The 138,425-nt window shown below is 52.7% G+C and overlaps 5 protein-coding genes across 14 annotated transcripts in view; all 5 read right to left on the bottom strand.

Moving 5' to 3' along the window:
* Positions 1-12,436: 12,436 nt before the first annotated feature.
* MYBL2 (MYB proto-oncogene like 2) lies at positions 12,437-33,725 on the bottom strand. Of its 3 annotated transcripts, none has more exons than XM_068150112.1 (15): positions 33,590-33,725; positions 31,207-31,278; positions 28,903-28,996; positions 27,209-27,280; positions 26,779-26,871; positions 24,161-24,381; positions 23,503-23,653; positions 22,755-23,012; positions 21,038-21,424; positions 19,327-19,466; positions 17,851-17,950; positions 17,186-17,299; positions 14,908-15,024; positions 14,545-14,691; positions 12,437-13,178 (listed from the first exon to the last, which is right to left on the bottom strand). In XM_068150112.1, exons 4-15 carry the CDS (start codon positions 27,263-27,265, stop codon positions 13,050-13,052), a joined length of 1,914 nt encoding a protein of 637 aa, XP_068006213.1. In that variant the 5' UTR covers positions 27,266-27,280; positions 28,903-28,996; positions 31,207-31,278; positions 33,590-33,725; the 3' UTR covers positions 12,437-13,049. The 3 variants fall into 3 exon arrangements, with proteins under 3 accessions (XP_068006213.1, XP_068006214.1, XP_068006212.1); XM_068150113.1 differs by lacking the exon at positions 33,590-33,725 and adding an exon at positions 32,651-32,703; XM_068150111.1 differs by lacking the exons at positions 31,207-31,278; positions 33,590-33,725 and adding an exon at positions 29,673-29,721.
* Positions 33,726-35,630: 1,905 nt separating this feature from the next.
* On the bottom strand, positions 35,631-48,624 carry IFT52 (intraflagellar transport 52). The gene is made up of 13 exons (XM_068150115.1): positions 48,415-48,624; positions 46,562-46,649; positions 45,550-45,679; positions 43,996-44,071; positions 43,836-43,907; positions 42,878-43,004; positions 41,748-41,834; positions 41,126-41,194; positions 40,009-40,163; positions 39,171-39,258; positions 38,043-38,151; positions 37,389-37,534; positions 35,631-35,949 (listed from the first exon to the last, which is right to left on the bottom strand). The coding sequence occupies exons 1-13, from the start codon at positions 48,531-48,533 to the stop codon at positions 35,896-35,898; spliced, it is 1,320 nt and encodes a 439-aa protein (XP_068006216.1). The 5' UTR covers positions 48,534-48,624; the 3' UTR covers positions 35,631-35,895.
* Positions 48,625-49,804: 1,180 nt separating this feature from the next.
* Positions 49,805-69,245, bottom strand: SGK2 (serum/glucocorticoid regulated kinase 2). 3 transcript variants are annotated; one of them, XM_068150118.1, is made up of 15 exons: positions 69,130-69,245; positions 66,099-66,239; positions 60,461-60,530; positions 59,039-59,096; positions 58,103-58,152; positions 57,474-57,531; positions 56,825-56,908; positions 56,381-56,512; positions 55,133-55,245; positions 54,424-54,460; positions 53,686-53,772; positions 52,265-52,360; positions 51,838-51,993; positions 51,341-51,430; positions 49,805-51,134 (listed from the first exon to the last, which is right to left on the bottom strand). In XM_068150118.1, the coding sequence occupies exons 2-15, from the start codon at positions 66,148-66,150 to the stop codon at positions 50,979-50,981; spliced, it is 1,239 nt and encodes a 412-aa protein (XP_068006219.1). In that variant the 5' UTR covers positions 66,151-66,239; positions 69,130-69,245; the 3' UTR covers positions 49,805-50,978. The 3 variants fall into 3 exon arrangements, with proteins under 3 accessions (XP_068006219.1, XP_068006217.1, XP_068006218.1); XM_068150116.1 differs by having other exon boundaries at positions 51,341-51,601; XM_068150117.1 differs by lacking the exons at positions 66,099-66,239; positions 69,130-69,245 and adding an exon at positions 64,159-64,381.
* Positions 69,246-73,842: 4,597 nt separating this feature from the next.
* Positions 73,843-81,529, bottom strand: SLC32A1 (solute carrier family 32 member 1). 4 transcript variants are annotated; one of them, XM_068150122.1, is made up of 4 exons: positions 81,326-81,529; positions 80,110-80,230; positions 77,066-77,869; positions 73,843-76,116 (listed from the first exon to the last, which is right to left on the bottom strand). In XM_068150122.1, the coding sequence occupies exons 3-4, from the start codon at positions 77,441-77,443 to the stop codon at positions 74,929-74,931; spliced, it is 1,566 nt and encodes a 521-aa protein (XP_068006223.1). In that variant the 5' UTR covers positions 77,444-77,869; positions 80,110-80,230; positions 81,326-81,529; the 3' UTR covers positions 73,843-74,928. The 4 variants fall into 4 exon arrangements, with proteins under 4 accessions (XP_068006223.1, XP_068006221.1, XP_068006220.1 ...); XM_068150120.1 differs by having other exon boundaries at positions 80,110-80,263; positions 81,145-81,529; XM_068150119.1 differs by lacking the exon at positions 81,326-81,529 and adding an exon at positions 81,145-81,178 and having other exon boundaries at positions 80,110-80,699.
* Positions 81,530-120,521: 38,992 nt separating this feature from the next.
* Positions 120,522-138,425, bottom strand: part of ARHGAP40 (Rho GTPase activating protein 40) — a 28,388-nt gene continuing 10,484 nt past the window's right edge. For all 3 annotated transcript variants that reach the window (XM_068150124.1, XM_068150126.1, XM_068150125.1), the window contains exons 3-15: positions 134,127-134,347; positions 131,927-132,002; positions 131,194-131,345; positions 130,018-130,183; positions 129,566-129,657; positions 129,371-129,448; positions 128,963-129,122; positions 128,137-128,219; positions 127,626-127,832; positions 127,229-127,369; positions 125,279-125,439; positions 124,233-124,288; positions 120,522-122,765 (exon numbers count right to left, since the gene is read on the bottom strand). In XM_068150124.1, the coding sequence (XP_068006225.1) occupies positions 122,659-122,765; positions 124,233-124,288; positions 125,279-125,439; positions 127,229-127,369; positions 127,626-127,832; positions 128,137-128,219; positions 128,963-129,122; positions 129,371-129,448; positions 129,566-129,657; positions 130,018-130,183; positions 131,194-131,345; positions 131,927-132,002; positions 134,127-134,347 (1,700 nt within the window). In that variant the 3' untranslated portion in view covers positions 120,522-122,658. The remainder of the gene's footprint in view (positions 122,766-124,232; positions 124,289-125,278; positions 125,440-127,228; positions 127,370-127,625; positions 127,833-128,136; positions 128,220-128,962; positions 129,123-129,370; positions 129,449-129,565; positions 129,658-130,017; positions 130,184-131,193; positions 131,346-131,926; positions 132,003-134,126; positions 134,348-138,425) is intronic.

Raw genomic sequence — 138,425 nt, forward strand, 5'->3', positions numbered from 1 at the left:
ATGGCAGCAAGCACCCCATCCAGTCTCTTCCTAAACACCTCCAGGGATGGTGACTCCACCACCTCCCTGGGCAGCACATTCCAATGGCCAATCTCTCTTGCTGGAAAGAACTTCTTCCTCATCTCTAGCCTAAACCTCCCCTGGTGCAGCTTGAGACTGTGTCCTCTTGTTCTGGTGCTGCTTGCCTGGGAGAAGAGACCAACCCCCACCTGGCTACAACCTCCCTTCAGGGAGTTGTAGAGAGCAATAAGGTCTCCCCTGAGCCTCCTCTTCTCCAGGCTAAGCAACCCCAGCTCCCTCAGCCTCTCCTCCCAGGGCTCCAGACCCCTCCCCAGCTTTGTTGCCCTTCTCTGGACACGTTCAAAGAAGGCTATGGCAGCCAAAAGGCTGCAGCAACAATGCCTTTTGCCTCTTCATTTGTCAGATGGGGAAAGGTTCTATTCATTTTTGGTAGATGAACCCTACTTCACAAAATTCAGGCTTGAGGAAGCAGCATCTCTGCCAAGCAGTGGAGCCACAGTGTCTGTGGGAGCTCTGAATAACTCCCCAATGCCTGCCCACAGTGGGGTCTTAGATGTGCCCACCTGCAGGTACAGGGGAGCCCCTCAGCCCACACTGCCAGGAGCATGGTGGCTCCAAGGGACCATCACCCCACACCCATCCATCTACTTTCTGTCCTGCACAAAGCTTTCAAGAGCTGTTATTTTTCTGTTCTAAATGCTTAGATTCCAAGCCCACAAAAGGACACAAACCATGGGGCCCCACTGTGCTTTCTTCACACTGGCAGATGCTCTTGGAAGGGTTACAGGCACTGTGCCAGCAGCTGCTGTGCCCTAGCCTCACATCACCCTTCTGCAGCTGGCATCCACTTCCAAAACACCTCTGAGGTTACAGACTCCTCAGTAGTCAATTTTTACACCTGTGCTGACAGTGCTGTAAAACTGTCCTGCCCACAGGTCAAGTAGGTTTTTAGCACATCTCACATCCAAGGAAGGATATTTGCCACCCAGCCATAAAGTTTACTGTCCCCAGAGCTGGGGATGACAGAGCTCAAGCAGCAAAAGCCTGATTGGTTTTGTTCCTTGCTCAGCCTGGTCCCTGCCACCATCACAACCACTCTCCATAAAGGCTTCCTGAAATGCTGCTCCAGAGTGCAGCAGAGACAGAATCCCCAAGGTTAGAAGAGACCTCAAAGATCAAGTCCAACACAGGGCAACTCTCCTTCAGTGCCTGCATAGTCTGAGCATGAGGACATCTTCACCTCTCCAGCTCTTGGATGATCAATGAAAAGAAAACCCACCACAGAAATGGGGAGATTCAGCTTGGATGTTAGGAAGTTCTTCCCCAGGAGGGTGGTGAGAGCCTGGCACAGGTTGCCCAAGGAGGTGGTGGAAGCCTCATGCCTGGAGGTGTTTGCAGCCAGGCTGGATGTGGCTGTGAGCAGCCTGCTGTGGTGTGAGGTGTCCCTGCCCATGGCAGGGGGGTTGGAACTGGCTAAGCCTTGAGGTCCCTTCCAACCCTGACAGTCCTATGGTTCTACAACCCTTCCCTACAGACACCCATCCCTCCCACCTCCTGGTGCCCGTGCCAGCACCTCCTTAATTCTGGAATCACAGAATCACCAAGGTTGGAAAAGATCTCAAAGATCATCAAGTCCAAACTGTCACCCAACACCTCCTGACTGCTAAACCATGGCACCAAGTGCCACATCCAATCCCCTCTTGAACACCTCCAGGGATGGGGACTCCACCACCTCCCCGGGCAGCACATTCCAAGGGCTAACAACTCTCTCTGGGAAGAACTTTCTCCTCACCTCCAGCCTAAACTTCCTTTGGTGCAGCTTGAGACTGTGTCCTCTTGTTCTGGTGCTGGTTGCCTGGAAGGAGAGACCAACCCCCTTCTGGCTACAACCTCCCTTCAGCCATGCCATTGGGTTAGGCACCGTGCCTGCCCCCTGCTCACATCTCCCCCATCAGCCACACCCCCTGGGCCCTCCTGCAGAACTGATTCACCACATTTGATTCACAGCCGAGTGGAGCTCTGCCTCTGCCCTGAGATTTCTGCTCCACACAAGCCTTATTGACAGCCAGCAGGGTTGGGAGGTTAGAGAAGCAATATCCCCAGGATTTGCATAAAAGAAGGACGTTTCCTAACTCAGCTGCTGCAGATGGGGAGAAGATGAAACTGTTGGCTAGTTTATAATTAGATGGCTAATCAGAAAATAACCTTTGCCAGTCATCAAGAGCCATTATTAGACAAATGAATTCCTGCTCCACACCAAACTTCCTTCACCCTCTCCACCCTTGAGGAGCAGAGATAGCAAAGAAAAGGGGGAGGGGGGTGGGGAAAGACCTTGTTGTGGTGGAATTCAGCCTGCAGCCAGCCCCACAGCATGGATCAGAAATGCTTGATCAATAAGGCAGCACTTGCAGGGAGGATGTTCTTTCAGTATTCAGTATCACCAAGGTTGGAAGAGACCTCAAAGATCATCGAGTCCAACCTGTCACCACAGACCTCATGACTAGAGTGGGGAGGACACTACTGCCCACTGCAGGCTCTTCCTCCCGTCTGCCTGGGGCTGGAATTGTGTGGCTGGCTGCTCACAAATCTTCCTGTGTGGATTCACTGGCTTGGAGATCCCCTCCCCTGTATCTCAGGGCTGAGTCATCAGCTGGGCCAGAAGGAGAGGGGAAAGTGCATTGGGGTAGAAGGAGACGTCGTGGCAAGCAGATAGAATCACTGCTCTGGGCTTGCTGCTTGACTTGCCAGGGCAATGAATGGTCCTGGAAGCCATTAAGCAAGCAGTGGCTGGAAGCAAGGTCCCTCCTTCAGCACATCAAAAGGTAGAGTCTCTCTTCCCTCTCAGCCTGGACCCCTGTGCATCCCTCACTCCCTGCCCAGCCTCCCAGCGGTGGCATTGCCCCCTCACATCAGACATCCCTGCCCAGCCCAGGAGGGACTCCTTGTCAGTGCCTGGATGTGGAGATGATGTTCTCCAGCAATCCAAGTTTGCCTCCTCGAGGTTTTTCCTACCTTCTTTTTTTCTCTCCCATTACAGAGGGGCAGCTCTGTGTGGCTCCCTGGTCAGAGCTCCCCTCACGCCCTAGTGTTTCTCTGCCTTGCAGGGTTGTGGTGAGAACAACTCCAGGAAGTGGCTCACACAAAAATAGAGCAAACAGAAACCCCAACCCTGCACCAGCAGGAGCTCAGCTCAGCTCCAGGCCAGCCCTGACCCACAATTCACACTGAACTTCAGCAGCACCTCGGGGCTCCTGTGGCCACGCTTATCCTTGCACCAACATCTTCCCTCACTCAGACTTTTCTGCAGGAGCAAATCTTGGTGGAAGAAGGCACCTGGAACAGGCACAGATGCTTGGAGGAGGGGGGAAAAATATCAGTAGAAGGTGCTTGGACATTTACACATCTGGAGGCAAAGCAAGAGCTGTGGTCTGCAGAGCAGCTCCTGCCCAACAAGGGCGATCAGAGACAGTGTCAAAGAGAGAGCCACCTAATTCCTGTCCTCTCTGATTTGCCATGCTCATTGCAAGAGGAATTATCTGCTGTGGCTCACCCCTAATTTGTGTGCCAGTCTGCTTAAGAGGTGCACTGATCATGTTTGACTTTGCCACCTGAGTAAATGCTGCCTCTGCTCAGCCCCCATGGACAGGGAGTAACGAGAGAGGAGCCTGTTGGGGTCTGGCTCATTAAACAAACCATCAAAGGCCAGGGTTATCCTTCAGTGATCTCAAAGCACTTTGGCAAACAGGGATTAAACTGAAGCTCCCCACACTTCCCACATGGAGCTGGGGCTAAGCAAATAGCCAGCTCTCAGTGGGTGCTGCAGGAGAGGAGTCACTGAGAGGCTCCTCCTTGCCACCACTACTCACACCGCAGCCACTGCTTCCCCAGGCAGCTGGGTCATCCCACCCCTCCCTCACTAAACATCACAGCCAGCACCTTTAGGCATAATTTCAGTGCAAACTGTACCAAGAGCCTACCCTGAGCTCTGCTGCAAAGGCTGCAGGTGCTGGGATGAACAAGGATGGGAGCAGGACTTCCTGCGTGGCTGCACAGGGACCACAGGGTTGGAGAGGCAGTGGCAGTGGGGCAGACCCACAGTTTCCATACATGCAGCACTGACTTCCCTGTGGAGCATGAACTGCCTCATCAGCTACACAAACAGCATTTCAGGGGCCATTGCACAAGCAGCTTCTCACTGCAGCTCTATTTGAATTAGCAGCTCCTGCTCTGATCACCTTCTTGGTGCCCAGCACACGGTGCCATGGGGCTGGCTCACTCCCAGCAAGCAGCCTGCCTGCAGTTCACTGCCTGGCAGTCAGTACAGGCTGCTGCTGCACCCCTCACAGTTCTGGGGGATTTCCTCCTTGAGGGTCTCCTTCCTGTGAGACAGGCAGATTGTCCCTGCTAGGGATGAAGGAGGCTCTGAGGGGCTGAGCTGGGCGAGCTCCTGTCTGAAGGGTTTTCCTTATGCTGCTGAGGTTAATGGGATTCAGAGAAAGACAGAAGCAGCTGGAAAAGATAAGGGAGATGAAGAGCTGATGGTGATGACCCAGAGATGGGTGTAGTCACCAGGCAAAGGTTTCATGGTGCAGCTATGCAGAGGGAGGCAGGGCCTCACCATCTCTCTGTTATGCCAAGGGCAGCAACATGAGGGGACTCCTTGACCTCCTCCCACAGCACACCAAGGCAGCAGTGGCTTGCATTAGCTGTGCCAGCCTGGGCAGCAGGATGAGAGCACTTAGCTGTGCCCAGCATGGGCTGGTAAAACTTTGCACTGCTGGGAAATGATCAGATAAGTCAGGCTGGAGCTGCCTCATCCAACCTCCTGCTCCACACAGCATCAGCACCAGGCCAGGTTGGTGTAAGCACCAAACGTGTCAGGAAGGTGCTGTGCTGGTCACAAGGTGCTCTGCCCTTACACAAACACCATCTGCAGAGCCCAGCACCCACCACAAACACCTTGCTGTGTGCTACAAGACAGATGGAAGATGCACAGCCTGGTTCAGCAGCTAGATGCAGAGCCTTAGCCAGCTCATGCAGATGATTTGTCTCCACATCAAACCACTCCAGAAAGGACAACACATTTAAAGCCAAGCCTGCTCTGTCACTTCCCTGCAAGGAGGCCTCTGTGCAGACAGAGCTGCCTCTTCTCTCAGCCTTTGACACAGCAGATATTTCACTCACCTCTTCTGTGCTTGCTACAGGGCTGAGACCTCAGGCTGCCAAGCAAAGTGAGGGGGTGCCACCATTATTTGGAGCTGTATGGCCTTACTCTAAGTTCACAGGAAAAGGAAGACTTTGAGGAGCTTTCCTTCCCTCAACTCCCAGGTGAGGTGACTGCAAAACAGCCTTTAGGTACAACCACGACAGCAGCCAGAGCAGAGAAGAGCAGAGCAGAGAAGAGCAGAGCAGAGAAGAGCAGAGCAGAGAAGAGCAGAGCAGAGCAGAGCAGAGAAGAGCAGAGCAGAGAAGAGCAGAGAAGAGCAGAGCAGAGAAGAGCAGAGCAGAGCAGAGAAGAGCAGAGCAGAGACGAGCAGAGCAGAGACTGGAAGAGACTGGAAGAGACCTTCAAGATCATCATGTCCAACCATCAACCAATCCAACCCACCTAAACAACTAACCCATGGCTCCAAGCACCCCATCAAGTCTCCTCCTGAAACGGGCCAGTACCCACAAGAGCATCACAGCTGCCCTGGCAAACCAGGACACGATGGGGCTCCTGAACTGCAGCTCACACATGGAGTTCCACTGACCTCCAGGTCTCAGCAACCCCTCACTGATCTGTTGGAACAGGAGACGTCACCAGCACCTCAGTGGCCAGCAGCTCACCCCTGCAGCACAGCAGGGAGGAGATCCATAAAATAATGTGAAGTTTAGGGGGGCTGGGCCACCTCTACAGAGACACAGTGGGTTGGAAGGGACCTGTGGGGATCACCTAGTCCAACCCCCCTGCTAAAGCAGGGTCACCACGATCAGGCTGCCCAGGATCACAACATCTCCTGAAAGCCTCCGGAGAAGGAGACGCCATAACCTCGCTGGGCAGCCTGCTATCATCTACCTGATAAGGCAAAGAGTCTTTGTTGGATCCTGAATAAGAGGGATTGGATAAATTGGGACAGGTGGAGGAAGAAGAGGATTAAGTCTGTAACCTTTTTTTTAAGCACACACCAATGAGAACAATAATACAACCACTCCAAAATGTGGGTCAGGGCTGCTTCCCTGCAACCTAGCTGCCTGCCACATCTGCACACCACGGCTCAGACACGCACATGATCCTCCTCTTAAACCTGCAGCTAATCCTGAGAGCCTAAAAAAACTGCTGACCCCTCATTATTGATTAGCTGCCTGCTACCAAGCCACACCAGAAAGATGATGATGATCTGAATTTCTGGGCAACCTGCTCAACGCTGACTTAGGTGGGGGGAGCCTGACTGAAAGGCTGCCCAAAGATTCCTCTCCCATGCCCCTCCAGTGTCAGGGCAATCAGTTGCTCACCTGGAACAGCATCCCAGCCTGGCTGCAGTCTGCAGGGCTGTGTCACCACTGTGAGAGGGGCACATGCATCACTCTAGCAGACACCTAGGATTTATTCAGAAGCACTCAGTGATGTCAGAGCACCTTGGCAGAGTTGCCCAGCTCCATATTTTAGCAGAAAAGCATGAAGAGAGCTCAGAGGAGGATTGAACAGACCTTCCTCTAACCTTGATATTGCCACCAAAAGCCCAGGCTAAGCAGGCTTTACTCTCACCTCCTGCTGCAGACACAAAGGTGATGGCATTTAGCTGCTTACTCCAGGTCTGCTTCCAGGATCCGTCTTACTTCTCCCTGAGAAAAAGAGGCACTTGACCTCTTTCCACTTGGCTCGGTGCTGAAAGTGTGTCCAGAGAAGGGCAATGAAGCTGGTGAAGGGTCTGGAGGACAGGTCTAGGAAGGAGCTGCTGAGGGAACTGAGGTTGTTCAGCCTGGAGAAAAGGCAGCTGAGGGCAGACCTCACTCTCTGCAGCTCCCAAAATGACATCAGAACCAGGTGGAGGTTGGTCTGTTCTCCCAAGTAGCAAATGACAAGATGAGAGGGAACAGCTTGAAGCTGCACCAGGAGGTTTAGGCTGAACATGAGGAACAATTTCTGACCCCAAAGAGTCGTCAAGCCCCGGCAGAGGCTGCGCAGGGGCAGCGCTGGGGTCCCCATCACTGGAAGGGCTTCAAGGCCGTGTAGATGTGCTGCTGAGGGACATGGTTTAGTGGTGACCTGGCAGTGCTCGTATGGCCGCGGTGATGTGAAAGCGCTTTTCCCTCCCGGGCGATTCTGATCCTCTGCCCTCCTGCCTTTCCCAGCGCTCCCGGAGAGCGGAGCCCGGCCGGCGGCTGGGAGCCGGCTCTGCAGCGTGGCAACACCGCCGCCTCGTGGCCGGAGCGGGGAACAACCCGCGGAGCAGAAATGACTCCCAGTTGAGGGACAAAAGCGACCCCCTGGCTCCGCACGGGTCCGGTGTGCAACCCTGGCTCCGCCCGGCGGCATTCCCAGGGCACGCTGCCCACCTCTCCTTCGGGAAAGGGATCCTGGCACCCAGAGAGGGGGGGAAAGCTTCCCCCTTGCAAGGGGAAGGTGCTGTGGCTGCTCTGGTCCAGTCCTTGGGGCAGGGCGGCTTCTCGCACTCTCCTTTGGACGCAGCAGTCCTGGAGCACCAAGGGATGGAGCTGCGGGGCAGGAGCCGGCTCCCACGCAGGGAGGGCTCCGAGGAGCTGCGACCAGAGGGATTATTAGGCAGAAATTAATCTGTAAAGGAAACTTCCCCAGAGGCAGAGCAAATATCGATTTTGTGTTTGTCTGCCTCTGCAGGGCCTGAGAAACAGCAGGTTCAGACATGAACTGGGGCTGCTCTGGCTTAATTCAGCCCTGAGTTTACACAAACCCTGGCAACAGGCAAACACATCAGCAGAGCTGCAGCTGAAAGCATTTGTTTCCTTTCCCTCCCCTAAATTTAGCCCTTTTGGGCAGACCTGGCAGCAATTTTGGCACACATTACCTGCTGCACAATTACAGATAACAGGCTGTGTTGTGACTGGGCTGCAGATTCTGATTTGATAGTGGAGGTTTCTAAGCCCAGCAGCATCCCCACGTGGCAGCATGGTCCTGGTCACTCCAGCAGCACCACTGCTGGGGCAGCTGTGCAAGCACAGGGCAGTAAAAACAGGTTTCACAGAGTCACAGAATGGTTTGGAAAGGACCTTAAAGGTCATCTAGTTCCAACCTCCCTGCCAAGGACAGAGACACCTTCCACTAGACCAGGTTGCTTCTCTACCTGACTTTGCACTCGAGCTCCAGCAGCTGCAGTGAGGAGTGGAGGAAGCTGGCTTTAGATGAGACATCAGGAAGAAACTCTCCCACCATGAGGGTGGTGAGCCACTGGAACAGGTTTTCCAGAGGTGGTGTGGGGGCTCCAGCCCTGGAACCATTCACAGCCAGGCTGGATGGAGCATTGAGCAGCCTGGCTTAGTAGGAGGCAGCCCTGGCAGGGCACTTTGAACGAGATGATCTTTAAGGCCCCTTCCCACCCAAAGCAGTCTATGATTTCCTCACTCCCAACCCTTTGGTTTCCACAGCAAAAGCTTTTCCCTGACCTACTACCATGTTTTAAATCTTTTACTGCTCTGTACTGGCAGAGATGAAGAATTGCAGCCTCTTCCTCCTCTTCACTCCAGAAACACAGGGGGAGGATTCTAAGTTTCCAGAGCAGTTAGTCTTCCTTGTCCAGCTGCACCCAGCTCCTCACACAAGTTCATAGTCTCATAGTATCAGTCAGGGTTGGAAGGGACCACAAGGATCATCCAGTTCCAACCCCCCTGCCATGGGCAGGGACACCCCACACTAGATCAGGCTGCCCAGAGCCTCAGCCAGCCTGGGCTTAAACTCCTCCAGGGATGGGGCCCCAACCACCTCCCTGGACAACCCATTCCAGGGCTTCACCACTCTCATGGGGAAGAACTTCCTCCCCACCTCCAGCTTCATTGCATTCCCCCTAGTCCTATCACTCCCTGAGATCCTGAGCAGTCCCTCCCCAGCTTTCCTGTAGGCCCCCTTCAGATGTTGGAAGGTCACAATTAGGTCACCTTGGAGCCTTCTCCAAGTTGCCTCCATCTCTTGCAAAACCCAGGAGCTGCTCAGCTAATCCTCAGCACGTATCTACCAGGCTAAAAGTGTCCTTTCAGTTTCCTAAACCTTTCAACTCCCAGGTCAGAGTGCCTAAGTAACTAACTAAAGCACGTGGAAAGCTTCACAAGGTTATTGCTTAGCAACTGTTCAATGAATGCCAGAAGCAAAGGCAGCAGAAGTGGCATTTGGCTGCTCTGAGTCATGGCCCAAGCAAGTCTGGGGGCAAAAAAAGGAGCCCCAGATGCCTACCCTGAGCTCAGCATCCCCTTGCACCCATCACAGGGCCTAGCCTGAGGCAGCCTCCCTCCCTGCAGTGAGTTGTGATAAAGCTCAGGAAACACCACAGAGGTGCAACCAGCTCAGATTTAGTCACCAAGAGGAAATTCAGCCCTCTTTTTGTAGAACACCCACAGCCTGGAGAAACCTCTCTGCCCTGTGTGGGAAGGCAGGAGGAGAACAGAATCACCAAGGTTGGAAGAGACCTCCAAGATCATCAAGTCCAAGCTGTCACCACAGACCCCATGACTAGACCATGGCACCAAGTGCCACATCCAGTCCCCTCTTGAACACCTCCAGGGATGGGGACTCCACCACCTCCCTGGGCAGCACATCCCAATGGCTAACAACTCTCTCTGGGAAGAACTTCCTCCTCACCTCCAGCCTAAACTTCCCCTGGCACAGCTTGAGACTGTGTCCTCTTGTTCTGGCGCTGGGTGCAGGATGGAGCAGCAGATCTGCACCCTGGGGAGCAGGCTGGGATCCTGAAGGGAGCTCCTTGTGCAGCCACCAGCCCTGGTGTACTGTGTGACCACACAGCTGCTCCAGGAGGACAAAGCCCCAGGACACTGTGCAGCCTCACTTGGCCTTCCTGGAAGCATCAGGCAGCGCCAGGTTGTGCTCAGACTCCAACCTCCACAGCACCACCGAGCAATTAGTCATCATTTCGTGCTCTGCAATTTACTTTGCTCTGTGCCATCCCATTAGTTGCTAAATGCTGTGTTTTGGGGAGGTCAGCAGGGCAAGCTGGGGCTGCACCAGTGATTGCTGCAGGTCAGCAGCTGAGAGGAGGCTGTGCCACCCCTCCAGGGCAGCTGTGCCGGAGGAAATCCTTGGCATGGGAGCAGGCAAAGCATTTGCTCTGCCAGCAATGGGTTTGAAAGCAAGCAGGGAACGGGATGCATCCCTTCAGCCACATTTGATTCCCTTCAGCCCCAGGAAACACCCAAAGCAGGGCAGAACCCTTCACTTGCAGTGTGCAGCCCTTGGCAGCTGCCTGCAGGGATGGCTCTCCCCACGGCTGCTGTGCCCAGAAGCCCCCCGCGGGCAGCCTGCTGATTGTGCAGGGCTTCAGCAGCAGCAGCTGTGGGAACAAGATGAAAAGGCTGTGAAATCCTTCCTGAGCAGCAGGAAGAAGCCCAGCAGCCCAGAGCCCTTTGAGGGACACAGCAGCTCCCACCCTGCTGGGCTTGGAGCTGTGCAATCTCAGCACCACCCTGCTGGCAAGAGAGAACCCAGGCTGTCCTCTCTTTGTCTCCTTACTCCACTGGTTTTGATTCCTCAGGGCTTCTCCCAGCTGAAGTGACATCCCACTTGCTGTCAAGGCATGGCCAGCACCCAGCAGCTCCAGCTCTGCTCTTCCCCTGATGAAAATCAGTGCTTTATCCATGTCTGGGTCCAAGCAGGAGGTCATCTGCTCTGCTGGGGAATGTGGAATGCCAAAAGCAATTGAAGAGTTGAAACTAAAGCAGCAGCTCAGGGTTTCTGCAGCCTCCCAAGCAAGCTGAGCCATGGGTGATTCAGAGGCTCCTGGGACCCTTTCCTCCTCCTCTTTGCTTAAAGCTGAATTAAATGTCTGAGTTGCTCTCTGTGGATGAGGGCTGCACACCCCCAGAGCTGCTGCTGCTGCAGAGGGCCAACAGCCTGAGCACAGCCAAGGGACAGAGGGAGGAACTGCCCAGCAAAACTCCCTCCTGGGGTCTCCAGCTCTAGTCCAGGCACTCCAAAGCCAGTGTGAAGTTCAATCTGGATGAGAGCTTTACTGGAAACAAGGCAGAGCCCCCAGATCCACAGCAAAACAAAGTGGGGGCCTCGTGTCCCCCTTTGCAGAGCAGTGCCTACCCCTGAGCCCTGGGAGAGCTGAGCTGGGCTGCTTAGAGCTACACCAGAGGAGCTTCAATTCCCAATCAAAAGCTAATTGCATTTTTGCTCATTACCTGTGCTAGGCCTTGCTTACTTCCCCTGGTAATTTTCTGCCCCTCAATCTTCCTTAGTAAGCACTCCACAAGGCAGGGCAGCCTGGCTCTCTGGATTTACAGCAGCAGAGCAGCAGTTAATGCTCCTCAGCCTAATAATCCTTTCCTTTAGGGGCAGCTCCCAAGCACATGGGCCAGGCTCACACCCCCATTGATCCTCCTGCCTGCTCAGGACTCAGACTGGGTCTTAGGAAGAAGTTCTTCCCCAGGAGGGTGGTGAGAGCCTGGCACAGGCTGCCCAGGGAGGTGGTGGAAGCCTCATCCCTGGAGGTGTTTTGCAGCCAGGCTGGAGGTGGCTGTGAGCAACCTGCTGCAGTGTGAGGTGTCCCTGCCCATGGCAGGGGGTTGGGACTGGCTGAGCCTTGAGGTCCCTTCCAACCCTGACAGCTCTGTGATTCTGTGGCTCCCTGTTGCTGGTGGCTCCAGGAAGCAAAGCCAGCCCTGGGCTTGCTTTTGTCAACCTACCCAGGGCAGGAACAGCCCAGGCCAGCAGAGCCTGAGCAGAGAGCTGCTCCTCCATCTTTCCAGCATGTCCCCAATTGCAGAGCTAGCCCTGCTGCAGCAGCCACATTTCATCCTTGGCTATGTCAGAGCAGGAGACTATTCTACTGCTCCCACACTGGAACAGCTGCATGGATGCAGCTTTGGCCTCCACAGGAAGGAAGGAAGGACAGAAAAGGCTCTGCTGTATCACACACTCTTGGTGCTCTCCTCCAGCCCACAGCCCTCTGCAGAGACCCCAGCCATGCCAAGGCAAACATCCTGAGGCACCTTCCCATGAAGCAGCCACACCTCTGAAGAGGGTGGGGGGGAACCATCCCTCCCCCTCCATGCTGAGAAGCCAACAGGATCCTGAAGGTCTCTTCCAACCTGGTCTGTTCTATTCTGTTCTATTCCAGGAACTTTGCTTGCAAGGAAAGCCAAGATCCCACCTGGAACCCAGTGCTTTGCTGCATCAGGCCACCCCAGCACAGCACTGCCTCCCCCCAGGCCCTGGGCAGAGTCAGAGTCCAGGTGAGAGGGTGATGTTAGCACCATAGTTTATTTAGGGGGGTGGGGGAGAGGCACAGCCCTGAGGAGAGACACCTGCTGCACAGCCCAGCCCACAGGGAGCCAGGGGCCAGCTTCAAACGGGGGTCAGCCCAAAGCACATCCCCTGCCCTCCCCCTGGAGGAGCAGGGAGCCACTCCATCCACAAGCCATGCAGGAACCCTCACAAAAGCCATTCCTGAGGTACCAGAGCGTCCAGCAGGACAGGCAGGCAGGCTGGGAGGGGCACAGGCTGCTCCAGGCTGCTGAGTGCTTCTGCTGTACCCCAGCCAGGTCTTGCTGCTGGCTCCCCAGCCCTCCCTTGGCTGCCTGGCCATCAGGAGCCCCAGCCCTGCATTCCACACACTAGCCAGCACTTAGCCCCAGCTATCACAATGAAACCCATCTCCCCTGGGAGCAGAAGGGAAAACTCCACCTCACAGCCCCACAGCCTGGCAGAGGTTATTGCTTCTGTGGTTCCCCCTTTCCCTCCTGACAAAACAGGAACCAAAAGCCCACCTTTAAAGCAATAAAATAAAATTAAGGCAAAAGCAAACCAAAAGGGGGAACAAACAAAAGGGCAGAGCAATCCTTCATGACAAGATCAAGGTCCTTGATGTGTGACTCTGTTTCAGCATGCCCAGAAACTGTCGAGCTTTCTCCTGCATGAAGAGTTGGTCTTGGGTTCCACCACAGGCTACTGCTTTCCAAGCCCTGGTCATCTGGAGAGGGGAGAGAAAGCCAAGGTGGGTAAGGCAGAGGATGAACACAACATCCATCTCCTGTTGTTCAAAGGCAGCATAAATAAGTCCCAGAACCCCAGCAGAGTGAGGGCTGGAAGGGACCTCTGGAGATCACCTAGGTCAGCCTCCCCACCCTGTGCTAAAGCAGGGTGACCCACGGCTGGGTGCCCAGGATGGCAGTGTCCAGGCAGGCTTGGGATGTCTCCAGAGGAGGAGAAATGGAAGTGCTGAAGCAGGTTTTATACTAAGAAGGGGCAGGGACTCTGTGGCTGAGCAGCATGTGTTTGTCAGGAGGAAGAGCTTTCACAGGACAGCTCTAATGCAGGGAGAGATGCAACCTGCAGTCCTGAAGACTGAACCAAGGCTGCTCAGCCAGGCACCACTCACCTGGGATGGGAGGGCACCCCCACACCTGCAGAGAGCCCCCCAGCCCCCAGCTGCAGCTTCCCCCCTCCCCAGGGAGCTCACTAACTCCATCCCCACTCAAGCTACCAGAGAGCTCCCATGGCTTGGCCCAAGGCAGCACCTGCAGACTGGTCCCAGTCTCCTTCTCCAAGCCCTGCTAACAAGGCAAGGAGCTCTCTGCCTGCACACACAGGGAGTGGGGAAGATTTGAGAGCACAAGGAAGTGTTTGTGTCCCACAGGGCATCTGCAGCTGCTGTGACTCCAGCACAACCCAGACACAACTGTGTGGAGCTGAGGAACAGAGCAGCTGCAAGAGCTCCATCCTCAGCACAAGGCCCAGGGGGGCACATGTCAGCTGAGCTCTGCACTGCCAGGGGCTCAGGTATGCTGCAGGGCAAAGCCAGCCTGTGCTGCCCACAGCCTTCACCACCACCACCCAGAGGCACCCTAAAAATCACAGGGGGGGAAAACACCTTTGGGGTCAGCATTGGCACAGCACTTGGCAGACTTTGGGGTCAGCATTGACACAGCACTTGGCAGACTTGCCATGCCCAGAGAAACAAGACAGAAGAACCTGCTGCTGTCTGCCCAAGGAGAGCTCACTGGAAACAGGGAGGTTGACTTCACTGCTGGATCAATCATCCCACTTCCTTGATGGAGTGGGAGAAGCAGCAGCCTCCCATGGGGAAATCCAGGGCCAAACACACTAAGCAGGCCACAGGTGAGATCTGCCACAGGGCTCTGAGCCCCTGCAGAAAGGCAGGAGTGCAAAGAGGCAGGAGGAAGCTGCAGCTCAGCAGCATCTCCAAACCTTGGTGCTAAGACAGCCCTGATGCCTCCACAGGAGAGCACAGTGCCTCCTCTCCTCACTCCTGCTGCTGAGGAGGGGCAAGGGCAGCACTACCAGCTGACCTCCTGCCTGGGAACTGAAGGGCTTACTGGTGCTGGTGGTCTGAAGTGGCTTGGCATTTTCCTGTAGGACATCTTCTCTGGCTGCACTTGCACAAAGGCCCTGTTGAGCAAGCCACTGTCATTCTTCCTGCTGGAGGAGGAGAGGCTCAGGGACCTGGACAGGAAATTCACAGGCTGCAAAGAAGGAGGAAAAAAATAATGTAAGCAGCAAGTTAATGTGCCCCCAAATAAATCCCTGGCCTGGCCAAAAGGCCAGCTAACAAGCTCAGCCCTTCACCCACACCCACATGTGTGCTCAGAGGCAGCTGCAGGCGGCAAAACTCCCACCATGGCTCTGTGCTGACTCCCTCTGGAGCAGGAGCTGCTTCCACCTGTGCTGGGAGCCCTCACCTGGGTTCTTTTGAAGCAGACAGTCTTGGGCAGGGCAGGCACATTCTGTGTCATGTCTTCATCCACAATGTCCAGGGCCAGAGACTTCCTGACCTTCTTGATGGGACTCCTGCGCAGCTGTGGGGACAGGGTTCAAACAGGGGTCACCAAAAAGCACCCAGAGACCTCCCAGCCCAAGGGCCCAGATTCAAACAGGGGTCACCAAAAAGCACCCAGAGACCTCCCACCCTCAGAGCCCAGATTCAAACAGGGGTCAGCAGCAAGCACCCAGAGACCTCCCAGCCCAAGGGCCCAGATTCAAACAGGGCTCACCAAAAAGCACTCAGAGACCTCCCACCCCAAGGGCCCAGATTCAAACAGGGGTCACCAAAAAGCACTCAGAGACCTCCCACCCCAAGGGCCCAGATTCAAACAGGGGTCACCAAAAAGCACTCAGAGACCTCCCAGCCCAAGAGCCCAGATTCAAACAGGGGTCACCAAAAAGCACCCAGAGACCTCCCAGCCCAAGGGCCCAGATTCAAACAGGGGTCAGCAGCAAGCACCCAGAGACCTCCCAGCCCAAGGGCCCAGATTCAAACAGGGGTCAGCAGCAAGCACCCAGAGACCTCCCAGCCCAAGGGCCCAGATTCAAACAGGGGTCAGCAGCAAGAACCCAGAGACCTCCCAGCCCAAGGGCCCAGATTCAAACAGGGGTCAGCAGCAAGCACCCAGAGACCTCCCAGCCCAAGGGCCCAGATTCAAACAGGGGTCAGCAGCAAGCACCCAGAGACCTCCCAGCCCAAGGGCCCAGATTCAAACAGGGGTCAGCAGCAAGCACCCAGAGACCTCCCAGCCCAAGGGCCCAGATTCAAACAGGGGTCAGCAGCAAGCACCCAGAGCCCTCCCAGCCCAAGGGCCCAGATTCAAACAGGGGTCAGCAGCAAGCACCCAGAGACCTCCCAGCCCAAGGGCCCAGATTCAAACAGGGGTCACCAAAAAGCACTCAGAGACCTCCCAGCCCAAGGGCCCAGATTCAAACAGGGGTCACCAAAAAGCACTCAGAGACCTCCCAGCCCAAGAGCCCAGATTCAAACAGGGGTCACCAGCAAGCACCCAGAGACCTCCCAGCCCAAGGGCCCAGATTCAAACAAGGGTCAGCAGCAAGCACCCAGAGACCTCCCAGCCCAAGGGCCCAGATTCAAACAGGGGTCACGAAAAAGCACCCAGAGACCTCCCACCCTCAGAGCCCAGGGTGCACAGCCAGCACACATCACCCCAGGGCTGCACTGCCCCCATGGGAAGGCCACAAGCTGCAGCCTTTCCCACCCCAGGGCAGTGCAGCTTCCAGGGCTCTCCTCCTGCCACCCAGAGCCACTGATTTCACAGAAGCCCAGAAGGGTTTCAGTTGGAAAAGCCTTTAAAGATCATCCAGCCCAACCCTCTTCTATCTGTGCCAAGGCTGGTGCTAAGCCATGTCCCTCAGCACATCTCTGCCTTCCAGCCCCTCCCTGGGCAGCCTGTGTTTGAGAACCCTTTCATGGGATTGTCTTCCAATACCCAACCTAAACCTCCCCTGGTGCAACTTGAGGCCATTTCCCCTTGTCCTACCACTTGCTACCTGAGGGAACACCACAGCCCTTGCTCCAGTCTCCTTTCAGGAAGTTGTAGAGAGGCAGGCTCTCCCCTCAGCCTCCTTTACTCCAGGCTAAACAATCCCAGGTCCCTCAGTTGCTCCTCCCTAGCCCTGCTCTCCAGACCCTTCACCAGCTTTGCTGCCCCTTCTCTGGGCCTTGGGTCACTGATCCAGCCTGTCCAGGTCCCTCTGCAGAGCCTGCCCATCCTGAGGAAGATCAACACTCCCTCCCACCTTGGTGCCATCTGCAAACTCTCTGAGGGTGCCCTCAGTCCCCTCAGCCTGGTCACTGATAAAGAGGCTCACAAACAGCTCCCAGTGCTGAGCACTGTGGAACATGACTTGTTACTGGCCAGCAGCTCAAAGCCAAAGCTCCTTTCAGCAGGAGAGGGAAGCCACCAAAGCTTTCCCACAGCATTCTGGGTGCCCAGCTTGCCACAGATGCTCCACACTGCCATGGCTCTAGTTCTGGACACGGCATCTCCTGCCCTGCTCCCAGTTCATCCCAGCCAGGGCACAGCTGGACACGCTCCCAGCAGGCCTTAGCCTCAGGCACCCCTCAAGCAGCAGCCACAGGCCACAGACTTTCTGGTATCCACATCAGGGTGAACAAAGCTGGGCAGAACACCCCTCAGGCAGCAGGCTCTAGGTGTAAAATCATCTCACCCCTTGTTTCCTCTTCTGTTTCTCAGGCTTGACATCGTCCTCTATGATAAGCTCGATGCCAGCTTCGCTCCGCAGCACCTCTGTCAGGTCTTCCTCCAGGTGAGGAGTCTGGGGCTGGAGTCAAAAGGAGCAGCACCAGACAGTCACCACTGCCATGCTGCCCAGACTCACCAGGGCTCCTCTGGAGGGGTGAGGGGAGCCCAAGCACAAAGCCAACCTCTTCACTTCCCCCCTGGGAACGAGAGCTCTGTTGGCCTGACCGAGGCACAGGATCCCCAGAGGCACAGCCTCCTCAGCTGAGCAACCAAGGGAGCAGGGGGCCTGGGGTGCTGGCAACTGCCATCCCCACAACACTCACCCTGAGAGGCCCAGTGCCTCAGGGGTGCCAGCTCCTTGGTTTCCCTCAAGGCCAGCAGCAGCCAAACACTGCCCCTGCCTGAAGGGCAAGGTCTGGGCCTTCTGAGCTGGTTGAGAGAGGAGCTGAAGGCCTTGTGGCTACTGAGATGTTCACCATGGCAAGGGCCCCTCCAACCCTCCCAGCTCAGCCTGCCACTACAAAGCAGTGTTTTGTCACAGCACAGGTAACAGCTGGCTCACAGCCCTGCTGCCACCTCCCCCATCTCCCCTTGCTTCCCCCCCCAGTCCCAGACCTGCCCAGCACTCACCAGAGGCTTGATGGGGCCATATTTCTCCAGGGCATTTTTGAAAGGTGTGGGGGTGTGAGGGGTGTTGTCCACCACATACTTCTGATCTGGTGTGACAAACCTGGCAGCAGAGAGGGACAGATGAGGGATCAGACATGCTGTCACCCACACAAACCACCCCCCAGCCTCCTAAACCCTCTCATTACATGAGCCACTGCACAGAGAGGGGGCAGCAGCAGAAGCTTCCTTCTTGGCTGGATTATTCCTGGGGCTGAAGCAGGGCAAACAGGCAGGGAGGAGCCCTGAGCAGGGAAAAAGCTTTAGATGGGCCAGCTGCCAAGCACCCCTGCACAGCACCAGCCTGGCACAGGCAGCATGCAGCAAGCCTGCTCTGCAGTGCTGCTGCTGGTGGATCTGCTCAGGCCCAGCACAGGCTTGGGACAGTCACAGCTAGACCAGCAGAAGCCCTGGGTGCAGATGCACTTAGAGCAGGCCAAAGCAGCTCAAAGTGCCTTGACAGGAGAGCTGCTGTGGACCATGCTAACAGCAGAGTGGTTTTGCTAGCACAGCCAGCACCCCCAGACACTGCACTGCTGCAGCCTTCCAGTATTTGAAGGGAGCTGCTGAAGAGGGACTTTTCACTAAGGCATGGAGTGACAGGAGGAGGAATGGAAGCCTCAAGCTGGAAGAGGCTGCATTTAAATTAGATAGTAGGAAGGAATTCTTCACCTCAAAGGTGGTGAGACACTGCAACAGACTGCCCAGAGAAGCTGGGGAGGCTCCAAGCCTGGAAGTGCTCAAAGCCAGGCTGGATGGGAACCTGAGCAACCTGGTCTAGCAGGAGGTGTCCCTGACCAGGGCAAGGGGGTTGGAACTGGATGATCTTTAAGGCCCTTTCCAACCTGAGCATGCTCTGTGGTTCAGTCTGCCAGCAGAACACTGCCTGTGCAGATCAGCCCTGCCCACCTGCCTGCTAGGGCCTTGGACTGCCTCTCAGGTCAGGCAAAGCAGAGGGGGCAGAGCCACAGGGATGGATCTCTGGAATGGGTTGCCCAGGGAGGTGGTTGGGGTGGTTGTCCCTGGAGGTGTTTAAGCCCAGGCTGGATGAGGCTCTGGCCAGCCTGATCTAGTGTGGGGTGTCCCTGCCCATGGCAGGGGGGTTGGAACTGGCTGAGCATTGTGGTCCCTTCCAACCCTGACTGATACTGTGATACTATGATCTGAGGACATCAAATCCCTGCTGGCACAGGGCTCACCCCAACGTTTCCCAGCCACAGGAGGCAGGAGTGCCCCCAGCAGCTGAGCACAGCACTGCTCACTTGGCTGCACCCCAGGCAGATGGCACAGCTGCTCCCTGCAGCTCACAGGAGCTGTCTCTGGTGGCTGACAACACAGCTTGAAGGACATGCCCCAGCCTGCCCTGCCCCTCTCAGAAGGCTCAGGAGCAGGAGCAGAGCTGCTGCCCAGGGGAGGGAGCAAGAGGAGGAAAGGACTCACGCTGAGTTCTTCTGGAGCAGAGGGGTCTTGTCCCTGTGCAGAGGGGTGGTGACAATCACCTTCTGGCTGCACACAGGTGTGGAGGTCAGAGATGGGTTCTCCAGTTCCAGTGTATCCTGCTTGGTCCAAAAGTTTAAGAACTGCACAGCACAGGAAAGAAAGAGAGGAGGCTCAGTCTCAGCACCAAGTCATGGCTTGCTCCTACACAGCAGGGAAACTCTGAAGCAGGGACAATCCTCCCATAGCAAGTGGCACAAGAGGGATCTGTCCCAGTACAAAGCAGGGCTACCCTCATGGACTCAGACACTCCTGTACATGGAGAGACACATGGAAGCTTGCTGGGAGTTGCCTCATCCCCACAAGGATTATTCAGCTCCCACAAGGGAGGAGCTGATATGACAACAAGCAGCTACAGGGTGGGAAAGAAGTCTCTCCTTGCACTGGTCCAGATAAGATCAAGCAAATGGTGAAAGAGATAAAGCCAGCCTCCCAAAAGGCTTTGCCCACCTCAGGCTGCCCAGTGTGAGGGATGCCCACACGACACAACAGTCTGCAAGGCAACAGGTTTTGCCCTGAGCTACCTTCACAGCATAAACTGTGAGGAGACAGCCAACTGCCTCAGCTCTGCCAGGATTTTACTGCAGGCCAACTTCACTGCCAGATGGAACAAAGCTTGTACCCAAGAACCAACTGGAAGAGAGAAGTTCTGTGTGGAACAGCCAGTGATGGCTGAAGCTCAGACTGAGAGGCAAGACATGCTGTTGGCTTTCCCAGCCTCACTCCAGGCCTTCCAGCATCTTGCACTCTGCAGAGCTACTCACTCCAGGTCCCACTCAGATTTCCCAGGGCTGTTTTGACCTTGCATTTGAGGTCCACCTGAAAATGGCTGTCACTGTCCTGTGGTGCTCTCCCCTGTGCCACCCAGGGCTGCAGAAACAGGGGAGAGAAAGGCCTGGAAGGCACAAGGTAGTCGTGGTCTGACCAACAGCAGCTGTGGGAGCTGTGCTGGGGAAAGCAGCACACACTGCACAAGACACTAGTGGGAGTGAACAGCAGAGTGCTCCAAGACACAGAGCTCCACAGGTGTGTGCTCACAGGAGGGTGGCATGGGCTGAAAGACTCTCAGTTCCTTTTGCAACAAAGGCAAAGCCAGGAACACTTTCCTAAGCACAGCAGCTCAGGGCTCTGCACCAGGTGTGTGCTGCTGACCCTGTCTGCATGGCCTCACTGGAAACAAACAGGGGAAGCCACTTGTTGGCACTCTGCTACCCAGAGCTGGGGCAGCAATGCCCTGGGGACAGAAGGACCATGCCCTGGGACAGAAGGACCATGCCCTGGGACAGAAGGACCATGCCCTGCAGCAACCCTGCAGCAGGCAGGCACACAGTGCTGCTACTTCCTCGCAGAGGGCACACACCCTGCCCATCACCCAGGACAACTGGGCTTCCCTGGCACTGCAAGTGCTCCCAGAGGAGCTCCCAGAGACAGAAGAGCAGCACTGGAGGCTGTCAGAACCCCGCTCTGCCCCTTGCTTTAGCACAGACACACCCTGTGCACTGGCACTGCCTCAGCCAAGGGAGGAGAAACACAAAGCTGGCAGAGCTGATGGGAAACCCTGGCATGAAAGCAACTAGATAGAGCACTAAGAGGGTTACCAGCTCAGAGGTGAGCCCCAGCAGAGCACAGCCTGGGCTCTGGCCTTGCCCTGTACCTGAGATGGAGAGAAAGGCAGTGTCTTGACGGGGGTGCTCTTGGGCGTCATGCTGTTGCAGGAGTCGAGGAAGGAGAGGCTGGTGCTGGTGGCACTCTCTGTGACAGGGGAAAGGGAGATCTTCCTCTTCTTCTGCCTCTTCAGCACGGAGGGGGGCGTGCCAAAGCTGCCCTCGGCGTGGGGAGAGATGGGGATGAGCTCCCCCTTGCTGCTCTTGCTCAGGTCGGAGATGGTGTGGCCGTCCAGGCGGTACTCGGTGACGTTGGGCAGGGCCGGCGCTGGCTTGCTGGGGCTCTGCCTCACCGGGCTGCTGCTGCTGCTGCTGCTGCCAGCAGAGGGTTCCTCAGGCAGGTCAAACTGGGTCAGGTCACACCACCCATCCGGGTCCTGCACACAAGGGCAACCATCACAGAACCCTTTGGGTTGGAAGAGCCCTCTGAGATCACCCAGCAGGCCGAGCAGCACCGCCAGCTCACCGCTAACCCATGGCCCTCCGCATCACATCCACACAGCCCTGGAAGCCCTCCAGGGATGGCAACTCCAGCACTGCCCTGGGCAGCCTGGGCCAGGGCCTGACAGCCCTTTGGGGGAAGAAGTTGTTCCTCATCTCCAACCTAAACCTCCCTGGGTGCAGCCTGAGGCCAGCAGCCCCGGAAGGAAAACTAAGCAGCCAGCTGGTGAACTACAGGGAATGTGTGAGACTGGCCCAGCTTCTGCAAGGAGCCCTGCTCCCCTCTGCTGCCAGCACAGCTGAGAACCAGGCTGGGGAAGAGACCCAGCTGAAAGCTGCTGCTTGTGCACAGGGCACACTTCCCTCTTTCTGTAAAGCTGGTTTCCCAGCTCAGTTCACAGCACAGCTGCACAAACAGCTGCACCCCCGCACAGAAGGGGCAAAGCAAAGCAGCTGGGGATAGGGCTGGCCAGAGGGTTGAATGAAGGGACTGTCACCAAACACACCACCCAGCCACATCACTGCAGCTGGGCACACAGCTCTGCTGTGGCCACATCGTTGAGAGCAGATTAAAAACAACTTAGACCGGTTCAGAGGTCAGCTGCTTCACAGCTCAGCCCCACCAGCACCCAAGGCACCTCACAAGCAGCCCCTAAGGACCCACCGATGGGCCATTAAGCCTTGGGCACAGGCTCTCTGCCCTCCCATACACATGCAAGGAGGATCCTTCACAGCTGATCAGACCATCAGCTCCTCAGGCAGGGTGGTGCCTGCAGTGACATCTCCCTGCAGGGCAGCAGAGCGCTGTGGTGATTCCAGCCAGCCTCCCTCGCTGCTTGGCTGGCCCCAACACACCACTACCTCCACGGGAAGCAAAGGGTGCTAGCACTCCAGCACGAGGGGTCTGGCCCTGTTCCCAGTCACTCCTGTCCTATCCCAACCCATAACAGGAGGGAAAGGAAAGCCAGTGAGCATGAGCCTGAACTGTTGTGAGACTGAGAGCTGAGAACACTGACTGATAAAGGCCTTGAGATTAGATTTGCCAGCACCTCCAGTCTCTACCATACCACTCATGCCCAAGGACATCCAGCTAGGGGAATTTCCAAGCCCAGAGCTGGAAAGGCCTAATCCAGCCCTGGAGCAGAGAGGGTGGGAAGCCACAAGCCAATGACAGAGCCAGCTCTCCTCAGGTTGCCCACACTAAATGCACTCAGGGGCAAAAGGTGGGGATCAGCCTCCCTGGAAGAGCAAAGGGTTGTTACTTACAGACTCAATCATGTCCAGAGCTTCAGTGAAGGCTGGCACAGATGATGGGTACAAATAGCTGGCAGCTTCAACCACCCACTTGTAGGGTGAGGTGACAGAGGAAGAGGCATCCTCAGGCACTGCATCCTCAGGGCTGGTCTCTGCCAGTTCAGCAGCTGGCAGCTCGGCAGGTAGCTCCTGAACGCCTGTCACTTCCTCATCACTGCCACACTCTTCCTTCATTTCAGAGGCACTGACTGGCCAGCTGGGCAGCACTCTCTGCACACACAACAGAGAAAATCCAGCCATTAGTAGAAACCAAGGGAAGGGCCAAGCCTGGTGACAAGGAGCAGGAGTCCCCAGGCACGCTCAGCTCCCCCTGCTCTCTCATTCAGCTTGCTTCACATCCCCATTCCCCCTCCATCCCACAGAACATCTGAGCAAGAGTCTGTGCACCACAAGCAGCACAGGACTGGGCTGAGCAGGGAGCACTGATCCTGCACTTCCTGCTGTCCAAGGGCCTGCCTTGGCAAACCACACACTGTCTGCAAGAACAAACCCAACTGTGCACTTCCCCTACTGCTGTATATCCAGCAACAAGGAACACATCATCTCTTCACCATGCCCCCCACACTGTCTGAAGCAGCCTCCCTCTCCCACCAGCAACAGCACAACAGAGCCAAAAGCCATTGTGGGTCTCCAAGACAAGCCTGTTAGCAGAGCAGGGCAGCTGGCACAGCTGCCTGCTGTAAAAGTGCTGGTGCAGTACCTGGCTGCCTGGTTGACTTTGGCTCTCTTTGTCATCCACCTCCACCAGCAAGTACAGTGCCTTGGACTCTTTAGTTTCACTGAGGAAACCTCCTGTGTCCACCTTCCTCTTGATGGTGGAGTTCCAGTGATTCTTCACAGCATTGTCAGTCCTGCAGGAGAGAGAAAACAGGGGTCAGGGGTGACCTTATTGCTCTCTACAACTACCTGAAGGGAGGTTGTAGACAGGCAGAGGTTGGTCTCCTCTCCCAGGCAAACAGCACCAGAACAAGAGGACACAGTCTCAGGCTGTGCCAGGGGAGGTTTAGGCTGGAGGTTAGGAGGAAGTTTTACACAGAGAGTGATTGCCCATTGGAATGAGCTGCCTGGGGAGGTGGTGGAGTCACCATCCCTGGAGGTGCTCAGGAGGAGACTTGACAGGGTGCTTGGTAGCATGGTTTAGTTGATTAGGTGGTGTTGGATGGTAGGTTGGACAGGATGATCTTAAAGGTCTCTTCCAACCTGCTCTATTCTATTCTATCCTAAGCCAGCATTGGCAGCAGGCTGGAAGCAGAGCCCACAGCTCCTGCAGGCCCTCAGCCCCACCCCGCACATGAGCCCCACACCTGCGCCCCCCCGGCTCCCCCATCTGGGAAGGCAGCAGCGAGCAGAGGCCCTACCTGCCAGGCAGCAGCTTGGCAATCTCTGCCCAGCGATTGCCCAGCACCTTGTGGGCCTCGAAAATGATGCGGTCCTCCTCCTCCGTCCAGGAGGACTTCTTGACCTCGGGGTTGAGGTGGTTGTGCCAGCGCTCGCGGCACTGCTTCCCCAGCCGCCCCTTCAGGTGCTTGGCGATCAGCGTCCACTGCTTGGTGCCGTACTTCTTCACCAGCTCGATGACCTGGGGGAGGGAAACGAGGACATGGAAGCAGGGAGGGGAAGGTCAGTAACAGTCATGCAGTGCTACAGGCTGGGGACAGAGTGGCTGGAGAGCGGCCTGGAAGAGAGGGACCTGGGGGTACTGGTCTGAACATGAGCCAGCAGTGTGCCCAGGTGGCCAAGAAGGCCAACGGCATCCTGGCCTGCATCAGGAGCAGTGTGGCCAGCAGGAGCAGGGAGGTCATTCTGCCCCTGGACTCAGCACTGGTTAGGCCACACCTCGAGTCCTGTGTCCAGTTCTCCTCAGTTTAGGAAAGATGTTGAGCTGCTGGAAGGTGTCCAGAGAAGGGCAACAAATTTGGTGAGGGGTCTGGAGCACAGCCCTGTGAGGAGAGGCTGAGGGAGCTGGGGTTGCTTAGCCTGGAGAAGAGGAGGCTCAGGGGAGACCTTATTGCTCTCTGCAACTCCCTGAAGGGAGGTTGTAGCCAGGTGGGAGTTGGTCTCTTCTCCCAGGCACCCAGCACCAGAACAAGAGGACACAGTCTCGAGCTGTGCCAGGGGAGGTTTAGGCTGAATGCTAGGAAGAAGTTCTTCCCAGCAAGAGAGATTGGCCATTGGGATGTCTGCCCAGGGAGGTGGTGGAGTCACCATCACTGGAGGTGTTTAGGAAGAGACTGAATAAGGCACTTGGTGCCATGGCTTAGTTGATTAGATGGTGTTGGATGATAGGTTGGACTCAATTACCTCAAAGGTCTTTTCCAACCTGGTTAATTCTATTCTATTCTACCTCAAGGCTTTGCTCTTCACCTCTCCTGCAACCAGGTTAAAGCAGACACAGAAAGTTGATCCTTAGGAGGGATCCAGCACTGCCAATGAGGTGACCCAGAGCCTGGGAGCAATGATTCAGCCACGTGTCTGAAGGAGGCTGTTCCCAAGCAGACTTTGTGCCACATGGCAGCTACGAAAGCAGAAGATGAGGTGGAGACTGGCAGGTGGACCAGGGGCAGAGAGGCCCAGATTTAGGCACACATGCCCATTTCTCAGCAAGGGCCAAGTCTGACATGCCCCAGTGCTCCTCTGCCCTCCCTATTCAGAGCCTGGCTGCATGATAACATTCCCTATCAGCCCTGCACTGATCTGCACACTGGGCACAGCCTCCTTTTAAGTGTGCCACACCAAGGAGAGGGCAAAGCTGCAGCTCCATGTCCTGCTAGCACCAGGATGCACATCATGATCTCCAAAGCATAAAACCAAAAATAGCCACTTAAGAGCCACCCACTTTGTCATTTCCTCTTCACCCAGGGCTTGGTCATGCCTGCCTGAGGCTCAATGCAAATGCTTCTGGGCACAGAATCTGTTCTGAGCCCCTGTGGCATGCCCATGGCAAGATGAAACAGTCAGGATGAAACAGTCCACTGCCTGCAACATTCAGCCCACCAAAACCTTAACAGAGGAGGCTGAAGGCTTCTCCAAGAGCATTTCCACCCTGGCCAGCTGCACTCAGCTGAATGTTGTGGGTAGGCAGGTGATGTTCACAATGCTCTTGGCTCATAACACATCCCTGCTGCAGACTCTTGACCAGCAAGCAGAGACAAACAGACCAAAGACTCCAATCTGAGGCACAGGTTAAGATGCTGAAGTGTCTGCAGGGCAAAGCAATGTGCAGTGTTAGGAGGGGAAAGCTGGAGCCCAGCCTGGCAGAGTCAGGACATGCAAAGGGAAAGCAGGCAGCAACTACTCTGCTGTAGGAAGGTGGAAGGACACCATGAGAAGCTTCCTGAGAACATGCTTGACAGAACACCAAGATAGGAAGCAAAAGGCTCTGTTACAGCCTGTAATGGGACCAAAATGGAAAGAAATGGGGCAGCAGAAGTGTTACAAAGACAAAGGAGAACATTTTGCAGCCAAAAAAGCTTGGTACAAGTTGGACTTCACTCCAGCTTCTCAGAAGCACATCAGCATGGTGAGGCTGAGCTGGCCTCTCTCAGCTCACACTAGAATCAGCAGAGAAAGAGGCTCATAAAAGTCACAGTCACCCAGACATCACACACCCACTGCAGCCTGTCTACTGTGGCACAGGAAATGCCAGCTCTCTTTTCCCTTCAGTCCAACATGGCAGGTCAGGTGGAGGTCTGCCAGCAGGCAGATGAATTGATTCCCTTCTCTGCTCTCTCCCTTGGCAGCCTACTGCAGCAGCACTGTGTGAAAAGGAGAAGGTGTTTAGCTGAAGAGGCATGGAGCTGCTCCAGCACATCATGACCAGAGCTACGTTAGGCTGCTTGGAACAGGTCAGAGTTGCTCTCAGGGTTATCCACCACTTGAAAGAATTACCCACAGCTTAGAAAGAGACACAAGGGTCTGACACCTCCAGAGAGCCACAGTCCAGCACTCAGATCCTCTCCTTTCAGCTCTGACTTACCTTTTGGTCCTCCTCTTTGGTCCATGGGCCCTTAACCAAGTCTGGATTCAGCACCCTGAGCCACCGGTACTGACACTGCTGATCGCTGCGGTTCTAGGAGGCATGAGAAGAACCACACCTTAGAGTGGAGGCCCCAAAGGCAGTCCCACACACACAAGCTGCCCCCCAAGAACATGCAGAAGCACATGGAGAATACATGCTATGATTAGCAGAGCCTCAGGGACCTCAATTTCCCACCCCAGCTCCAACACTTGCCCTTGAGGGTGCCTGTGCAGGAAGGCCTCCCTGCCCTGAAGGAGCAGATGGAGGTGCAGCCACAGAACAGCCTCCCACTGTGCAGGGTGCTGCACAGACACAGACCACCAGGGCAAGGAGCACAAGGAGCAACATGCAAACCCTGCCATCCCCAGCTGGGCAAGGAGGCACTTACAGGAAAGTGACTGGCCAGGAACTTCCAGTCATTCTGCCCATAATGTCTGACTAACATCTTCAGCTGCTCGTCCTGCAAAGAACAGAGACATTCACTTCCACACCCACTGAGCACCCCTGGACTGAGAGCATCAGGGGAACAAGCTGGGTATCGTGTCAAGGAGAGGGGGTTTGCATTCTGTGTTCAGGGGAAGAAGGGAGCTCACACCATCCTTTAGCAGTGCTGCAGTACATGGAGCCCAATTACAGCCACAGAACTGTTTAGGTTGGAAAAGGTCATTTAGGTCATCAAGTCTAACCATCAACCCAGCACAGCCAGGCCACACTAAACCACGTCCCTTAGCACCACATCTGCACAGCTCTTCAATCCCTCCAGGAATGGGGACTCCACCACTGCCACAGGCAGCCTGTTCCAGGCCTTGACAAGCCTCTCAGGGAATACATTGTTCCTCATGTTCAACTTGAACCTCCCCTGGGGCAACCTGAAGCCATTTTCTCCCACCCTGATACTTGGGAGAAAAGACCAACAGCTACCTGGTTCCAACCTCTTGTCAGGAAGTTACAGAGTGAGGTCTCCCTTCAACTTCCTTCTCTCCCAGCTAAACAACTCCAGTTCCCTCAGCCCATGTTCACAGAGCTTGTTCCCCAGAGCCTTCACCAGCTTTGCTGCCCTTCTGTGGACCTGGCTCCAGCACCTTAATGTCCTTCTGGCAGTGAGGAGCCCAAACCAGAACACAGCAATTGGAACAGCTTGGTTCTGGGCTCTGCACTAGGGCAAGCTCATACAGCAAATACAAAACAAGAGCTCAGCTCTGTTCCAGTCCAGTCTGGTTCAAACCTTCTGGCCAAGGCTACCTGTTTGTAGAGCCCACTACACCCCTGACCAGACAGTCCATCTCCCAGCTCAGCCACTGCTTTTGTCTGCCCAAGAAAGCTGACTGGTTTCTTTTGTCTGCCCAAGAAAGCTGACTGGTTTAGGTGTATCAGCAGCAGCTCAGTGGTCTACTGCCTTTCACTGCTCCAGGACTCCATAGCACTTCTCTCCTGAAGCCTGCCCTAGCTAAGCTGTGCCCACACTTAGAGCTCACAGAAAGCCCACTACAGGTGTCTCATGCCTGTGTGCTGTGGCTGGGAAAACTAAGGCATGAAATCATTACCTGCTCTGATCCCTGCACAAAGACCTCCTCACTTGGTGTTCTGACCCCAGGGCAGACAGGACATCTTGTAGTCCTCACACAGAACAAAAATGATGGAGGGACTGGCAGGAGGGAAGAGAATATCCCAACTAGTTTCAGGCTCTCAGCCAAGATGACTAAGCCATCTCAATGCTCCCTGCTTTTGCTAGAGAAAAGGGAGGGCATTTCCAGGGTGCAATTTAGCTTCCTGGAGGCCTCAGCCATCCCTTGGAACTCCTCTTTGCTCACAAGAGCTCTGCAGACAGCAGATGCCTCACTCAGGGCAAGATGGTTGGAGTTCTTGCTCACCAGACTACACTTCCAGCTCCCACGTATCTCCCAGCCTCACAAAGACCTTATCTGACACCAGGAAAACAGACATATGGCCTCCCCCAGGAGCAAGGCAGCAGGAGGTGGTGCTGTGACCAGGAGGTAAGAACTGGGGTGGAAGCACCGAGCCCTGGGTGCCATGCCATGTCAGAGGCATCTGCTCTCACCCAAGTGCCAGGCTCCTACTCACCTCTTCTTGTGTCCACTTGACTTTGCACCTGCCGTCCCGCTGCTCCGGCACATCCGAGTCAGTGTCCTGGCAGTGCAGCTCATCCTGCTCCTCACTGGAGAGCAGCAAGTACAGATTAAAATGCAGCAGAGGGAACAACCTCCACCATGCAGAGCTGAGCTCCAGATCTACTCCCTTCCAGCACTGAGACTGAATACTTCACAGACATTTGCCCAGACCCCCCCAGGTTTCAAGGAGTCCCTCAGCTTTTAGCTCCTGGTGCATCCTGGCAGGTTTTATGCTGTCGAGAGCAGGGAAAGGAGAGTTTCTCCTGCTTTCTGCCCCCTCCTGTCCTCTGGGAGGACACTGCCTCCATTTCCCCTCCTCACAGCTCGGCAGGCCCTCAGACAGCTGTATTAAGAACAGAGGGACGTAAGGAGCAGCCAGTGCTGGGAGAGCAGCTCCCTGCACACCGACCCCCACTCCGCCCTGTCACCCCCTGCTCCCAGGCAGAGACAGCCAGGCCCTGGCCCAGCTCCCGGCTAGAGCCAAGATGCTGCTTTGGAGCGGGCCTCGGCCCGGGAAGGGTGCTGCCGGGGCTGCGGGAGCGCGGCCCTGCCCGCAGCGCTGCCTGCAGCCCTCAGCGCTGCCTGCAGCCCGCCAACTCGCCTGCCCGGCTGGAGAGCGGGAACGGGCTGAGCCCGCGCAGCGGGGAGGGAGATCCCCGCCGCTGCCGCGCTGCGGCGGGAAGGCGCGGAGCCGCCGCACGGCTCCTCAGGGTCTGCACTCACCCGCGGCTGCGGCGCGCCATGGCGGGGCCGGGGCCGGGGCCGGGCCCAGCACCGGGAGCGGGAGGCGGCAGGGCCGGGAGGCGGCGGCGGCGGCGCCACTTTTCCTATCTCGCGCCAACAGCGCCCCCCCTGCGCGGGGCCGGGCCGCGCATGCGCGGGGCCGCCGCCCGCACAAAGAGGCGCGCGCGGGAGGGCGCCCGCTCGCACCGCCCCTAGGCGGCCACCCGCCACCGAGCCCCGCTAGAGACCGGGGGGCGACACCATCCCCATCCCCACCTCCCCGGGTTACCTCTGCGGCACCCAGAAAGGTGGCTTCGGGGTGCCCCGAGCAGCCCCTCAGAGCACGGCTGTGCTCAGCCATGGGCAGCGAGCTCCTGTAGCCACAGCCCTGCCCTGCGCCCCGTCAAGAGGGGCCAAAAAAAACCCATTAAAAGTAACAAACCACCTTCCCCACGGGGCTTCTGCAGCCCCGGGGGTGCACTATAGAGTCCCTCAAGAGAGGGTGAGGCCGATCCGTGCTAGAGGAGCGGAGCTGGCCAGGCAGCGGCACTGTGACACCACACCAGTGACAGCTACTGACACGCCGGCACCTGGTGCTCTGCGCCTCGGGCTCCTGCCGGCTTCACGCTGCCCCTCCCTACTCTCTGTGCAGATGGAACTTCCTGGGCTGCAGTGTGTGTCTGCTGCCCCTTGTCCTGTCACCAGGCACCACTGAAAAGAGTCTGGCCTCATCCTCTTGCCTGCCCATCTTTAGCTCTCGCTGCACATTGATCAGATCCCCTCTCAGGCTGCTCTTCTCCAGGCTAAACAATCCCAGGGCTCTCAGCCTTTCCTCATCAGAGATGCTCCAGTCCCCTCAGCATCCTTGTAGCCTTTACTGGACTCTCCCAGTAGTTTCCTGTCTCTCTTGACCTGGGAAGCCCAGAACTGGATGCAGTACTCCAGGTGTAGCTTCACTAAGGCAGAGTAGAGCAGGAGGAGAACCTCCCTTGCTGGTCACACTCTTCTTAATGTATCCCAGAAGACTGCTTGCCTTGGCCATGGGGACACATTGCTGGCTCAAAGTAGGAGCTGAAAAGGCCTTGGTTCTGTGTAAGTCCTGCTCAGCAATAGCTAAAACATCCCTGTGTCATCAACACTGTTGGCAGCACAAATCCTCTCTTGGACAACCCAGAACTGAACACAGTATTACAAACGTGGTCTCACTAGGACTGAGCAGAGGCAGCACCATCTATACTGTCCACATTAAACCTGTGCTTGTAGATGTTCCAGGCCAGCATTTCAGAGCAAATATTACAAAATCATCTTGTTGAGGACCCTGCTAGAGTGTTGTGTCCAGGCAGAAAGGCTCTACGTATCCTCCTGCCACAGAGGACCACAACTCCTGCAGACACCCCCAGGGCTGCCCACTTACAGGCTACAAACTCCACCAAGCCCTCGAAGGACTTCAGCAGGGAGCTCCAAATGAGCAAACAATCCCCACCTCCCTCTCCCAAACTAGCTTAATTAGGAAATTAACTCATTAACGACTTACCAGAAGTATAAAACCGCTAGAAGCGACACTGGCAAGAAAGGATCAGGCTCTCAAAGGAGGTTTCTGTGGAAGCTGAAGGTAAGTTATACACTTTAGTCTGTTCTCTTAGCATGCTTTTTTTTTCTCCACATACCAATTTACTTATCTTTAAGGAAAGAGTACTTTAGTCCCATAAAGACTTTCCTTCTACAGTGACCACTCAGCTCCTCTTGGCAGCAAATTCAGGAGGTTGGTTGGGGTTTTTTTTAATCTGTTTTTAAAGTGTTCAGTATAAAAATGGCTTCAGCCTAGGGTAGCTGCTTCCTCTGACCTGCCTGGTTTCCTCTGAGGCTGGCTGGAGGCTACTGGTGGTGAGAACTTCCTTCCCAGCATAAAGGAGACTTCTAGTCATGAATCAGAAGACAGGGATGTATGGCATGAGACCTACCAAAAAGACCTGTCCCTCAGGGCCATCATGGGGAACCTATGTGAGCTATGGGAAAGGCCTACAGGTGAGGGTTGCCATGTAAAAGAAGAGCTTCTCTTCACCTTCTCCCATCCTAACCAGAGCCTGGTTTCAGTGCTTCCCTCTCCAAGAGACTCTAAGTGGGGCTAACGATCCTCTGACTTGAGGAACAAGGGGAAAAGCAGTTCCACCATAGTACCAGTAACAGATGGAAAGGTTTGCTAAGGCTCTCTACACCACGTACAAAGCTGTAAGTAGTGGTACCTGGGCTGAGGCTGAATAAATACAACTCTAGGGAGGTTCCACAATGATCTTTAAGCAACAAGTAGGCCATGGTGCTTTTGTATTGCTCTAAAAGCCGATGGCAGGCTGGGTGGCCACCTACCTGTCCTGGGTCCTACTCAGCTGCTCACTCCCCCAAGCACAGCCAAAACAGGATTGTGCAGAGAGCAGTGCTGCTACTCCAAGTTTGCAACTCCTCAACAAACACTAATGAACAAATAACATGCTTGCTCTAACAGGAACATCCTCAATAAGCCTGAGAGCAGTGGGACTCTGCACTATGCTGTCCACCAGGAGACATGGTACCAGCATCCTGACCGTAAAAGAAGCCCTGGAAAACGGGTTTGTGGCTGTGTCCTCCAGCCATAGCCATCCCTCTCCTGTCCGAAGTTATTACATGGATTTTAGCAGTGCTTCCAAACCAGACGCCTGGGAGGTTCTCATGGACTTGGACAGTGCAACAAAAGGCAGTTCCCTGTGCATTGTCCAGCAGCCAGAGTCTCTGAGCAGCTGTGTGAAGACTGACCTGCACAGCCTCACCCAGGGCATCTCTGACCTCAGCCAGGCCACCTTTAACCTCTCTAGTTGGCCTTGTGAGCACTCCAGCAGAGCTGGCTCCCTGATGGATATCGCCTTGCAGAACACCTCAACGCCGTGCAGGAAAGAAAAGCAGCCCAAACCGCAGGACAGCCTGCTCGCCAAGAGCACTGAGCTCACCTGTGACTTCTCAGCCCTGGGGAAGACACCAGCGCCCAGATGGGAGATCTCGGCAATAAAAGATCCCCTGGATACCAGCCTGTCTCTTGATGTGAGCACCGAGGAGATGAAGCTACTGGGATGCTCCAAACTGGACCCATCGCCCCTGGAGACATCTGTGGTAATTCCTTTGGCTTGGCCTGGAGCTTTCAAAAAGCATCCTATGCTGCTCCACAGGTCTGCCACCCTCGGGACCCAGCTTGAGTGATCCTGACCCCATCCCTGTTTCTGCATCAGGCTCTGTGATGCTGCTGCTGCTGCCCTGGGGCACGGGGAGGCTGCGAGGTGCCATCCTGGGGACCTTCTGTGCCACAGAGGAGCTGCCACCCATCCACGCTGCGGCACAGAAGGTGAAGCCCTCCTGCCCTGCCCTGCCCTGAGCCAGTGGCCGCTCACACGGGGTGACAGGTTCAGCGTCTCCCCCCGGGGTGCCAGACACGGCCAGCTGCAGGATGCAGGAGGCTGTTGATGGCAGCCCCCAAAAGCCGGCCGCGGCTCAGCTGCAGCTCTGCTGCCACCCGCCCCTTCGCACCTCCCCCCTCGCTGTCTGGTGTATTGATGCAATAAAGGTTTGGATTTCACTCTCTGCCTGCTCTCTGCTTGCCGGCCCGGCCCGCGGCTCCGGCCGGGACCCCGAACGGGCCCAGCCGCCGGTTGCGGCCCCACGCCGCCCCACGGCCTCTCCGGGGCCGCCCCGTAGCTCCGCGGCCCGGCCGCCTCCACCCACCCGGCCGCCGCCGCAAGATGGCCTGGCCGGGCCGGGCCGGGCGCCGCCGGTCCCTGCGCGAGGAGCACCGAGCACGGCGGCAGGCACCGGCCCCGCCGCTGCCGCTGCCTCCGCTGCCGGCCAGCCCCGCTCCCAGCTGCGCGGCCCGCGGCCGCCCCGCCCGCCCCCGTTACCTGGCAGAGGCGCCCGCGGCGGTCTCGGTGACGATGGGGTGCCGCAGCGCCGCCCCGGCTCCCGCAGCCCGGCCATGGCGGCGGAGCTGGCCGGGCTGCCGGGGCCGGCCGGCTGCTGCGGCCCGCCGCTGCCCACGGGGAGCGCGGGCAGGGAGGCGGCGGCGGCGGCCGGGGCTGGGGATCCCTCTTCTGGCACACTGGGAGAAAAACAGCCCGAGAGCGGCGGGGCCGGCGCGGGCGGCGGCAGCGCTGGGGAAAGCGGCTCCAGGGCCCTCCGCGCTGCCCCGCCGCCGGCAGCTGGGTCCAGGACTTCTCTGCTCGTCCCAACGGCAGGAATTCACCACCGCGAGTGTCAGCCGACCCTGCAGCTCCAGGCCGAGGGAGAGAACCGAGCCCACCCCGAAGCCTCCACCCTGCTGCAGATGGCTCTGCTCTCCTCTCAGGGCTTCCCACCTTCACACACCTGCTCCCTCTCATTTTTTTTTCCTATCGGTGCATACAGGGGACACAAAAGACCCGGAAATTTACTTGTTTAAACCGTTTCCCAGGCCACTTAGAGCTTGCTGGAGAACCTTTCTACTCTTCCACCTCTTCTTGCAGGGATAGATGAAAGAAATCCCATTCCATGAGAGGACAGGGACAATGAAGGGCAAGCATCAAGAGCTGATTGGAACCAACTTCTGTGAACTACAACGATTTAATTACTATACAAACCCCCTGGCTGAGCAGTGTGCCTAACCTCCCAGTGGCCTAGCCTCACTTCTTGAGAGCCTTTCACCTCTTTGTACTCCTCCAAAATTCTGTCACCAGCCACCAACCCCACGTGCATCACATTCACATGACCAAAGCAAGCACTTCTGTTTGCAAAACAATAGTTACAGTCCTTCCAGAGGGCCACAGGGACAGCTTGGAAAGGCAGAGGCAAGCTAGTGCCTCCACATGTATGTCACACTGCAGACCAGCCAGCCAGGGCAAAAATCTCTTCCTTCAGAGAGGCACAGCAGGCAAAGAGTAAACAGGGAGCTGCTTGCATTCCCTGCCTGCTCAGGTGATGTGTTTCTAATTCATGTTGCAACATCAGGAACAGGTGACAGAAAAATGGCCCAGAAAGGGCGTACAGTTTGAAGTATAAACACCAGAGAAGAGCACAAACCAAATCTGTAACTGGGGAGAGGGTGACACAGTTGTTTGGTTCGGCTGCAGCCTGTGCTGGCTGACTGGCACTGATAAAGCTGAGGACAGATTAGGCTTATTGTGTAAATCTGTAGCTGGAATGTGCAAAGTACTCTGTGTGACAAACAGAAACTGTGTCCTTAAACTGAAATCAACCAAAGATTAAGAAGTGAAGCATTTCAAACACGCTGCTGCAAAGCAGACAGGGCTGCAGAAGCAGCAGAAACACAAACACTGCTGCTGATACTCTGTTGGCACACCTGAGCCCATGAGCAACTTTGCAGGTGCTCTGGGGGCACCTCCTTAGGAAAACCTCTGCCAAGCTGGTGTGAGAAGCATGAAGAGCAGATCTTTAGTGGGATAAAGATCTTTTGCAAAATGCAGCTTTGGTGTCAAAAATGTAGCAGAGCAAGAGATGGGAGACTCCTCTGGGCAGCCTGCTCCAGGCCTCCAGCACCCTCACAGCAAGTAAATTTCTCCTCCTGTTCAGAGGGAACCTCCTGGGTTCCAGTTTGTGCCTGCTGCCACTTGTCCTGTCACTGGACACCACTGAAAAGAGTCTGGCCCCATCCTCTTGTCCTATTGCTTGTTCCTTGGGAGAAGAGACCAACCCTGACCTGGCTCCAGCCTCCTTTCAGGGAGCTGTGAGCAAGAAAGTCTCCCCTCAGCCTCTTTTTCTCCCTTAGCTGCTCCTCCCCAGCCCTGTTCTCCAGACCCTTCCCCAGCTTTATTGCCCTTCTCTGGACCTGCTCCAGCACCTCAATATCCTTCTTGCAGTGAGAGGCCCCAGGCTGAACCCAGTATTCAAGATCCACCCTCACCAGTGCTGAGTACCAGGGGAAAGAAGGCCCCAAACCACATTCTTTGTATAAGGTTCTTGTTTATTCATATATTACAAAATTACAGTTTCACTACAGAAATAGAAAAATAGGAAATTCTTTGGAAAAATGCTTGTGACAGGCCAACACTTCCTCAAAAGGCATTAATCACCCAAATTACTGCACAGAAACGACCCAAACATTCAAGTGAACTACTGAGGTGGTCCCAAATAATATAGTGAAGGCAGAGGTCTGAAAAATAAAATAGGAGAAGTCTTGGTTTTACCCAAAAGGTTTGTCTCAGAGCAGGGAAGGTCAGGACTCAGTTACATTCTGGAATCCAGCTTCACTCGTGTCAGTGTCATGTTCCTTAGGCAAAGGAAGAGGAGACAAAAAAAGGGAGATAAAACAATTAACAACTGGGCAGAAAGGTCAGATTTTTGTTTCAACTTGACTCTCTGGGGAACACTTGTTAGCAGCAAGAGCTGACTTTACTAAGATGCTCCAAAGAATAGAATGGAATGGAATGGAATGGAATGGAATGGAATGGAATAAGAATAGAATAAGAATAGGAATATAAATAGAATAGGAATATAAATAGAATAGGAATATAAATAGAATAGAATAGAACAGAACAGAACAGAACAGAATAGAATAGAATAGAACAGAATAGAATAGAAATAGAATAGGATAGGATAGCAATAGGAATAGAATAGGAATAGAATAGACCAGACCAGACCAGGTTGGAAGAGACCTTCAAGATCATCACGTTCAACCTATCATCCAACACCCCCTAATCAACTAACCCATGGCACCAAGCACCCTATCAAGTCTCCTCCTAAACACCTCCAGTGATGGTGACTCCACCACCTCCCCAGGCAACCCATTCCAATGGGCAATCACACTCTCTGTGTAGAATTTCCTCCTAACATCCAGTCTGAACCTCCCCTGGTGCAGCCTGAGACTGTGTCCTCTTGTTCTAGTGCTGGTTGCCTGGGAGGAGAGACCAGCCCCAGCCTGTCTACAACCTCCCTTCAGGGGAGAGATTTTGAAGCTTCAAATCTGCTATGAAGAATCATTTCAACACAGTGCCTCTTGTGAGCGAGAATGCTGGTTTCAGAGAATCCCAGAATGCCAGCATGCTGGGGTGTGAAAGGGACCTCTGGAAATCACCTAGTCCAACCCCCCTGCTAAAGCAGGGGCACCTGCAGCAACTTGCCCAGGATCACAATGTCCAGGCAGGTCTGGAAATCTCTCCAGAGGAGGTGACTCCACAACCCCTCTGGGCAGCCTGCTCCAGGGCTCTGGCACCCTCCCAGCAAAAATGATTCTCCTATTTAAATGGAACCTCCTGGGTTCCAGTTTCTGCCTGGTGTCCCTTGTCCTGTCACTGGGCACCACTGAAAAGAATCTGGCCCCATCCTCTTTCCCCCCTACCCCTCAGATATCTCACATCTCTCTTGCAGCACTAGCAAGCTGTGGTGGTTGCTGAGGGCACACTGCTGTTACACAACACACCAGGAAATGAGCTGGACTTAGCTGCAATTACCAAAACTACACTTGCAGGTATTAATCCCCCAATTAAAACAAGGGAAGGACTTACTAACTTGAGCACTGCATTCTCTGCAGATCAACAGGCAGAAGTATTATTTTGGATCACACTCCACTGGGTCTGATCTCTTACATAACAAATGTCTGAACACATCACTGTGCCTCTTGCCTGGGACTAATGTAGCTGCCACAAAGACCGATCAGCCTCCATCCCACTACTACCAACCAGCCACTTGTGACTCTGTTCCTAAAAATACCTGGTTCAGTTTCTTAAACTCAACCACTTGGAAGAAGATGTGCTCCAGGATATGTTTGGCATCTTGCTTCTCCTTTGGGAGTTTGCTTGTTATTCCCAGGATATCGCCACACTTCCGCACGTAGAACTCCAGGTCATCATCAGTACCTAAAGGAACAGCCCCAGGGCAGAAGGCAGGGTAAGAGCACACACATCTGCAGCAGCTGGGCAAAAATGGCCTACAAACCTCCACTGGTTGCTGGCATTCTAAGGGGTTAAGCCCTATAACTAAATTCAGTGCACTAGCTGTGATGTACTCCTGCAGCTACTGCTTTCTCATCCACTTTAGGCTTCAGGTGTGTTCAAAATCATCGCAAGGTTTTTAGCTTCAAAGCATAAAGAGATGTGGAATACATCAGCAAGAGCATGCAACACACATCATGCATGAGAGAGGAAAGAGGAGGCAGGAGAGTCAGGAAATGTCATGACACACAAACAGTGTCATGGCACATCAAGTCATGGCCTCAGCTCCCAAGGCCTTCCAGCTTCCTGAGCTGAGAGCAGTGGATTGTCATGAAGGAGGCCCAGGGTTTCACATCAGATCTAACAACCATTGTCCTCCAAACACTTGGGACTTTGTACATAAATGTGTAAAGAATCAGCATGCTCTGCTCACACTTGTTTGTGATCTCTGCAAGACGAGCTTTCTCAGAGGAAAAAGTTTCATCCAAGTCAAAGAGCTCCAGAGGAGGAGGAGGCAAATCCTTGAAAGCAGGTGGGAAAACCTTGAAGAGAACAATCAGCACAGTTCAGCAACAGATACTTGTCTTATGCTTTACATATCTCTCTCAACAGTTTTGGACTGAGGCTGGACTTGGAAGGAATGTTTTATCAAGTCCAAAGCAGCTCCCAAGGACACAACACACCTTTATTTTTCCAACTCCACTTATAGTTTGTAAAAATCACTGCATATTCCAGAAGGGTTTAGCCATGAGTGTGCTCAAGTCATGACTTAGCATCACAATTAGAAGCACTGCACTTGCAGCTTGGTTTTGGCTTTGTTCCATGAGGGAGCCCAGAACTGGACCCTGTGCTCCAGATGTGGCTTCACTAGGGCAGAGTAGAGTGGGGGAAGAACCTCCTTTGACCTGCTGGTCACACTCTTCTTAATGCTCCCCAGGAGATCATTTGTCTCCTTGGTCAAATCTGCCTTTTGAAATCAATTTGACACATGGGCTGCCCAGGGAGGTGGTGGAGTCACCATCCCTGGAGGTGTTCAAGAGGGGATTGGATGTGGCACTTGGTGCCATGGTCTAGTCGTGAGGTCTGTGGTGACAGGTTGGACTCGAGGATCCTCAAGGTCTCTTCCAACCTCAGTGATACTGTGATACATCCCCCCCCATAGCTCATGTTGCTGTCAGCTCACAGCTCTGCTGGCACAAACCTGGCTAGCCTTTGCTGTGCAAGACAAATGCTCCACTTTCTACTTTCCCAGAGGACACAGGAGATGGAAGAACAGTGAGACAGACTTGCTCCTCCCCAGCAGCAGTCAGTATATTGCACCACCACAGCTCTCTGAAACACCACATTCTGTTTTCACAGCAAAGGCTGAACCAGCACAGGACTGGCAGCAGCTACTGGGCTGAAGGGTTTTATACCCAAGGCACTCCACTGCCACATAATTCACTGTTACAAGAACATTTCTCACTTATTTTTGTTCACTCAAAACAACTATGGAGATGCCACACATGTTCTCACGAAAAAGGATTCTCCATGTGCTCTCTTTAGCAAGAGGATGACTCACAGCTGGCTGGAGGACAGGTAGTGGAGTCTCAAACTGTGGCTGAATGAGTTGGAGGGGTTCATGCTTCACATTCAGCTGTTCATAAGCTCTGCAGCACAGAAAAAGATGAAATATGAGATGAGAAATGACCCATAACCCATTTCCAGTTGCTGGCTGTAGGGATGGCTTTGCATGAAGCCACATTATGCACAGTCACAGCATAAACCAAAATGGTACATGAGGAAAATGAGATCCAGTTCACAAAAAGCAGACTTGGGATTTCAAAAGGGTTTTTCAGGAAGCTATTTCACTGAATTACTTGTGATGGGATGAGGGAAATACAGGAAAGAGAGAGTCAGAAGAAAGAGTATCCAGAGCAGAGTGGAGTTTTGTGTCAGTGTGTCCATCCATGGCATGGTAACAGATGATTTGCATGGGACAAAGCTGCCAGTGATGGCAAACTGGGGACACTGAGCTGCAGATAAATCTTTCAACACAACTACTGGGAAATGCAAAGATGACTTCAGTAAATGCCAAGCAATCCAGCAGTGGAAAAAAACACCCCAGTTAGCACTCCAGGAACTACCCAACATTGCTGCAGGTAGTTTTACTAGAAGTATCACTTCACTGCATCAGTAGTAGTGAGAAAAAAGGAGAAAACAATGTCAGAAACTACAGCTAAGAGAAGAAGGGAGAGGAAACATCACTGTCATGCTGTACAAATCGACCTCCTGGCACATCTGTGCTCGGGATGCTGCCTACAGCTCAGTCCCCGCTGCTCTCACACAGATACAGTTAGGCACAAACAGCAAATGCAGACTAGAGAATGGAGTAAATAAATCAAATCACAGCTGCTGACTTGATAACTGAAGGGAGGGCAGTTGTATCCAGCTGATAAAGGGACGTGTCAAACAGCTTTGTGAAGTCTCTTGGGATCTCATCTCCTTCCTGCAGGCAGACCCGCAGCTGCTCCGAGAGCGCAGCGGTATCTGGGGGCATGGTGTAGTCTGAAATCTGAACACACAGACACACACTTAGGGGGCTGAAAAGACAACCCATTTCCATAGCCTCTGTCTAATTTGTATCTCACCCAAAATCTTATCTACAAAGAATTCTTTCATTCTTTACCCTTTGCAGTGCAGCTGACTAGGTGAGTGCAAACTCTCCTCTTCAGCTCTCTAGTCAGCTGTGCATGACTGCTGCTCTTTTTCTGCACACAGGACAGAGTCTCCTCCAAGCTGAAGAGTCCCAGCTCCCTCAGCTTTTCCTCATAAAGGAGAGGTCCCACTCCCTTCATCTTTGAAGCTCTGTGATGGGCTGTTTTGAAGCAGTTCCCTGAGGTTCTTCTTGAGCTGAGGGGCCCAGAACTAGACACAATATTCCAGATGTGGCCTCACTAGCACAGAGTAGATGTGGAGATCCTCTCTCAACCTTCTAATCCACCCCAGGATGCCACTGGCCTTGGCCACAAGGGCACACTGCTGGCTCATGAGCATCCTGTTGTCTACCAGGACTCCCAGGTCCTTTTCCCCAGAGCTGCTCTCCAACAGACCAGCCCCCAAACTACTGGTCCATGAGGTTGTCCTTACACAGATGCAAGACTCTGCACTTATCCTTGCTGGATTTCATTCAGTTTCTCCCTGCCCAGCTCTCCAGCCTGTCCAGGTTCCACTAAACAGCAGCACAGCCCTCAGATGTGTCAGCCACTCCTCCCAGTTTTGTGTCATCAGAAAACTTGCTGACAGTGAACTCCATTCCCTCAGCCAGGTCCTTGATGAATACACTGAGTAATACTGGTCCCAGTACCAACCCCTGGGGGACTCCACTCATGCCCAATTCGTCTGTCTACCCAGGGACAGATCCTGAATAAAGGCTCAACAACAACAGCAGCCATCCTGCTGCCAACCAGTTTGAGCTAAATACTGGGGCTGCTGGATCACATTGTTATTTACCAACTTGCAGTGGATTTTTCTTACCTCAGGGTCCTCTATATCCATCTGGTTCAAATGGATATCTGATGTTGTGAGCCACTGGAAAAGCACATCCTGGAGGAGGGGCAAAAGTGAAGAGTTAATTTCTGGAGGGTCCCAATAATCACAAATTAAAACACTCATGGAAAAGATGGGTAATAAAGCAAAGAATATCTAGGGAGAGGGTAAAAACTGTATCTGTCTTTACCTCTGGGAGCACTGAGTCATGGAAAGTGCATGACAGTCTCCAGCTATCAGGAGCTATACATGCAAAGGTTTGTAGTAACCAGTAGCCATAATCAAGCTCTAAAGAAGCTGAGAAAAAGTAGTAGCCAAAATAACAGCCTACTTGATGTTCAAATCTTAATACTAAAGTGGTGAAAGGAAGCAGGGAAAGCTTTTCAGAGTCCTACAAGACACATCATAAACTCTTGTCTTTAAAAACTCCTTCCTGTTAGCTGTGCTTTAACCAATTCCTCAAGGCTTTGGTGTTGGGTTAGAATCTCCACATGGAATCCATTTCATAGCTGCCCTGTTCTAAGGTGAAGCCTCTGGATGGCTTTGTAAGTGCTGTGAAAATCCACTATGGTGTTTTCAACAACAACTCAAACCCACCCCCCAAACTTACCATGATCTTACTATTTTCTTCTTTATCTAAATACTGATCACTGAACATGTGGGAGGATCCCAGTGCTGCCATCTTTCCACCTTGACTCTGTCAACAAAGAATGCAAGGTAGTTGATCCTAGGGTTCTGGAGGCCTGAAGCAGTCTGCCCAGAGAGGCTGCAGAGTATCCCTTTCTGGAAAAAATTCCAAACCCATCTGGACATTGCAATCCTGGGCAACCTGCTGTGAGTGACCCTGCTTTAGCACGGGGGTCAGACTGGATGATCTCCAGCAGGTCAAGGGAGGTGATTCTCCCCCTCTGCTCAGCTCTGGGGAGACCCCACCTGGAGTCCTGCCTCCAGTCCTGGAGCCCCTGTTACAAGAGGGATAGGGAAGTGCTGGAAGGTGTCCAGAGAAGGGCCATGAGGATGAGCAGAGGGCTGGAGCTGCTCTGCTGTGAGGACAGACTGAAAGAGTTGGGGCTGTTCAGTCTGGAGAAGAGAAGGCTGCAAGGTGACCTCATTGTGGCCTTCCAGTATCTGAAGGGGGCTACAAGAAGGCTGGGGAGGGACTGCTCAGGCTCTCAGGTAGTGATAGGACTAGGGGGAATGGAATGAAGCTGGAGGTGGGGAGATTCAGGCTGGAGGTGGGGAGGAAGTTCTTCCCCATGAGAGTGGTGAAGCCCTGGAATGGGTTGTCCAGGGAGGTGGTTGGGGCCCTGTCCCTGGAGGTGTTTAAGCCCAGGCTGGATGAGGCTCTGGCCAGCCTGATCTAGTGTGAGGTGTCCCTGCCCCTGGCAGGGGGGTTGGAACTAGCTGATCCTTGTGGTCCCTTCCAACCCTGACTGATACTATGAGACTATGAACCTCCACCATGCAATGATAATCTTACTAAAATACCACTAGAACAGTGGGGAAAACTCCCCAAACTTTGAGGAACTAAAACCATCCATCTGACAACTCAACAAATGTGCAATCTTTGCTGTCAATCAAATGAATTCTCTGCTGAACACCCCTCCCTCCCCAAAAGTTTTCCATTCAAGAAGGCAGGAGTCACTGGGCTCATCTGGAGTTTGCAGATGCAGAAAATGCACTCTCAACTTCTGTGGGGGGGCAGGAGGAGAAGGCAGGGTGACAGACAGAGAGTCATACCTCGTGCTGATAGAAAGCTAGAACAGGCCTGTTGAGCGGGAAGCAGACAGATCCTGTTGACAGAACAGCCACTGCTGGCTTCATCACATTCAGTGTAGCACCAAATGGGTACAGGAAAGTGAGAGCTCTGCAGGGAACACAGGAGCTCCATCAGTACCTGTGTGTGTCAGGGAGGCTGGACACACCTACAGAACTCATGCTCTCTGCCTGATCTGCAAACTCTTTAACTCTGCACTACTGCTTTTGAAACTTAACCCTTAACAACATTTCAGTCTCTTTCTACACAGTTTTCCAGGCTGATGATTTGTCTTAAATAAGGTGCAAAGCACACAGACCCAGCTGTGTCCTGGGTTGATCCCCAGCAGCATGGGCAGCAGGTAGAGGGAGGGCATTCTGCCCCTCTGCTCCGCTCTGCTGAAAGCCCACCTGCAGTGCTGGCTCCAGCTCTGGAGTCCCCAGCACAAGAAGGCCATGGACCTGTTGCAAGGAAGAATTCAAATAATTATAGCTATTTGCAGAAAAACTGTGTTCTTCTCAATGCTTCTCACTCTTCTGCAGCACAGAGGGATGGAAAGCTAAAACCTGCAGTGGCCACCTTGCCCTGGATAAAGACTCTTTACAATGTAGGGTGGCTCATGCCTGCAGCCAGACTCCTCAGTACCCAGAGGTTATTCATAGGTACCTTGTTTAATCAAATTAAAATCCATAGACTAGGGGCAAAAAAAAGCTTTGGCCAGGAGGATGATAATTCCCTGCAAGCCTACCACTTCTGCTCCCTCATTGGTTATCAAACACTGCTAAACTGATTCTCCTTTCCAGATATAACCAGAGGAGTAAGAAGCTGGCCACAAGACAGACATTAGAAAATCTCAAGACAAGCACAGTACACTCCTGGTAGTTACAAACCTGCCAATTCTGAGCCATTCTGAACTCTTTTTCCCATCAGTCAAACACTTACTGGGAGTCATGCCCGCTTCCATCTTCATCCGTTGTCTCAAGCACCGTTCTTCTTGCAGCTACACTGATTCCCCTACAAGATGTTGAGAAGCAAAACTCAGCTGAGACCAGCAGGAATCAGAAGAGTTTGCTGGGAGGATTTATATACCCCAAACACTTACCTATTCAGAACTCCATCAGAGATCAGTGCTTCTTTTGGGTGGTGGTACTTGTAGTATACATTTCGTACTACAGCATCTTGAAGAAAGGGGGGAGGGGGGGGAAAACAAATAGGTATTTACATCTTAGCTGCTTGGTGTGCCAGAGGCAGCAAGGAAGAAATGATTTAGCTGCTGGATTCCCTGCCTGTTTGCTTCTCAGGCCACAAAGCTGGCATGTGGCACCCAAAAGAACTCAAATCAACCTTCTGGACACACAGATTTACAACAGGGATATACTTGCATGTTCAAAGAAAAACTACACGAAACAAGCACACCTCCAGGCCTTCTGCCAAGCAGGAGAGGCAAAAGGATGATCCAGTTAAGAGGATATGTATCAAGTTTGATGAGGTCAAATTTGCTTTAGCTGTCTACCTACTAAAAGCTTCAGGGATTGAAACCAGTTGGGGGCAGAAAAAAACCTAAGGCAGGGTCTAGAACTGCCACCAAAGACCCCACAACTATTTTATGCACACTGAGACAAAGTTGTTTTGTTGGTTGGTTGGTATTTCCCCCTCCCCCCCACCCCCCCAAAAGTGAATGGCATTTTCTGGGCCTGCTGAAAAAAAGTGCCACTGTTTATTCAGAGTGTGGATGAAGTGATTCAGTCCACTAAAATGTTCTCAACAGAAGGCTTTTTAACCCTGAAATGTCACTAGAATTAATTGTTGGGCATAAATACCTCTAAACCTGACAACCAAAGCAAAGGAATGGAGATAAATAGTGTGGCCAGCAGGAGCAGGGAGGTCATTCTGCCCCTGGACTCAGTGCTGGTTAGGCCACACCTTGAGTCCTGTGTCCAGTTCTGAGCTCCTCAGTTTAAGCAGGACATTGAGACACTTGAACATGTCCAGAGAAGGAAAACGAGGCTGGGGAGAGGTCTGGAGCACAGCCCTGTGAGGAGAGGCTGAGGGAGCTGGGGTTGCTTAGCCTGGAGAAGAGGAGGCTCAGGGGAGACCTTCTTGCTCTCTACAACTACCTGAAATGAGGTTGTAGTCAGGTGGAGGTTGGTCTCTTCTCCCAGCCACCCACCAACAGAACAAGAGGACACAGTCTCAAGCTGCACCAGGGGAGGTTTAGGCTGGAGGTGAGGAGAAAGTTCTTCACATAAAGAGTAATTGGCCATTGGGATGTGCTGCCCAGGGAGGTGGGTGAGTCACTGTGCCTGGAGGTGTTCAACAAAGGATTGGATGTGGCATTTGGAGCCATGGTTTAGTTAGTCATGAGGTGTTAGGTGATAGGTTGGACTTGATAATCTCCGAGATCTTTTCCAACCTGGTTGATTCTGTGATTCTATGAGATGGTGAAGCTGCTACCAGGGTACTCTGCTCATGGAAAGCCCTTGGTGTGTCCAGTATTACACTGCCACATCCATGCAGACTGCAAGCAAACCCATCTCACAGAGCAACAGGTACTCTGTGAAAAGGATCTGCGTGGGTTTTAGCTACACAAGCTGAACCTGCTGCTTTGGTTTCGCTCCAAACAGACAAACAAAAGGTATCACTGAAGCCCCATTACCATTATTGAAAATGATGCCATATTCTTCCAACAGGAAGTTGATATTTGTGCCACATCTGGACTCTCCACCTTCTCTCAGCATCACCAAGATGGCTCCACCATCCTCCAGGAATTTCTTCAGAACAGAAAACTAGAAAACAATAAATATCCAGACAAAATATATGTGAAAGAAGCTGCAGACAGGACTGCAGGGAGTAAGGTAGCATTTCCCACTGTTTAGTCTGCTAACAGAAATGAACTGCTTAGCCAGGAATGCTGATGAGGGTGCCCAAGCTCTCCAGAGTTAAAAGCCTGAAGCCTCAGTCTGAAATACCATCACCAGTTCTTTCTGTGTGGTGAGCTGTACCAAGCCAATCCATTCAGTCACCGTGGGCAGCTTCTTCAGCCTTTTGACTGCAGAGGTCTGCCCTGGTTGTCCAAATGGCAAAAGTGGAGCCTCAACATGCTTGGAGTAGTCTCTTTTCTAATTGTTGAGGAGTGCTTTGCAAAGCTGCATGCAGCTGCAGCAGCACAGAGATCACAATAAACTACAAAATGCCACTCCTGGAGCTCCTTATCCACGTCAGTCATTAGTGACTTTGTGTGAGCTCCATGTAGCTTGTGTGCTGATGTTGAACTTAGCACCAGCCACATACATTTGGGTCAACTTCTGTTTTGATGTGATGCAGATGTGATTGCAGTAAAAGCAATGGCATGAATTCTCCAAATTGCAATGGACAGCAGTGAGTGAGGATAATGTTTCAGTGTCTCTAAGTAAAGTTTCTGCTATGCCTTCTGGACAAAGTTGTGCTCTGTGGTGACAGGTTGGACTCGATGATCTTTGAGGTCTCTTCCAACTTTGGTGATACCATGATACTGTAAAAAGGTAAATGATTCTGCCTACTTGCAATCAACCTGATCCTATGAGAACAGGGTAAACTCATATAAGGCAGCACAAGTGCAAGGCCTTCTGTGTTCACATCAAGCAAATCTCAAACCATAACTGATTTGCAAACAATTCTTGACCTCTTACCTCAGCAGCACTGAACTTTTCTCTTGGCCCTGCTGTAATCCACAATTTTACCCCAAAGAGCTTCTCAGATGTGATCTCATCTTTTAGGCTAGGAATAGATTAATGAAGATGTGTTATTGTTGGATACAGTCCTGACTGAACACTTCTTTGGTCTGGTTTGGCAAACCAAACCAAAGGGCTGGCAAATAAGCAGAAAGCAAATCACCTCAGTCACTTCACATCCTTTTACCTGGGTTTAAAGTGAACAACTAAAGCAAAAATAATCCTTACAGATTCCTAATAGTAAAGTCTCTGGAACGTGGTACTGTGGCAGATTCAGAACTGGTATAAGATGTCACAGCTACTATTAAACCTTGTGCCTCATCAGCTTCCTCTCTGCTTCTTTTTGCTCTGGGAACATTTTGCAGTGGATTCACAACATCAGATGCACAATGGCTGTTTTTCTTTTAATCCCAAACTCTAAAGCATGATAGACTCAAACACCTGCAGCAGGAGTTTTCATCCTTATAACTTACACAACTTAACTTACTGTGAAGGTGGTGAGACACTGGAATAGGTTGTGGATGCCTCCCTCCCTATCTAATCAACTAAACCATGATCCTCGAGGTCCTTTCCAACCTAAGTTATACTGTGATACTGTGATACCAAGCACCCCATCCAGTCTCTTCCTAAACACCTCCAGGGATGGGGACTCCACCACCTCCCTGGGCAGCACATTCCAAGGGCCAATCTCTCTTTCTGGGAAGAACTGCTTCCTAACATCCAGCCTAAACCTCCCCTGGCACAGCTTGAGACTGTGTCCTCTTGTTCTGGTGCTGCTTGCCTGGGAGAAGAGACCAACCCCCACCTGGCTACAGGCTCCCTTCAGCTAGTTGTAGAGAGCAATGAGGTGAGGGAGAATAGGTTTAGACTGGGTCTTAGGAAGAAGCACTTTAGTGTGAGGGTGGTGGGACTCTGGAACAGGCTGCCCAAGGAGGTTGTGGATGCCTCCTCCCTGGGGGGTGTGAAGGCCAGGTTGCATGAGGCTGTGAGCAGCTGAGTCTAGTTGAAAGGTGTCCCTGCCCATGGTGGAGAGATTGGAGCAGATGATCTCTAAGGTTCTTTCCAACATAACCTGTTCTGCAGTAAGACAGCTGTAAGTTCCAAAGGCAAACTACAGCTAATGGCAGAGCGCAATCGATGCAAACCGAGAGCTCTTGCCTTATGACACACATCCCCAGCGACTACTCGGGGATCCAGGGCAGACCTCCCAGGATCTCTCTGGGCCTGCAGGAGCCCAGCCCCTACCCGCGGGGCTGCACAGCGCTGAGGTGAGGCCACCCCCGGGAGATGCAGAGGCCACCCCCGGGAGATGCAGAGGCCACCCCCGGGAGATGCAGAGGCCACCCCCGGGAGATGCAGAGGCCACCCCCGGGAGATGCAGAGGCCACCCCCGGGAGATGCAGAGGCCACCCCCGGGAGATGCAGAGGCCACCCCCGGGAGATGCAGAGGCCACCCCCGGGAGATGCAGAGGCCACCCCCGGGAGATGCAGAGGCCACCCCCGGGAGATGCAGAGGCCACCCCCGGGAGATGCAGAGGCCACCCCCGGGAGATGCAGAGGCCACCCCCGGAAGATGCAGAGGCCACCCCCGGGAGATGCAGAGGCCACCCCCGGGAGATGCAGAGGCCACCCCCGGGAGATGCAGAGGCCACCCCCGGGAGATGCAGAGGCCACCCCCGGGAGATGCAGAGGCCTGGGAAGGCTGCTGGAACCCTCCGGGGACCCCAGGCCAGCCTTCGTCCCTGCCTGTAAAGGCCCCACGGCGCCTCCTAGAAAACAACAAAGGCAGCTGCCCCGAGGCTGCCTCTTACCTCTGGATCTTCCAGTTACCGCGAAGCCTCTTCCGCAGGGATTTGTAGCTGCTGGCGAGGCTGAACGCCTCTCCTTTGGACGCGTTGAAGACTATGGTGTTCCGCGGGCCCTTCTCCATAGGGCTACCCGGGGCTGTCACCGCCGCCGCCGCCACGGCCGCCGGAGAACGCCAGCTCTCGGGATCCGACCCTACGGCAGGGCCGAGGACGGCGGCGTAGCAACCGGCCCGGCGCGGGGCGCATGCGCGGGGCGGCCGCGGCGGGGGAGGGAGGGGAGGGAGGGGAGGGAGGGGAGGGAGAGCCGGGCGGTAGCCCTGTGCCGGGGCACGGCGGGAGAGGTAGGGAGGACAGGGCGGCAGCGCTGTGCCGGGGCACGGCGGGAGAGGTAGGGAGGACAGGGCGGCAGCGCTGTGCCGGGCTGCCGGGGGAGGTAGGGAGGACAGGGCGGCAGCGCTGTGCCGGGCTGCCGGGAGAGGTAGGGAGGACAGGGCGGCAGCGCTGTGCCGGGGCACGGCGGGAGAGGTAGGGGGGACAGGGCGGCAGCGCTGTGCCGGGCTGCCGGGGGAGGTAGGGAGGACAGGGCGGCAGCGCTGTGCCGGGCTGCCGGGAGAGGTAGGGAGGACAGGGCGGCAGCGCTGTGCCGGGCTGCCGGGAGAGGTAGGGAGGACAGGGCGGCAGCGCTGTGCCGGGCTGCCGGGAGAGGTAGGGAGGACAGGGCGGCAGCGCTGTGCCGGGCTGCCGGGGCACGGCGGGAGAGGTAGGGAGGACAGGGCGGCAGCGCTGTGCCGGGCTGCCGGGAGAGGTAGGGAGGACAGGGCGGCAGCGCTCTGCCGGGCTGCCGGGGGAGGTAGGGAGGACAGGGCGGCAGCGCTCTGCCGGGCTGCTGGGAGAGGTAGAGAGGACAGGGCGGCAGCGCTCTGCCGGGGCACGGCGCTCAGCGCACCGCGCTGCGGGCTCGGGCTGCACCCTGCCAGGACTCACCCTGCCGGGACACCACGGCCGCAGCCACGGCTGCCTGGACCTCCAGTTGCGGGCACCGTGGGCCTGGCTCCGGGCAGTGAGCGCTGAGCCTACTCCGGGCAAGCCCTCAGCTGTCGTCCCTCAGGCAGCAGCCCCAACCCAGGAAGGAGTTTCCGGGCTTTAAGGCCAGGGAAAAAGCAAAAACATTCATGCGTTCTATTTGCCTAACGTCAGGACTTTTGCAGCAGAAGCTCGCTGAAGCACAGCCCAGTGTTGGAATATTGCCACCCTCCAGCACATCATGACATATCTTGGGTGTCAGGTTGGACTTGATGATCCTTGAGGTCTTTTCCAACCTTATTGATTGTATGACACCAACACCCACCTCCCCCTGCCCCGCCTGTACACACAGGACAGAGATGGAAGCACATCAGTCTGTGCACTTTATTATAAACCATGTCATGTCTCTCTTGACTTCAGTATAAGAAAAAACACCAAATATAAAGTTCCAGTACAGGATGAGCATCACACTCCTGGCAGTTAATCCCCCTTTTGCCCCCAACCTCGCTCCCTAGCACAGCAACAGAACAAAACAACTTAAAAAAAACACCCTAGGAAGCAACATTCCGTGAGGACACCAGCTTTTAAATTAAGGCAGAATAAATAACTGTTTACATGGGTGACAGGTGCTTGCAGAAGGGTGCTGGAGCCTGGGGTGCTGCTCCTGCTCTGCTGGTCCCTGTGCCAGGGCTCAGTGCTGCAGTGGAGTGGGCTCAGCCACCCTTGCTTGGTGGTTCCCTGTGCTCAGAGGTGCTCCAGGTCATGCTCCTTGCAGCAGTGTTGGTGTGACTTAAGCACATGCTGTGAAAGGATCTCCCACCCCCAGCAGGGTTTGGCCATAAAGTTATCTTTATTGTTTCTGAGCAACTCAGCCTCTTCCCCCCCTATTTCATCTGAGATTTCCCCCCCTCCAACATAACAGCCTCCCTCTTGCTTCAGCAGCATCCTAGTCATTGGCTAAAGAGAGGGACTGGCTGGCATGAAAATCCAAAGGGCAGGGTCAGGATTTACAGGTGTACAGCAGCCTTTGGAGCAAGAACTGAGTAGTTTTACAGTCTAGCTCAGTCCAGAATAAATGGCTCTTTAGGTAGACCTTAAGGAAGCTAAGCATGAAGAGTTTCTTTTGCTGGGAAGCAAAAGAGTAGATGGCACTGGGCAGAGTTAGCTCCACAAAGGAATAGCCAGTGAGGGGGGTGTGGGTGTGGATGTGAGGGATGGTACATACCTCAATCATAAATACAACCACAGAGTGAATGCAATTCTGCCAAGCCACACAAGAGGGGAAAAAAGTAAAATAAATAAAATCATAATCTGTGTCCCACCTTCCCTGCCAGAGGAACAGTCATTTAGAGGGAAATCCAAACAGTGGAAGGTAAGAGCTCTGTTCCATCCAAGGCAGTTAGTGTATTAGTCCCAATCTCCTTCAACCATGGGCAAAAGCACAGTACCAATCCTTTCAAAAAGGAAAATGAAGGCAAAAAAAACCCCCAACCAACATAAAACCTATTCAGTTAAAAATTGGCTTCTCAAAGCCTTTGTAAAACCTAGATGTCTTCTTCAGCTGGTGCATAAGAAAAGCCTAAAAATGCATCTGAGGCACTGGAGCTGCTGGCTGCTAGGTCAGGTGTGTGAGTGATGGAGGCAGAGATTGCTTCTTGGGTGAACTCTGGGTCAAAGTGTCGCAGATCAGCTGGACCAGCCTAAGCCAAGAAGCAGAGAGACAGTCATTGTGAGGGACCAGAGCCCAACCAACCCCTTAGGCTCAAGAAGAGACCTGCTCTTCCAACAGCATCATTCTTACTGCATTTGCAGTTCCTAACCCAGAGTTCAGCACCCCTCAGTGCTTAAGACAGCTGGAGAGGATTCCTTTTGCACCACTAAACAACGAGGACAGACACCCACTTACCACATTGGGGTTGAATGGAGGAGTAATCCTCTTGTGGTACAAGTCATCCCAGTTTATTGGGCTGAAGAACACATGATTCTTTATCTCAAGCTGCATAGAAAGCAGGGAGGAAATTAGTCTTCTGCCAGCCCTCCTTTGCCAGCACCTGCCAGCAGGTTTCATAGCATTGAAGTAGTTAAAGCAAGAGTTTGAGCTACCACTTATCCATGTAGGGGCCATGTAGCAAATCCTCACTACAGGAGGGTCATGGTCCAGTAATCCCTTGAAGGGAGATAACACCATCACATGTTAGTGTCCTAGCTTGTCATCACATCTCGAGTCATAGTATTTTCCCCTTTGGACATTCAGTTCAGTGCCATATGCCCCTTTTAGGGAGCTGAAGGGACATCAGCATGCATGGAAAGCTTTTTCCAAGGCAGTGCTGTTAGGAAAGAAAGGCTCAGAACAGAAAGGTTTCCTATTAGTCCTCCCTCCTGATCTGAACAGAAGCAACCTACAAAGTCTGTCTTGGCACCCAGCCTCCTCTTCTGGTCCTTGTGGAGAAGTCCTTGGAGGATGTCACAAGCTGCCACAGTCTTGCACCCTTGGATCTGGAGTTGCTTGTGCAGAATGTTGTCATACATCTGAGAGACATCCCGGCTGTAAAAAGGAGGCTAATTTGAAAGAAAGGAGAAGCAGCCAGGTAAAGCATGAGCTACCATAAGGAGCCACACATCACAGGTCAAATTGGATCCTGCAGTGAGAAGGTGAAGGAAACCTGCCATATCTCAGCTATCAAACAGATGTGAATAGAGATTCAGAGGGCAAGAGGTCATTCTCATTCAGGATTCCACTGTCTGTGTCAGGTGCCACGCAAACATCAAACCAACCTGAATGTCAACAACAGTCTCCCATCATGTGGCATAATGCAGCTTCCAAACTTACCAGGCCAAACAGCATCTCATAGAGGACAGCTCCTAGGCACCACCAGTCTACTGTCCTGTCATAGGGCTGCTTCTTTAGCACCTCAGGAGCCAAGTACTGGGAAAAGTCAGGAGTAAATATTTGAGTCAAAAAGCTTTGTCCTCACAAGAACACAAACCTGGCTGCAGCTCATGCATTAGGAAGCACACAGATGCAGTTCCTACTATGCCTTGGCAGACTCTCCACTTCCTTCAGAGCAATAGGCTTGAAAGATACCTACTAATACTCTCAAAGTGGTCTGGGTTGTTTGGTTTGGTTTTTGGGGGGTGGGGGTGTCTATAGAAAGTTCTCCCCCTATAGAGGGTTTGTACAAGGATTTGTCACCCACTGCAACTCAGCTTGCAAAGCTGTCCTGCACTAACACATTACACCTCTAAGAGGCTCCTTTGGCTTTGAGAAGGCTTCACTTTTCAGTCCCACTAAGTCTGTCCAAAGCAGGAGAACTACCAATAATCACCACCAAGGAGCAGAGAATTCAACTGGCCTGCAGAGCAAGCAGCACATCAAGTCTGGTCTGGGCAGGGGAAGAAAAACCACACCAAAAAAAAGCCCCACAAGCCAAAGCTGGAACATTCCTGCTTGGTTCATGCTGTACTATTGCATAAGTGTGTCCCCACTGACAGCCAGAGGCTACCACCAGGAAGTTGCTGCCCACTTCTGAGCTTGAAATACTGAAAGGTATCTTGTTTGATGACTCTTCTTCAAGCTACCTGAGGAAGGACTGTAGGATAGGTGTATTACCTAGGCCAAAGTGTTAAAGACCCCAGGTCAGCAAGAAGCAGGAATAAAGCCTCTGAGAAGCCAAACTGGGGATCAGTTTTAGCACAACTCAGTCAAGGTGCATAAGAGAAAAGATGTTTCCTCCCCTAGGAGCAGAGTTCTCATTCCAGGAGAGCCTGGTCCTCTCCTCTGCACAAGGTGTCTTGCAGCACCTGCTTTAGGACATGCAGGAGAGCACAGCAAGCTCCTGTATGTCAGGACATACAGCAGGCTCCCTGTTCTGTAGCTCCATGGGATCAGAACAGGTCAACAGCCTCCTCACAGGTTTGCTTGTGGGTTCCCAGGTTCAAGGTTATGTCCACAGCTACCTGGAGCAGCCCTAGTTTCACAGGGGTGGCCATTGTCAAGTGCAGGTGTCCCTGCCTCTGAAAGCACAGCAAAATTAGAGTACAGCTGCTACAGGCAAAACTCTGCACTGCTGAGTAGGGAAAGCCTTATCTGAACTGCCAGCTTCAGGCTGACAGCCTCAAAGAGACCAAGATGCTCTTACTCAGAGCCCCTATTTTGAGCACCCCCACAAATCTGAGACCCAGAGCAACAAGTCTCTGAAGGCATTCAGCCTGTGCCCGGGGGTCACAGCAAAACCCCAGCACATGCAGTACCTCAGGAGTGCCACAAAAGGTAGTTGTCGTCTCCTCTTGCTCCATTCCTTCTTTGCAGAGTCCAAAGTCTGTCAGTACTATGTGTCCCTAAAGAAAGGAGGGAAATGTCAGCTTGGCCCAGTCTTTCTAGAAAGCAGGCAGGATTTCCAAGCACTGAACTTCACACTGCATCTCCTGTATGCTTTAGAATAGAATTACCCAGGTTGGAAAAGACCTCTGAGATCATTGAGTCCAACCTATCATCCAACACCATCTAATCAACTAAACCATGGCACCAAGTGCCTCACCCAGTCACTTCCTAAACACCTCCAGGGATGGTGACTCCACCACCTCCCTGGGCAGCACATTCCAATGGCCAATCTCTCTTTCTAGGAAGAACTTCTTCCTAACATCCACCCTAAACCTCCCCTGGTGCAGCTTGAGACTGTGTCCTCTTGTTCTGGTGCTGGTTGCCTGGGAGAAGAGACCAACCCCCCTCCTGGCTACAACCTCCCTTCAGGTAGTTGTAGACAGCAAGAAAGTCTCCCCTGAGCCTCCTCTTCTCCAGGCTAAGCAACCCCAGCTCCCTCAGCCTCTCCTCACAGGGCTGTGTGCTCTAAACCCCTCCCCAGCTTTGTTGCCCTTCTCTGGACAAGATCCATGCAGTGAGGTACAGCTATAGCCCAGCCTGCAGAACCACAGCCCTCCCTTTCTGGTCCTGATGTTTTCAAAGCCAGACAACATGAGCTGGGCATATACCTGGCAGTCCAGGAGAATGTTCTCAGGTTTTAAGTCCCTGCAAGACAAAAAAGGGCTGTTTGAGGAGATTTGGCCAGAATATTTAGAAGAGCTGGATCTGAAACAGTGTCAGCTGACAACAGGAGCCAACAAAATTTCCCCATCTACTTCACCCAGACCTTCCCAGTGTGCAGGTTGCCATCAGTGTTGGTTATGAGCATACACACATGCAAACACAAAGGCTGCTGTCACAGGTCAGCTGCATGTCTCTCAGGAACAATTTCTGCAGAGAGAACTTCTTACTTCCTGAGCCAGATTTCTTTTAGATCTTTACACCTAACCCTTCTCTCTTAGAATCAATAAGGTTGGAAAAGACCTCAAAGATCATCAAGCCCAACCTGTCACCACAGACCTCATGACTACTAAACCATGGCACCAAGTGCCACATCCAACCCCTTTTTGAACACCTCCAGGGATGATGACTTCACCACCTCCCTGGGCAGCCTTCCCACTCTCAGGCTGGGAGATTTAGTGCCCATTAGGTCCTGTGCTGACAGCCCCCCTCTTGCAGGGCAGAGTGCCAGCAGCATGTTGCCTTGTCTGGGGTAGGGGATTCTTCTGCTACTCCAGTCCCACGCTCTGCAGGGAGCCAGTGAAGCCCATCTCCTCCCCAGCACCACACACAACCTGGCTGGGCAGACTTGGTGGCCCTGCTGCCCTCATGCCTCACCTGTAAATGATGTTTAGGGAATGCAGGTACCCAATGGCACTGGCGACTTCTGCAGCATAGAAGCGGGCGCGGGGCTCACGGAAACAGCGCTCCCTTTGCAAGTGGAAGAAGAGCTGCAGGCAGATGAGAGGCTTGGTCATTTCTCCTCCCAGCAAAGCAAATGAAGTATGGCCAGGGCAAGCCTGAAAGGCAGCTGCTCAAGTGAAAACTGATTTGCAGCAAGCACCTAAAGGAGTGCAACAAGTGACTCCAAGAAATCTGAACCCCTTTCCAAGCTTCTACAGAACAGAGAAGGAAATCTGGCAAACAACAAAAGGCATCACCCAAGCACTAGACCAGGATCCAGGGCTGTCCCATCAGTGGATTTGGCTTAAAGCTCACCATCAGTGTTTCACATTCTCCACAGAGAACAGTCCTAACATGCTTTTCTGAGTCCTCACTTTGGGGATCATCTGGCTCAAAGTCATAGTCAGCAAGCTCTTCACTCAATTTAGAGGTAAGGTACTAACATGCCAGCTGCTCCTGGTTGGTCCTTGGCAGCAGTCAAAGCAATATTATAGAACCATAGAATCAGCCAGGTTGGAAGAGACCTCCAACATCATCCAATCCAACCTATCACCCAGCCCTAGCCAATCAACTAGACCATAGCACTAAGTGCCTCATCCAGTCTTCTCTTGAAGATCTCCAGGGACAGTGACTCCACCACCTCCCTGGGCAGCCCATTCCAATGGGCAATCACTCCCTCTGTGAAGAACTTCTTCCTAATATCCAGCCTGAACCTCCCCTGGCACAGCTTGAGACTGTGTCCCCTCATTCTGGTGCTGGTTGCCTGGGAGAAGAGACCAACCCCCACCTGGTTACAACCTCCCTTCAGGTAGTTGTAGCCAGCAATCAGGTCTCCTCTGTGCCTCCTCTTCTCCAGGCTAAGCAACCCCAGCTCCCTCAGCCTCTCCTCACAGGACTTGTGCTCCAAACCCCTCACCAGTTTCATCGCCCTTCTCTGGACACATTCCAGTACCCCAACATCTCTCTTGAATTAAAGAGCCCAGAACTGGACACAGTACTCAAGGTGTGGCCTGAGCAGTGCTGAGTACAGGGGAAGAATAACCTCCCTTGTCCTGCTGGCCACACTGTTCCTGATACACTTTAGCATCACTGCCTTCTGACAGGAAGCAGTTTAAGGCAGTAAAGCAGAACGTTTGGGAAGGACCAGACCAAGGATTAAAATAAAGCCCATGAGGCACTCACCTCTCCACCATTCACATAGTCAAGCACAAAGTAAAGCTTCTCTGAGGTCTGGAAGGAGTAATGGAGCCCCACTAGGAAGGGGTGCTTGACATTTTTCAGCAGCACATTGCGCTCTGCCATGATGTGGTTTTGCTGTCAAAAGGCAGGGAAGGTGTTACGAGTTTCAGGCAAAGGTTCAGGCCAGTCTGCTGTAGGGGCTCAGTGCTGTTTTCAGGGCAGCTGGGAACCCAAGAAGGGCATCTCCAGCCTGAGGAATGGCACTATTCCCTCCTATCTGACCAACTCATCTCAGTTCTTCCTCCCATTCCCATGGCACAGAGAAATCCACATCCAGCATTAAAGAGCTCTACATGAGGGCCAGCTGCCAGATACCTCACTGGCACTGCCAGGGTGGCTGACACACTGGTCACTGCTTGCAGGAGTATCCAGGGAGAGCAGACCTACCTCCTTTTTCTTTAGGATGGTTTTCTTGTGCAGGACTTTGACTGCATAGAAAGTCCCATCGCACTTGCGCTTGGCCAGGAGGACCTGCAACAGAAGGTCCTGGTCACAGCTTCCCGTCACACCTTCTGCCACCACTGTGCTTAGGGCTTCCTCAGGAGCTCACTGGAGTGAATACACCAAGTATAGCTTCAAAAGGGCCACTACTAAGTACTTGGTCTTTGAAGCTGGGAAATCAGAGGGCTGGAGCTTTCTCATTGCCAGGGGAAAAATAATGCACCTCCACAGACCTTTCTTATGCAGAAGAGAGAGGAGTTTGGGAGCTTTTGGGGACAGATCCCTCTGAAGTGGATCCTTTCTATATCATGAGGTACAGATTTATCTGGAGATCTTTTGCTAGCCTGAAGCTTATTTGGAAACAAATACTGCTCCTCACCATCACCACCTTGAGCATAAATCACCTCACACATCTGTCCCTGGAGGCTGCAGGCCAGCTTAGAGTAAGAATGGGCTATAAAACCCCTGAGGTCTCAGTGCCTCTACTAAGGTAGAGGTGCAAGCAAAGGGCACAGGCAGAAACTCCTTCAGCAAGAAAGTCTCTTTCCAAGCTGCCCCTCAAGAGCTAGAGACCCCACCCGTACAGCCCACCTACCTTTCCAAAGCTTCCTTTGCCAATAACCTTCAGAAAGTCAAAGTCTGTTGGCTTGGCACTGTTGGGCAAGAATGAAACAAGTTAATGTTTCTGGGAGAGAAGCACACAACAGCAACAGTGCCAAAGCAGAAAGGAAAGGCCAGTGGTTGTGAAAGGGATTAAAGGGCACGGGGTGGGTGACCCTCCCTCCCAGCACGCAGAGGCTTCACACTGTGTGTGTTGGTGCAGACAGGAGAGGATGAGCAATGCCTCAGCAACCCACCTGCTGAACACAGCACCAGGGGGTGGCATCTTTACAGGGAACACACTACAGCCACTCCTCTACAGAAGGCTAGTCAGAGCCAGCAAAACTGGGAAAGATCTTCCCTTACTACCTCTCAGGAGAGATGAGATGAGGATCCACAGACACAGACAGGAGAGCATGATTGTGGTAACAGAGCCCAGCTATAGCTGAGTGTCTTGAAGTCTGGTGCCCCAATGATACACAAGGCATTAAAGCCAAGCAATGTAATGCTCAGGACTTCTGCAGACACCACTCATGTGAGACGTGGACCAGCTGCACCGTCCCCCTGCCAGAGCCCCTCACTGCACACACACCACACCCCACCTGACTTCTGCAGGGAGCTTACTTTGGGTTTGCAGAAGGTCCAAGGTTGATGTTGTCAGTTGGTGTTGGAGGCTAGAGAGGATAACAATTAACAGGAGTCACAAGGAGCACAGGGCAGGGTGTGCTTGCCTTTTCTCCATGCAGCATCACTGGTACAGGGCCATTGATAAACACCCAGTGAGGCACAGGGGATGCCTTGCAAACTCTTGGGGAAAGGGAGAGCTGAGCCATGCACTGCAGCAATGTCATCCTCAAGCTGGGGGCTGTATTGAAACAGAGCCTGTGCTGAAGTCCTCATCCCATACTTGCACAAAGTGCTAAGTGGATGCTTGGCTCCCAGTTGGAGGCTTTCAGAAGCTGCTGTGCTGCCACAGAAGAAAGGTTCAGTTCTCACTGCAGCACCGAGGCATCAGAGCACTGCCCACTACCAGAGCAAGGCAAGAAGCCCTGTGCCCAGCTCTGAGACAGGAGCATTCCTGCAGCAGGACACAACATCACCCTAAACCCTGCAGCCCTCTGCCCACTCCTCTTAAGCCCCAAAACAGGCAAGTTTGGAGCCATGGAAGTTCCCTCATGCAGGCCCAGCACCTGAGCGTTGCAGCTTCCCTCCTCCCAGTGACAAGTCACTACAAACACACAGAATCATGGAATGGTTTGGCTTGGAAGGGACCTTGAAGATCATTTACTTCCATCCCCCCTGCCATGGGCAGGGGCACCTTCCACTAGACCAGGTTGCTCAAGGCTCCTGTTCATGCTCCCCAGACTCTGGCAGCATTATGTCTTATCCAAAAGGCTATACAGAGCCTCTCTGCTCTCCTTTTTCTCCACCCAGCAGCCCCCACAGGGACAAGGCAGCAGAAAGACTCCAGGCAGGCTAATGCAGGCTCTCCTCCTTGCTTTTCCCCTACAGGCACCAACCTAGAAGTGAGGACTTGCTGGCTCAGAGCTCTGATCTCACCTGGGTGTTTTTATCTGGGCTCCGGGAGCGATCCATTAAAAAAGCAACTCGTTCAGCACTTGGGAGAGAGCAAAATGCAAGAGAGAAACAGCTTCACACCATCAACTTGCCAGGGACCACCACAGACCCCAGTGTATGCTCCCCTGCATCACAGGGTACCTCAGATGAGCTCCCCAGCTTCCCAGCTACCCCCTTGGCTGCTCCCAAAAGGCTGTGGGGAAACTGTTCTGGGGGATGCAGGGGACAGTGGGTGCATGCAGACGGGGGGGGGGGGGGGGGGGGGGGGGGGGGGGGGGGAAGGAAATGGTGCCTGAGTGCACAAGTGACTTAAGCACAGGAATATTGGTGCCACTGTCAGGCCTTGATTGCAACAGCAGAAAGCAGGCAGGGCAGCACCATGTGAAGATCAGCACAGCCCCAGCAGCAACACAGCTTCAGGGCCAGACAAGGCTGCAACCCTCCTGGCCATGGCCAGACCCTTCTTGGGGCAGATGGAGCTCCCATCGCACTGCCCAGGGATGCTGCAGCACCTGTACCTGCAGCCCAGGCAGTGTCCCCACAAAGCAGCCAGGAGAGTCCAGCTGGGTCCCACTGCCTCATGGCATCTGGGCTGGCAGCAGCTAGAGAGCATTATACCAGGGCAGGGCAGTTTGGGGCTGGTGGCATTGCAGAGGGGAGGGGTGGCCATGGCAGCCAGGACAAGCTCAGGGAGCAGCAGCAAAGCACAGGGCTCTCTTCTACCCAACACAGCTGCTGCTAGGGCTGGAGAAGTTGGATTTGAACTCCACTCTTGTTGGTTCACACCCACCCTATTTGAGTGTCACTGGGGGAGGATGGGTCCTGCTACCCTAGAGATAACTCCCTCTGGGTTTCAAGGGTTCCCCAACTCTCCTTATGAAGCCAGGATTAAAGAAATGACAGAAGAAAACAAAACCACAAGAAAACAAACCCAACAAAACCCCAGCAAGGCAAAGCCCACACAAAGAGACCCCAGCATACAGAGCTCTCTTCCACTCTCCCCTGCCCCACAAAATTTTGACCATCCCCCTCAGCTCCACCAAGCCTCACACATGGTGAGGAGGCTCTGAAGGCTCTCATCCCCCAGCCCCCTCCAGAAAGAGAGCTCAAAGACACACCCCCACCCCCCAGCCTCCCCCACCTCTCACCTGAGGATGCTCCCCCTCGCCACCCCCCACACACCACCAGGCACCGACCCCAGGCCACCCCAGAGCCCCCCTCCTCCACAGCCAGGCTGACCATGGCAGGGGATGCCAGGCAGCAGTGGGTGCTGGAGGCTGTCCCTGGGCACTGCCCACATCTGGCCGGTGCCAGCCAGCTCCATTCACCGCCGAGCCAGAGCCAGGGTCACGGGGCTGAGCTTTTAAAGGGCTCTCATCCCAGTGGGAGGCTTTTGGTACTCACTATGAGCAGATCCTGGAGCCGGAGGCCTTGATGGTTTGTCCTATCCTCTCCCGGCCGTGCCTGATGAGTTCTGTGAGCAAAGTCGGAGCAGCGGAGCCGATCAGCTGGCAGCAGGATCACAAGTGCACAGAGGCACGTCTGTTCCTCACTGACCTTGCTCTCCTCTCCACAACCACCCTCCTCCCTCTTCCACCCACATACCAAAATAACCAGGAAATTATAGGAACCAGGACAGCTCCCCTCCCAGCCCCACCAGGAGCACTCAGGAGCTCAGAGGATGGGCACAAGTGCCACAGAACAGACACTCTTTCCCCTGGCAGAGAGCACCTGGGCTGAAGCACCACCACCAAGCTTCCCTGAGCTACCCTCGGGTCCCCAGAAGGGACAAGGGGAATGCTCACAAGGGCAATGTTGTACTGGGATAGGTCAGGCACTTGGCACAGCCACTGCCCCTTCCGTTCAGGACTCAGAGTAATTAGGGACATGAATGAAAGCTTTCAGGGCTCTGCAGGAGGTGTGCCAGCACACACATGTCACAGAATAAGTGACTTGCCCAAAGATACACAGCCAGTGCCAGAAGCTGGGACTCCCACCATGCAGCATCCCAGCTGCTCAGCCATGCAAGGCAGTTGCCACCACCCATCATCATCATCACTATCACCTCCTCTGCTTTCAGAGAAAGTCCTGAGCCTGCTCCTTGCTGCACAGGCTGGACAGGAGAAAAGCCCGAGAAGTGGAACCTGCACAGAGGAATTGTTTTGCTTAGGAGCAGACAATAAAACTATTTCAAGATTCAGTTTTGCCCTCTGGCTCTGCTGTGGCTTTGCTATCAGAGGGAAAGAAAGAGCCAAAAACATTCACAGAAGCAGTCACAGGAATATGCACTTCCCTCCCCCACCCAAAAAAAAACCCTCAAACACAAAAGAGAGAGAGCCTCTGCAGGCACGAGCAAGTAGCCATCCTGCAATCTTCTACAGACCAAGGAGCTGGCAGCATCAACTGCCAAAGCCATCTCCCCGGGCAAGGAGCTTGCAGGACAAGTTCTGAGGCAGACACAAGTCCCTGTACAGAACCCTTCCTACATGGGTCTCAGGGTCTGTGTGCTCCAAAGGGTCACTGAGCTTGGCACCCCCAGCAGGTCTGAGATCTAGGGGCAGATCTGAGGAGGAGCCAAAAAGAAGAGAAGCTGTGGGGTTAGAGTTTCTGAATGGATAACAAAAAGGGAAAGCAGGAAGCTAAAGGAATAAACCACAAACCACTCAGTGAGAGAGCTGATCAGGTCTGGTCTGAGACCCTGACCTTGTCCCATACTTTGCCCCTGCAGCAGGTACAAGAACTTGTCCCAGCACCCAGACAATTCAGTCCCCATCTCATCCCACTGGGCATAGTCCTCCTTCCCCTGACAGTCTGGCTCAGTCTGGCTCTCCCTGGTTCACCAGGTTCTCCTGAAGGTCATCCAATGCCTGCCTTGGGGCTGTATCTGTCCCACAGACTGCTAGATGGACTGGCCAGATGTTATGGTCACAGCAGAGGGATGTCAGTCCTGCTGTCTGAGAGCAGGCAATGCTTACTCAGGGCTCAGAGCCAGGGAAGAGGCTGGCACAAGGGGTGGCTGGGAGCACACAGGTGCATACAGAACCAGCCATGGCAAATGGCAGCAGTAGATAGAGTGAAGTCTCCTACACCTTGCTCAGGGGCCTCTCACTAGAGCAACCCAACCCAGCTCAGTTTAACACCTCACTCCCAATCCATAGATGCATCAGGTGATACATCCTGTTCCCTCCAATGTGAGCCCCCACAACCTCAGGCTTGGCCCCAGGGTCAGCTTGCAGCCACTGCTCTGCTCCTAGACTCTGGAAAAATAACAAGCAAGACACAGGTGGACAGGGCAGAGCATCTTGGGGAGCATATACACAAGCTACAGAAACTCATCCACCTGCCTCAGAGGTATTTGCTGGCAGCACAGGGTGCAGGACAAGTTCCTGACTTGCTCCAAGGAGCTTGGACAAGGCTACTTTCGGAGGTCTCCACAAGCTGCGGCCAGGCGAGAGCGCTGCTGCTGGGCAAAGGCAGCGCAGCTCTTACAGGGCCACCTTCACACAGCCCATTCATGCCTTCCCTCACCAGCCCCATTCTGCTCCACTGCCTCTTTGCTGGAAGTGAAGCTACTCAACAAGTCCCTGCTGACCCAGGGCAGCATTTTGCAGCAGCACTGTTTCATTAACCGTGCTGGCTCCGAGGCAGGAGCCTCTCTCCCCGCACTGGAGTACCACAGGCACATTTAGGATGTCTATATCCCCGTCCCACGCTCTGCTCAGGCTCAGAGCCACCTTCCCCAGCCTGTGTCCACCTTCCAAGCCAAGGGCAGCTCCTGGTTGGCATCTGCTGAGCAGTCACACAGGCTCTTCCTCACCAGGAGCAAAGCTGCTCCCCCGAAGCACGGATGCGAGCGCACGCCGAGCAACGGAGCCAGAAATAGGTCACGAAAATCCGCTGGCATCCCGGGCCAGCCGTGCCCAGCTGCCTCCCCACTCCTGCCTGCTGGGGCAGCAGGGATGCTCCAGGCACAGCCAGGGTCAGACAGAGCATCAGCAAGCAAGTCGAACAGTTTCCTGACAGGGCAGGGCTACTACCCCTGCAGGAACACAAACCCCTGCACCCCACGCCCTCTCCCCAAAGAGCATTTCACCCCAACAGCCGGGCCAGGGGCACCCCGCAGGCAGGAGGCACCCGCTCCCACCACATAAAGCTGCTGCTGCCGAGTTGGAGCAGTTACTGCAGCTAAACCTCCCCCCACCACGCATCCCCCAGGCACATACGTTTCCTTCCCAGCACGGCAGAAGCAGCTCCCTCTTCCTTCGCCAGTCCTGCCGGCAGTGACCCACATTCCCATGCTAGCCCAGCGTTATTTGCTACAAACACATTACTAATGCAAGGCGTACCTTGCACGGAGAGGCAACCTCACAGCCTCGTCATCTGCAAAGCTGCCTCCCCCCCTCCTCCCTCGTGTCGCTGCTCTCGGCATCCTCTCCTACCTAACCTACATTGCAAACCCCTCCGAGCGAGGGCTTCGTCCTCTGCTGCTCTGGGAAGGGTTGGTTGCCAGCACGGAGAGGCGAGGAAGCCTCTGGGACTCCAGGCAATGCTTTAGGGGAAGCTCAGGGTTGCAAGAGGGGCACCCAAGTGTTCACCCAGCACAAGGGGGATGCTCTGGTTTCATCTGGGGAGGTAGGCAGGAGGACACCCTGCAAGCACAGGCTTTTACTGGCAAGAGGAAAAAGAAATCCTCTGCCTTTCTTCTGCTGAGAGATAGCTCCAGGCCAGCACTGAGCTCCACTTTTGTTCCCATTGAGGCACAACAGCACACAGCAAGCTCAGGAAAATGTTAGAGAAGGCTTTAAAGGACTTCTTCACCTGGGGAGGCTTTCTTAGCTGCCCTCTGCAGAGCTCCTGGCTCACAGAGTTTTCTCTTGTGGACCCTTTCCCTGACACACCAGGAACACCACAGCTCAGAGCAAGAAGCCCAGCCAAAGAGTTCTGGCTCTGAGCAAACTGCAGCCCACAGACAAACAACTCCAGATTTGAGAGGAAAAACTCCATGCAGAGCTGGAAGGCAACAGCAGGTGGCTGAAGCTTTGCAGCACTTTGCAAGAGAAAAATGAATCCCATGAAAATAAAGAACAAAACATCCAACCCACCTGGGAGCACATTTGCCAGCAGAGGCTGTGTCTGCAAGCAGGGGAAGCAGTCCACAACTGGCAAGCACAGAGACCCCAGACTTCCCATCCTCATGCCAGCCCACCCTGCCTCTGACTGCCCTGGCAGACCAGAAGCCTGAGGCTCTTTCCTAAAGCTCAGCTGGAAATAGCTGTGCTTCCTGCAGCAGTTCATTGAGCCCCTGAACACAACCACCTTCCCACGGCGACCATACCACTGCCTCTGCCTCGCTGCAGCTCTTTAAAGAGAGCAGAGGCTGCTCAGCTGCAAACAGTTAAGAGATATCTGCTAGATCTACCCAAGGAGGGAGAATTTAGGTGGGGATGCAGGTGGTGGGTAGAAGCAAATTCCATCTGGGCAGGCTTCTCAGGTGCTCACAACAATTCTTGACACATTAGTAAGCTGGCAGTTTGTCCACTGCCCTGTGGATTTGGAGGAAGGTCAAAACTGTCGTTTGGTTCAGGTCCAACCCAGAAGGAGCTGCTCCTTCCCATGTCCTCCACCAACCCAGGGCAGCCAGACTGGCACCCTGCAGCAGTGTTATATACAAACATCAATACATGTGAAGGAGGAAACCTGGTGTGGGAGGGTGATCTGAGAACAGAGCCTGGGCTCTGAGCAAAAGGAGGCACTGGAGGAGGAGGAGGGGTGGATATTTTCTTCCTCTGTTCACCAGAACAGGAGGATACAGTCTCAAGCTGCGCCAGGGGAAGTTTAGGCTGGAGGTGAGGAGAAAGCTCTTCACTGAGAGAGTTGTTAGCCATTGGAATGTGCTGCCCAGGGAGGTGGTGGAGTCCTCATCCCTAGAGGTGTTCAAGAGGGGATTGGACGTGGCACTTGGTGCCATGGTCTAGTCATGGGGTCTGTGGTGACAGGTTGGACTTGATGATCTTTGAGGTCTCTTCCAACCTTGGTGGTTCTGTGATTACAAATAAACCAGGAGACAAGCCAACTCAGACAGCTTGTTGAGTGGTAGTTGCAAGGCAGAGGGTTGGGCAACCTTCTCGGGGGGGAGCAGAGGAGCTGCTCACCCTGGGACAGGTCCCTCACTCCAGATTACAGCCAACATGTAGACATCTGAATCATCTGATGTGCCCACTGCCATGTGTAAGGAGAGAGGGGCAGCAGCATGTGGTCTGAAACAGATTCAACCCTGATTATTTTTGCCCAGCCAACGTCCTCAAGCTCTGAGCATTGCCAGCTCCTAAAAGCCTCTTCTATTCTGTTCTTATTTCCTCCTTGCACTGAAATGGTCAAGTTGCAGAACACTTCCAGCAGCTGACTAACATATTCCAAGCAGAATCTCCTGGCTTTGTTTCCTTGCATAAAAACCTTGCTATTAGTGACCAAGTCTGCTTGATTTGATGATTTTTTTTTCTCCATACAAAAGCATCTTTAATTGAAAACAAAACAAACCCCAAACCTTTTCCTCTCCAAACCAAAGAAAGCAGAAGGATCCTGAAGGAAAAGATTTGAGCAGCTAGAATGCAGAAGATAGCCAACCAGGAGTGTGGCCAGTGATGCTGATAGATACTGATGGACAAGGCAGTGGCTGGCTTGGCTTTGCCCACCCCACCCCCCCTGCTGGGAGGGCTTGCTGACACACACGGGCTGTGCACGCACTGGCTGTCACTCAGGGCCATGCTTGTGATGTGAAGCTGCCACCCCCTGTGCACACAGCTCCCCCCTGGCCTCCCAGGTCCCATGGGAGCTGGACTCCATGCAGCCCTCTCTGGGAAGGGTGAGTCCCTGTCCGTGCCTGCCAGGCTAGGCTGTGGCACCAGCCAGATGTGCAGTGGGGTTCTGTCCTCTGCCAGCTGCTCCACAACCCAATGCTGGTGGGAGACCGCTGTGGGGAAGCCTCTTCCATGCCCTCACCACCCCCAGGGATTAGTGCCACCCTACCAGGCGGGAGCATTACCCTTTGTCTTCCCCAGGGCAGTGGAGGAGGGCTCCATCCAAGCCACGATCATAAAGCCAGCCACAAGAGTGCCTTCTCCTCACAGCTGGGCAACCAGCACGGGGCCTCCTCGGGCAGCAGCTCACACAGATGTTTCTCCAGCTGCAGAGGTGAAAGGCACAGGAGTAAGAGCAGAAACAATCCCTCGGGTGGAGCTCTGGCTGCCTGCCAGCCGGCACAGCTCTGGGACATGGGGCCAGCTCCTGCCAGCTGGTACAGCTCTGGGACAAGGGGGGCCTGCTCCCTGACCCTTGTCTGGCCAGCACCCACCCAGCACTTGGTCTGGTGGAGATCACTGGGGTGCTCTGCCACTGCTCCAGTGTTCAGCAATAGCCTGCAGCAGCTCTTGCCCCTTGCCCAGGGCAGGACGAGTTAGTGCCCCCTGAAGAGGCTGCTGGAGGTGGGAGCTCTTCCAGGGCACATGCACTGTACAGGCATGGAGGCACACAGCGATGGAGGTGCTCCAGGCATGGCCACACACCCCCTACAGCAGGACTGGCCTTGCCCTGTTCCCCAGCCCAGCACCCACAAGCTCCTCCATTAACCCACTCTAGAGTGAAAGCAGAGAGCTGCTGGGGTCAATGTGGGGTTGGCCAGTGCTGCTGATCTGATCTGATCTGCTCTGCAGGGGCAGCTTCCCTGCCCTCCAGAGAGCACATCTGTGCCAGGAAAACCTCTTGGCTGGACCTGGGTCCAGAGGTGATGAGCAGCTCTTGGGTAACTTAACCCCTTTCATGCATGGCTCCTGCCTGGGCTGGACTCGGTCAGAGCACGGTGAGGGCAAGGCCCTGGCCACAGAGTGGTGGAGTTCAGAGCTGCACTGGCAACATTTTCCTTTCCCCCATGAGGAAGGGAAGCTGCTTTCACTTCCACTAGCCCTACATGGGGCCAAGGGCTGCATGGGTCTCCTTGGGTGAGCCTGATCCCTCCTGGTGGGGCAAACCTTGGCTGGTGCAACTTCTCCTGGGCAGGACAAGTCCTGTTTGACAAGGAGGTCCAGCCCATTGTCTTTACACACAGAGCAGCTCCCCCTTCTCTCTGTATTAGAATATTTTATGTGCTGTTTCACAGGGAAAGGTGTCCTGTCTAAACCTCCCTATCTAGCAAGATCCACAATCAAACCATAAAAGGCTTCCTGAAGTGAAACCTCAGCAATCAGAGTTGCAGGGAAAGGTGCAGATAAGATTAAAACAAACTGTTCTCCAGAGAGCACAAAGCCATTGACCTGCAGTGAAAGGTGACCTGAGGTCTGGCTACTCAGCTGTCTCTGCTGGAGGAGGAACAGGATAGGGGTAGGATAGGGTTATCAGAGCCTATTTATTCATCTTAAGAGGATTCAGGAAAGACTAAATAGACTGTTGGTGACCACTGGAGTTCTTTAAAATGTAATTATTCCCCCCCTATATTTTTCTTTGAATCCTCTCCTCTCCCTCCCCTCTCCTCTCCTCTTCCCTCCCCTCTCCTCCCCTCCTCTCTCCCCCTCTCCTCCCCTCTTCCCTCCCCTCTCCTCCCCTCTTCCCTCCCCTCTCCTCCCCTCCTCACTCCCCTCTCTTCCCCTCCTCTCTCCCTCCCCTCCCCTCCCCTCCTCTCTCCCCTCCCCTCCCCTTCCCTTCTCCTCTCCTCTCTTCCCTCCCTCTCCTCTCCCCAGCAGGACCTCAGGGCAGTTATAGGCTGTGTTTCAGAGCCTTTCTTAAAACCAAAACCAAACCCACTTCTTTTGGTTTTTTTTTTGGGGGGGGGGGGAGGGGGTTGGGGGGCGCTGAGCCTCTCTTTCCTTCTGCAGCAGTCAGTCTGATGCAGGGTGCACAGTCAGGCTCACCAGCCACAGCTCAAGCCCTAAGTGGCACCAGGCTGGTGGGAACAAGGGCAGAAGGGCAGATTCCCAGCTGGATCGAGCAGGGTTTAGCAGCTCAGGGACAGCTCAGAGAGTCCAAACCCAGGCCCCTCTCTGCTGGCACGGTGCTGGCTTCATTCGGAATGCTTGTGAGTGAAGCATCCCTGGGAATGCTCCTCCGCTCTAGCCCCACCCCTATCCCTGAGAGCTGCAGCTCCAGCTCCACTGCATGGCATGTGAATTTTCGCCCTTTTAATCCACGTGCCAGAGCTGGGGAGCAGCTGGTGCTGGCACAGGCAGAGATTGGCTCCAGCAGAGCTATATATGTACCCTGGAGCCAGCGGGCAGCCCGGTCCAAACTGGGCCAAGCGCCGCTCACGGCATTGTCAGGACCTGTGAGCCCCTGAGCAAAGAGCAGCAGGTCTGCTCTGAAATCTGTTGAGCTCATCTCTGGTCCCCTGCTGGCTGGGGCTGAGCAGGAACAGCCCTTGGGCTGCTGACCCCCTGCCAGTAAGTATGTCAAGGGTGCTCCATTAGAGGGGTGCTGGACGCCGAGATCAGCCCAAGAGACCACAGCCAAAATGCCCTCAAATTCCTGGTGCAAACTTCACCCTTCTGGGGCTCGCTCCCAAAGCCCCCTGCAGCCCAAGCCTCCTTTCCCTGTGCAGGTGGCTCAAGGACACAGAGGGACACACAGCTGGTCACGAGCTGGATCTGCTGATCTGCCAGCTCCTGAAACCAACCAGGGTCAGGGGCACCTGTAGCTGCTCCCCCCCCGGGAGCTCACCCAGACAGGTGAGCTGATGTGGGGTTGCAGACACAAACAGGGTGGTGGAAGCTCCTTCTGATGGAAATTTCCTGGGGGAGGAAGAGTTAATGCAGGAAACCTTTCCACTTAGTACAGTATTTCCAGAGGGAGTAAGGACTCTGCTCATCTCCTCTCTTGAAACCTCCACAGCTGGGAAACAAACCTCCTCTTCCAGCTGCTGACCCTGAGCCAGACCTCCCCCAGAAAGCAGCTGTCCCATGGGCCAGGCAGGTCCTTGCCATCAAGGGACAAACCCTTCACAAAACTCTCTACCTCCCCCTTTGGGGTTTAAGTCCTCATGCAGAGAAGGGAAAGTCAGGATCATCCCAGAGAGAGCCAGTGGTCATTACCTGCAGAGCGAGGCATGGGAGCTGGGATCCTGGGCTCTGGCAGCGGGGCCAGCAGGCAGTGCCACGCTCGGCAGCGGGACGCAGCAGGTACCTCTCTCCCTCCCCTCGTTCGCGTTTTGGCGATTCGGTCTGAAGGTCGAAGGAAAAGTCCGAAGGAGTGGCTTGTGGCAGGAAGTAAATGATTACCCTGCCACCGGGACCCAGGCACCCGGGAGCTGGGGTGGGAGAAGAAAATCCTTCCTTGGGGGGGATTAGAGGGCTGCTGGCTGGCAGGGAAGTGCAAAGGGTCAGAACAAAGTGCTCTGTTCCCCGGAGGCTGTGCCAGGTCACATGCCAAGTCCTAGCAGAGGTAATGAGACATGGGTCACCTCCCAAACACCAGCAAGACCGCCTGGGTGTGGACAGGACTCATTGCTAACCCACCAGCAAGCCACAGAACTTGTCAGCAAGGGATGGGCTGGACGAGGTGGAGCCTCATCCCCTGGTAGCACTGCATCCAGGGTGGGAGATGCAGGGGACCTTGGACCTTGCAGGTGTGACAGTCCTACCACTCCACTTCTGCCTCCTGTGTGACCCTCCTGTGGCTCCATGTACCCCATCCTGGACCACACACACACAGGAAGAAGCATTTGAGCAGCTAATGAGGGCCAAGCCCCACAGGCACAGAAGAACCCTCTTGAAGTCAAACCCTACTGCCCTCCATTCATGCCTTCCACCTTCCCTGTTCCTCTCCCTTCCCCTCTGCAGATGGCCAGCACTGTTGATCACCACATTCCTGCACGGGTGGGTGCTGGTTGAACATGTTGTTTGAGCCACACACTGTTGGTCACTGCTGGACTGCCCAGCTCCTCAGCAAAAAAACACCTTTGTATGAAGGTGACATTTTCTTTTTGCCCAGGGAGGTTTTTCAGCCTCAGAAGCCCTTTTGCACCTGCCCATCTCGTGGGAGTGGACCAAGATGGGTGACAAGTCCCCCAGCCTTGGGAAAACATGAAGGGCCACACAATTCCTCAGGCATTGCCGGGCTCCTGGCATTGTCAGCACGTGGCCATCCCAACATGTGGCCTGGAGATCCCAAAGCAGAGAGGAGAAAGAGGAATGGCCACTGGATGGGGGGGCCATTACAAAAGCAAAAGGCTCAGCTGAGGTGGGATCTGCACACACAGATGGGCACAACCATGTGAAAATCAGATGATGGAGGTTATCTGAGGCATTATCTGAAGCAGTCTGTAAGACATGATTTGGAGCCACCAAAGTTCACAAGGCTAAGACAGCTGACTGCCAGCACAGCCAAGGTCTGCAGCTCCATGTGCATGGGGAGAAGGCAGAGGCCATACCTGCTCCTCTGTGAGCTGCAGCACCAGTGGCAGCATGTGGAGAGAAGCAGTCTCAGAGGTGGCACAGCCATGTGGGAGCGTGAGGATAGCAGAGGTCGGATATAACCCTCATGTCTCGGGGAACAAACCCAAAGAGAGGTCCCTACTGTGCTTGAAGAACCATAAAGTCACACAGAGAGAAGTAAATCCATCCCTGCTAGAGCAGAGAGGGCCTTTGTTTGTCTGGTTTGCAGAATGAGAAGGTTTAGAGGATTGCTGCAGCACATGACCAGAAGCTACGAAGCTGCAGACAAAAGCCATTTGGAGCAGAGATCAGAACTCCCTGCCGTGCTGGCTTTTCAGCAGATTGCTGCTTTGTCCACGTCAAACCTGCTGCTATTTGGGGGGGTTATTTGTTTTGCTCACCCTGCTGCATCCCCTGCTTTAAGGGCTGCACATCTCCCCCAAACCTAGGTTCACACAGGCTGTCCCCAGCAGCGGCACAGCATCAAGATGTCCGCGTCACAAGGGCTGCAGCAACAGCCGCCCTCGTTCCAGCCACGGACAAGTTTAGAGGACAAAGCCTGAGCTTATCGCCGGGCTCGCCGCCCTCGCAAGCTCGGCGCACGTCAGCCGCGGGTGCGCGGCCGCAGCCGGCAGAGACACGCAGCAGGCAGAGACACGCAGCAGAGCTGACAGCGACACAAACCCGCTGGGGCTCTCGGGACAATCGCTGCCTTCGCCACAGCTGAGAGCTGCAGCCAGCCCCCGAGATGTCCTGTCATCCCTAAAACTCATTCCCGGCACCCAGGCAGCCTGCTGCCGAGCGGCCGGGAGGCTGCCAGAGACGCTTTGCAGAGTCCCTCCAGCCCGGTGACCGCTGATGCTCCCTGGGAAGGAGGGGTTTGGGGTGGGTCAAGGATTTGAGGTGTCCTTGCAGAGGCTGAGGGCATCCTTTGCTTTTGTGCTGCTGCTTTGCACCACGAATCATGAGAATAAGAAGCCCTCAGCTGCCCTGACTTTCCCCCCGTGGTCACAAAAAGGCACAAATCATCCTACGGCCCCAAATGCACTCAAAGCTGGAGACGTTTCTCTTCACAAGGTGGGGGGGGAGGGGGAAGCTGAATTAGGTTTAAATCCTCTGCAAAGTTAAATCTTCATAAAACCGTTTCCATCATCGTGTGCCCTGCTGAGAGAAACTTTGCCCCCTGAAAAACACAAAGAGACAGGACAGGTGAGTCTGTGAGCATCCAAACCAACGGCCAGCAGCTGTCTGCTAGGCGAGGGGAGCAAGCTGCTCTGCAGCATGGCAGCCAGCCTGGGCCTGGCTGCGTCCCTGGGCCTGGCTGCATCCCTCTGCTTCCCGCAGCCCCAGAGAGAAACGCAAGGAGAGAAGGACCCTAGAACCACCGCGGGCACAGCAGATGCAAACCGCAGATGGGCAGAGAAGGAAGTTAACCTGCCAGGGCTCCTCAGCTCTCTGCTTACTAGCAGGATGCGAGGGGTTATCTCAGTCCTGCCCGCGGCAGGGACAGGATGGGCTGGATCTCTTCCCGTCCTAGTCCCTGCTCAGCCCCCTAGGGAGGGAATAGAGCTGGACAAGAGAGCTCAGGGCAGGAGAAAAAGCATCAGGCACACATTAAGAAGGAGCTCCTTGCCTATCTCCACAGGGTGGGCTGTCTGGCGGGGGGGGGGGGGGGGAAGGCATCATTGGGCTGACGAAGCCCCGGGCTGCCAGAAGGCGAGGACCGCCGGGGGACTGGGGTAGGGGGGGGTTGGTGTGGGTATCGCGGGCTGCGGTGCCTGCCGGTGCCGCTAATCACCCCTGATTGCCTGCACCGGGCGGGGATGGGGGTGAGAGTGAGCATGGGGATAGGGATGAGGGTGGGAAGAATGTAGGGAATGGGTATGGGAGTAAGGATGAGGGTGAAGATGGTGAGAATGGCTCTGAGGTTGAGAAATAACTGAACACCCTCAGAAAATGAGAGAAACGTGGCTACTGTGGGGGCAGCCACCTCATCATAATGCCCCCCACACCATCCACAGCACCACACATCCCTGTCCCCCCACAGAATAAACCCCACAACTCCACTGTGTTCTCCTTTTAGAGGCTGCCTGGGAAAACACCCAAAATCTTGTTTTCTCCAGCAAAGGACATCAGCCCCCTTCCCCCCCCCCCCCCCCCCCCCCCCCCCCCCACTGCCTGCAACCCCCTCCCTGGTACCGCATTGCGGAGCTGCCCATTGCCTTCAGGAGAAGTTTCTCCAGCCCTGGCCGGGCAGAGGAAGGGGATTCCCAAGTCTTACCAGGGTCTGACATGATTTGAGGACAATATGAGGAGGTCCATGGGAATATCTGCTATGTCTGGCCTCCAGGAGTGCTACCAGGGGTCCCCCCCTCCATCTTCATCCTCGCCGTGCAGTGGCAGTGAGTGGACAGCAAGTTACTCGTTGTGGCTTTTAAATGGGTGGAATTCGAGGTGATTTTGATCCTGGGTGTGGAGCATGGGGCTGCTCCCTGCTGAGAATCCAAACTGCCCCTTTGGCAGGGATCAGCCCCACAATCCACACCTGTGGACAGGGTGGAGAGGGTCTGGTTCAAATCAAGGAATTCCCCCACCTTCTGATTTCATTGATTCCCCACACTAAGGATTATTTTCCCCTCCCTCACAAACCCAAAAACCTTGGGGTACAAACTCCACCTACCCTTGGAGTCTGAGAACTATGGGGTAAAGCTAGATTGGGAGAGAGGGGTGGAAAATACCCTATCCACCCCCACGGGACGACCTCTTCCCAAAATACACACGTTCTACCTCTGACAAACAGCTCCATCTACCATTGGTGACAACCCAGAGCTGCCCCTCCATCACTACCACTGCTATCCCCTCGAAGCATACAACCCCAGAGCTGCCCCTCCATCACCACCACCCCTACCCCCTCGATGAATACAACCCAGAGCTGCCCCTCCATCACCACCACCCCTACCCCCTCGATGAATACAACCCAGAGCTGCCCCTCCATCACCACCACCCCTACCCCCTCGATGAATACAACCCAGAGCTGCCCCTCCATCACCACCACCCCTACCCCCTCGATGAATACAACCCCAGAGCTGCCCCTCCATCACCACCACCCCTACCCCTTGGAAGCATACAACCCCAGAGCTGCCCCTCCATCACCATTACTGCTACCCCCTCGATGAATACAACCCCGAGGTGCTCTTCCATCACCACCACCGCTACCCCCTCGATGCAAGCGAGCATGGGGAGGATGCACCTCCCTCTGCCCCCGAGGAAGATGAACCTCCCTCTGCCCCCGGCGAGGGCGAACCTCCCTCTGCCCCTGCCCATCTCCTCCGAGCCCCGCCCCCACGAACCAAACCAGCCTCACTCGTCGACTATGTTGTCTTTTATTGTTCGATATATTTATGTACCACATTATATGTTAAAGGTAGAGGGTTGGTTGTTCGTTTCTCTGGGTTTTGTGTTTTTTTTTACTTTTTCAGATATACATTATCTTTGCGTTTTGTTTTTGTGTTTGTTTTTCATCTTATTTACCACAAGGACACCACACGCACATCGGAAACAGCTCCACGGATCTGGTAAAGATTGCACAGAATGAGTTGCGTCGGAGTTTCGTTCCTGTATCCTGAACGACGTCAAATCCAACAAATATAATATTTAGTTGCTTTTGTTTGTTTGTTTGTTTGTTTCATTCGTTTGACTTTTCGTCATGTAGAAAGGACGACAACGATGAAAGTCACCGAGAAGCGGGGCTCCGGCTCTGTGATTTCAAAGCTCGTCGGTGGGAAGTCGCCCGTCCCTCGGTGTGGCTTGGGGCGGAAGAATGAAGCAGTCCTGACATGGACGTGACTGAGATGTAAACATTGCAGCTGACCGGCATCGCTGCTCAGCAAGCCGCTGGTTCGGACTCGTTGGGGCTGGTCATACAATCTGGGTCTCACCTCCATCCGTCTCACAGTGGGTAAAAAACGAAGGTCCCTGCTCCCAGCGCCCAGGGCTGGGTGTGCTCCCGTCGGTGAGCCCAATCCCATCGGATCGGCAGCTGTGTTTCAGCTCCTGAAACACTGATTTGCATATCTGTGAGGAGTAGTGAAAGCTGCGACTGCTTCCCAACGGGGCCGTTCGCGGCGGGGGTTGGGAGGGGGGGGGGGGGGGGGGGGAGGGAAAGGGGCAAGCTTCAGGCAACGAGTGAGGAGATAGGGGCAGGGCACCTCATCATTTCCTTCCAAAAAAATCTCTGAATAACACAAAAATAGATTTAAATCTTTGCTCGGTTAAAATGACAGCAGGACCAACCTGCCTGCCTCTTCTCTTTTCCTTTAACTGGCAGCTTCTATGAGATAGAATTTGTTGGATGCATGTAACGAAAATAATGACTCTTTCCATCAAAGGGATGCAGAATTATTTGGCTATGCAGATGTTCGATGCAATTCTCTCCCTGCAGCCACCTCTGGCCCCTCCTTAATCTTCAGCGTTGGTTCTGAAGGCCTCTATGAGGCCTTCTAAAGAGTGGATGAACCCAGAGACACTGCAGATGCCACCTATGACAAAAATAGCCACATCAAAGAAGACATGGTGCCACAGGAGCTTCCTCCACAAGAGTTTGAGGTGGAAAAGACTGGGGAGCAGGAAGCAGAGCCCTGCGCCTGTGAGGCTCCCGGTAAGACCCATCAAGAGGGCGAAATGTGGGACGTAGATAGCCATGAGCAGGGTGAAAACTACCAGGGCACATCTGAGGGTGAGCCCCCAGGATTTGAGCCTCCCATCCCCCCCATAGCAGTTGGGGAAGAAGGCCCTGTTTCCATCTTGGAAAAGGGACCTCTCCAGGACTTCCACAGCTGCAAAGAACGGCAAGGGGTACGAGAGCAAGGCTTTGGCCACCAAGAAAATGTTGACTACTGCCCTAATGGTGGATGGCAAGTTGTCTGTAATGACCTCCTTGGTCTCATCAGCCCAGGTCAGATAGGCAACCAAGGCAAAGAGTCCCTTAAGGATGCAAGCCGCAATGTGAGTCCAGTTCATCATGCAATGAAACTCCTTGGGATTCTGCATGTTCCCCTCCAAGGAAGGCAGAAAGATCTGGGAGGTGTAGCTGAAGACGATGATGCCAATGGAGATGGGAAACTTCTTCACATCGATGTAAAACTTGACTTTGTCCCAGGCCCAGTCGCGTGCCCTGGAGAGGCAGTAGGCGATCACCAAGATGTTGATGACAAAGTGAGCTAAGGTGCAGAGCAAGCTGAACTTGGAGACCGCCTTCAGGTTCTTCAAGAACGCGCAAGGCAGCAGCACTGCCGTGGCAATGATGGACCACGACTTCTGCGAGACGGGCAGGTTGGGGAAGCTGTTGTACATCAGGTTCCCGCTCACCACCACGTAGAGGATGCAGGTCATGACCAGTTCAATGATCTGAGCCACGTTTACGACCCTGCCCCCGAGGGTGGGGAAGCGAGGTGCGCAGCACGCGTTCGCGATGTCCACGTAGGAGTCTCTCACCCTGACTATCTCCCCGTCCTCGTTCTCTTCGTAAAGACAGGCAATGAGGATTTTCCCAGTGTAGCAGCAAACCACCGCGGCAAAAATGATTAAAAAGAGTCCTAGGTATCCACCGTGGAGGATGGCATAGGGCAGGCCCAGCACAAACATCCCCTGGAAGAAACAAAATGGAAACCGCGTTGCTGGGCTGACGGAGGCGCCCCGGGCGGGCGCCTGGGCGCACGCAGCCGCAGTCGGTCACGTCGCGCTGGCTGCCTCGCTCGTGGCTCCATCACACCCACGCAGCCGGGCACACAGTCACGCCACGCGATCGCAGCCACACGCCATGTCACCCCCCACCAGCCCCCCCCCCTTCTCTCTGACGTGCCACCCCCGCAGCCATCGCACCCGTGCCGTCGCACCCGCAGAATCTCACCCCCGAGCGCTCAGAACAAGCTACCGCGGGTTTGGCACCCAAGCTTCACCCCAAGATCTACCCTCTCCATCCCCAGCCAGACCCCCAGAGACAGGGACCCCTGAAGGAGACAGCCTGGGGCCACCTCAGTGCATCCCCCTTGACCACCTGGGCGTCCCCCAGGGTCCTCTCCTCGTACCCTGCTCCATGTGCTGGGGCAGCCCAAAGGGGACACCCCAGTCTGGCCCCACAAGACTTGGGGCCCAGCGTCCTCCCCCACCCCCTAGCCCTGCACTGTGGGTTTGGGGTTTCTTCCTTTCCTTTTTGGCTATTTTTTTCTGGGTTTTTTTCCCTTTTTTTTCCTGTTTTTTCCCCATTTCCCCCCCCAGTTTTCTCTGTCATTCCCTTATTTTTTTCTTTCTACCCCCCTTTTATTTCCCGGTTTTCTCTCTTCCCTCTGTTTTGAAGGTTTGGTGGTTTAGGGTTGGGTTTGGGTTTGGGGTTTTTTTTTTCTCTTTTTCCCCGTTATCCCTGAAGTGGCTTTGGGATCATCCCAGGGCTGATGGCAAAACAGGTGCAGGGCTGGGACCAGAGCCGGGAGCAGGACCAGGATCAGGGAATGGGACCAGGTGAGGGTAGTGGGGCCGGGAGCAGGGAGCCAGAAGTGCTCCCCGGTGCCCGGCGGTAGCAGCGCGGTAGCGGCCTTACCTGGATGGCGTTGGTGACATTCCAGCCTGCCTCCCAGGCCGTGATCTTGGGCTTTCCCTGCCCGGAGAGCTCCGAGCAGACTCCAGCCTCCTTGGAGGCGGAGGGCGGCAGAGGCCCGGTGCCGTCCCGCTGGTAATGGATGTCCCCTTCTAGGGGACTCTCGCCCCCTTCCTCGCCACCCTCGGACTTCAGGATGTCCATCTGCAGCCCCTGCCTATGCTCCATGTCCAGGTCGTCGCAGTGAGCGAACCCCACCGCCTCCTCGTCGGTGGCCGCCTGGAAGCCCATCCTGGCGAACATGCCGCTCATCTTCGCCTGGGACTTGTTGGAGACCGAGGTGGCCACGTTGGACAGCTTGCTGCGCAGGAGGGTGGCCATGGTGGCTGGCTGGCCGGCTCCGCTGCTGAGACAGCCTTAGGGACGGAGAGACCCGACGGGGCACGGGGGATCGGCGGGGCGGCGGCCGGGACGGCAGCGCCTGGCGAGGGGCGGCTGCGAGCTTTGGGGAGGGGGAGGCTGCTCCGAGCCGCTACCTCCGCGTCCTAGCGCAGTGCGGGCGGGTCCTGGCCGGGGTGCCCAGGGGCATGACACCGCTGCAGGGGAGCTGCGGGCCCGCACGCCCCGCCGCCCGCTCCGCGCTGCTCCGCGGTGGGACCGGGTTGGAAGAGGGAGGTGGGGGGCTATAGTCGGGTCGGGGATGGGGAAGGGGACGGGGAGGTTGTCAGCAGCTGGCGGCTCTCAGCAGACGGGCGGCGAAACAAGCCCCTGGCAGAGCTCGTCGCGTCTCCATCGCAGTGCGCCCACCTCGCGGAGAGAGAAGAGGGAGAGGGGAGAGAATTGCTGCATTTCTGGGGGAGGTACCAGCCTCCTCGGCCAAGCCCAGCCTTCCCCCCCTGCCCTTCCCCTCCCCGCCCCACCCACGCCCGCCGGGCCTCGCCAGCAGCACCGCAGAGCAGACCCCCCCTCCTGCCCCCGACAGCCGCGCACCGGTTCCGCATCCCCTGCGCTGTCCGCCCTGCCTAACACTCTGCCCCACACCCTGCCCCACACCTGGCAGCCAGCTTCTTCCCCACAGTGAAGCAACAACAAAAACCCGTTGAAGAGGCAGACAAACGGCTCTCGACAGTTCCTTAACGGAATTTTCCTTCCCGCACCCTCTCCTTTTGCTTTTTTCTCCCCTCAAAAACGTGCGGCCCCACGGGAGGCCGGGGGCAGCAGTGGGGACAGAGAATCTCAGAGCAGAGCGGGGCGTGGAAATCCACGCAGAGGGAACACGGGCTTGGCCGTCTGAAACGACTCTTATGATCTGAGGGCTCCAAAATCGGAGGGAAACTGGTTCCCGGTGCCAAGAGGGTCTCACAGCCTGAGAGACAGCACCGGTGCCCCGCGGAACGGCCCCGACACCGCTCTGGGGGCTGCGGGATCCCGCACCCCCGGGGATGCTGGGCGCAGGCTCCTGCTCCCGGTTCTCACCACCCAGTGCAGAAATCCTCCTTTCTCTATTCAAAATGTCAGTATTCTCGTTGCGCTGCCGAACGCTTGGGCTTGAACCGTCGCGAAAAACCTTCGCGCTGTTTGTTTAAGGGAGCGAGAAACGGCAACGAGAAATGCCCGTCCTGTGCCGGGGCAGAGCCAAGGACGGTGGCAAAGAGGAGCGCTGGCTTTTCGAGGAGGTGTGTGGGAGGGTAAATCCCCTCTGCTGCTGAAGGAGGTGGGGGGAGGGGGGGGGGGGGGCGTTGGAATCGTTGTTTTATGAAATAGGTAGCTGTTATTCGTTAAAAAAAATAAAAGAAAAAAGGGGAAAAAAAGGAAGAAAAAAACCGAAAAAGGTGGAGATCTGCGTTTCCTTTTGTTTGGAACGTGGAAAAAAAAAGCCACGAACACACACACAAAATAATGAAACAAACAATAAACCAAAAACCCAAACCAAAATACACATCAAATGTTAAAAATAAATAAATAAAGAGAAAGAGGATTTGATTTAATTTCAGTTTTCTTTTTAAACTACAGATGGGTAGAAAATAGCAGCGCGGAATTATGCCTTAATACCGTTGGAATCAGATGATCTTTAAAGTCCCTGCCAACCCAAACCGTTCCGTGATCGTTGGGAGGAGAGTGCTGCAGGTGGGATGCGGCACTGAGCTGAGGTGGGAAACGAAACCCCCCTCCCCCCCCCCCCCCCCAACGTCTCCTGGGGGGGCAAAAAAAATCCCGACCTTAAACATCCTTTTTCTTTTCTTTCCTCCCAGAAATCGAAAGGAAATTGGGTGCAAAGAGACTGAAATGCATCCCCCCCAAAAAAAAAACTAATTAAAGCACCTAAGGGGGTGTCTCGACCGCAGCTCCAAGCGTGGTGGGGGGGGGGATGCTTGCGGCAAATAGTAGCCCCCCGCAAAAGTGAGGCTTTTTGATAGCAAGCGCTGCTGTGCGAGGGGAGGCAGGCGGCTCAGCGCGGCGCATCCTTGGCTGCGCGCAGGAATTAGTACATGTCACTGCACAAATAGGTCGAGAAAGCCAAGCCGGGCAGATTTCGCCCCGGGTTGAGCAGCGTCCTGCCCCCACCAAGGTGCTGGGGGGCCGAGATTTAACCGGTCGTGAGGGATGAAAATGAATGGAAGAGGGACGCGGGGGACTTGAGCTGTCACCGCTGCCCGGGGCTGCCGCAGCAGTCGTCTCACCTCTTTACAGCGCTGGAAAACGGCTGCCACGCTGGACACCTCTGGGGGTCAGTTCAACCATTCTTATTTATTTATTTATTTATTTATTTATTTCAATGCAATTATTTTACCAGAAGAGAAGTTCCTTATGAAAGAAGCTGCAAAGGACACCGATTTCTGGAGGCTGCAGGGGGCATCAGGGAGGAAGAAACGAAAATTCACCCAGACCGCTGTCTGGCGCGTGAATGTTTCCTAAAATAGCCCTGACACATCCCCCCCTCCTGTCCTGATAACCATCAAACCCCCGCCCTGCCCCGGCTGGGAGCCACAGCCCCCGGCCAGCCCCAGCACGACCCCGCCGGGGCAATGTGCCGTATTTTCCCCCACCTGCTTCAGCATTTCTCGATGCTGGGGATGGGAAGGGGGTCCTCGGCCACTGGTGTCACACCAGAGGTGGTGGAGACGGGCTTTGGTCTGCTCGTCGAGCATCCAACGTATTAGGGGTGTGCTGGGCTCGGGAGAAACCTCTTAAGAAAACCAACTGACAACAATGAAAAAATCCTCAACAAACAAAACCACACCAGATTGGAAAAAGAAAAACCAACCAACCAAACCAAACCAAAATTCAAACAAAAAAGACATCCGCAGAGCACAGGGAGCTTGAAAATCCTCAGAGCGGTGCGTCCCGGGGCAGGGCTCTTGCTCGGACTGTGGGACCCCAACACGGACCTAGACCACTTTTCCAGGCGGGGATGCTCTGGGGCTGGGGGTCTTTTTCCCTCCTGCTGGATTCCACAGTGCCCGAGAGACCCTCACCTAAACCCCGCGGCGGAGCCCCGGCTGCCTGCTCCGCCTCGGCGGACAGCGAAGAGATAAGGAACTGAAGGTGCAGGAGAGGCAGGGGATGTGCGCGGATGCCGAGGGGTGCCGGGGTGCTGAGGAGTTCAGAGGCTGCAGGCGTTCGAGGAGTACAGGAGCTGAGGAGTGGGGGTGCCGGGCATGCCTCCATACCCACACGGTAACCCCTCGGCCAGTTCTAACACCGGGAAGCACAGTCGGCACCCACCGAGCCCCACCGCGACTGGCGGGGAGCCCTCGGAACCACCCCCCGCAGCACCCTGCCTTGTTCCAGGTTTGGAACATCCCCCCACGGGATCCCTCTGCCCCGGGCGGGGGGTGGGAGGGCAGCTCGTTCTTGCCCCTTTTCCAAAGGAGGGATAATAAGACTTTCTGTAGCAGCAGCTGGGGATAAAACACACGCACGTACACATACACACACGCGAATTTCTACCGGCGGCTAGAAGCGGGGATAAAGCCCAAGGAAGGGAAGGGGGCGAGAGGAGGGGGGAAATAGGAGGAAGAAGAAGAGGAAGAGAAGAAAGCAAAGCCCGGAGAGTTGAAGAGAAGGATCGGGGCATTTACCTCGGCTTCTCTCCCCATCGCCGCCCGCAGGGAGCCGCGCCGCCGGGAGTCGGAGTGGAGGGAGCAAGGGGCGCAGGAGGGATGTGGTGGGATGCTGGGATGGATGGAGGGATGGAGGAATGGATGGAGGCAGCGTCACTCCTGGGCTCCCCCTAACTCCTTATTAACCAAAGTAGGATACCGGTGCCAAACCTTATCCAAAGGTTAGGGGCTCTCGGGGGGGCGTTTGAGCTGCAAATCGTTTCAGATTAAGCTAAAAGGAGAAGGCGAGACTGCAGACGAGCCCTCCACTCTGCCCGGGGCTGGCGCTAGTGTTTCTGGCAGTGCCTGCTTCCTCTGCAGCTGCTCCCTGGAGCGGTCGGAGGGTCTCGTTCCCCCACTGGCAGCACTGGTAGGAAAAGAGCTGGCCCAGACCCCCCCTATCCTCCCCAGACCCTGACAGATCCAGCCAGCAGAGTGACTGTGCCTTATCTCTGCAAAGCAGGCTCGAGGGGTTGTGACTGGGTCTTCTGATTAATAAACTGAGGGGAAAGAGCAATTCACGCTCAAAAATCATTTAAGGAAAGCAGGAAAGGCTGGCCCCGGGTGGGCTGCCTTTCACCAGCCTTCACCTACAGCCTCTTCCAGGCTACTGGGTGGAACAGAGTGGTGGCAGCTGCATGAAGGCTGATTATTTGGGAGCAGGATGTGCCTCACTCCTAGTTCATTGCTCAGTCCTGCTCCCAAACCCCTAAGGATTGGATTCTCACAGGCTTCAGTGGGCTGTGAACTACCTCAGACCCGCTGTGCTGCAAAGTGTGGCCACATGAAAAGGAGATTTCCAATTCCTGCATGCTCAGCTCCATCCTGCTCTGCAAAGGAGAAGCGTGGGTGTCCAAGAGCTGGCGTGGATGCCCCCGGTTCCTGCGTAACCTCCCTGCTTATGCCGCAATATTTCCCCACACCCCTAAAACTCACTGCTAGGCATCATCACAGAGCTGCCAGCAGCAGAGAGGAGAAGGCTGAGGGGGCAGCTTCTGCCTGATGCGCCAAGAACCTTCCTCAGTCCCATTTGTCCAAGGACAAGCCTGTGCAAAGCAGACCTAATGCAGGCCAGCCTGGATACTCACTGGAGAAGCAGCACCCCAAGTCCCAGGCGTGTATGGGGGGTACCTAGAGATGTGATCTCAGGAGTCAGCAGTGGTCCACCTTGCTCCCAGCCGTGGCTAAAAGCAGCTCCTGGGTTTACTGCCCAGGCTATTACCATCCCTGCAGCATCAGGGTTGCACAAGCTCATCCTCCGCTCTCCACCACGAGTGGCTGCTCAGCAGTGAGCTTCATCCCAACTCTGCCTCCTCATCCCCCTCCGGCACCACGCAGGAGACCTCTGACAGGATAATAAAGACTTGCACAATATACTATAAAAAGGCAATTAGATAAACTGCTGGATTGGGACCAGCTCCTGTGACCTAGTTAATAGCTCTGGGAGTTTCGGGAGGGTAGGGAAGGAAAAGGCGGCGGTGTCAGCACATGGTGCAGGGTGAGGGGATTTGGGGAGGGGAGGAGGACTGCAGTCTGCAGCCCAGCATGATGGAAGCACACTCAGCAGAGTGTGGCAAACATCCCTGCCTTGGGTGCCACCTTCTCCTTGCCATATCCTCCTATACCCTCACGGATGCAGAATCCCAGAAGCCGCTGCTCTGGATGTCGAGGCTGAATTCATCTGCAGGATGCTGTTCACGTCAGGCAGCTGCAACCACAGGGACAGAGATTTTGCACTGAGAGATCCACAGCAGAGGAAAAAAAACAAAACAATTCCAAAAGCAAAGTCTCCAGGAGAAAGCCTGGAGGGGAGGCCTCCTTTTCATGCCTTTTGTTTGTTTGCTTGCTTGTTTTTAAACACTGAACACAAAATGGCTGCCTACATTCTGGGGACATAAAACACAGAGAGGGCACAGAGAGGGGCTGGGAATGTTGTCATTGTAGATTAATATATCTTATGATGGGGGGGGGGAACAGCTGGGGAAGGTGCATAAACTAAATAAAGGCTTCTTGCTTTTAAGCTCACTGTGTGCCCACTCCTGAGCTGCACTCTGGGGGACAGTTGGCACATTAATTCCTGTGATTCTTTTTTTGCTTTCCATTTCCCAGAAAGGAAGAGCCCTGACAAGCCACTGTCATCTCTAAACTGAAAATTCATTTGCAGCTGGAGCACAGCGTGGCTGCAAAGACACTTCCAATAAGTTGGAATTAAATTTACCTCCTAGTTTGTCTTCATCGCTGACAGAAGAAATTAAGTGGTGGCCACTGGGTACTTGCCATGCCCAATTCCCAGCTCCCTGCACAAGCAGCCTTGTTCCCATGAGCTCAAAGGGCATTTTTATTGACTTAATATATAAGGCTTCATCACTGTCAAATTACAGATTCATATATGTGTTTGCTTTTGTAGGGAACAGTTATGGATTAAGACAGCACATACTTCACCCATGCCGAGCTTTCCAACCTCAGCTTTCAAATGGCAAACCTCCTCTGCTGCAGCTGCAGGCTCTAAGTGTTGGGGTTTCGCACTCCCCAGTGCTAGCCTGGCTCTTTTTCTCCAGCATAGAATTGTCAGGGTTGGAAGGGACCTCAAGGATCAGCCAGTTCCAATCCCCCTGCCATGCCCAGGGACACCTCACACCACAGCAGGTTGCTCACAGCCACATCCAGCCTGGCTGCAAACACCTCCGGGCAGGAGGCTTCCACCACCTCCCTGGGCAACCCGTGCCTGGCTCTCACCACCCTCCTGGGGAAGAACTTCTTCATAACATCCAGTCTGAATCTACAGCCCTCCTCCTACATACCCATTTCTATTTTATTTCCATTCCCCCAATCCTATCACTCCCTGACACCCTACAAAGTCCCTCCCCAACACCCTACAAAGTCCCTCCCCAACACCCTTAAAAGTTCCTCTCCGACACCCTTAAAAGTCCCTCCTCCACACCCTAAAAAGTCCCTCCCCAACACCCTACAAAGTCCCTCTCCAGCTTTCTTGTAGCCCCCCCTTCAGATACTGGACAATGTTATTATTTTTAGGGTTTGCTCTTTCCTCCCCCCCCTTTTTATCCTTTGTGATGTGAAACAAAGTTAGGATCAATTGCAATGGAAGTACAAGTTGCAGGAAGCTGAGCATTACCTACAGGCTCATGGGGGTGACCACTCAGGCAGCATCTTTGCCTGTCTTACCCAGTCCAGCCTAGAGTTTCCCTAAGCAGAGCAGAACAAGGACCCTGCCCAGGAGGGCACCTCCAGCCCCATAGGCTTGGTCAAGGGGATAATCCTCATGCCATGTCCCTCACTTGCTCTGCTGAGCCCAGTCCTGCACCTTGCTGTGAGCTCATTTCCTCCAGACCCAGCAACTGCTGCCTGGATCTGACTCACCTCCTCCTGCTCCTCTACCTGCTGCTATACTGGCTCCTAAGTGATGCTTCAAAGCACAGAATGAAATCTGCAATGAGCAGTGACTGATGTGCACAGGACATCTCCCACCACCCCCAGCCTGTGAGCAGATGATGCCCCAGGACTGGGGAGCTTTTCTATCATCTATATTGGTTTTTGCTGTTGGCTTTGTCTTTGTTGTGGGGTTTGGTGGTGGTGGGTGGGTTTTTTTTTGGGGGTGTGTGTGTTTTCTTGCTGTTTTGGGGTTCCAGTGTTATTTTTTTCTTCATGCTATTTAATTTGTGCAGGCTGTGGTGAAGAATCTCTCTGAGCAGAGACAGCCAGTTTGCCTTTGGGGTGTTTCTTGTCAGGAGGGCTCAACCTCACCCAGCCCCACCTCCCATCTGTCCATTTTCTTTCTCTGTTCCATGTTTTTTTCTGACAGAGGCAGGATGACAACACAAACAGTTCCTCCCATCTTTTGCAAACACCTCCCAGGCCCCTACAAAAGCCAACACCAGCACACTGGGAAAACCTGGCCCCAGCTTTGTGACACCCCTGGTGATTCAGCCAGTGGAAGGCAGGAGGCTCAGGCTTGTGCAACTGCCTTGAACAGGACCTTGCTGGAGGTTTTTGTGTGACTCAAAGAGGGTACACCTAAGGCTGATGTTAACAGCAGAACTGCATCTGGATCTCTGAACCTGGCCTCTGTTTCTCTTTGTGGAGCTGTTGATTCCAGAGGCAGGATTTGGATGTTCAGTCTCTGCCTGTTGCTATCAAGCAGTTTGGGCTGGATTTTGTTGTTGCTGTTGTTTTTGTAGAGGATATAAAAGCCATGTAAAGGATACAGTCACAGTCTGGGCAGAGGAAGAAAAGCACATGGGAAGCTGTTGCTGTGCTGTAAGGAAAACCAAAGGGCAAAGTGAGAAGTTGCTGCACAGTCCAAAGGGATCCACAGCTGGGCACCCAGCAATGCTTCCAGTGCTGCTGCAAAGGCTGAGTCAGGAAACCCCACTTTGTGCTGGTGTTGGTGAGCCCTCTGCATGCCCACTGAGACACTGGTGCCTGTGGGTGAGGGCTGGGTGCTGTGCTCAGCTCAGCTTCTGCACTGCAGGCAGGGTCCTGCTCCTAGGGGAAAAACAAGAAAGGTAAAAAAGCAAAGAGCCAAAGCCTCTTTTTTGCAGCATGGCTCCAAAGCCATCGCTGTCTTTCACCCCAGTGTGAGCATGGCAGCTCACAGCACCGGCAGAAGCTGCAGCCCAGGGAGCACCTGGATTTCTGCAGCCAAAAGGGACTCAGCATCCAGCAGCAGCAGCAGCTGTGTGGGGCTAAGGGTGTGAGTGAGGGCAAATGCAGGGAAATAGAGTTTACCTGTGTCTAATGCTGCTCAGAGAGCTCAGCCAATCTCAGTGTCCCAATTTGCTGCTGCGTTCTGCCCATGTCCAGTGTCCAATCCTTGCTAGCACAAGCAGCTCATCTCCACATGCTGACAGCAGACAGCTCCTCCATGCTGACTCCAGAGGAGAGCCCATGTTCATCACACTCTAATTGGAGCTTTTCTATAGAGTTTATTTAGAATAAACCTTTATTTAGAATAAACCAAACCAGGTTGGAAGAGACCTTCAAGATCATCGCATCCAACCCATCAACCAATCCAACCCACCCAAACAGCTAACCCATGGCACCAAGCACCCCATCAAGTCTCCTCCTGAACACCTCCAATGACAGCGACTCCACCACCTCCATGGGCAGCCCATTCCAATGGGCAATCACTCTTTCTGTATAGAACTTCTTCCTAATATCCAACCTGAACCTCCCCTGGCACAGCCTGAGACTGTGTCCTCTTGTTCTGGTACTGGGTGCCTGGGAGAAGAGACCATCATCCGCCTGTCTACAACCTCCCTTCAGGTAGTTGTAGAGAGTGATAAGGTCAAACACTCTGACCTGGAAAGGTTTCCTGTCAGCACTGCAGAACAGGAAGGCTGAGGCAGAGCAATGTTTACTGTCCTCATGAGCAGGTGAGCAGTGAGACATGCTGAGGGAGCATTCCCTGTCCAGGGGCACCTGCAAAGCCAGGCAAAACCTCTTACCATCATGAATCACAGAGCTGTTTTGTTTGGAAAAGAGCTCCAAGATCATCGAGTTCAACCACTGACCACAGCACCACCATGGCAATTAAAACATCCCACAGTGCCATGTCCCCACATGTTTTGAACACCTCCAGGGGTGGTGACTCCATCACCTCCCTGGGCAGCCTGTTCCAATGCCTGACCTCTCTTGAGGAGAAGGATTTTTCCTCATGTCCAACCTAAACCTTCCCTGGCACAATTCCAGGCCATTTCCTCTTGTTCTACCACTTCATACTAGGGAGAAGAGACCAACCCCCACCTCATTCCAATCTCCTTGCAGGTAGTTGCACAGAGCAATGAGGTCTCCTCTCAGCCTCCTCTTCTCCAGATTAAACAACTGCAGTTTCCTCAGCTGCTCCTTGTAAGATTTGTTCTCCAGAACTCACCCCCAGGGGATGCTGAATCCCAGCTCCCTGGCCCCCATTCTGTTCCTGCTCTGCCCGGAGGTGTTCTCACAGCTGCCACAACCACCACCAGCACTACCTGGGCTTTCTCACTGCTGTGTGGGTGGAAGCTCTGTTGTTCTGCCTTTCAGACACAAGAAATGGAGGCAGGAAGAGACAGGTACAATGGGTACATACACATCCAGCCCCCACATTACCCCCTGCAGAAAGCTGCAGTTCAGCACTCCATCACTTAGAAACAGTTTAACCCAAATTACTGCTGCAAACAGATGTATTTTTACCCCCTGACATCAGACATCACACAACTAATGTCCTAATCTCACACCTATGCCTTTGTCAGAGGAGCATCCACTCCATGCTCAAGCCCATTGGCTCTGATTCCTTTGTAAATGTCCTCCTTGTCCAGCCTGAAAACCTTTCCTTTGCAAAGCAGCACAGCTTGGGCTGGGATGTGGGGCATTTGCTTCTTGTTGCATTTGCTCCATTTTAGCCTTAAAACCCTGCTACAGTCAGTAGTGAATCACAGAATCATGGAATTGTTCCAACCCCCCTGCCATAGGCAGGGACACCTCACACTACAGCAGCTTGCTCAGAGCCACATCCAGCCTGGCTGCAAACACCTCCAGGGCTGAGGCTTCCACCACCTCCCTGGGCAACCTGTGCCAGGCTCTCACCACCCTCCTGGGGAAGAACTTCTTCCTAACATCCAATCTGAATCTACCTATTTTTAGTGGTTTTTTCCCATCCCCCCAAGTCCTATCACTCCCTGACAACCTAAAAAGTCTCTCCCCAGCTTTCTTGCAGGCCCCCTTCAGATACTGAAAGGCCACACCTGGACCACTTTCTGTGCTCTGGAGCAGCATTTCTGCTCACTCTCTCCATCCTTGCTCTTGAGCAGAGGGCAGCAGCATCTGGTGGCTGCCTGAGGCTTAGAGACACTCATGGTGCCTGCAAGGCCACTGCCACCCCTCCATTGAGCAGAGCAGAAGCCCAGCCCAGCATGGTGAATCTGTCCAGGACACACCATGGGCTTTGGAGAGGGCTAAAGACCTAAAGTCAAAAGTCCAAGAACCAGAGCTTTGACTTACCAATGTGTGCCTGCTGGTCAGCTTAGGTCAACCCACCTGAGAACCAAGTCTGGTTGGTGATAGTCTGGTTTACCACTTAAATGAAAGCTGCAGTTGATTTAATCTGAACTGTTAGTTGTCCTGAGAATGAATGTCCACCAAGGCTCCAGGCACCACTCTGGAATGGAAAGGAATGGGATAGAATAGGAATAGGATAGAATTAACCAGGTTGGAAAAGACCTTTGAGATCATCACATGCAACCTATCACCCAACACCATCTAATCAACTAAACCATGGCACCAAGGGCCTCATCCAGGCTCTTCCTAAACACCTCCAGGGATGGTGACTCCACCACCTCCCTGGGCAGCCCATCCCAATGGCCAATCTCTGTCTGTGAAAAACTTCTTCCTAATATCCAGCCTAAACCTCCCCTGGTGCAGCTTGAGATGGATATCCAAGAGCCTTCAGCAAAGGCAGTAACCAAGCTTTTAGCCACCTTTAGAACTTCTCATCCATTCATCCCTTGGTTTAGTCCTCTGCAGACACCTGCCAGAACATCCTTTTCACAGGGGGAGCTCTCAAGCACCCTCAAAGCCTTTGAACCCTGGAGGTAGCAGCCCTAAAGCTCAGAGCACTGCTCTCAAAGAGGGAGTGCTCACAGCAAACCTTGTGGCATCACAACCCTGCCTTCTTTTAATAGCAAGGCACTTCTTCAGCAATTTAGTTAATTTGATTTATGACAAAAAGAAATTTGGAGAGTGTAAAACACCTCAGGAAAGGAACAGCAGGGAAGGGAACTCTGTGATTACCTCCCCCCTGCACACTCGTAAGCTGTGGCGGAGGCAAATTAACGATGAGACTGAAAGTTTACTACTTCTGCATGGAGCACAGCATAAAACTGAGGGAAAGAAGCCTGGGAGAGGAGGGGGCAGCGTGGTCTGACAGCAGGGCTGCAATTCAGGAACTCTTCTGAGCTGGAACCACCTAAGCTTAGGTTAAAGTGGTTAATTAAACATGGGCTGGTAGTCTCACTGAGCAGAAGAGCCTCAGGACTTGTGCCTGGAGACTTGCAAGTGTCACTGAACTTACCCAGCTGAGTACAGGACCCACACAATCTTTTCAGGAGGAGCTGACATCCTTCTCCCTGTGCCAGAGGTTAGCAAGCTGGAGGTTTAATTGTAGAGTAGAACAGAATAGAATAAACCAGGTTGGAAGAGACCTTGAAGATCATCGTGTCCAATCCATCAGCCAACCCCATCTAGCAACTAAACCATGGCACCAAGCACTCCATCAAGTCTCCTTCTCAACACCTCCAGTTTTGCTCCAAGCTCTTTTCTGTGGCACAAACCCTTGATGGGCAAGGGGCAAGGTGGGATCCCAAACTTTGGTGTAGGAAAGCAGAGATTAAACTTTCTTCTTCCCATTTCAGGCACTGAAGCTTTGTCACTGTAGACAAACCATTTAACTCTGGGTTCAGCTCCCAGCCCAGCTGATAGGAGGACAGAAGTGCCCAGAAGTAAGGTTAAACTAGAGGGCCTCACTTTCCATGGGCTTTCCAGGTTCATCTTTCTACATACCAGGATGCCCTCCTGGTCACCCAGTGCCACATTTCCCTCTGACATTCCCTCTAACACCTCACTGGCTGTCATGCCCTCAGAGCCCTCCATGGGCATGCCTTCCTTACCCCATGCCAGCCTCATCCATCAGCCATGCTGGAAGCTTGTGTACACTCCAAGTTCATCCTCCCCCTTCCACTGTCACTTCTTTTCTACCCCAGGAGGAGTTCCCTCTCCTAACCCATGTGAGGTGATGTGGTGCTGCTGAACTAGAGGGGCCAGAGGCTACACTGACTTGCAGGTAGCTCTTGAGGGGTCTGAAGCTGCCAGGTCTGAGAAAGGGACATTAAGATATCCCTTACCTGCTTTCTTTTTTCCAGGTTGGCCCAGAACAGAGCTCTGCACACTGAGCCCTGCTGTAGGAGGACTAAGGGTGACCTTTTATGTCCTTGTATCACAGAGATGCTGCTAGCAGTAGCACCTCCTCTTGCTCTGAGTCAAAGCTATTACCTGTTCAGATCATCACCCATGCCTTCAGCTGTGTCTGTACCCATCAGCCAAACCTTTCAGAGGAAATCCAACCTTTAGAATGATTTTCCCATTAACCTTCACTGTAGAAAGCCACCCTAAAGGACAGTAAGAGTCACCTCTGAAATCACCTCTTGGAGCAAGCAGAGGTCTGGCCACCAGCTGTTGCCTGGCATCTCTCATGGGCAACGTGAGAGGCTATGGCAGCTAAAAAGGGACCACTGCTGAAAGAAGCTTCTCAAAAGCACAGTTCCAAAGCAGGGAGAAGCTCAGAGCAGGTAACTCCGTGCCCCCTGGAGCTCAGCTGCTGTCTTGCAAGGAGACTAGGGTGTCCACAGGACCATTACTCGGGCTGAAAGCTGGGTAATGAGGCAATAATTGTGTAATAAGTGGCATCTTACCTTTTTTTTCCCCTAATGAACCTGTAGGAGGAGGATTTCCCCTCAGCATCCTCCCTCTGCTCTTCCCCCAGAGCTCATCTTTCACTTTGTCATGCAATTCCCAGCTGGCCAGCTGCAGCCTGTCTCACTCCCTTTCCCATTACACACTCGGCTGAGCCGAGGAGGGAAGGGCCCCCGGATTCCAGCGGGAAGGTAATTAATTGACTTTCTGCTCTCGTTGCTATGCGGCAAAGGTGGAAGCTGCTGCCGCAGCTAGAGCTCGGTTTTAAGCCGGGGAGGTTGGACTCAAACGGCATCGCCACGGAGGTGAGCAGGGAAAGGCAGTGGCTGGATGAGGAGCTGTGATGAAGAGAGCAGGAGCTGTGAGGAACAACCCCCCCGTTCACCTGCCAGCCAGGTACTGCCATTCAGAGACTCTCCTGGGGAGTCTCTTTCATCTCAAACTTGGCCTAACCCCCAGGCCAGGCAGAGATCCGAGGCACCACTGCTCTGGTGGCTGGTGTCACCTCCAGCACAACTGGGCAGGGGGCTGGGGGCACTCTGGTATCACAGAGCTCCCGAAGCTGCTCCTGGTGTTGCCTGGAATCCATGTCTGTACCTCTCCTGCTGCTGCCAGCATCAGCCAGAGCAAGGGTGGGCTGCTTACTCTCAAAACCTAAGGGGCTCTCTGGGGCATGTTCAGCCAGATAGGAGCTTCTCCCTGTGCTGGAATTTGGGGAATTCATCATGGCTCTCCTGAGCAATCAGCTGCTCCTTCCCAGCCTCTCTGCTGTTCTATGATCTCTCCCTCCCTGCAGCATGATGCCTCCAGCCCCAGAGGTCTCCACACTATTTGCCTGAGAAGGTCAGCAGCAGAACAAATATTTGCCCTTCCTGGGTCTCATTCAGGGCTTTGTGAGAATTAAAGTTTTATTTTATGATCAAACTCTGTATCTCTTTCTCTTTTATTTTTGCCTGGCCCCTCATTGCTGCAGACCACTGCCCTTGATTTCAGGTAAGGCCAAAGCCCCTTGGTCAGCACAGGAACACAAACATAACACCTAGCAAGGGTCTGGCTCTTAGTGGGTGGCCTAGAAAAGCTTTCTTTTAACCCAAGATTTCTGGATGTCAGCATCAGCCTAAGTTCTGAGCCCTACACACAGCTTCTGTAGCCTGCGATGAAAGCAGAGCAGCTCAAGCAGCAGCACTTACAGCGATGCCCCATGGTCCATGCCAGGCCAACAGCAACATTACACACAAGGAGAGACCAAAGGAGGATCATGGAATGATAGAATCATGGAATGATAGAATCATCAAGGCTGGAAAAAAGCTTTCAGATCATCCAGCCCAACCAGAACCCAACCACCATGACCACTAAACCATATTCTGAAGCACCACATCTACACACTTCTTCAACACCTTCAGGAATGGCAACCCCACCACCTCCCTGGGCAGCCTGTTCCCATGCCTCACCACTCTCTCTCAGCAGTTTTTCCTCATGTCCAACCTAAACCTCCCCTGGCACAATTCAAACCCATTTCCTCTTGTCCTATTGCTGCTTACCTGGCAGAAGAGACCAGCACCAGCATCACTAAAACCTCCTTCCAGGTAGCTGTAGAGATCAATAAGATCTCCCCTTAGCCTTCTCTTCCCTCAGCCTCCAACCCCCTCCCCAGCCTCATTGCTCTTCTCTGGGCATACTCCAGGACCTCAATGTCTTTCCTACACTGAACGCAGTACTCAAGCTGTGGCCTCCCCAGGGCTGAGTACAGGGGAGTACAATCACATCACAGGCAGAGAGCTGTGGAGAGGTCTCAGCTGTGACAGCACCAGGAGCAAAAGCACTTTGTTAAAGGTGTCAGTTTACAGCACACAGCTGGCTAGAGGCAGAGATTCATTTTCACCTTTCTGGCAAGGTGATCCCTACCACTTTTCTCTGAGCTCTGTGAACTTCCTCCTTCATCCCTGTGTGCTCTTTACTCTGAAACTTAATGAAGGTGACCTCCATGGCCAGGTTACCTGCAGCCAGCTGTTTTGGTGTGATGCTCACCCCCCCACCCCGGGCTGTGTAATCAGTGGACCAGCAGCACGGAAGTGTGAGGGCAGCAGCAGCAGCCCAGGAAGCCACTTTGTGATGTTCCCAGCCCCCTCTCCATCACCACACCCGGGGGATTTCTGCTTGTGCCATCAACAGCATCAGCAGGCTTACCTGCAGAAGGGCTGTGCTTCCCCTTCTCCTCCCCAGCAGTCTCCTGTCCCAGCTGGAACACAGCTCCAGGGTGCTCTCTAGAGTGGTGCTGAGCAGTTGCCCCTTGGTTCAGGCAGTTCCATTACTCTTTGGGGGTGGGGTGTCACTAACTGAGCAGCCAGCTCCTGCTCACACCTTTGACAGTGGCTGGGGTGTGGAGACTCAAATCAACAAGCTCAGAACATCTGGTGGTACCACTGCTGCGCTGTGCAGGGCTTGTTGTGAGGGATGCCAAGCGCTCAGCACACACAGCCCAAGGCTGTGATGATGTAGATAAGAAGCCTGAAGCAAGAGGAGACAGCAGGGAATTATTCCTTGCCTTATCTCCTTCGTTCAGTGTATGTCATCATTCCTGCCATTCCCTGCTCTGGCAGGTCCCAGGAGGATGTGTGTGCTGGTGCTGCTCACCTGATAAGAGAAGCCCCAGCACACAGCCTGGATGGGCTCCTTCCTGACCTGTACCTTGCACTGCCACCACTGTGAATCTGCATTTTGGGGTTGTGGGGAGGCACAGAAGGAAGCCCATGCCACCAACTGATTAATGTGCACGTGCTGGCTGAGGGGGTCAGAGTGCAGAGCAGCCCTGCAGGCCTGGCTAGAGTGCAACATGCAAATGCATGCTGCATGCCACCATGGGAAGCAAACCCATAATTATCCCAGCCAAAGGCTGTCTGCAGAAAAAGATGTGCTGCACATTTCCCCCTCCCTGTCTCCCTTTCCTGCCTTTTAACAGCAGAGCTGAGATTTAGGGCAGGCATTTTGAGGTGTTCTGGACAGAGCAGCCCATGCCCAAGGGCACCATTTTGCCTCCCCTGCCTGCAACACTCACCATGTCTGAGCTGGAGCTTCTGGTTTCCATCTTTAATTGCACTGTACTGCAAGTACAAAGCAGAACACAGAATTAGCCAGGTTGGAAAAGATCTTTGAGATCATCAAGTCCAACCTATCTCCCAACACCATCTGATCAACTAAAGGCACTGAGTGCCCCATCCAACCTCTTCCTAAACACCTCCAGGGATGGGGACTCCACTCCCTGGGCAGCACATTCCAATGGCCAATCTCTCTTGCTGGGAAGAACTTCTTCCTAACATCCAGCCTAAACCTCCCCTGGCACAGCTTGAGACTGTGTCCTCTTGTTCTGGTGCTGCTTGCCTGGGAGAAGAGACCAACCCCCACCTGGCTACAACCTCCCTTCAGGTAGTTGTAGACAGCAATAAGGTCTGCCCTGAGCCTCCTCTTCTCCAGGCTAAGCAACCCCAGCTCTCTCAGCCTCTCCTCACAGGGCTGTTCTTCAAACCCCTCCCCAGCTTGGTTGCCCTTCTCTGGACACATTTGAGCAGAGCATTTGAAGGTGCTGTCACCTCCTCTCCTGCACATTGCCATGCCTAATGGGATCTCCATCACTACAGACTCAGTCAAGGAAACAAACAAACAAAGCAAGCTGAGCAAAGGGAGGTCAAATATTGCAGGGAGGTCAGAATCACAGACTGGTGAGGGCTGGAAGGGACCTCTGGAGATCATCCAGTCCAACCCCCCTGCCAAAGCAGGGGCACCTGCAGCAAGCTGCCCAGGATCACAATGTCCAGGTAGGTTTGGAATCCCTCCAGAGAAGGAATCTCCACAACCTTTGTGGGCAGCCTGCTCCAGGGCTCCAGCAGCATCCTGGGAATGAAATGCTTCCTTATGTTTAAGTGCTCTAGGTTGTGGCTGTTGACCCTTGTTCTGTCACTGGGCACCACTTAAAAGAGTCTGGCCCCATCCCCTTGCTCCCCACCCTTTAGCTGTTGATCCTTGTCCTGTCACTGGGTGCCACTTAAAAGAGTCTGGCCCCATCCCCTTGCTCCCCACCCTTTAGCTGTTGATCAGCATTGAGAAGTTCCACTTCCAGTCTGCTCTTCTCCAGGCTAAACAGCCCCAGGGCCCTCAGCCTGCTCAGCTAAAGCAAGGTCATGCAGGACACTGGGAAAGGTTTCTTCACAAAGAGGGTTCTCAAACCTGGGAATGGTCTGCCCCAGGCAGTGATGGAGTCAGCATCCCTGGAGGTGTCCAAGCAGCTTGTGGACCTGGTGCTTAGGGACTTGGTTTAGCGTTGACCCTTCAGTGCTGGCTCAAGGCTCGGACTGGATGAGCTCTGAGGTCTCTTCCAGCCAGATGTATCCTGTGATTCAGGATGTGGTTTGATGGCCATGGTGGGGTCAGATGGATCATAGAATCAGAGAATTGTTAGGGTTGGAAGGGACCTCAAGGACCATTGAGTTCCAAACCCCCTGCCAGGGGCAGGGACCCCTCACACTAGATCAGGTTGGATGGTTGGACTCAAGTGATCTTTACCATCAGAAACAGTTCCCTGATTCCATCAGGCCCGTTGGGAATTTCAGACCTTGCCTCTCTTCTGCATTTCAGGCTTGCCTGTTTCAGAATTGGCTCATTGTCTAAGCCTGCTAATGTTTTCAATTATGTGAAGCCCAATTCAATATCTCTACCTGATGGGGAGGCAGCAGGAGTTGGCTTTTTGTGTTCTCTGACCTAGAGCTGACTCCATTTGCTGCCTATCTGACTGACTAGTGAAGCAGAAAACACACACAATGCACACAATTAATGACAGAGCCTGAGAAACACACCAGATCCCAGCAGAGGGGAAGGAATTAGGCTCTTGCCCAGTGAAGGAGTTTGTTGATGATGGGTTTTCTATTTATAACAATCTCAAGGGCTGGGAGGGAGGTGTCAGACCCAGTAGAAAATCCTGACTTCTCCTTTTTTTTTCCCTTCCCTCTAAAATTGGCTCAATGTTGGTTTTTTTTCTTTAATTGAAGTTGATAATATTAGAATCCATCCCAGCTGTGTGGCACTGCAGAGTGCCAAGAGAGGGAGAGGGCTTCTCTGGCCTTTAGCAATCTGTCTCTCTTGGCACTTATGGCCAACAGTTGAAAATCTAAATAAAGAGGAGGAGGGAAAAAAAAAAGTCCTCCTTAAAAAGTCAAGTGACTGCTCAAGCAAATAGCTGAGTCAATAGCCTTGCTCCTCTGCTCTGGGGATCATCTGTCATCAAACAGCACTGTACAGCAAAGATCTACATGGAAGACATCACAGTCTGACCTTTTGGTTGTTGGTTTGGGCTTTTTTTTTCCCCCCCATCCAGGTTTAGTGTGACAGACTGGATGTGAGGAAGAAGTTCTTCCCCAGGAGGGTGGTGAGAGCCTGGCACAGGTTGCCCAAGGAGGTGGTGAAAGCCTCATCCCTGGAGGTGTTTGCAGCCAGGCTTGGAGGTGGCTGTAAGCAACCTGCTGTGGTGTGAGGTGTCCCTGGGCATGGCAGGGGGGCTGGAACTGGCTGAGCCTTCAGGTTCCTTCCAATTCCCTAACAATTCTATGATTCTATGTCCTCTATTTTTGTCCTGAACACTGAGTTTCTTGTGTTGGAGTCAGCCAACTCTTTATCCTTCTACATCTCTGAAAAACAGCAACCCTGATGCTGCAGTTCTTCTGCTGGGTGATGCATGTGCAGTCATCCCTTGGCCACATACAAGAAGGGAGGTAGGCAACAGCTACCTCCCACCAGCACCCCTTCAGCTGCAACTCGTGCTATGAACACCTCAGTTTGTAGGAAAGCACCAATGATGTGTTAGCAAGCTCTCCTGCCAATAAGATTCCCAAGGAGGTGACTCTCTGCTTGCCTGGCCTGTAGGTCTTGCATGCCGGGTGCCTTCAGAAGCTATAAAAGTACTGGCATGAGCAGCCTGAACTTGTTAATGTGATGACAACGGAGTGGAGAGGACCCAAAGCAGCAATATGAGGTGTAACAAGGGGAAAGAGCAGACATGGAACTGTCTGAAGACATATATCATCTGTCTCCAGACCTTTATCTTATCTACACTGCACTTTTCCCAGAGACTGGACCAGACAATACTTGAGATCCCTTCCAGCCTTGGTGTTCTGTGATCCCCTGGCACAACTTGAGGCCATTTCCTCTGATTCTATATCACTCATTCCTTGGAAGAAGAGACCAACACTCACCTTGCTCCAACCTCCTTTCAGGGAGCTGTAGAGAGCCAGAAGGTCTCTCCTCAGCCTCCTTTTCTCCAGGCTAAATAACCCCAGCTGCCTCAGCTGCTCCCTTCCAGACCCTTTCCCAGCTTTGCTGCCCATCTCTGGACCTGCTCCAGCCCCTCAATGACCTTCTGGTCCAAAACTGAACACAGTATTTGAAGTGTGGCCTCACCAGCGCTGAGTACAGGAGGGATGATCCCTGCTCTGCTTCTGCTGGCCACATTACTGCTGGCAGGAGCCAGGATGCTTCCTTCATGGCAGAAATTGCCCTGGATGTCTGAGTGCTCAGCAGATCTACCTGCACAGCAATTCAGTAGGACATTTGCAGCATTATTGCCACCTTACCTAGGAAGCAGAGCCTTTAATCCCAGAGTCAGCTCCCCACAGAGAGAATCCCACACCATCCAATAGGATTTAATGTTCTGCATCAGCTGAGAGGTTCAAAATCCAGACTCTGTAAGGCTTTCACTGCAGGCTGGAGGAGCTGGACCACTGAAAAACCAAGTCTGGGGATCAAGTTGTGAAATACTAATGCAGCTCTACACGTGTTATTGCATGAGCATTGCCTCTAAAATCAATTTTCTTTCATCTGATAACACTGATTTGAGTGCAAATATCTTGCATCCATTCAGCCTGGGGAGCAGGCAGAGCCCTGTGCCAGGTCAGGGCTGGGCTGAGCAGGAATGTGCCCTTTGTCCTCCTCAAACTTTGCAAGATTTGCTTATTTGACACTGAATTTCTAACCCTCTGCCATTCACAAGAGCCATGGAAGCTTGGTGGGCTGCTTGGGGCTCTTCTTTTTCTTTTCTTCCCCCTCTGTTTTCTTTCCTTCCCAGTAAGTTAATAACTGATTCTTCATTTTAGCACAAATAATGGAACCCACTTCAGCAATCCCAGTTCCTTGCTGCCTTTCTGCACTTTCCACCTGTTTATTAGGGAGACTTCTTGCTGGATCCAAGTGGTTCAAGAGCAGCTTGCAAATGGATTCTAAATGAATGTTTGAAAGCCACCTCCTTTCTAAATGGGAGAGGCTAATGAGTTTTAATTCCAGGGAAGGTCAGCCTCTTCAGCAAGTCAGCTGTTTTGCAGGCTGGTTTGTTCATTTATGCAGCTATGTCCTGACCAAAAAAGCATTTGATGAAGGCTGTGTGTTGCCAGCCAAGACATTGCATGGAGCCCACTGCTGGAGCAGGCTTCACTTTGCAAACATTCAAAAGGAAATACAGGGGGAATGGAATGGTTGTAGCAGCTGAAGGCCACAACTTGGCCACTTCTTCCAGCACTCTGCTATATCAGTAATTTTCATATGCTCAGAGCAGCACAAAGAAACATAGAATTGTTAGGGTTGGAAGGGACCTCAAGGATCAGCCAGTTCCAATCCCTCTGCCATGGGCAGGGACACCTCACACCACAGCAGGTTGCTCACAGCCACCTCCAGCCTGGCTGCAAACACCTCCAGGGATGAGGCTTCCACCACCTCCCTGGGCAACCTGTGCCAGGCTCTCACCACCCTCCCGGGGAAGAACTTCTTCCTAACATCCAACCTGAATCTACCCATTCCTAGTTTTGCTCCATTCCCCCCAGTCCTGTCATTCCCTCACACCCTAAGAAGTCCCTCATGGGAAGAAAGGACAGACCCAAAGGAAGAATGACAATCTGCACTGAAGGCCATGAACCTCAGGACTGTCCCTCAACAGAACTGGTGACAGGTTGGACTCGATGATCTTTGAGGTCTCTTCCAACCTTAGTGATCCTGTGATACTGTAACTCCCTCTTAGCAAGATGTGATCCAGATGTGGTCAATGCAAAAAAAAAAAGAGGGAGAATCAAAGCTGCCTCCAGGGCCCCTGTGGCTCAAGGACAGCAAGAATGGGATGAGACAAGCAGGTTTTCTTTCTGGTCTCCATCCCCAGTGCTCCAGCAACAGTTGAGCACAGGTGGAGGGGGCAACAGCAAAGCTGGAAGAGACTGATGGAGGATGATAGAATAGAATAGGGAATAGAATAGGGAATAGAAATTGGAATGGAATAGTATAGAACTAACCAGGTTGGAAGAGACCTTTGAGATCATTGAGTCCAACCTATCACCCAACACCACCTAATCAACTAAACCATGACACCAAATGCCTCATCCAGTCTCCTCTTCAGCACCTCCAGTGATGGTGACTCCACCACCTCCCTGGGCAGCACATTCCAATGGCCAATCTCTCTTTCTGTGAAGGACTTCTTCCTAACATCCCACCTAAACCTCCCCTGGCACAGCTTGAGACCGTGTCCTCTTGTTCTGGTGCTGGCTGCCTGGGAGAAGAGACCAACCAGTTCTCCCATCAGTGTTCACCACGTGGCTGCTGTGCTCAGTGCCTCATGGCCGTGGTGCTCCCTGGTGAGGACCCTCCCTACAGGCACAAGGTGGTCTGCTGGGTACCATCCCCTTCCCCACATAACTGAGGAGCTGCAGGGGAGAACACCCAAACTAGAAGCCTCAGGAGTGAGCTTTATTGTTTGGTTAATAGCATCCTTTCCTTGCCCATGACCCCAGTGAGGAAAGGAAGGGCTGAGTGGCTTTATCTTTATTCAGTGCCGTGGTCCTTCTGGGACACTTGACCATGATTGCCTCATTTTCTGTGTCAGCCTTGATAAGATGCTGATTGTGTTTCCTCTGGGTTTTTTTTTGCCCGTGGTGGAGGACACCCCAGCAGCCAGGATGGTTAATGGGAACTGACTGGCTCTGCACAGTCACCAACGCTATTCCCTTTGGCTTCCTGCTGTAGCACATTAACACAACAAATTAACATTGTAATTGCCTTTCAACTGTTTAGCTGTGGAAGAAGGAGGGAAAAAGAGCAAGAGAAGATCACAGGCAGCAATCCAAGAGACACCCCAGGAAGGCAGGTCGCTGTCTGCACCTCCCTTTGTTTCTATTTATAGCCAGACGTTAAGTTATGCTAATAAACAGCCAGCTGCAGGGGATGGCAAATCCCTTGCTCAGGCAGAGAAAAAAGCACCCAGTTAAATCTGTTCTTATAAATCCAGGATCTGAAGGGGGCTGCAGGAGAGCTGAGGAGGAACTTCTAACAAAGACATGGAGTGATAGGACAAGGGGTGATGGTTTTCATCTAGAGCAGGGTAGATTCAGACTGGACATGGGTCTCTTCTCCCAGGCAAGCAGCACCAGAACAAGAGGACAGAGTCTCAAGCTGCACCAGGGGAGGTTTAGGCTCAAGGTGAGGAGAAAGTTCTTCCTAGAGAGAGTAATTGGCCATTGGGATGTGCTGCCCAGGGAGGTGGTGGAGTCACTGTCCCTGGGGGTGTTCAAAAAAGGCTTGGATGTGGCACTTGGAGCCATGGCTTAGTTGTCAGGAGGTGTTAGGTATTAGGTAATAGGTTGGACTTGATGATCTCTGAGGCCTTTTCCTGCCTGGTTGATTCTATGATTAGGAAGAAGTTCTTTACCATGAGGGTGATGAGAAATGAGAAACAGATTGCCCAAGAAGTGGATTCCTCATCCCTGGAAGTGTTTAAGACCAGGGTGAATGAAGCTTTGAGCAACCTGCTCTACTGAGAGGTGTCCCTGCCATGGCAAGGGGTTTGGAACTAGAAGCTCTTTAAGGTTCCTTCCAACTCCAGTCATGAGAGTGGTGAAGCCCTGGAATGGGTTGTCCAGGGAGGTGGTTGAGGCCCCATCCCTGGAGGTGTTTAAGACCAGGCTGGATGAGGCTCTGGCCAGCCTGATCTAGTGCGAGGTGTCCCTGCCCATGGCAGGGGGTTTGGAACTAGATGATCCTTGTGGTCCCTTCCAACCCTGGTTCTATGATTCTATCACTCTATTCAGCTCACCCAAGTGGCAGGACTGGTGTCACTGCTCCCAAATCACAGGGGTCTAACAACAGCCTTGGTGGCTTCCAGAGAGAGCCCTGCAGGCAGCAGGGCCACTGCAGGACTGTGTCACTTGGCATGGGAATCAAGCATGGTGTGAATAAAGGGAGGAAATGCAAACTGAATGCCCATCATCAATGACTCAGGTATCATCGATTATTTTGGCAAGGGGCAGCTCACTGCAGTTCACAAACTGATTCACTGGGGAGGAAAGAGCCCTTCCCTCCAAAAAGGCAGCACAAGGCATCTGCCACAGCTTTCTCCAGAGCAATCGTGTCAAGAGGAGCATTTATGGTGACTCTCCCTGGCACACAAGTGCTTGTCTTGCCATTTCCAGCTGCATGCAGCTGTTTGTAAAGGGCACTGTATCATCAGGTCCTCACATAACCTATATGCTTAGACAGATGATCCAATTAAACACTGCAGCCTCAAAGGAGAACTCTGCCATTCCCTTGAGCACTTCTGGGAGAGCTCTCACTGCTTGTTCTTGTGCTTGAAATGTATGAAGCAGCATTGTCTTCTGCAGCTATTTTTGGGCACCCAGACATTTGCCAAGCACCCATCACTAATTTCTGGATGTCAATCCCTTGTTTTCCTCACCAGGTTCCAGCAGTCAGGGATGTCACACTCGTCTCTAAAGTCGCAGAGCACACGCTCAGAATGATGCCTGCTTTGTCTCTTCAGACTGTGAGCAAAGGCAGGGTGAAAACAGAGATTGCTGCTGGGGAGCTTTGTGCAGGGAAAGGGAGGGAATCCCAGCTGGGTGATGGGATTGCTGTCCCCACAGTGCTGACCAGCACCTTTTGACATGCAGCAGCACGTACCTGGCAGAGAAGCAGCTGTGGAGGCTGAGTAACCTCTGGGATTCCCTGCGATGTCCCCAGCAGCCACCGTGATGAGATAATGTCTGACAGGTTCAGTTCTTGGGGTGACTCACCACAATTCATCCCTGGCCATGGGATGGCAGCAGCTCTGCCATGTGAGCCAGCAGGGCAGGAGCCAGCACTAGCTTGCCCTGGGTGAGTCGATGCTCCAGACTTCAGTCCTTCTACAGAGCAAGGATATACAGGCAGGGGAAGGCCTTTGAGCAGCCCTGAGCAGAAAGTGCTGGAGGTTGCAAATCTCCAGGAGGATTTCACACGTGGAATGTCCTTGCAGAGCTGGATTTCACACGTGGAAGATGATCACAGAGCTCTGCTGTGGAGTTAACTTCTTCCAAGCAGTAAACCCTGTGAAGACAGTAACACCTCTGCTTATTTTACCACCCAGCCTCCACAAGGCACACTGCCTTACTATCGATTCACAGCTCCATCCAATGTCTCCACTTATTTTAGCAGTGATTAAACAGGTCATCAGGAGGAAGGCTGGAGGTGTTAGAGAGCTGTGGTCTCTGCAGCACTGGAGGAAGCAACACAGTGTTTCAGCAAACACAAACACCAAGCATTAGAGCAGCGTTTTCCCAAGGGCAAAACCGGGGGGAAGTGACAAATTCAATCTGAGCACGCTGAGCAGGCTGCCTGAGCAGACTCTGCTGCCCAACCAGGTCTGTCACAGCACTGCAGTCCCTCCCAAAACAAGGCACAAGGTCCAGGGATGCCAGCAGAGCAGCTCTGCTCCTGTGCCCCAGCAGGACTGCACCGTGGAGCTCCTGTGGCCAGGGCTCAGGGGGTGCTGCCACTCCGGCTCTCCCTAAGCACCCAAGCTGGGGCAGATTTGGAGTTGCTGGTCAGAGCTCCAAAGCACAATCTGTGTTCAGGAGCCACAAACCCTATGAGCAGAGCTGTGCTGGCTACTACCAAGTCAAACAAATGATTCTCTAGCCACTTTTCTCCAGCCCTAACACTAAAAGGTAATAAAGGAAAACCATTTGGCTAATGAAAAGATCTCTTTTTGTTTTCTCCTCCCTACCCCATATGCCCCAGCAAAGCAGGTGAGAAGCATTCACCCCTGCTCCAGCTCTGGGATGCTCTCCAGCTTCCTAACCCTCCCCTTCCCCCCAGAGAGCAGTTGGTGGAAAGGAGGATATTTAGCAATCATTAAAATTTCATTTTATTTTTAACCAGACACGCTGCCGTTCCAAAAGCTCCCTGGTGAGAAGGCGATTGGCAGTCTGGGGAGGAGAGAGCTGAGGAGGGGCGGGCTGGAAGGGGATGCAGAAAGGCAGCGATCGCGGGAGCAGCGGAGATGCAGGCAGCGCAGGGAGGGCTTGGCTGCTGGCCAGCCGGCTCCGAGCTCTGACAAACAGCAGAGCTAATAACCTCAATTACAGCCCGGCCTCTCGGGGGGAGCCGCTGATGCCTTTGTTTGTCTGCATCCCAACGCGAAAGCAAAGATTGTGTTCTGCCTGCAGGGGCATACCTTGTGCAGACACCTGAGAAGTCAGCAGTTGGTGTAAGGCAAAGAAAGGTCGGCTAGACTGCCTTCCAAAACTCCCCCCAGATGCTGACAGCTTTCATTCTGGCTTCTCTGAGCTCCCAGATATTTAAGCTTGGCAGCCAAAAGGCTGTGAGTTACCTCATGGCCACATCAGCAGCTTCCAATGTCTCAGTCTTGGCTGAGACAGTGATGGCTTTCACCCTCTGTACCACAGCACACTCTTCCACTGGGGCTCTCACCACAAGAATGGCTCTCTGAAGAAGCTTGGAGCTGTTGTGTAACAGTACAGGGGGACTGGTGACCAAAACCTTTCTTAGACAGGGATGCCTGGGAGGAATAGGCAGAAGGAGACCACCCATGGCTGTGGAGATGCAGCTCTCCTGAGCCCTATCTCAAAGAGCAGTTGAGACTTCAGCAACACTGTTGGACTTGCAGCTGGCTGCACATCTAATCTGCATTCAAGAAAGCTGGAAAGATCAGGAAGATAAACCACTGCCCTCATCACAGGGTGGAGGATCAGGAAAGAGAGCAGGGCAGCATCTCTGCAGGGTCAAGAAGCACACAGCATGCTGCAGAGGTGGGGGCCTGCTGACATCTGCATGAGGAAGACTTAGCTGGAACAGATTTCCCAGAAGATGAGGGTTGCTGTGCAGTCTTTTGTCAGATCTAAGCACTGCTCCTGCTGCCAGAAGGAGCAAGGCTTCTCCTCACGCGTGGCTTCCCTCCGCGTGTCGCTGGACACAGAGCCCTGCAGGCTCAGCCATTCCCTTGGCTCTGCCAGATGGGCCATGAGGATGGTCCCACGTTGCTGTTCTCATGCAGCTCACTGTGCTGCCACTTCATTTCCTTTGCCTAGGAAAAGGCAGACAAAGGCTTGTCAGGCCCAGCCCAGCCTGTGGGGTTGGCCGGTCCCAGGTTCACCTCAGCTCGTCAGCACACCCAAGCAGATCTGCCACCCGAGGTGCTCACAGCAAGATGCCTTCAGGTCACATTTGTATACATTTCAGTGCAGGTGAACTCGTGGAATGGAAGTGAAATTCTCCCAAGTCCCTTAGGAAGCAGAAGCAATCAGCCAGCACTCACAGCTGTGTCACAAGTCAGCTCCATGCCCTGTGTGCACAGGCAAGGAACACAAGGCAGAAACCTGAAAAGACATCCAATAATTCCCAGCTCCCACTCAGCAGATGCTAGATGCAGAGAGGCAAACCACTTCTTCCTGAGAGAAGTGAGCAGCCCCCAGTCTTTGGCAGCCAGGTGTGGGATGGGGTAGGGAGAACATGTTCCCATGGTGTGTCAGATCAGGCTTACCCAGCCTGACTAACATCCATCTCTCCTCGCAGCAAACAAGGACAGGAAGGTGACACTGGCAGTATGTTTGGCCCATGGAAACCAGAGTCTAACAAGCAAGGTAACAGCCCAGGTTAGATCCCCTTGCCTGAGGCATGGAGTCAAATCTTTTCTTGGCTAAAGAGACCCTTGCAATTTAACCTTTGCACATGGCTGGCACATAAAAAATGACAGCAGAAGAACTGTGAAGGAAGGAGGGGGGAGATCCTGTGCTTTTGACCTTCTTTGCTTGAATTAAACAACAAGACAGGGAAGGGCAGAGGCTGGGGTCTAGCACAGCCAGGCTAAACCTCACCATCAGCACCAGCTGGTTCCCACTAGCCACAAAGACATGCTGGAAAATCTGAGGGAACCAGTCATGCACAGCCCATAAATCAAAGCAGATGTCATTGCCTTGTCCTCACCACAGAGCAGAGCCTCACCCCACAGCAGGGCTCCAGCCACACTGGGCCAGTGCTGCACTGCTCACCAGTGACTGGAGCCTTCACAGCCCTGCACCACAGGCTGCACTTTCTGACTTGGACTCATTTCCCCACCTTTAAAGACAGTAAAGGTTGCACAGAACTTAAGGCTGGATGTTTGCCAGGCAGCTATTACCTGACTTCTCAGTAACATCACAGAACCACCAGCCAAACCCTCACAAGGACTTGATGATCTTTGAGGTCTTTTCCAACCTTATTGATCCTATGATTCTAAGAACCCTCCAAGAACCCAAGACCCCAAGTCCTCTTTTACCCCTATACCTCTGCAGAAACCCTTCCTATTCCTGCCACATTTTAGCAAGTGATGACAACTGTGGTGTCAATGAGCCAGGCAAAGCAGCAGAGGAAATAGGAGTTGTGACAGGAACACAGGAAGAAAAGCTGAGGGCTTTTTTTTGGATGGTTTATACCTAAACAATCTAAGGAACATGGATTGTTTGGGATCTAGTTGGGAATGTCCCTGCCAGCTGCATTGGGGATGGACTAGATGACCTTTAAAGGTCCTTTCCAGTCCAATGCATTCTGTGATGCTATCAACGTCAAGGTCAACATGTGCTGGAAAGGGTGCACTTAGCACAGGTCAGATACTCCAGTTCCAAATACCAAACTACCTCCAGATGTCCTCCTGCAGAAAATGTGGTTGTCCATACAGCATCTTTACCCTTGCCCTTTGCTGAAGAACTGCAGTTTGTCATCCCAGACCCTTGGCACCTGCAGTGCCAACTGAGCTCTGCAGGGCACCCACACCCCACAACCAGCTCACCAACTAAGTGCTTGGCACTAACAGAGAGGGTGACCTAGAGGTGACATCACCACCCAATGACCTGTCTGGGGCTCCAAGGGAACAGGACTTGCAGCACAGCCCTTAAAGCAGTGACAAAGCCAGGGTGGGAATGGGGCTATACCACACAGTGTCCTGTACTGGTGCCAGAAGGAGATCTGACCTTCTGGTTCAGGTCAGACTGTGTGACCTATAACTCCAGATTTAAGCAGCTCTGTGCTTAAAAACATGGTTCAGCTACAAGTCAGTGTAGCAACTCAATGAGCATAATAAATGGTGCTTCAACTCTTAAGCACAGAGAAACTGCAGGCAGCAAAAGATGCTCTCCCCTCCGACCCTCCCATCCCAGGAAGATGAGAAAGAAAGGGAAAAGGAGGGGACCATGCAGATAGTGTTGATGATTCTGGGAGAGCTGTGGGGTCGAGGTTGATTAGCAGCTGACAGTGTCCTTTCTGTGTCAGGAGGAGATAAGCCAGAAGCAGAACACTGCAGGCAGCTGATAGCAGCAATTCCCAGATCAAGGCTGGCGGGGGCTGAGGCTGCGGAGCAGGAAAGCCTTCCTGGGGAACATGGCTCACGATGCTGCATGGCTCCGAGGTTTGTGAAGAGTGCCTTGAGCCCACTAAATAAAAACATCTCACTGAAACCTTCTGCTGATCTTCCAAAGCAAGTTTGTTTGCAGCAGAGAGCAGTGTCTCCCAAATTCAAGCCCAGATACATTTCAAATGGAAGCAAGCTTGCCAGAGAGCAGCCCAGCAGCCACCACTGACCACCCCAACTGCTTGAACTCACTCAAGTGTGCTCCTGAAAACATCACAAACCTTGCACCTCCTCCTCACCAACGTCTTTTATCAACCCAGGGATATAGAGTTCATAGGTTAGCACCAGACTTGGTAGAGAGAATGGTTGGGCTCCAAGATCTTAAAGGTCTTTTCCAACCAAAATGATTCTGAGGTTCTATGGAAGCCAAACCTCCCCCTGCCTAGTTTTCAAACAAAGCAAACACTCCTGGCCCACCTGGAGGTTTACACAGGGGCTGCAGGTGACTGCAACAACCTCTGTGTGTTGACTTGCTTTGATCTCTTAAAACAAAGCTTTGGTGTGGGAAGTTTTAAGGGGAAAATGAAGCAGTTTGCTTGCAGCCCCTCCCCTGCCACGGGTACAGAGGTGCAGAGGACAGGATGAGAGCTCCCAGATCACTGTGAAGAGGTCTCACCACTTCTTGTGTTCCTTTCCCAGGAACCTTCCTTCCCCACTGTTTCTTCTGGGGAAAGATCTCATGGCTCTGAGCTATGTCAGATTTGAGGTTCCTCCTCCCCTTTGATATTTCAAGGACAGCAGCAATTTGGATAGTTCTAGCCCTAGCCCCACAGAGTGTTCCAGAGCAGAGGCACTAGCTGAGCACCAGGGATGAGGGAGACACTGGTGACTCAGGAAGGGCTTTGGTCAGCAGCAGGAATGTAACTGCTTTCCTGCATCAAACAAGTCCATCTCCTGCTGCCCACCACCAAAAGGACAAAGAAAGAGCCCTACCCCCTCTGTGGCCATACCAAGTTCTACACACCCTTAGCTGCCCAAAGAAAACAGAGAGACAGAGGGTTTCTAATCCTCAAGCAGGGACAGGCTCCCCCAGGCAGCTGGGCAGCAGAGGGGCTCCTCATTTCAGAGAGAGCAGCGAGCTCCTGTGTGTGTAATAGCCCTGTAATTTAGACATCCAGCCCAGGCCAATGAGGGCTCAGCAGCCACAATCACCACGATTTTAGCCATCCAGCCTAGCACAGAAACCCTCCTGCAATCGCCTTTTCCCAGCACATTATCTTTAATCATAGGCATAATAGGGATTCAATTGGAGCCCCCCAGCTGCCTTTCCTTCCTTATTATTCACAGGGCTGTACTTTCCTCAGCAATAAACCGCTTTCCCCTGCCCTATTTTGCATTGATCTGCCTTAAAGTTCAAAGAAAGTCTTTAAAGGTTTTTTTTGTAGCCCTGTGGGGAAGCTCCTGGCCAGTGATGAAGGTAGAAACTCAGGGGGGTTACCCAGAAAACTGAATTCACAAAGCAACTGCCAAGAGAGCATCCAGCATCCACCACCTTTGCTTTCCTCCAGAGCTCATCCCTGGAAATGTGGCAATCTTCTTTTTTGCTTTGCAGCCATTTGCCAGTGTTGTTTTCATCCCACAGCCAAAATCCCACCAACCAGGATTCCCCCAGCATGTGCTGGTCAGGCTGATGCTTTCCCAGCTTCTCCACCTAAATGCTTTCTTACCAGAGGTCTATGCTTTACCTCTTTCCTCTGCTACCTTTTCCAGTGCTTGGTGAAGAAGGGGTGTGTGATGGGTTGGAAGGGACCTATGGAGGTCACCCAGTCCAACCCCCCTGCTAAAGCAGGACACCCACAGCAGCTCACCCAGGATCACAATGTCCAGGTGGGTTTGGAATCTCTCCAGAGGAGATTCCACAACCTCTCTGGGCAGCCTGCTCCAGGCACCCTCACAGCAAAGAATTTTTTCCTCATGTTTAGGTGGAACCTCCTGGGTTCCAGTGTGTGCCTACTGTCCCTTGTCCTGGCCCCCACTGAAAACATTTGGCCCCATCCTCTTGCCCTCCCAGCCTTTAGCTATTGATCAGCACTGAGAAGATCCCTTCTCAGTCTGCTCTGCTCTAGGCTAAACAGCCCCAGGTGTCTCAGCCCGGACAAACAAGTTCTTTATGCAATATGAGGAGTCTCAACTGCATAAAAAGCAAGTTGCCAACTCACAAAATTAATCCAGGCTGTGTAAATACACAGCTTGCCCTTAATTGACTCTTTAGATGCACCTATGTCAATGCAGCACCCCAGCGACGGATCAGCTTGCCAGACGGAAAGGTCTGGGCCCCCCTGGAGGCATCTGGGCTAACATTTCATAAATTACAGTCATGTTTTCCTCTTCTGTTAATATTTTCATTCCAAAGGTCACTTGCCACACACACTCCCAAATCAGGGGAAGCTGAAGGAAGCTGCTTGGTTCCCAGACTCGGGAAGCACAATCATTCTGTTAATGATGCCAATCCACAGCCTCACTACGGAGACAGATCTAGCTGCAGCCAGGGCACTCACCTCAAGAAAGCTCCATCCTTCACACCTGCCCAGGGAGGTGGTTGGGGCCCCAGTCCCTGGAGATATTCAAGGTGAGGCTTGACAGGGCTCTGGGCAATCTGATCTAGTCGAGGATGCCCCTGCTGAGTGCAGAGGGGGCTGGACTGGATGACCTTTGGAGGTCCCATCCAACCCAGACCATTCTATGGTTCTGTGAGGTCTCCCCTCAATCTCCTCCAGACTAAATGCCCCAAGTTCTCTCAGCTGCTCCTCACCAGACCTGCTCTCCAGACCCTTCCCCAGGCTCATTGCCTTTCTCTGGACACACGCCAGCATCTCATTGGCTTTCTTGTAGTGAGAGGCCTGAATCTGACCCCAATACTGGAAGTGTGACCTCACCAGTGCCCACTACATGGGCACAACCACATCCCTAAGACTGCTGGCCACACTGCTGCTGGTAAAAGCCAGGATGCTGTTGGTGGTCTTGGCTACCTGAGCTGGCTTATATCACAGTATCACCAAGGCTGGAAGAGACCTCAAAGATCACCAACCTGACACCCAAGACCTCATGACTAGACCATGGCACCAAGTGCCACCTCCAATCCCCTCTTGAACACATCCAGGGATGGTGACTCCACCACCTCCCTATCTAAGGACCACAACCTTTTCTCTTCCTATTATCATATTAGCCTGAGAGGGTTTGTGCACTCCATTCTCCAGGGTGTCAGGAACTTAATACTAATTAAATAGCAGATCTCAGGCTCTTCCTCATCAACCCAGCTGTGATCTGAATGATTGCTCCATGGCACTCCACTGCTGCCCGCTTGCTGCCTTTGATTGATTGTCTGCATTTGCTGCTTTCCAACCTGCAGTATTGCTTTGGACAGAGGCATCTTTTGTGATCCTAACTGCATTACACTCCCTGGTCAGATGATGGATTGGACTTTTGAGCCTACCATAAACATCAGCCCCTTCTTGCCAGCACGATATGCATCTGTATTCCATATTCACTGCTCGGTGTATCCTGTATTCAATCATCCTCATATTCATTTCTCCTGATATTATTATGATTAGCCTTGGGGGAACTTGTTTTATAGGCTATTTAGTTTGAATTAAGCATGTGTGTCAGTCCTGCCTGGTGTCTGAAAGAATGCAGATGATAAATGTTGGGACTTATGGACCAGTTTCCATCTCCACCTCTACCCAAGTATCCTCACTGCTGGCCTCTTGGGTCAAAACTTTCCCCACACTAAGGCTGCTGAGTAAATTCATTAGGCACATTTGGAAACTGCTTGTTCTTTCTCCCACCTTCCTCCTTTAATTGATCTCACAGCCAAACATTCAGACTTCTAGCCAGCTCTTTCCTCACACTCCTCTCCCCAAGCACCTTTGTCAGGTTTTAGTGCTTTGCTCCCTCCCCACAAGCTTTGGAGCAAAGCACACCTCAGAGACACAATGCTCACATGGCTCTCCATCTTCCCTCCACTTCTGCCTCCCACAGATGACTCACAGAATTGTCTCTGAGGGTTTCTGGAGTAAGTGGCATCCCGTGTGAGGAGGAGAGCAAGGCATTGCCTGTTGTACTGCACCCCTCTGGAGCAAGACTGAGTCACTCTCTCCTACTTCTGGCTTGAAGCCCACACCCCTCTCTAACTACTGAGAATGGTCACGCTGCAGACAAGCAGCATGAGGGATGTCACTGCTCTGCTGCTTCCCTGGCTGCTACACAAGCTGGGTGACTTCTGTTTCCCCTGCTTCAGACTAATTAGATAGTGTTGGATGATAGGTTGGACTCAATGATCTCAAAGGTCTCTTCCAACCTGGTTAATTCTATTCTATTCCATTCCTATTCCAGCCTAGCCTAGCCTATTCCATTCTATTCTTATCCTATCCTGTTCTTAGTCTATCCTATCCTATCCTGTTCTTACTCTATCCCATTCTAAGGCTTGTCTCCAGGGTTGTTTTTTCACAGGGCCATGGGGTGGGGGGTTTTCTTTGGGTGCATTAAGAAGGGTGTCACACACCATCAGACAAACCCCCAGAGCTCCAAGGAACAGAAGTGAGCAGCCTAATGCACAGAAGAGGATCAGGAAAGTATTTTGTCACCCTGGAAGATGAGAAGCTGTCAAACGATTCTCATCATGGAATCCTTCTAGAAAGGTTTGGGAGCAGCTGGGACACCACCACCGGAGCTGAATGTTGTAAAAACTGGCAGACTGTCTCCTTTCTGTGTCTTTTAAGACACACTTCCATCTGCCTGACCAGAGATGGCAGTTCCTGCTCTCCACAGCTCTGTGAGCAGCACATCCAAGCAAAATGAATCCCCACACACTGGCAGAGCGCCTTGAAATGAAAGGAATAAGAAAAGAAGCCAAGGAGCAGCGAGCAGTGCACGTTGCTGGTCACCTGATGTAACAGCAGGCATCCCTGCACGGCACACTGTGATGCTGGGGACTTAGTCAATGCCCCTGCAGCCAGACTCATCAAGCCATGACTCAGAAATGGCTTTGAGAGCAGAAACATCCTTGCAGATAGGACTGGGGGAGGATGAGGCACAGGGCATCCATTCCACTTAATCCTTGCAGTGTAAGCAGGCTCTAGGACTTCTTTTATTCTGGTAGCTAAAAAAAACCAACCAACAAAACAACCACCTCCCCCAAAAAAAACCAAACCCTAAAATACTTTGCCAGCAGAGAAGCAATAATCGTCCCAGCGCATTGCATCTGCATCCTGCTGCAGGTCCTCGTATAGACATCCATCCCCAGGGTGGTGTGGGCAGGGCAGGAGGAGCAGGAGAAGCAGGAGGGGGAGATGTGAGCTCAAGATGAGTTATGTTTCTGTCTCATTAGCCTGCCAGCTGCAGGGCTCTAATGGCAGGGATCCTTGCCGAGGGTCCTCATTCATTGGGTCAGAGAGATCACGGGCTTCAGGACAGAGGGGAGGAAGATGGCAGTGAAGATATTTTTGTACCTGACCTTTCTTTGAAGGTCAGGAGTTAAGGGGTTGTCTCTTTAAAGATCCAGGGCTTAATATGAAAAGAAGCTTTGCTGAAAGGCTGCATCATTGGACTTGATGATCTCAAAGGTATTTTCCAACCTGGTTAATTCTATTCTATCCTATCCTCTTCTATCCTACCCTACCCTATCTTATCCCCTTCTATCCTACCCCTTTCTATCCTACCCTATCCTATCCCCTTCTATCCTACCCTATCCTATCCTCTTCTATCCTACCTTACCCTATCCTATCCCATCCCATCCCATCCCATCCCACAGACAGCCTTTGTAGGTGCCCATGCTTATAGGATTTCCCCCTACCAGGGAGCATTCTGACATGAAAGCTCACCAAGAGAAGACAAATTCCCAGCCCCTGGGCATTTAACAACCATCTGGCCACTTTTAAAAGCCTATTTAGACACTGACCCTGCTAATCTGAACAGGGCAGACCAGGAAGAGAAGACCTTCCTGAGCTGGAGAGCCCAAAGTTTCCTTCAGTGAAGCAGGACACAAAGCAAAGCAATTGGGTTGGGGTCTTCAGCAGGCTCCAGGCTTCAAAGGGAGGTAGTAAAACCTAAAGGCAGCAACATCTCTGCTTGAATATCCACCGAGGGAAGCAGGAGATAGGTGACTGCTGTTACACATTCCAGCTGACCTCCTCAGTGTCCCACATGGTTTGTAAAAGGTGTTTTCAACAAATACTATTAACTCCCTCTGCTTCCTACAAGCTACTGATTTCCAATGTTTTTGAACAAGTCCTCTGTGCTGTGTGCATTTATTGCTTGACTAGGCTGGAGGTCTCAGGTGCAAAAGGCTGCCTGGGGCTACACCCTGAACTTGATTAAAGGAGGAAATCCTGGCTGATCTGGAGCAGAACAATGTCACTGTTACAAGGAACAGAACAGTTTGGGTGCGAGGGGAGCAGGATTCCCTCCCGTTGGCCACCACCGTTTCGCCCACTGCCAATAGCTGAGCAGGGGGAAAATATTGATTATGAGAACAGCTGGTTTCTCCAATGAGCCTTTCATTTGGGGGAGCTAAGAGCCAGGCTTGCTCTCTGCACACCCAGCTGAACTCTGCCTGTGCTCTTCCCTCGGAGATCAGCTCTCCTCCGTGCCAAATCTGCCACGCTGCCTTTGTTATTGCTGACCCGTCACAGTTTGGAAACACAGCTTAAAATAAATGAGCCTGAGTGCCATGGCTGGAGAGTTATTAAACTGCCTGGCATTGAGGAAATTGCTTTTCATAAACATCCTGAGCTCCTCTGTGAGGGCTTTTTCCCCCCTCCCACCCTTTTCTTTAAGTGTTTAATACAGTGAGCGCCCAAGTTAATCTGAATCAGTCTGCAGACTGAATTGCTAATGAGAAGGGAAGATGTATTATTGCTCAATATTGGAAGGCTGAAGGGTGAGGACAGAGCAGAGAAAGGATTTCCACAATGGGCAAATAATATTTGTTTTGCCTCCTGGTTGTCACCAAATCCCAGCAGGGTGAGGGTTTGGAGGGAACCTTTGGAGATCATCCACTCCGACGACACAGCCTCGAGCTGCATCAGGGGAGGTTCAGGCTGGATGTTAGGAAGAAATTCTTCCCAGCAAGAGAGATTGGCCATTGGAATGTGCTGCCCAGGGAGGTGGTGGAGTCACCATCCCTGGAGGTGTTTAAAAAGAGACTGGATGAGGCACTTGGTGCCATGGTTTAGTTGATTAGATGGTGTTGGGTGACAGGTTGGACTCCATGATCTCAAAGGTCTCTTCCAACCTGCTTAATTCTATTCTATTCTCCCTGCTAAAGCAGGGACACCCACAGCAGGCTGCCCAGGTGGGTTTGGAATCTCTCCAGAGAAGGAGACTCCACCACCCCTCTGGGCAGCCTGTTCCAGGGCTCCAGCAGCCTCACATCAAAGAAGTTTCTCTTCATATTTAGGTGAACTTCTTGCACTTAATGCAGTAGCTCACCAGGTGTCTATGTTTAGCCTGTATCTGGGGCTAATCTCCAGCAGATGCTCCATCACCTAAAGAACCCTCCCCAGAAGAGAAGGGGAATCAGGAGATGAGGCCCATGGGTCCAAATGAAAATGGATTTAATGGAACAGCCAAACTGATACCAAAGCCAGTATGAAGCACCTGACTGTGCAGAGCTGCAGAAGCCCAGTAAACAGCCTTGTAGCTGTTAATTGCCTGTGTAACACTTGGTAGCTCTCAGGCATGGCCCCTGTGTGCTAGCAGTGTCTTGGGCACCCAGAGAAGAGTGTAGGAGGGCAGGTGCTCCAGTCCATGAGTTCACTGGGAAAGGCAGATGCACTGTCCAGGTGAACATGGACAGTGAGCTGCCCTGGACTGAGTCACCACATCTCAACAGCTTCAGCAGGGATGCCCACATGATGTCCCAGCAGCCCAGCTCCTCTTTCAGGACAGACTGCCTCTACTACACTGCTGTTACTAGACAATGTGCACCAGAGCTGAAGTTTGGTAAGGCTATTTGTGCCCTTTCTGTGTGAAACTGCTTGAGCTGAAGCAGGACAGGGAGAGGATGGCCTGCACTGTTCTATCTGTCTGCTTGGCAACCCCACTCCTCAGGGCTGGGAATTGTTTCTTACCTGTAGAATCACAGAATCATTCCATTGTTCAGGCCAGAGAAACCTTTAAGATCATCAAGTCCAACCATGAACCCAGCACTGCCAAGTCACCACTAAACCATATTCCTCAGCACCACATCTCCATGGCTTTTAAACTCCTCCAGGAAGGGGGACTCCATCCCTGCCCTGGGCAGCCTGTTCCAGGGCTTGACAACCCTTTCAGGGAAGAAACTTCCGGATTTCCAGCCTAAACCTTCCCTAGTGTCACTTCAGGCCATTTCCTCTCTTCCTGTCACTTGCTCCCTGGGAGAACAGACAACCGCTCACCTCACTGCTTGTGCCACAAGGTCATGCTGCTCTTCAAAACAATCCTGGGCAGGGTCCCTTCACCTCAACCTCACCATCTGGGATTCCAGACAGGAAGCAGGTTGGTGAATCCATCTCCTATCCATCCAACAGTCCTGAACATCCTCATAGGTACTGCAGACTGGAAGGTGCTCTGGCCACTTCTCCAGCCTGATATGGAGATACAGTAGGAGAGCCACCCCCCTTCTGCACCTTACTCTCTGAGTGGGGCTGAGGGATAACTGCAATGACCATCATGGTACCAAGGAGGGTTCCTGGAGATGCCTTTACATCAAGACTGAAAGGAGCAGTGCAATTTCCAGTCCTCACCCCATTTTGAGCCCCAGCAGGACCAAGGGGTGGAAACCAGCAGCTGAAAAGGGCAAACCAGCCCTCGACTGTCCTGGGTTCCTTTAACTCATGAGTTTGTAGCTCCCTGATGGAGATACACAGGAGGCCACTGCTGCCACCATCTCTTCAGATGCAAAATCTAAGTGAATCCTTCATCAGTAATGAATTCCTGTTTGCAGTGCCCCTAAATTGAGGAAAATGAGCATTTCTTTTTGCTGACAGAGAAGCAGAGCAGTACCCCAATGGGGTTGCTACGCAACCACCTCCTGCACATGGCTGATAACACTCACAGCATTATTTCCCCGCCTGGCTGCACCCTCAGAACAAAGCCCAGCTAATGAAGCTTTTAAATGCTCTTGGCTCTGCCTTTGACAGTTCAACATGGGTTTTCCTTGCATGTATGTGACAGTTGCAGCAGTGACTCGCTGTACCCTCCAGCCAGGGATGTCTCCAGAGCTGGACAGAGGAAAAGCCCAGAGGAGAGAGCAATGGTTGGGATTGGGGAAGAGCAGCAAAACAGCTGCCAGGCACAAGCAGCCCCAGGAATGGAGGGCAGCCACACACACACCAGAGCATCACAGAATCGTTTAGGCTGGAAAAAACCTTCAAGATCATCGAGTCCAAACATTAACCCTTCTCTACTGAGTGAATCACAAAGCCACATCCCCAAGCACCACATCTGCATGGCCCTCTGAAACCTTGAGCCATCAGCACCACAGACCAAGCCAGACAGCCTCCAGCAGCCATTTACTCATCAGATGCAACACCCTGACGACAGCAGAGCTGGGGGGTTGGGGACAGCAAGGATAAACCTCCCCACTGGCAAATGGGAAAAGGAGCTGGATGAAGACAACTCACCAGGATAAGCAGTTCCAGTCCCCTGAAGCACTTCCAACTTCTTTCTTTCAACAGTATGCTGAAATGAACCTGACCATGGTTTTCTTGGCCAGCACATGTAAGCAAACCCCTCTTCTGCTCAATGAGCATCAGTGGTAAGGGGCACCAGCTTCCACCACAGACATCTTCAACCTCCTGTAAGAGCAATCAGCTGGTGTTGAAGCAGTCCTACTTTGTAACTGGGACACTGTCTCCCTCCATCACTGCCAGATCTGCCCTCCACAGAGTCAGGCACAGGGTCTGCCCCATTTCTGGCACTGAGCTACCCTCCCCTTTTTCATGCTGATGGCCAGAGCTGGTTTCTTCTGCTATGGCAGATCTACCCTTCATCACTTTGTTTCACAGGAGAGCAGACCACAGTGAAATGAAGAGCATCTTCCTGGCCCTCCAGTATCTTGCCTACTTCACAGCATCACCTTAATTACATGTGCAGATGCCACACAACCCTGGAATGAGAAGGCAATGAGAATGGGCTGATGACCTCCAGCACACCTCAAAAGCTTCAACAGGGACAAGCTCCTGCAGCTGAACAGCTTTATATAGACAGCACATGGCTCCAAGTGTGGTTTTCATTAGGAAACTCCCATGGAGTCAGGGCATGAATTCAAACCCTGGGGACTGCTCTATACCCTGTGCTACTTCAACACACATAGGTGCAGCCTGAGAGACCGTGGCTCCATCATGCAGCTGGAACCCATTTCCACCAAGGAGGACTGGCCAGGCTTACAAGGACATCTACCCTTGGACAGCAAAGCAGCTGGAGGAGGCAGAGCAGGCTACATCTGCCAAGCATGTGACAACCTGAAGGATTAATCCTGCTCTCACCATTACTCTTTAAACATGGCCCTTTGGGTTGTAGCTTAACAGCCACGGTAGCGTTAGGTGGACTCAGTGACCTTGGAGATGTTTTCTAACCAGAACAATCCAATAGAATAGAATACAATAAACCAGACCAGGTTGGAAAAGACCTTTGAGATCAAGTCCAACCTATCACACAACACCATCTAATCAACTAAACCATGGCACCAAGCGCCCCATCCAGTCTCTTCCTAAGCACCTCCAGGGATGGTGACTCCACCACCTCCCTGGGCAGCACATCCCAGTGGCCAATCTCTCTTTTTGTGAAGAACTTCTTCCTAACATCCAGCCTAAACCTCCCCTGGCACAGCTTGAGACTGCTCTTGTTCTGGTGCTGGTTGCCTGGGAGAAGAGACCAACCCCCACCTGGCTACAGCCTCCCTTCAGGTAGTTGTGGAGAGCAAGAAGGTCTCCCCTGAGCCTCCTCTTCTCCAGGCTAAGCAACCCCAGCTCCCTCAGCCTCTCCTCACAGGGCTGTGCTCCAAACCCCTCCCCAGCCTCGTTGCCCTTCTCTGGACACCTTCCAGCAACTCAGTCATGTTTCTATGATTCTGCAGACACCTAGGTAAGAACCACGAGGGAGCAGCTCACTCAGGCATTCCAACCCAGCCCTGCTCTGGGTTCAGGGTCCAACAAACCAACCCACCTGGCTGCTCACCCGCCGGGGCTCTGCCTGGCTGGGCTGAGCTGAGGAAAGCACAGCCTGAGTGCTTTTTGTTGGGAGGCAAAATTATCTAGCAAGAGACAATTAGGGGCCATTACCATTAACAGCAGAGTGTGGAAAAGAAAATACAATCATTTAAAACCCTAATCCTCTAAGCCTGTGTTATCCTGAAGCCTGCAACCCCTTTTCTCTACCTCTGTGCTAAATAGGTCTCATTTAGTCCATTTGTTCTGTCCCGAGCCAGGCAAAGGGAAAGCAGGCTTGATCCATTTGGTTAATCACAGTAATTTTGTCTTAAATACAGGCAGCTGAGTGTTCATCAAGTCACAGATTTTGCCTGTTACTGAGAGACCTCCCCCCAGCTTAATAATTAGGGATAATAAGTGGCTCATAATAAATGCGAGCCCCAACGAGGCGCTCCGCCAGCGCGGCGCAGAACAGGGAGGGCTCTTAGGGAACCCCCAGGTCTGTTTCTCCTCTTGCAGTAAACAATGCCATATCTTTAATTGTCTCTCTTGAAACCCTGGGCCAGCTCTGCTGGTTTGTTATAAGTAAAAGGCAATTATTCCACCCTCTGACTGCCTCTTGTGTCCAGGGAAGGCTTATTAGAGAGTCATCAGCGCAGGATGAGAGCAACTTTCTCCACCTGCACTGACTAGGCAGGTACACAGACTGAGCTAGGAGGTAACATGAGTGTGTTACACACAACTGTGCTCCTCAGGCCTTTTAAAGCTCTGGGTGAGGCTCAAAAAAAATCTGTTGCAACACAAGTTGTAAGCTGTCATAGAGTCACAGAATTGTTTAGGCTCTAGAGACCTTGAAGATCATCAAGTCCAATCATTAAGCCACCACTAAACCCTCAGCACCACATCCACGCAGCATTTCAGTCCCTCCAGGGATAAGGACTCCACCATGCCCTGGGCAGCCTGCTCCAGGGCTTGACAATCCTCTTAGGGAAGAAAATGTTCCCAATGTCCAAGTTAAACCTCCCCTGGCACAACTGGAGGCCATTTCTTCTTGTCCTATCACTAGTTACCTGGGAGAAGAGAGCAGTTTCCTCTTGGCTGCTCTTAAGACTTCTGCTCCAGAACCTTCCACAGCTTCATTGTCCTTCTCTGGAACATGCTCCAGCACCTCAATGCCTTTCTAGTAGTGAGGGACCCAACACTGAGCCCACTATTGGAGGTGGGAGAGATAGCACTTTGATACTACTGAAGATAAATGGGTGAAGAGAGTTTGATAAGCTGGTGTTTTCCTCAGGTAATTGCCCAGAAAGCTTTCTAAAGCTGCTTGGATGCTCCTCTCTTCCCTTTTGTTTCTGGGTAGGAGACCAAGTCCTGCTTTTCTTCCCAGCAGTACTGGCCAGGCTGCTGCTGCTGCTACTGGTTTTAAACCAACAGCAGTGGATTTATGCCATCATTTCCTCCCTGGCTCTTGAGCACTACGGTATTACTCTCAATTGAACCAAAGATTCAGGCTGGATTCTTGCTTTCCATGGCCAACTTGGATGCAGGTCACTGAGCACAGCTCAGCAGAGAAGGGACTGAGAGGTGAGAAGAGGATTTCCATTGGGCCATGGACATCTTTTCTTAAGCTTCAACTTATAAGAGCAGCTCTCCTTCCTCCAGAAGTGATCAGTGAATCCTTGCTGCTTACAGACCTTCAGCCACATTAACCTTCTTCTGGGCTTTCTACACCCAACATGGACCTTCTCTTCCGCCTCCCAGATCACACCAGGGGAGGTTTAGGCTGGATGTTAGGAAGTTCTTCATAGAAATCACAGAATCACACAATCACCAAGGTTGGAAGAGACCTCAAAGATCATCAAGTCCAACCTGTCGTCACAGACCTCATGACTAAACCATGGTCATGTCCAATCCCCTCTTGAACACCTCCAGGGATGGGGACTCCACCACCTCCCTGGGCAGCACATTCCAATGGCTAACAACTCTCTCAGTGAAGAACTTTCTCCTCACCTTGAGCCTAAGCTTCCCCTGGCACAGCTTGAGACTGTGTCCTCTTGTTCTGTTGCTGGGAGCCTGGGAGAAGAGACCAACCCCCTCCTGGCTACAACCTCCCTTCAGATAGTTGTAGAGAGCAAGAAGGTCTCCCCTGAGCCTCCTCTTCTGCAGGCTAAGCAACCCCAGCTCCCTCAGCCTCTCCTCACAGGGCTGTGCTCCAGACCTCTTCCCAGCCTCGTTGCCCTTCTCTGGACACATTCAAGTGTCTCAATGTCCTTCTTAAACTGAGGGGCCCAGAACTGGAAAGAGAGATTGGGCATTGGAATGTGCTGCCCAGAGAGGTGATGGAGTCCCCATCACTGGAGGTGTTTAGGAAGAGACTGGATGGGGTGCTTGGTGCCATGGTTTAGTCGATTAGATGGTGTTGGATGCTAGGTTGGACTCAATGCCCTCAAAGGTCTCTTCCAACCTGGTTAATTCTATTCTATTCTCTTTCACATCTCCCCCACATGATCACCCAAGGAGGAGCTTCCCCAGAAGCTACAACATGAAACTCCTGTCAAGCTCTCTTAGCCTCCAGGTGGACCCCTCCATCAGGCAGGAGGGCAAACCCTGCTGGCATTCACAGCCCTGCTGGCACTTGCCAGGCTCATTCATTCATTCCCAGCCAGTGATGAAACTGCAGCCAGGAGATTTTTATTGCAGTTTTATTGTTTTGGTGGATAAATGAATTTTAAATACAGAATTAAAATCTTGTATAAAAACCAGCCAAACAAACAACCAAAGTTATTAAAAGACAGCATCCAGAAGCAGGCTGCACCTCAGGGACTGAGAAAAATATTTCACACTTTCAGGAAGAAAGAGAGGAAAGAAAAAAAAATGAGAAGCATAACCATCACCTGGGAAGGGTTTGGCTCTGAGTTGTTTTCTTTATCCACTTCCTTCCAATCTGAGAGCTGATGTTTGTTCTCAGGAGATTCCTCCACCAACCTTGTTGCTACAGCACTGATTCACCTTGTGTGGTGTGACCTGCCCCCCCCCCCCCCCCCCCCCCCATTTGTTGTCACAGCAGCAGTGATGCTGTGTTGTCCTCCCCAGGTGTATGGAAACCACCCAGCAGAGGAGGGGGTGGAACCCCACAGCATTATGTGATCCTCACAAAGGATCTTTTGAGCAGGAAGAGGTTCTCCTGTCTCTCTCACTGATACCTCTGAGTGTTGGGTGTTTCTTAGAGCATCATATCTCTGGTATTTGCTCTTTGCCAAGCTCCATCCCCACAACAAAGACCTCCAGAAGCGATGGGTGAGGAGGTGCCCTCAACTTTTAATGCTCAGTTTTGAAGCAGCCTGATCATTTGAGAGCCACAAGTCACCCATCCTCAAGGACAAGAATCAGACCCTTTCAGGTGCAATTTAAGCCCCCCTAAAAAACCTCAAGAAGTCTCAGCTTTGGGGATGTGGGTCAGGGTTGGAACTGGGGTGGGGTTTTAGTGAAGGTGATCCCACCACTCAGTGCATCTGCATCAGCTCAAGCAAAAAACCATAGGGGCAGAGTCTCTACCACAAGCATCCATCTGAAGACATCAGCACCACTCACACAGCATTCACAGCAGGTCAGAATGAACATGGACTACAGCTCTCTGTTCCTCAAGGATGTTATCCACCAAGAGGCTTTGAGCACACAGACAGACAAGCCACAGAATTAAGTGTCCTTACAACAGAGACTGGGACTAGGAGATACTGAATGGGGATAGCTACATATCAGCCTGGCTTCAAAAAAGCAGAGGTGGGGGCAGGGGGAGGGGAAGTTCAATGGAGACAAATTCATTGATCAAAGGAAGTAATACTGGAGATTGTCACTAGTGCAGCTGGGAGCTGGCAAATGAAATACTTTGAGCATATGCTTGCAGGGCAGCCCTGCTTCTGCCACAGGAATAAATATCCAAGTGTTTAAAAACAGTCTATTAAAAAAAAAGAGCCAGGAGTACTGTCAGAGAGGGTGCAGGTTCCATCCTCCTGGAACTGCAGGGTAGGGTTCCTCAGGTGAGGTATTTCAGCAGAACACTTCCCACAGGCACACTCCTCTCCCACAGGCACAGCCGAACCCGAGCTGAGCTCAGGGGATGACCGGGCAGCGATGCCAGGTGCAAGCCTTCTGCTCTCCAGCAGCCACACTGTGCTGTGTGGGATGAGAACATGCAGTCACAGTGGCCAAGGCTCAATTCAGTACCCACTGTGTGACCAGAGCAAGGCATGGACCTCTTATTTCAGCCACTGCACGTCTTACTTAGTGGGGAGGGGTTGCTTTGTCTGCATTCTCCCAGAGTCTTCCCAAAGGAAGTTGAGTTCAGTTCACGTGGCCATGTGAGGTGACTAACCCCAAGTTATCTTCAGAGTGTTTCTTTGGTTTATTTGTTGACATACAGCAAGATAAATGGATGGTTCACCTTCACATCAATGGCAAGCTGTGCACGTGTTACCAGCAGAGCTGTGTGGGGCAGGCATGGCTCCTATCACACCACACATCTGAGAGGCTGTTGTCCATCCCATACTTTTCCCAAGGGAAGTTATTTTCTTCTGCACACATGTGTTTGACTGCAGTCACTACATACAGGATGTTTGCCTCACATCCCCTTTGGCCTTTTTGGAAGCATCCTCTTTCACTCCCCAAAGACTGTAGCAGTGTCTTACAGGTGAAAGCCAAATCCTTCTGGTGGTGTGCAAGAGCCAAGAGTGGCTCTCACCAAAGGGATGTCATTAGTACCTCTGCAGCCTTTGACTGTCTCTTCTCAAAGACATGAAGTCACCAAAAGAAAGAGCAAATCCAGGCCTGAGACCTTCAGGACGTTTCCTCTCTTGCATTTGAACTCTGCTGCAGAATCAGGGCAGCCTTCTTTGCAGGGCTTGTCTTGGGCGGCTATTTTGCCAAGAATAATCAGACCCCTGCAAATCCAGCTACCTGACAGTAACTGCTGCCTGCTCTCAACCCCCTGTTGGCTTGCAGGCTGCTGAACTCACAGCCAGCTCTCATGGAAAGCAGCACACAAAGCTGCTTTTCCTTCAAAGACAGAAGCATTGTCCAGTCTGGGACTAAAGCAGGACCATCTCCACGGCTTTTTCCTCCATGCCTTCCAAAACCTTCCAACTAAATGCTTCAGCTTTGCTCCTGCTGTCCTTAGAACACCCGAGGATAAGATGGATTTTGCTTAATTATCCACTCAGCATGGGGATTGATGTGGTAGAGGTCTAAGAGGTAAGTGTCTGGGTCCAGGCAGTGCTCACCTATCAAAACAGATTCAAAGGTGGGGGGGGGGGGAAAGATCAAATCAAACCAACACTTTTCATATCCTTAGCCCTCTAGTTGCTAGGGATTGGGCTTTATGTTTATCTCTTCCCCCCCCCTACAACCCCTGGTATTTGTTCCACATTAATGTCAATACCACAACTGCTCAGAAGTAACTTCTGTTAAATGCTTCTTACAACTACACTAAGCCCAAGCTTTGACCTTTGTGGAAAGGTTATCTCTGCTTTGATACCCAAGGCCTTCAGCACTTGAAAAACCATCGTGAAATACATTAGGGATCCAATGCAGAGAATGAGTTACTTCCCCTGACACAGCTTTTGTTCTACAGATGGCTACTAAGAGAAATTCTAAGGGGCAGACAAAGCCCTCTGGGATCCAACAGCCTCCAGAAGCAGCTGTGTCAGGGCAGAAGAATTCCTTCCCATTTTCAGACCCCCTCCCCAATCTGCTGCTACAATCATATCATTCAAGTCCTCTCTCTACTCGATGGCATTGCCCTGCTGACAAATAGAAATCAGTGACTCATGAACATCATCAACTCCTTTGAGTCTCAAGGCACAGGATGAAGCTGCTCTTTGCTTAGATTAATGCAGTTTATGAGCTCTACTCTCAATTCCAAACATGAATCTTTACCCTTGAGGGGAGAGGGAGCTCAGCATGCTGCATTGAAAGGAATGGGAGCAGGGTTTGGTTTCAAGATGGATAAAGTTTTGCATGCCCCATCCTCAAGGCTTCTGGATGTTCTGAGTTTCCACCTTTCCTGACAGGCAGCTTCTCAGTAAGATCCATTAATGTTGTTGGAAGTCCTGGCTGCAAGCTGCCCACAGAGTCATGCTGCAAATGCTTTGCAGTGATGGCTGGGAGACATGTTGAATCCCCACCCCTGGGAGTGTTTCAAAGCTGCAGAGATAAGATGCTGAGGGAGATGGTTCAGCACCAGGCTGGGTAGTTAAAAGAATGGTTGGACTTGATGATCTGAAAGGTCTTTTCCAACTCAAACCCATTCCATTCCATTCTATGTGAACCATGAAGCCAAGAGCCTGTTTGCTGGGGGTGAGGTTAACCCACTCTTGGTCCTTTGTCTCATAACTTTGAGCCCATTCCAAATCTCATCCTTTTTAAACTCCCTCCTAAGAGAAGTTAAGCATGTTAAAAAAAGATACAGAATCATAGAATCATCTAGGTTGAAAAAGACCTTTAAGATCATCCAACCACAAACCTAACACTGCCAAGACCACCACCAAACCATGTCCCTAAGCAGCACTTCTACACAGCCTTTCAATACCTCCAGGGACATTGCCTCAAACACTTCCCTGGGCAGCCTGTTCCTAGGATCTTGCAGCTAGAGGCAGCTAGAGGCTGTTTCTTCTCATCCTTTTCTGAATGAAATGACAAATCCCCTTTTCATTCCAATAAATGTTGCAGATGCTGCCACCCAGACTTACCAATATTGCCTCCCACTTCATATAGAAGCAAGTTTGTGCAGTCCACTGAGTTGTTACTGTAGGAAGAGAAACACAATGAAGTGAACAAAGCCCTGCAAAAGGCAGGTCAGGTAGTTCAGTAATGTTTCTTCCCCCAAACTGATCATGGTTCAGAGACCAGCAAGGGTCAAGGGAGCAGCAGGCCATGGTAGAGAGGCATTGTTGATCCTTCTGAAGAGTGCAGCTGCTGAAAAGGACACCCAAAGGTGACAAAAATCCCCCAGTCAGGCAGATGTTCCTCACTTGGTGAGAAGCACACCATGCACACACTGACTTTTCAACAGGAAGGCAACAGGCACAAAAATCAAAGCTCACTGAGAGCATCACTTGAGACCTGTTGGTGTGTTGAAGTGAAGATCATCTGCAGGAAGACTCTGGCAGCTGCAGTAGCAGCCTGTTAGTGAGATACTAGTCCTAGCTGACCCATATTCAGCCACTTTCCCATCCACCCTCATCTAGGCATCTTCTGCCCAGAGACACAGTCAGGAGGTTCACTGTTTATCTACTAAACACAGTCCTCAGGGCATGATGACAGAGAAAATCTTTTGTTCATTTTTTTGCAGGTTATTGCAGCAACTGGAGCATAGGAGGGAATTGCAGAGCTCATTTAGGAAGCTCCCACATTAACACACACAAGCTGCAGATACTATTCCAGGCAAATAACTCTCCACAGGTAGGATGTTTACCTCCAGGAGTGCTAACAGAGGATGTGTGTTGAATATTATTCCACTTTCTCTTCCATTCAGCAGGGCTGTGCACATCCTGCTGGAGCTCACTCACCATCCAGCAGCCCAGAGGGGACTCCTGACCTCCTGAGCACTGTGGAACTAACATTAGCTTGTCCCATCCAACAAACTATTCCCAAAGCTTAGAGCAGTCAGCAGTCTCCTAAGGGCTCACTGTGCCACCACACCAGACAGAAACCAGCAGCTAGGCCATCTGCTCTTTGTTTTCCTCCTTCCTTTTAAAACACCCAACCCAAAGCAAACCAGAGGAAAGCCATTTACCACTTGAGAAGGTTGACAGTGTTAACAATATTCCAGCCATTCTGGCAGAGGTTCTTCTGAAACTGCTTCAAGACATCAGCAACTCTGGTTGCATTGTTCAGATGGACTTCCAGGGAATCCTTCAGGAGAAGGGAAGCATGGACTTTCACAATCTTGGAAGGCTGAGCAAGGTAAAAAGGAAGAAGTGCTTAAAGACAGACTGCTGTCAGCTGAAGAATCAAGTTTCAGAGCAGAGAGTGTAAGAATCACAGAATCAATAAGGTTGGAAAAGACTTCAAAGCTCATCAAGTCCAACACTTCATGGCTAACCAAACCATGGCTTCAAGTGCCACATACAGTCCCTGTTTGAACACCTCCAGGGATGAGGACTCCACCACCTTCCAGGGCAGCACATCCCAATGGCCAATCTCTCTTTCTGGGAAGAACTTTCTCCTCACCACAAGCCTAAACTTCCCCTGGCACAGTTTGAGACTGTGTCCTCTTGTGCTGGTTGCCTGAGAGAAGAGACCAACCCCCACCTGTCTACAACCTCCCTTCAGGTAGTTGTAGAGAGCAATGAAGTCTCTCCCCTGAGCCTCCTCTTCTCCAAGCTAAACAACTCCAGCTCCCTTATAGGGCTTGTGCTCGAGGCCTCTCCCCAGCCTCGTTGCCCTTCTCTGGGGCAGCCGGCCAGGTATTCAGAGAATTTGGGTTTGTTTCTTATCCCACACATACTCCAGGCTGGAAGGTTACAGAAGGACAAAGAGGCAATGGGCACAAACTGGAACCCAGGAGGTTCTAACTGAGCAAGAGGAAAAGCTGCTTTGCTGGAGCAGGCTGCCCAGAGAGGTTGTGAGGTCTCCTGCTCTGGAGAGACCCCAAACCAGCCCAGACATCGTGATCCTGGACAACCTGCTGTGGGTGCCTCTGCTTTAGCAGGACTAGGTGATGCCCTAGCCTGTGAAACCTCAAGGAAAGGATTCTAAACAATCCACGGGTGCTGGCTGGGGCGGCACACGCAGCTCTCCATCAGCGTGCGCTGGTGCTCTCTGCTGTCCGAAGGCAGCACCCGCACGGGCAGCAGCACAAGCTCCGATGGAAACGGCATTGGTCAGCCCAAAACCTGACCAGCTGCTGTGCACAGGGCTGGCAGACTACTCTGGAATCCGTTTAAATGACTGAAAGAGGAGTTCGGGCAGCTGAATTACAGGCTGCTGAGTCTCAGAACGGTAGCTGCAAACCAAGCCAGGAAGCCTCAGCACAAATCCTTCCCTGAGCTCAGCTCAGCTGCTGCTTTCTCAAGGCTGTTTTCACCAACTGTAGAGAACCCTGAACTATTCTAATGGGGTCTGACTGCAGCAATTTAACTTTGCAATCTTACATCCTCTGCAAAAACAGTGCAGGTTCCCGAGGCTGACAGAAGTGTGGTAATGGCACTTCCAAAGCATCAGCTCGTCTGTTTGGCTGCCTGAGCAGCAGCTGTCCCCTCTGAAATCAGCACCTTCAACAGCAACATGGAATCACAGAATCAACCAGGCTGGAAAAAACCTCAGAGATTATCAAGTCCAACCTCTTACCTAATACCTAACACCCCCTGGCAACCAAACCAAGGCTCCGAGTGCCACATCAAATCCTTTCTTGAACACTTCCAGGGATGGTGACTCCACCACCTCCCTGGGCAGCACATTCCAACAGCTAACAACTCTATGAAGAACTTTATCCTCACCTCGAGCCTAAACCTCCCCTGGTCCAGTTTGAGACTGTGCCCTCTTGTTCTGGTGCTGATTGCCTGGGAGAAGAGACCAACCCCCTCCTGGCTACAACCTCCCTTCAGGTAGTTGCAAAAGGAACAGGTGGACCCTGAGAGGTTCCAGCAACTGAAGGAAACAACCATTCAAACTGAAGAGATCACAGCTTCTGGATTGTCCTGAAAGCATTTGACTCTCTCTGTCCTCCCAGGCCCCAACCCACCTCTGCCTGGCTCTTTTCCACCTTGTCTTTATCAGCGTGAATCTTCCGCAGCAGGTTTCTGATCCGCTTGTCGCAGAACTGGTACCGTTTGCTGCTGCTCTCATTCAGCTTTCTCACTTGGGCTACCAGAAAAGAGGAGACCTGGGCAGGGGAGAAAGAGAAAACAGGAATTAAAACAAACCAAGCAGGCATTTAAGAAGCTAAGCAGCACTTTATGAAGCTCCTCAGGCAAAATACCTAGGTGCTGTGAATGCGAGTAGGCTCGGAATTCAGCTTGAGGTTTTGCCTATGGACATTTGATCCCAGTGGAATTTCTAAGACTGTCCTTTCCCTTGTCCCAAGTCTAACCAGACCAAGGCACTGCCACGCCATGCCACAGACCACCTGCATGACTCACAGTCCAGAGCAAATCCTGGTAGTGGATCATCATCCTCACGACGTCAGCTGCCCCCTCTGCCAGCTGCTTCTCCTTCCCTTCTGGAATCTTGTTTGGCAGCCCCTTGTGCATGAAGAGATTTGGGGCCATGACTGTGGAAACGTTCCAGAGGTTCATTTTGTTGTTGTTCTCCCTGGCAACCACTTTGCTGAGGAACTCAAGTAGAGCCTAAAGGGAGAGGAAGAGCCTTGAGACATCCATTACTGACACAGTGCTCAAGAAACTGCTGTGATAATTGCTGGAGAGATCATTTAATCAGCTTTTTTTGTGTTGCTATCCTTCAGCAAATCCTCTCTCTCCAGTCAGGAAGTTCAGTGAGCAATTTCTACTACTAGGACAATATTCTCAGGTCAGTGAAACAAACCCAACAGCATGATGGACATGATTTACAACAGCTGGTAAGTCTCCTTGAATAAAAGCCTGGAACAGGATTGGGTTTCCCCAGCTAATTCCAGGACAAGTAGTTAGTTACCTTTAGAGTGTTTCTGTTGGGCTCTGGCAGAATCAGGATCAGGAGGTTTAGAGCTTGCAATCTCTGCTTCAGGTCTGGGATATCTAGAGGGATAGAGAGAGAGGGAGGGAGAATGGCAAACATTCCAGAAGATGCAGGCTTCTGACACTGTTCTTTTTGAGTGTGGGAATCCCCCAAGAAATAAGGCAATTACTTTTTTAGTGGTTGCCACCCAGAGCTTGAGGCCTGGTTTTACAGAAGTAAATCAAGTTCACACTGCCCCCATGAAGTGAATTGCCTCTGTTGCAAACACATGGCTGATGCGCTTCGGAGATTTGCTGCCAGGAAGTCTAATGCCTTGAAGGACATCAAAAGATCTCTCTGTTCCCCATTTCTTGAGCAAAAAGAGTTGTGCACATCAATGAACAGTGAGCTTAACAGATTCAAACCACCCACTGAGGCACAAACCTCACAATAAGGTGTCTGAAGAACACTGCACTACCTGCAGACCAGCCAAGACTGTGCAACCTTGGCCAGCTGCCACGTCATTGTCTATCAAGTTGTCCTAGTTTGTGGCAGCAGCTCATAGCCTCCAAAGACCCAACTCAATTTAAGACCCCAGGACAGTGCTCCTACACAGGATGCACACATCCAAGCCCCAGTGACTCTGACCCTCAGGCCATGCAGCACCCAGCAGACTTGAGTTTGGCTGTTGCTCACGTCATGCTCTGTGTAACCATCGCGTCGCACCCACAGGCTCCCACCGCACCTGACAGAAGAGCCCAAGAGCTTCACAAGAAAAGCACATGCCAGGAAACCGATGCCAGAGGGTTAAGCAGAGACTTACTTTGTACAGCAGCAAATGCAGGGAGGTACTCTGCTGTCAGCAGTGGGGCTGGCAGCTCTCTGATGAATCTTTTCAGCAGCCCAGAGACATCGTTCTGGTGGACTTCATCCCAGCGGAACAGGCCAGTGTAGAAATCCCTTTCTAGCTTCTGTTCCAGACTCTGTTAACAAAAGTTATCATAGGCTTTAATGAGCAAACACAAGGCAAATTCTCTAGCTGAGCACCAGGACAACCTATCAAGGCAAGAGAGCAAAGACCCTTGCAGCAGACCCACCCAAATCTCCCAGCAATGGACATTTCTAGTGGCACTGGGAAAGGATGAGACAAGTCAGGGCATTTAGATACCTGCTCCAGCAACACACTCCCTGATCACCTCTGACACTTTCAAACACTGCTCAGCACTCATACCTTGATTCTGGTCTGGGACCCTGAAACTCTCAAAATGCCTTCTGTTTCCAGTCCTCTCTTTTCCAAGCAGGATAGCAGCTATTAAAGGAGGGGAAAAGAAAGCTCTTAGGTACAGAGAACGAGAAGTCAGCCCTTCCTTATCACAGGCCTCCTGCCTCTGAAGATCAGAGGTGTGAATGAAACTAGAGAACTTACTGCCTGGAGTAACAGAGGGACCTTGGTGTTGGGAAGCAGTTTTTGGTCATTTTCTAACAGGGTGTTGAGTGGAACTCCAAAGAGTCTTTTCTCTACAACAGAAACAACATGCTCTAAGTCTGCATCACTTCTAATATAGATGTAAAGGATATATCCCTCACTGCAGGCTCAGGTGGCACATTTTGTAGCTGGAGATACCAGAGAAAGAAAGGAATAGTTAAATAGACCAAGAGCATTTGATAGTCAGACACAAAGATGGTGCCAGGTTGATGTCATGATCCAGTGACTCCCAGGAGAAATTCTGATCAAGGAGCACATCGGTCACAAGGGTCCTTACTGAAGGCCTTCTCTGGTTAAAACACAAACCTCTGAGAAGATCAGTGCAAGAAAAACCCCAAAACAACCACCAAAAAAGGCACTGTCAAAGCCCTTAAAGATGACACACAACCAACCTGTTGTCTTCAGTTTTGCTGCTTTGTTTCTCTTCAACTCAAAGCCCAGAATGTCACAGAGAGCTGTCAGTTCAATAAGGGCCAGCGTGGGGATCTTCTTCATGTCCTGAGCTGATAGATCTCCAATCCTGGTCACTCCTAGTCTGCCTTTGGGGATCTTAAATTTCTAAGGGAAAACACACAGAGGAGGATCAGGGCAAGCTAGCACTGCTCACCCCACCAGTTCCCAAGTGTGCAGGGCAAGTTAGCACTGCTCACCCCACCAGTTCCCAAGTGTGCAGGGCAAGCTAGCACTGCTCACCCCACCAGTTCCCAAGGGTTCAGGGCAAGCTAGCACTGCTCACCCCACCAGTTCCCAAGTGTGCAGGGCAAGCTAGCACTGCTCACCCCACCAGTTCCCAAGTGTGCAGGGCAAGCTAGCACTGCTCACCCCACCAGTTCCCAAGTGTTCAGGGCAAGCTAGCACTGCTCACCCCACCAGTTCCCAAGGGTTCAGAGCAAGCTAGCACTGCTCACCCCACCAGTTCCCAAGTGCTCAGGGCAAGCTAGCACTGCTCACCCCACCAGTTCCCAAGTGTGCAGGGCAAGCTAGCACTGCTCACCCCACCAGTTCCCAAGAGTTCAGGGCAAGCTAGCACTGCTCACCCCACCAGTTCCCAAGTGTTCAGAGCAAGCTAGCACTGCTCACCCCAGCAGCTATCAAGTTCTGCTGCATATTTACCATTCCCTGCCATAACCTGGGGTCTATTGATTTTTCTGTTTTCAGCACCAGACCAATGGCCAAAGCTACTCCTGCTTTTAGTCCACCCAGAGCTGAGTAAGTATTTCCATTTTTTTTTTTTGGTATTGCTTTTTAATCATATTTGAGCTCCTAATTGATCTAAATTAAAGACAGCCTGGTACCCACTCCAATCTACTTGAATTTTGGAAGCAGCCCAGTACCTTTGCAGAAAAGAAAAGTGGTAGAATTAGGAGTAAGAAAGGGCAGTTCTTCTCCTCCTTTCAGGGCAAACAACCCAGGATAACAGCACTACCTGTCTACAAATACCTACCCAACACAGACCCACTGCAACACCATCCACAGAGGATGCTTCCAAGAGCTGATTGTGCAGCTGAATCAAGTGGTTTGCATCCCTCTCCACAACAAGAAACAAACAAGTTCTAACAAGTGCTTACAGTCAGGGCATGTCCATCCTTTAACCTCCTAGATTCAGGCAGGAATGATCCCTTGAGCAGGACAGCTGCTTGCTCTGAGTAGGCAACATCCATGTTGAATGCCTCCTCCTTCCCAGTGTTTCGGACCGTGCAGGAGTAATCCTGGCTGTCAGCTGCAGAGGAGAAATCATCTTGAACTTCAGCAAATCAGAAGGGGGAAGCTTAGAGAACAAGTTGTGCTCAAAGAGCACTTTGAGACAGATCTGAGGACCCACACTGTATCAACACCTGAAAAGTATTGTCACAGCACGGCCCTGAGACTCATCGCTAGGGTAAGATTAGCTTAAAGCCATAACACTACAGCTATGATCACCAGAGCACTGGCACGGGAGGGGCATGGCCAGGGAGGGGCATGGCCTTAAATCAAAGGCCATACCTAAGGCTAACTTCTCTTTACCCAGCTGGGTGAAGCCTTTAGGGGATTTCACCACATGAACGTTGCTAGACTGATGTTATTTGCATCTTCTAGTTGCTTTCTTGAAGACTAAGCAGTTTGAGCAGCAATTCCTGGCAACGCTTGAGCCTGGAAGAGCCTTACTAAATCCACAGCTGGGGATAACCATGCATTCAAACCCAACTCACAAGCAAGGCCAGAGCCCAGATCAGTGTAACTTCCCACCCAGCTCCAGCCCTGCTTCAGGTCCTATTCCTTTCAGTCCCCTTCTGCATTAAAAAAACCAAACTTCCTTCTTACTTCTCTGTACACCTGAAGTCCGTAGACTGTGCCACAACTGATCTTTGCTGGGCACCTCTTTGTCTGCTGCTGTCTCCTGAAAAATAAACCAGAACATGTTTTTTTTTTCCCCACACACAAACCAGTACTGTAAGATGCCCCAAGTTTGGCAGAATAAACCCTGGCATCGTCTTCAGAAAATGCTGCTCCAGCTTAGGGCCAGAAGATTGCTCTGAAATCAAGAATGCTGATTAGAGGATTTGGCAGAGGAGGGGAAAAATGGATGAGTGTCTCACAGAGAGCATTTGTGATGCTTTTGCAGCCCATTAAGCCAATTCTACCTTTCACACAAACGTTAACCAATTTCCCCTTTGCAGTTCACACACTGAAGGGCTACAGCACGGTGGGCCAGCCAAGCTGCATGGGATCTACCCTGTGCCTCCCCTCACAAGAGGAAAGCACAGCAAGCAAACATCAGCAGCTAAGAGCTTGCCTTCATTCAGCTACACAGTGACCTACCTTGACAGGAATAAGGAGGCATTTGGCAGGCAATTCTGTTAATCAAACCCTTACTTCTGCCAGAACTAGTGAAAATACAGGAAGGCTTATTCTGTTGCAAAGCTTCACAGCTTTCTGGGAGGTCTCTCTCTTTTCTCTTGCTCCTAATGACTTAACCTGCCACTGAACTAACAAAAACACAAGAGGGCCCCAAACACAAGCAGTGCTGCATTAGGCTGCAGTGCTCAGACACCATCCAGCAGTCTTCCAGCAGTCCCTAGGAAGCTTATGGATCTGCAGGGCTCCTGGCAACTTCTGAACCCCACAAATGGGGTGCAGTAATTCTACCACCTCAACTTCATTTCGGCTCAAGAGATGAAGTCATCCACGAGGAACTGAGAGGAGCCCCCCCAGGGGAGTTTTAGGCTGTGCCTTTAAATATTGTTCACAGACCTGGAGCAGAGAAGTAGTAAAATGTAAATCAATCACTCTTGGGTGTAAAAAGGAAGATAAAGGTCATTCTAAACAGTCCCACTGGAAGAGATAAGGGACTAAAACTAGCTGTCCCAAACCAATTTCCCTCTTTTCTTGCTTCTTCACTCTGGGAGGGACACTAACTCACTTCTGCTTGACCTTGGCTGCATTGTTTTGGTATTAACTTCTCTGCTTCTCCCTCTTCTCCCTTTTGTACAGGGAGGTAAGGGGGGAACCTTGACCAGGGGGGTTCCTGTGCTGTTTATTAATTGTAAATACCTGTAAATACTGTGTATTTTGTACACACTCATTGCATTCCATTGTAGATTGGAGTTCTGCTTGTAATTACAGCTTTTGTTTGCTTCCAACTGGGCTGCCAAATTTAAGGGGGTTGGGAGGGTAGAAGTATCAACCCACCACACCCCCAGGTCCAGAAAGCCAAGCTAGCTGCCACAAGTCTTTCAGGAGATGCCACTAAACATCTAACACATCTAAGTGCCAGGTTCTACACATTGGCCACAACTCCATGCAGTGCCACAGGCTGGGGTCAGAGTGGCTGGAGAGGAGCCAGGCAGAAAGGGACCTGGGGGAACTGGTTGACAGCAGGCTGAACATGAGCCTGCAGTGTGCCCAAGTGGCCAAGAAAGCCAATGGCATCCTTGCCTGGATCAGGAATAGTGTGGCCAGCTGGAGCAGGGAAGTCATTCTGCCCTGTGCTCAGTACTGGTCAGTCCTGTGTCCAGTTCTGAGCTCCTCAGTTTAGGAAAGATGTTGAGTTGCTGGAAGGTGTCCAGGGAAGGGCAACAAAGCTGGGGAGGAGTTTGGAGCACAGCCCTGTGAGGAGAGGCTGAGGGAGCTGGGGTTGCTTAGCCTGGAGAGAAGGAGGCTCAGGGGAGACCTTATTGCTCTCTACAACTACCTGAAGGGAGGTTGTAGGCAGGTGGGGGTTGGTCTCTTCTCCCAGGCAGCCAGCACCAGAACAAGGGGACACAGTCTCAAGCTGCACCAGGGGAGGTTTAAGCTGGATGTTAGGAAGAAGTTCTTCCCAGAATGAGAGATTGGCCATGGGAATGTGCTGCCCAGGGAGGTGGTGGAGTCCCCATCACTGGAGGTGTTTAGGAAGAGACTGGATGGGGTGCTTGGTGCCATGGTTTAGTTGATTAGGTGGTGTTGGATGGTAGGTTGGACTCAATGATCTTGAAGGTAATTTCCAACCTGGTTAATTCTATTGTAGTCTAAAGGGAGATACCTCTGAGCTGCCCACTCCGAAGATGTCTCGGACGTCGCGCACAGGCTGCTTGTTCCTCCTCCTGCGGGAGCGCGAGTAGGTGTCCAGCCGCCGCTGCACCGCCGCAGCCTGCGTCTTGGTCAGGGTGGAGAGCAGCACGAGGTTGTCATTCTCTGAGGCATGCTCCCCAAGGAGGTTGGACAGACCTGCATCTTGGAGCCACTCAGCTTCAGCTTCTCCCTCTGCAAGGCAAGAGATCAATCAATCAGCTTGGCAGAGACCTCCAAGGTCATCAAGTCCAACCGTTCACCCAACCCTAACAAATCAACTACACCATGGCACTGAGTGCCTCATCCAGGCTTCTGTTAAACACCTCCAGGGAGGTCGACCCCACCACCTCCCTGGGCAGCCCATAAACAGCAACACTTCAGAGGCAAACCTCAAGAGGTCACTTCCAACCCAGCTCATTCCATGAAAACAGAAGCCTTAGTTACCCCTTTTCTGGGGTGGCCATGGGACAGCACTGGGAGGGCACTACATCTTTGTTGGGAAGTGAAGGGTTACTCTCAACATCTTAGCTCTATTCCCAGGTATCCAGTTGGATGTCAGACTGGTCTCTTCTCCCAGGGAACAAGCAACAGGACAAGAGGAGATGGCCTCAAGTTGCACCAAAGCAGGTTTAGGTTGCATATTATTTCTTTCCTGAAAGGGTTGTCAAGGCCTGGAACAGGCTGCCCAGGGCAGTGGTGGAGTCCCCAGCCCTGGAGGGTTTTAAAAGCTGTGCAGATGTGGTGCTGAGGGATATGGTTTAGTGGTGATCTGGCAGTGATGGGTTAATGGTTGAGCTTGGTGATCTTAAAGGTCTCTCCCAACTAAACCAGTTCTATGGGACACAGCACTTGAGGCAGCTGTAGCTGCCCACATACTCTTTTCTTCTCACCCTAGCTGAGGAGAAAGAGAAGAAAAAGAATACAGAGGCATGGTACATAGGTTCCCTCAAAAGACAGACAGAAGCAGAGACATAAGTGTGACTGCATGGCATTAATCAGGAGAATTGCAACAGGAACTCAATTCAGTTCACAGGGCATGGTAGGAAAGTCAGATGCTCTTGCTTTAAGCTGTCTTTGCTCGGAGGACCTGGGTAAAGGGAGCTCTGGCAGCAGGGCAGTGCATTTTATGTACTTGCAGAGCTTTCTGTATGCACCACCACTATCCTTTACCTTTTCAAGTGGCATGGTATCCATAATCACCCAACAAAAGCAAAACTGTCACTCTTGCTCTGTGCATCCACTTTCTGTCTGTGCCTATTTCAAATCATCACTAGAATGAAAGACCTTTCCAGTTCCAGAATGAAGTGTGAGAAGCCTGGAAGAAGTACAGCAGCACTGCTCAAACAAGCTCCATTCAACATTGTTCTTCAATAGATGAGAAGTTGCCCTTCAAACACTGAAGACTATTTTTTCCCTTATGGCATATGCCCTTCATACAAGTGAGAAAGTGCCCTGAGCAAGGCAGCTACTTGAAATCCAGGGATAAAAGAAGCAATTTAGCAGGTGGCTTTGACTTTACCACAGTGAAGAGCACAAAGCCTTTATCTTTGCAGTTCTCTGTACCACATTCATTGATTGCAGGAAGCTCCAGCATAGCTCTACTAAAGGTTTTACTGGGGAAAAGCAAAGGGGAAAAAATCACAGCTGGACTGAAACACAACAGTTCAATCTCACTCTTCCTTTCCTAGGCACACTGATATCTCCTCAGCTCTCACAGCTGCTCAGGCCAAGCTTTATTATTGCTGCATCAAGAGTCAAAAAGCCATGCAGCTTTTCTGGGGGTCAAGAGGGAGGGGACAGGCTCTGCTCAGTTGCACCCTGACAGGACAAGGAGCAATGGATAGAAACTCCAGCACAGGAGGTTCCACCTCAACATGAGGAGGAACTTCTTCACTGGGAGGGTCACAGAGCACTAGACCAGGCTCCCCAGGGGGGTTGTGGAGTCTCCTTCTCTGGAGACTTTCCAGCCCCATCTGGATGCATTCCTGTGAGACCTGTGCTGGATTCTATGGCCCTGCTCTGGCAGGGGGGTTGGCCTTGATCTCCAGAGGTCCCTTCCAAGCCCCCAACATCCTATGCTCCTGTGCTGCTCGTGGTCCCATTCACAACTCCTGCGTTGCAGAGCTCGTTGTCACACATCCCTGCTTTCAGGGCGGTACAGTGTGTAAAATCCTTCTGGTTTGTTTTGTCTTAAGCAACTAAAGTTAGCAAAGTGTTTTGCTTGCAGATTTTGTAACTACTGAATTCCAGCCATAACAGGAAGCTAATCTAACACACAATACCAAACAGCAGCCCCAAATCGGACGTCCGTGTGGGCTGCAGACCACCTGAGGCCAAAGCCCCAGATTTTAGTTCCTCTAGCTAATATTTTTGGCCCAGTTATGTTTGCCAGTCATGCCAAAAAGGAAACCACTAAAATAGGTTATTTATGGGGATAAAGGGGAAATCAGGAAGAAGCAGAGCAGAAGTGGGAGGTCCACAGAAGCTGAGCTACAGCTTGGAGCCTGAAGGGCTGCTGAGGTTTGCCTTGCAAGCTCCAGACAAGCAGCATCTTAGGTGGGCACAACGAGGAATAAATCTGTAAAACTAGAGGGCATCATTTACCCAAACTTTCTTGAAACATAAAGGCAGCCACAGGGAGCCTTCACCAGAAAGCATTTCATTGCCAAACATTTCTAAGACAGTCAGAGCAGCCTACAACTGCTCAGGCACTGAACAGGCTGCCCAGAGAGATGCTGGAGGCACCATCCCTGCAGGGGTTCAAAAAAGGTGTAGACATGGCACTTTGGGACATGGTTTGATGTGCATAGGGGTGTGGGGGTTGATGCTTGGACTTGAAGATCATCAAGATCTTTTCCAACCTTAATGATTCTATGATAATTACAGACTTTCTACAGAGTTTCGAGAGGCAGAGCTGAATCAGCCTATGCAGACACCTCCCAGGCATGATTACATGCTCTGGGGATGCCAGCAAACCTTATCAGTCTGCTGCTCTGCCTGACCCTAGGGAGAGCTGGATGCACAGCAGACACCACAGACAGGACAGTGCTGCTCCTACCCCAGGCAAAAGCTGCTTTCTGCTCCCTTCAACTGCTACTGAGGCCACGAGAATCATCACCACCTTTTAGCTGACCCACTTCACAGATTGCACTGGGTTGGCAGGGACCCCCAAAGGTCATCTTGTCCAAACCCACTGCAGTCAGCAGGGACACTTCCAACTAGATCAGGCTGCCCAGGGCCACACAAGTCTGCTCTCTAATGTCTCCAGTGACAGGGCCTCAACCACATCGCTGGGCAACCTGTTACACACTGGCCTCCCACTGACTGCAGGTCACAACCAGCTTCCCATCACACCACCTCCTACACAGCAGAGCAGCAATCTCCAGCTAGGTCAGCAGGCTTGAGTCGCTTTATCTACAGGGCAGCTTCCAAGCTGACCCTGCCCCACGACTACCAGCAGCCATCTGGCAGCCTGAGCCACGCTGTCCCCAGACAGAGCTGTCAGCCACCGCTGCCCAGGTGCAGCCTCTCCAGCTCTGTGCACGAAGTGATGGTGCCCTGGGCTGTGAGGAGCCCTGCAGCCTCTCCGCTGCGCTGCTACCTCACAGCCCTCCAACCATCAACCACAGAGACACTCCAGTCAGAGGCACCAGTCAAATCCTGCACCCTGGAAGTTCCCCCTGGCCACTAACCCTTCCAGCAGGACGCTCATTTGCCTGAGTTCCTTTGCAGCCGGAGGCCGAGCGTGTCGCACCTCCTTCCCCAGCCTGCCGGGAAGGCTTCCCTACTGGGAGCATCGTTTCCAGTCTGGCTGGTTTCAATGACCAATTAAGCAGTCAGCTCCTGCCTGCTAGATTAATGCTCAGCATTAAAAGACACTTTTCCTTGTGGCCCTGCTTACACACAGCAATCAAATCACCTCTGGCATATCAGCCTTTTGGATACCCCAGACAGCCTTTCATCTCGTGGGTCTCCTTTCCAGAGACTGCTCCCTGCCTCTCTCAGCTTCTGAGTCACTTTTGCCTCTCTTCCAGTCCTATAAAACACACTTAACATCCTTTATGTAGGGACACTAACAGCAGACCTCGATGTTTACCATGTCTTGCCTACTACAGCAGGCATGGGTGGTGACAGAATCATAGAACTGTTTCAGTTGGGAATGACCTCTAAGATCACCGACTCCAATTGTCCACCTAATACCATCACTGCTACTAAACCATGCCCCAAAATAGCATGTCCACAAGTTCCTTGAACACCTCCAGGGATGGTG

Source organism: Melanerpes formicivorus, unplaced genomic scaffold (genome assembly GCF_026170545.1).
Source record: "Melanerpes formicivorus ecotype bairdi unplaced genomic scaffold, bMelFor1.0.p_v2 SCAF_19, whole genome shotgun sequence".
Classification (NCBI taxonomy): domain Eukaryota; kingdom Metazoa; phylum Chordata; class Aves; order Piciformes; family Picidae; genus Melanerpes; species Melanerpes formicivorus.

What these genes read in the sequence shown, in the direction of transcription:
- MYBL2 (XM_068150111.1), bottom strand. Translation starts at nt 29,692, where the DNA reads ATGGCGCGCCGCAGCCGCGG. An exon ending in ATGGCGCGCCGCAGCCGCGG is followed by an intron (nt 28,997 to 29,672) that starts GTGAGTGCAGAC and finishes GCTGCTCTCCAG; the next exon opens with TGAGGAGCAGGATGAGCTGC. An exon ending in AAAGTCAACCAGGCAGCCAG is followed by an intron (nt 23,013 to 23,502) that starts GTACTGCACCAG and finishes TTGTGTGTGCAG; the next exon opens with AGAGTGCTGCCCAGCTGGCC.
- IFT52 (XM_068150115.1), bottom strand. Translation starts at nt 48,533, where the DNA reads ATGGAGAAGGGCCCGCGGAACACCATAGTCTTCAACGCGTCCAAAGGA. An exon ending in TAGCTTTCTATCAGCACGAG is followed by an intron (nt 41,835 to 42,877) that starts GTATGACTCTCT and finishes CTTTGTTGACAG; the next exon opens with AGTCAAGGTGGAAAGATGGC. An exon ending in AGTTTAAGAAACTGAACCAG is followed by an intron (nt 35,950 to 37,388) that starts GTATTTTTAGGA and finishes CCTTTGCCTAAG; the next exon opens with GAACATGACACTGACACGAG.
- SGK2 (XM_068150116.1), bottom strand. Translation starts at nt 66,150, where the DNA reads ATGATCGTGGCTTGGATGGAGCCCTCCTCCACTGCCCTGGGGAAGACA. An exon ending in GGACCTTCTGCAAACCCAAA is followed by an intron (nt 57,532 to 58,102) that starts GTAAGCTCCCTG and finishes CTTGCCCAACAG; the next exon opens with TGCCAAGCCAACAGACTTTG. An exon ending in TGGGTGCCAAGACAGACTTT is followed by an intron (nt 51,602 to 51,837) that starts GTAGGTTGCTTC and finishes TCTCCCTTCAAG; the next exon opens with GGATTACTGGACCATGACCC.
- SLC32A1 (XM_068150122.1), bottom strand. Translation starts at nt 77,443, where the DNA reads ATGGCCACCCTCCTGCGCAGCAAGCTGTCCAACGTGGCCACCTCGGTC. An exon ending in ATGTCACCAACGCCATCCAG is followed by an intron (nt 76,117 to 77,065) that starts GTAAGGCCGCTA and finishes TGTTTCTTCCAG; the next exon opens with GGGATGTTTGTGCTGGGCCT.